This window comes from Pecten maximus, chromosome 12 (genome assembly GCF_902652985.1).
Source record: "Pecten maximus chromosome 12, xPecMax1.1, whole genome shotgun sequence".
NCBI classification, from domain to species: Eukaryota; Metazoa; Mollusca; class Bivalvia; order Pectinida; family Pectinidae; genus Pecten; species Pecten maximus.
In genome coordinates this window covers 9,158,645-9,302,823 of record NC_047026.1, presented here as the reverse complement: position 1 = coordinate 9,302,823, position 144,179 = coordinate 9,158,645, and the positions used below count along the sequence as shown (strand labels likewise).

General features: G+C 38.2%; 1 protein-coding gene across 1 annotated transcript; it reads left to right on the top strand.

Moving 5' to 3' along the window:
* The first annotated feature begins 27,411 nt into the window (after window positions 1–27,411).
* Window positions 27,412–128,370, top strand: LOC117339612 (nuclear hormone receptor HR96-like). Its single transcript, XM_033901299.1, has 6 exons — window positions 27,412–28,954; window positions 103,628–103,807; window positions 116,297–116,344; window positions 119,949–120,066; window positions 124,244–124,689; window positions 126,083–128,370. The coding sequence occupies exons 1-6, from the start codon at window positions 28,757–28,759 to the stop codon at window positions 126,563–126,565; spliced, it is 1,473 nt and encodes a 490-aa protein (XP_033757190.1). The 5' UTR covers window positions 27,412–28,756; the 3' UTR covers window positions 126,566–128,370.
* Window positions 128,371–144,179: the final 15,809 nt, after the last annotated feature.

Here is a 144,179-nt window from a genome sequence, read left to right as displayed (position 1 = left end):
GAAGCTCTTTTGTTTGGCTCATCTCCTATATCCCGGTTATTGCTGTTATTCTACTCTTCTGTCTTTCGTTTCTTCTGCTTCTACGTCATCCTCCTCCTTCCTAAGATAAACAAATAGAGTCAATCCCTCTCTAATCCACTCCCAATAAACAAATAGAGTCGATCCCTCTCTAATCCACTCCCAATAAACAAATAGAGTCAATCCCTCTCTAATCCACTCCCGATAAACAAATAGAGTCAATCCCTCTCTAATCCACTCCCAATAAACAAATAGAGTCAATCCCTCTCTAATCCACTCCCAATAAACAAATAGAGTCAATCCCTCTCTAATCCACTCCCAATAAACAAATAGAGTCAATCCCTCTCTAATCCACTCCCAATAAACAAATAGAGTCAATCCCTCTCTAATCCACTCCCAATAAACAAATAGAGTCAATCCCTCTCTAATCCACTCCCAATAAACAAATAGAGTCAAACCCTCTCTAATCCACTCCCAATAAACAAATAGAGTCAATCCCTCTCTAATCCACTCCCAATAAACAAATAGAGTCAATTCCTCTCTAATCCACTCCCAATAAACAAATAGAGTCAATCCCTCTCTAATCCACTCCCAATAAACAAATAGAGTCAACCCCTCTCTAATCCACTCCCAATAAACAAATAGAGTCAAACCCTCTCTAATCCACTCCCAATAAACAAATAGAGTCAAACCCTCTCTAATCCACTCCCAATAAACAAATAGAGTCAATCCCTCTCTAATCCACTCCCAATAAACAAATAGAGTCAATCCCTCTCTAATCCACTCCCAATAAACAAATAGAGTCAATTCCTCTCTAATCCACTCCCAATAAACAAATAGAGTCAATCCCTCTCTAATCCACTCCGAATAAACAAATAGAGTTGATCCCTCTCTAATCCACTCCGAATAAACAAATAGAGTTGATCCCTCTCTAATCCACTCCCAATAAACAAATAGAGTCAACCCCTCTCTAATCCACTCCCAATAAACAAATAGAGTCAATCCCTCTCTAATCCACTCCCAATAAACAAATAGAGTCAATCCCTCTCTAATCCACTCCCAATAAACAAATAGAGTCAATCCTTCTCTAATCCACTCCCAATAAACAAATAGAGTCAATCCCTCTGAGGGAGTATCCCATATAAAGTAGAGACCCCCCTATCAGAGGGAGTATCCCAGATATAGTAGAGACCCCCTATCTGAGGGAGTATCTCAGATATAGTAGAGACCCCCCCCCCCCCATCAGAGGGAGTATCCCAGATATAGTAGAGACCCCCTATCAGAGGGAGTATCCCAGATATAGTAGAGAACCCCCTATCAGAGGGAGTATCCCAGATATAGTAGAGACCCCCCTATCTGAGGGAGTATCCCAGATATAGTAGAGACCCCCTATCTGAGGGAGTATCCCAGATATAGTAGAGACCCCCTATATGAGGGAGTATCCCATATATAGTAGAGACCCCCCTATCTGAGGGAGTATCCCAGATATAGTAGAGACCCCCTATCAGAGGGAGTATCCCAGAAAAAGTAGAGACCCCCCTATCTGAGGGAGTATTCCAGATATAGTAGAGACCCCCCTATCTGATGGAGTATCCCAGATATAGTAGAGACCCCCCTATCTGAGGGAGTATCCCAGATACAGTAGAGACCCCCCTATCTGAGGGAGAATCCCAGATATAGTAGAGACCCCCTTTCTGAGGGAGTATCCCAGATAAAGTAGAGACCCCCTTTCTGAGGGAGTATCCCAGATATAGTAGAGACCCCCTATCAGAGAGAGTATCACAGATATAGTAGAGACCCCCCTATCTGAGGGAGTATCCCAGATAAAGTAGAGACCCCCCTATCTGAGGGAGTATCCCAGATATAGTAGAGACCCCCTATCTGAGGGAGTATCCCAGATAAAGTAGAGACCCCCTATCTGAGGGAGTATCCCAGATATAGTAGAGACCCCCCTATCAGAGGGAGTATCCCAGATATAGTAGAGACCCCCCTATCTGAGGGAGTATCCCAGATATAGTAGAGACCCCCCTATCAGAGGGAGTATCCCAGATAAAGTAGAGACCCCCTATCTGAGGGAGTATCCCAGATATAGTAGAGACCCCCTATCTGAGGGAGTATCCCAGATATAGTAGAGACCCCCCTATCTGAGGGAGTATCCCAGATATAGTAGAGACCCCCTATCTGAGGGAGTATCCCAGATAAAGTACAGACCCCCTATCTGAGGGAGTATCCCAGATATAGTAGAGACCCCCCTATCAGAGGGAGTATCCCAGATATAGTAGAGACCCCCCTATCTGAGGGAGTATCCCAGATATAGTAGAGACCCCTTATCAGAGGGAGTATCCCAGATATAGTAGAGACCCCCCCTATCAGAGGGAGTATCCCAGATATAGTAGAGACCCCCTATCAGAGGGAGTATCCCAGATATAGTAGAGACCCCCCTATCTGAGGGAGTATCCCAGATATAGTAGAGACCCCCTATCAGAGGGAGTATCCCAGATATAGTAGAGACCCCCCTATCAGAGGGAGTATCCCAGATATAGTAGAGACCCCCCTATCAGAGGGAGTATCCCAGATATAGTAGAGACCCCCTATCAGAGGAAGTATCCCAGATATAGTAGAGACCCCCTATCTGGGAGAGTATCCCAGATATAGTAGAGACCCCCTATCAGAGGGAGTATCCCAGATAAAGTAGAGACCCCCCTATCTGAGGGAGTATTCCAGATATAGTAGAGACCCCCCTATCAGAGGGAGTATCCCAGATAAAGTAGAGACCCCCCTATCTGAGGGAGTGTCCCAGATATAGTAGAGACCCCCTATCTGAGGGAGTATCCCAGATAAAGTGAGGTGTTAAGTATGTTATTGCCTTTGTGACATATGTAATATCTATCAGTGGTGCTGGGTAACATTTGACTGACAGGCGTACATTACCCCAGAGTGTATCAATCGTCACGGTAACCTCCCCACACAGCTGCACCTCTCATCATCTCAGCATCACCTCAGGTACAGCTTTCCCATTGTAATAAAAACCTCGGCTGCAGCCTGATTTTTGTTGTTTTGAGTGGTGCTATGTTGTATATCACTGACTGCTATGTTTTCACAGTGGGAAAATACCAAAACCAAGCATATGTTACTGTGCTTAAGTTTTGAATGTTTTGAGGTTATTTTTCGTTGTCCCAATTAGTGTTACTAATAATAACGAGCGGAGAGATAATTAAATGTCACTCACATTATATACACTGTTTATCCTTTGTCACCACCAGCCCCCTCTGTAATGCTCTGTAAACCAAATATACACCACAAACATTTCACGTCATCATAAGAATTTTCACTTTTCTGCAGAGAAATTAATGTCATTCTTGATTTTATAGAAATTTATTCATGAAGACAGCCCTTTGAAATTTTTTGAATTTTATTGTCAGAGCTGACAATTTTCTTGCTATTTTATAGTCTTAAAAGTTTTTAACTGCTTTTCGACTTATAATTCTATAAAGCATATGCACGTACTGGAAGTTACAAATATTAATGATTAGTCGATTAGAGGAAAATGAAAAACAGAATAGGAGGTAGTATAACAAATACAAGATTATCATTTACATCTCTCATGAAATAAATTTATTTTAAAGAAAGTCAATTAAGTTTGACAGTTAATGGTCATCAGTTAAAGAAGTTCTGTCACATAAAAGATTGACAAAGACCGCATTCACAGGATGATAAATGACAACACTGCTCCTGAGTGGTTTATCATTAAATGTGTTTATCATCACATTTCCCTAATAAGACATTAAGTTTGCCATTATCAAAGGTGCTATAACGTAGCTAGGATTCTGAGAGTGAAACAGTTGGCCAGGTAGATGGAGGCTAACCGTGTTAGGTAGGTGACCAGAGCGATATTGTTGATAGAAGGTAGAAGAATGAGAGAAGGTAGAAGAATGAGATCTGCTTGATGATCCCCACTTCTGATTGAGGGCGAATTGTATGGAAAGGCATGGTCCAGTGGTTTGTTTGTATACAAAGTGATCGGTGTTGATAGCCTGTAACGATCAATCTCTGATCCTATCAGCTGGAGATCAGCAGATGAAAGCTGGTCATTTCTTAAAACTCGTTTGTCACAGCTTATCACATCAGTAAGTTAAACAGAGTGAATTTAAGGTTTGGGAGTCGATAGTTGTATAAAATTCGACTTGCCGTCATAAGATGATGTTTAACTGTAAATCCTGTTTAACTTTTGTCAATTTTATTAATTAATGTCTGTTATTTTTTTTTCAGGTAAGTTGGATATTTCTGTGACATGTGATCGACTAGAGGTAAGTTCAGCTGGTCAATCTCCACCAATCAGCTACCATCAACAGTTAACATGTGACAGCCTACATAATCAACAACAGGATGAAAGACAAAAATTAACTTTCCAATCCCTCTCCATTCTCTGTGCCCATACCTTATACTTGTATCTCCAACACACCTAGAGACATCCTAATACCCACAATTCCCTCCCCAATCAGTGTGACCCCTTGACACACACCTTGTACCTCCCCCCTTTACCCCCCCTCACCCACAAACCTATAGACCCCTACACTCTGTCCCCCTGCCCTATATTTATACTGTATACCTCCCCCCTTTACCCCTTTACCCCCTCACCCAAACCCTATAGACCCCCACACTCTGTCCCCCTACCCTATATTTATACCTTATACCCCCCCTTTACCCCCCTCACCCACACACCTATAGACCCCCGCACTCTGTCCCCCTGCCCTATATTATACCTTGTACAGATGTACCTCCCCCTTTACCTCCTAACCCACACCCCTATAGACCCCCACACTCTGTCCCCCTGCCTTATATTATACCTTATACCCCCCTTTACCCCCCTCACCCACACCCCTATATACCCCCGCACTCTGTCCCCCTGCCCTATATTTATACCTTATACCTCCCCCTTTACCCCCTCACCCACACCCCTATAGACCCCCACACTCTGTCCCCCTGCCCTATATTTATACCTTATACCTCCCCCTTTACCCCCTCACCCACACCCCTATATACCCCCACATTCTGTCCCCCTGCCCTATATTTATACCTTATACCTCCCCCTTTACCCCCCTCACCCACACCCCTATAGAACCCCACACTCTGTCCCCCTGCCTTATATTATACCTTATACCCCCTTTACCCCCCTCACCCACACCCCTATATACCCCCACACTCTGTCCCCCTGCCCTATATTATACCTTATACCTCCCCCTTTACCCCCTCACCCACACCCCTATATACCCCCACACTCTGCCCCCCAATATATTTAAACCTTATACCTCCCCCCTTTACCCCCTCACCCACACCCCTATAAACCCCCACACTCTGCCCCCCAATATATTTAAACCTTATACCTCCCCCTTTACCCCCCTCACCCACACCCCTATATACCCCCACACTCTGCCCCCCAATATATTTAAACCTTATACCTCCCCCTTTACCTTCCTCACCCACACCCCTATAAACCCCCACACTCTGCCCCCCAATATATTTAAACCTTATACCTCCCCCTTTACCTTCCTCACCCACACCCCTATAAACCCCCACACTCTGCCCCCCAATATATTTATACCTTATACCTCCCCCTTTACCCCCTCACCCACACACCAAACCCTGGCCTTGTGTGTATCTGTATTATATTAAGCTGTGTTAATGTGTGAACTTGAGTACTGATGAGTTTGCATGTAAAGATTTGTTGCCATAGTTACATGGTCTATTTAAAAGCCTCGGTCTAAAAAACAACTTACAAATCAATTGTTTGGTATTGTCAGCTCATAATTTCATATGATCTTAACAAGTCCAAAAGAGCTTAATATTTCTCCTTTCTTTAATCTTTGTTGTGTGATCTTTAAGATTAGCGTACAAGGTACTCCAGCACTTTGATATATTGTTTCCAATAGAAATCTTTGCATTTTATTGCTTGAAACCTGAAAGGTATCTATTATGTAATAGAAATGTAATGCTATCGGTTAGCTCTATTATTGTAACTTATCAAAACGTGTTGGTAAGACCTGCTCACCTAAAATCCTACTTCATTAATCGAATATGAAAATGGTAGTGTGTATAGTGTTATTGTGGGAATTAGCCGTGCCCAAGTTAAAGCACCCTAATTGACCGATGGCAGCATTGATACCATAAGTGACAATTTTACTGATTGAAATGGGCTTGTCACAATTGGCAACAGCCAAGGGGCCTTTTTTATTGGCAAAAATGTCTGTGATTCCATCAGCTGGGATCGTTATTGTTACAGATACAGCTATTGTAAAACGGTGATGATGTTGGGTGTCGGAATTATCCACCGAGGTATACGATAGTAACGCTATGGAGAACGTCCAGTCAATCGTTATTCACTGACTATCTTTACGATTGCCTTACACATACCATTGACAACCAACTAAATAAAACATGTTGTCATTTTGACAGCACTAACCAATCCCTCGACATATATATGTTAGCATATGTTTGTCATTAACTAAATCGGTGGCTACATGGTTGTCGTGGCGACGACTCTGTGGCCTTAAGCATATAGTCCAATAGGACGATGGTGGCTTGACAGTGGTTGTGGCCAGCCCTTCCACCTTGTTAGGAGCTGATGTGATTTCGGCCCAATACTACACTGTCTGTACGAGATGAAATGACAACAAGAGGCTCTGCCTTTGAAGACGACAACTTAGTTAGTTTGGTCATAATAACCTTAAGATTAGGGCTGATTTAACATCACAACTGGGAATACATACTAACGAAGCCAATTTTGTCCGAGCCATTCAATACTTGGAACGTAATAGTGACAATGGAAATAATTTGGCCATGGTGCCAGATGCTTTGTCTTTACAAATTGGGACAAAACTCCAAAGCTTTTTCTGTGTTTTTACCTGACCTTTCAAGCATTTTTTTTTTAATTTCACGCTGGTAAGTGTACCGTGGTTGCGCTGGTCCTTATTCGATACAGTGCTCATATATAATATAGAAAATTTAGCTAACTATGTATTAGAGGAACTTTAACCAAGAGTAGGGGTCTCATATATATACCATATTGATTTTCCCCGTTTCGATCAGGCCCAGGAAACGACTTCCTTTAAATGAATGTTTACTCAGCATTGTGAGCGATATGGCTTGTAGGCCCAATTCAAATTTGAACATCCAATAAGCTGGTATTGAATTATCATTGTATCAATTTCTGTCTTTACATAGACGTTTTTGTGGACGGGGTTTACTGGTGTGCGAGGGCTCGCAATAGGAGATAGCGCTTCAAATGTTTGTATTGACTTCTTGCTCTTCAAGAGGTTTGAATTTTTTCATAAGAGGTCTACAGTAAACTTGACACAAGAATGAAACTTTAAGTATGTATTGTGGCAGTGGAGCATCCCATTATGTTGAACACATTGCATAATTTTTATACAGAGTACCCAGTACAATAAAACTTCACCAAAAGTGGTAAGGAGAAGGGGCGCATTATTATGTGTGAAAATTCTGTGTTGAAAAGAGAAATAAAAAGATTAACTTGGTATACAATGTTTGGCGTTGTTACGCAATGTAGCAGTGGTGTGAGCAAACAGTAAAACAAAGTTGTCAGTAATGGTCCAATATCCGTGAGATGTTCTGTCATCGTGGGTCATTCTCACAGCAGGTAACCTCGTATAAACAGGGAGTCTACGTCAGGAATTGTCTTACTCCAGTAGATATGGTGACCTTGACAGAAGGTCAGACCAAGTCAGACATGTATCAGGGTGCCGTGACAACCAGACCCACTCACAGAACCCTGTAAACTAGTGAGGCTGTTGTATAAAAACTCTACATGTCATGACATCTGATTGGCCTGTCATGTCAGGCAGGTGTTTGTTCAATTAAAGAGTTGAGTGTTGACTTTCACAACTCCAGTGTCGAAGTGTCATTCACACAAATTCTCCACCGATTCACCGCTGTGATATAAACATTAAACAACCTGTAAAGTCAGCACTGGGTAGGTACAGGTTAAAATACTGACAGAGGTTCATGTGTTAAACTAGATTGATTTAGGTCACTGGGAAACAATACCCTTTTAATTACAATGACTGTGACAGAGCCCTAGGACAGCTAATGTGTATGGGAGATATTGCTGTGGCCATGTTTAGAGTATTGCTGTGGCCATCACTCACACCAGGACGGGGTATATGTCTAATAAAACGCCTGTTTGGCTGGTCATATGGGCACCTGTCTCACAGTTATACATTGTAATTTATCAAGGTTTCTTGAACATGAATTGTCTACTCCATAGTGATGAATCTTGGTTTCCTCATCTTCTACTGTCCAGTACCTTCACCACTGCTAGTCTCTCAGCCCAATTGATGACCAGGGACCAATTTTCTTATACAGGAATTTTAACAAATTGTTTTGAAAACTTTGGCCCAGTTTTGCCTATAGTTTGCCTAGCTGTATAATTAGCCTGCTTGGCTGTATGAAGTGACACAATGTTCGTCAGACTAACAAAGAACTCAGCCAAAATCAATACAATGATCTTTAGTTTGTTCACGTTTCATTTTTTCCTTAAATTTGAATGTAATTAAATGATGAAAACGACTTGATAAAAGGGACCAAAAACCGAAAAACATTAGGAAAATCCTAACTTAATATTAAACCAAAAACAGGCATCGTTGTGGGGCGCCTGGTCTGTGATTTACATGTGTGATTGGCTTCTTGTCTCCAACATGTTAACCTTTTGGTAGGAAAATGTTCCAAGGTCATTTAAAATTAAAGAAAAAAGATAGAAAAACACTAATTGTGGTGAATGGAGGACACTTCATTGGAATAAAAATACTGTCGGCTTGTATGGCATTTGTAAGGATTCCAATTCTGATTGAATTAAAAAATTTTGATAAAAAAAACATGATAGCTGTAATGCATGACTATGAAGTATTGAATATAGGTTTAATGTCTTAATAGTCTTAAAAGAGGACAGTCGTATTAATTGAGTGTTTGCATGATTTCCAGTAATTAAACTTAATTTCGTTTGACAGATCGAGTTTCTAGCCCCGTATTAATGTACACTGGTCTAGTACATCAGAACATGTCAATGAAATATTATGTTAATCAGAGTGACCAAGATCAAACATTAATAAACCCCATTAAAGTAATTGTGTGAGGTACAAAGATATATGGCCAACAAGGTCAGGCAAGGTCATTTTGGTAGGTACATATGGTCATCAAGGACAGACAAGGTCATTTTCGTATGGTAAACAAGGTCAGGCAAGGTCATTTTGGTAGGTACATATGGTCAACAAGATCAGGCAAGGTCATTTTGGTATGGTAAACAAGGTCAGGCAAGGTCATTTTGGTAGGTACATATGGTCAACAAGGTCAGGCAAGGTCATTTTGGTAGGTACATATGATCAACAGGGTCAGGCAAGGTCATTTTGGTAGGTACATATGGTCAACAAGGTCAGGCAAGGCCATTTTGGTAGGTACATATGGTCAACAAGGTCAGGCAAGGTCGTTTTGGTAGGTACATATGGTCAACAAGGTCAGGCAAGGTCATTTTGGTATGGTAAACAAGGTCAGGCAAGGTCATTTTGGTAGGTACATATGGTCAACAAGGTCAGGCAAGGTCATTTTGGTAGGTACATATGGTCAACAAGGTCAGGCAAGGCCATTTTGGTAGGTACATATGGTCAACAAGGTCAGGCAAGGTCATTTTGGTAGGTACATATGATCAACAAGGTCAGGCAAGGCCATTTTGGTAGGTACATATGATCAACAAGGTCAGGCAAGGTCATTTTGGTAGGTACATATGATCAACAAGGTCAGGCAAGGCCATTTTGTTAGGTACATATGGTCAACAAGGTCAGGCAAGGTCATTTTGGTAGGTACATATGGTCAACAAGGTCAGGCAAGGCTATTTTGGTAGGTACATATGATCAACAAGGTCAGGCAAGGTCATTTTGGTAGGTACATATGATCAACAAGGTCAGGCAAGGCCATTTTGGTAGGTACATATGGTCAACAAGGTCAGGCAAGGCCATTTTGGTAGGTACATATGGTCAACAAGGTCAGGCAAGCTTTAATTATTTTGGTAAGTGAGATCAAGCAGGCTTAACAAGATCTTGAAAGATGCTCTCAATTTGATTATTGCTTTGATTGTTCCGCAGTAGAAAAAGACCTTCCTGTCTCATATTACAAAGGATGAATCTGCAATCGTTTGCCAGATAAATGGTCACAAATGTACAGCAGTATATTGAAATTGATCATGTCACAATTTCTGGCTGTTCAATTGTACAGGCACTAGAGCTTTTATAGGACATAATTATACATTATAAAGGACCAAGTGAGGCTGAGAACTGGGAGTCTGCAGACTCAACAAGACATACTGGACTTTCATGTCACTCCACCGACATGTTTGCATGTCAGAGTAGGCATTATTGTCCATGTTAAGAGCGGCGGGTCAGGTTGCATGTGTTTTTGAGATGTCCAACATTGGAAATGCGTGTTTGTAGTTACATTGACATGAGAATAGTCCTGAATTATAGAAAAAATATGAAATAAAATTTCTAGCTTGTTTGTATAAGTCCGAAACTCATGGAATAAAAAAGTCTGATAAGTATATCTGTAAAACTAAATGGCTGTGTTTCCAGATCAGTGTCACAACTAATATCGGTGTAGTTACGGAACACATGGGCTTTATCATGAATCAGTCTAGAGTGCAAATCTAAAAATAAAAAAAGTACAAAAATTATGATTCTATACAGAAAAATGTTACAGAAATGTTTTAAGTTTTGATTCCTTTCTTTTAAATGTTGAGTAAAACAGAACTTTAAACTTGATGGAATGTCATTTTAGTGAAGGCATTTCATAGCCATCAATTACATGATCTGGCCAAATAAAACAATAACTTTTCAAGTGGAAATCTCACAGCTGATGTATCAGGAATCGACAACCCAAGGGATGACTCATACAAACTTCTCTTTTACCAACATGGACTATACCTATAGAGGGTCAGTTTTACCGATGAATTTTTAGCTCACCTGGACCGAAGGTCCGGTGAGCTTGTCATGGCGCAGCGTCCGTCGTCTGTCCGTTTTCGTCAACATTTGCTTCAAATCGCTACTAGTCAAAAAGTTCTAATTGGATTTTGACCAAATTTGGCCAGAAACATCCTTGGCAGAAGGGGAACAGATTTTGCATAAATCGTGACTCTGACCCCCAAGGGGCCAAAGGGGCGGGGCCCAATAGGGATAATAGAGGTAATTCCTTTAAATCGCTACTAGTCATCAAGTTATGAATGGATTTGAACCCAATTTGGTCAGAAACATCCTTGGGGGAAGGGGAACAGATTTTGCATAAATGGTGGCTCTGACCCCCGAGGGGCCAAAGGGGCGGGGCCCAATAGGGGAAATAGGGGCAATTCCTTTAAATCGCTACTAGTCATAAAGTTATGAATGGATTTGAACCCAATTTAGTCAGAAACATCCTTGGGGGAAGGGGAACAGATTTTGCATAAATGGTGGCTCTGACCCCCGAGGGGCCAAAGGGGCGGGGCCCAATAGGGGAAATAGGGGTAATTCCTTTAAATCGCTACTTGTTATAAAGTTATGAATGGATTTGAACCCAATTTAGTCAGAAACATCCTTGGGGGAAGGGGAACAAATTTTGCATAAATGGTGGCTCTGACCCCAAAGGGGCCAAAGGGACGGGGCCCAATAGGGGAAATAGAGTTAATTCCTTTAAATCGCTACTATAAAGTTATGAATGGATTTGAACCCAATTTAGTCAGAAACATCCTTGGGGGAAGGGGAACAGATTTTGCATAAATGGTGACTCTGACCCCCGAGGGGCCAAAGGGGCGGGGCCCAATAGGGGAAATAGAGGCAATTCCTTTAAATCGCTACTAGTCATAAAGTTATGAATGGATTTGAACCCAATTTGGTCAGACACATCCTTGGGGGAAGGGGAACAGATTTTGCATAAATGGTGGCTCTGACCCCCGAGGGGCCAAAGGGGCGGGGCCCAATAGGGGAAATAGAGGTAATTCATTTAAATCGATACTAGTCATAAAGTTATGAATGGATTTGAACCCAATTTAGTCAGAAACATCCTTGGGGGAAGGGGAACAGATTTTGCATAAATGGTGGCTCTGACCCCAAAGGGGCCAAAGGGACGGGGGCCCAATAGGGGAAATAGAGTTAATTCCTTTAAATCGCTACTAGTCATCAAGTTATGAATGGATTTGAACCCAATTTAGTCAGAAACATCCTTGGGGGAAGGGGAACAGATTTTGCATAAATGGGGACTCTGACCCCCGAGGGGCCAAAGGGGCGGGGCCCAATAGGGGAAATAGAGGTAATTCCTATAAATCAATACTAGTCATCAAGTTATGAATGGATTTGAACCCAATTTGGTCAGAAACATCCTTGGGGGAAGGGGAACAGATTTTGCATAAATGGTGGCTCTGACCCCCAAGGGGCCAAAGGGGTGGGGCCTAATGAGGAAATAGAGGTAATTCCTTTAAATCACTACTAGTCATAAAGTTATGAATGGATTTGAACCCAATTTGGTCAGAAACATCCTTGGGGGAAGGGGAACAGATTTTGCATAAATGGTGACTCTGACCCCAGAGGGGCCAAAGGGGCGGGGCCCAATAGGGGAAATAGAGGTAATTCCTTTAAATCGCTACTAGTCATAAAGTGATGAATGCATGTTCTAAAAACAATTCTTGAGGTCTTTCAGACCTTAGGGAGTCTGGACTTCATTAATCTTTAAAGCAGTTTGGATTCCCACACTATAACCATATATAGCATTGTTTGAGATTTACAAATAAAACAAATTGAATATGAACAATATTTTGACATTTGGTGTAATCCAACCAGGTGAGCGATACAGGCCCCATGGGCCTCTTGTAATATTTAGGACACCTGTTTGTAATAGGTTCCTCAATGTCCAAATCTTTGCCAAGTTTGGTTGTTAAGTGATCTTTTAGAGAATTCAATCTCCAGATTACAAATGTATGTGATTATAGACTACATGGCCCTGGTCAGAAGTGTGGTATATGTGATTGTGACTACATGACCCTGGTCAGAAGTGTGGTATGTGTGATTGTGACTACATGGCCCTGGTCAGAAGTGTGGTATGTGATTGTGACTACATGGCCCTGGTCAGAAGTGTGGTATGTGTGATTGTGACTACATGGCCCTGGTCAGAAGTGTTGTATGTGATTGTGACTACATGGCCCTGGTCAGAAGTGTGGTATGTGTGATTGTGACTACATGGCCCTGGTCAGAAGTGTGGTATGTGTGATTGTGAATACATGACCCTGGTCAGAAGTGTGGTATGTGATTGTGACTACATGGCCCTGGTCAGAAGTGTGGTATGTGATTGTGACTACATGGTCCTGGTCAGAAGTGTGATATGTGTGATTGTGACTACATGGCCCTGGTCAGAAGTGTGGTATGTGTGATTGTGACTACATGGCCCTGGTCAGAAGTGTGGTATGTGTGATTGTGACTACATGACCCTGGTCAGAAGTGTGGTATGTGATTGTGACTACATGGCCCTGGTCAGAAGTGTGGTATGTGTGATTGTGACTACATGGCCCTGGTCAGAAGTGTGGTATGTGATTGTGACTACATGGCCCTGGTCAGAAGTGTAGTATGTGATTGTGACTACATGGCCCTGGTCAGAAGTGTGGTATGTGTGATTGTGACTACATGGCCCTGGTCAGAAGTGTGGTATGTGATTGTGACTATAACGGCCCTGGTCAGAAGTGTGGTATGTGTGATTGTGACTACATGGTCCTGGTCAGAAGTGTGGATATGTGTGATTGTGACTACATGGCCCTGGTCAGAAGTGTGGTATGTGTGATTGTGACTACATGGCCCTGGTCAGAAGTGTGGTATGTGTGAGTGTGACTACATGGCCCTGGTCAGAAGTGTGGTATGTGATTGTGACTACATGGCCCTGGTCAGAAGTGTGGTATGTGTGATTGTGACTACATGGCCCTGGTCAGAAGTGTGGTATGTGATTGTGACTACACGGCCCTGGTCAGAAGTGTGATATGTGTGATTGTGACTACATGGCCCTGGTCAGAAGTGTGGTATGTGATTGTGACTACATGGCCCTGGTCAGAAGTGTGGTATGTGTGATTGTGACTACATGGCCCTGGTCAGAAGTGTGGTATGTGTGATTGTGACTACACGGCCCTGGTCAGAAGTGTGGTATGTGTGATTGTGACTACATGGCCCTGGTCAGAAGTGTGGTATGTGTGATTGTGACTACATGGCCCTGGTCAGAAGTGTGGTATGTGATTGTGACTACATGGCCCTGGTCAGAAGTGTGGTATGTGATTGTGACTACATGGCCCTGGTCAGAAGTGTGGTATGTGTGATTGTGACTACATGACCCTGGTCAGAAGTGTGGTATGTGTGATTGTGACTACATGGCCCTGGTCAGAAGTGTGGTATGTGTGATTGTGACTACATGGCCCCGGTCAGAAGTGTGGTATGTGATTGTGACTACATGGCCCTGGTCAGAAGTGTGGTTTGTGTGATTGTGACTACATGGCCCTGGTCAGAAGTGTGGTATGTGTGATTGTGACTACATGACCCTGGTCAGAAGTGTGGTATGTGTGATTGTGACTACATGACCCTGGTCAGAAGTGTGGTATGTGATTGTGACTACATGACCCTGGTCAGAAGTGTGGTATGTGATTGTGACTACATGGCCCCGGTCAGAAGTGTGGTATGTGATTGTGACTACATGGCCCTGGTCAGAAGTGTGGTATGTGTGATTGTGACTACATGGCCCTGGTCAGAAGTGTGGTATGTGATTGTGACTACATGGCCCTGGTCAGAAGTGTGGTACATGTGATTGTGACTACATGGCCCTGGTCAGAAGTGTGGTATATGATTGTGACTACATGGCCCTGGTCAGAAGTGTGGTATGTGATTGTGACTACACGGCCCTGGTCAGAAGTGTGGTATGTGTGATTGTGACTACATGGCCCTGGTCAGAAGTGTGGTACATGTGATTGTGACTACATGGCCCTGGTCAGAAGTGTGGTATGTGATTGTGACTACACGGCCCTGGTCAGAAGTGTGGTATGTGATTGTGACTACATGGCCCTGGTCAGAAGTGTGTTACTTATGATTGTGACTATAATGGCCCTGGTCAGAAGTGTGATCACAATCTGATGTGATAAGTCTTCAGACATCGGACAGGATCTTGTAAATGTCAAATTTGTCCAGACCAAAACCATATATCATACCGATAAAATCATAAAATAATGAAATATATCATCAATATATTGTATCGATAATTCAAGGAAACAATTTTGTTCAATGATAAACTGATACATTGTAATCTATAAAAATCAAGTATATAAATCTTGCATGTGTTAGAGTGAGTAGTATATCATCTCTATAGTACAGATTAATACACATCGTACCCTATAGCTACCCCACAGGTCTCTATAGTACAGATTAAAACACATCGTACCCTATAGCTACCCCACAGGTCTCTATAGTACAGATTAATACACATCGTACCCTATAGCTACCCCACAGATCTCTATAGTACAGATTAATACACATCGTACCCTATAGCTACCCCACAGGTCTCTATAGTACAGATTAATACACATCGTACCCTATAGCTACCCCACAGGTCTCTATAGTACAGATTAATACACATTGTACCCTATAGCTACCCCACAGATCTCTATAGTACAGATTAATACACATCGTACCCTATAGCTACCCCACAGATCTCTATAGTACAGATTAATACACATCGTACCCTATAGCTACCCCACAGGTCTCTATAGTACAGATTAATACACATCGTACCCTATAGCTACCCCACAGGTCTCTATAGTACAGATTAATACACATCGTATCCTATAGCTACCCCACAGATCTCTATAGTACAGATTAATACACATCGTACCCTATAGCTACCCCACAGGTCTCTATAGTACAGATTAATACACATCGTATCCTATAGCTACCCCACAGATCTCTATAGTACAGATTAATACACATCGTACCCTATAGCTACCCCACAGGTCTCTATAGTACAGATTAATCCACATCGTACCCTATAGCTACCCCACAGGTCTCTATAGTACAGATTAATACACATCGTACCCTATAGCTACCCCACAGATCTCTATAGTACAGATTAATACACATCGTACCCTATAGCTACCCCACAGGTCTCTATAGTACAGATTAATCCACATCGTACCCTATAGCTACCCCACAGATCTCTATAGTACAGATTAATACACATCGTACCCTATAGCTACCCCACAGATCTCTAAAGTACAGATTAATACACATCGTACCCTATAGCTACCCCACAGATCTCTATAGTACAGATTAATACACATCGTACCCTATAGCTACCCCACAGGTCTCTATAGTACAGATTAATACACATCGTACCCTATAGCTACCCCACAGGTCTCTATAGTACAGATTAATCCACATCGTACCCTATAGCCTATACTGGTTATAAATGTAGATACTCACAGCTAAGCCCTTAACACTGTCTTGTTACAGGTTGAGATTTTATTTGATGTATGTTAATTGAGAAAAAAAAGAGATATGTTTTAAAGCTTAAAAAGAAAAACTATTCTGTGTGAAAAAAATGAAAGTAAATGCTATATCATCTTCATCATTGTCATCGTCGCTGCCATCTTTGTCATCGTCATTGAAGTCGTAATCAATGACAAATGTGAAAATCAAACAGAAATACTGTTAGCATTGTATGTGACTACTAGGGTGTGATATCTACCATCTCCCATGTATAATTAACAAACAAGTTCCCGACATCACTCAGCTGTAATAACACTGGAGCTTTTATCATTTTATTAATGTATACATAGCTATTTTTTTCCTTTGTGAATGAGTTGGGCATGATCACTTGACAGCAGAATTTAACATCACATAGCAATATAGACATTCCTCAGGCTTCAAATAGAACAATTTACTAACACATATTAATTATAAACATTTATTTTTCTGTATTTAAACTTATTCAAGAACTTGATTTATGGGTCAATAATTGTACAACCCAAGAGGTGTCCTAGAGAACTCATTAACATTTGACAGGAGAACCAGCATATGTTCCTCACACACCCCTTGTAACATATATTGATTAAACTTCACACTAGTGAAGTATCTAGCATTTCTTGTTACAAACACTATTCAGGGGAGACAACCACTGCTGAAGTGTAGCCTTATCATACTACTGGACTGTACTAGTCCTACATGTGTATGGTGGCTCTACCTGTACATACACAATGTAGTGATAACCTATATATAATGTACCTGTATATAGTGAACCAACCTGTATATGGTAAACCTACCTGTATATAGTGATAACCTATATATAGTGATAACCTGTATATAATGTACCTGTATTTAGTGAACCTACCTGTATAGAATGAACCTACCTGTATAGACTGAACCTACCTGTATATAGTGAACCTACCTGTATAGAATGAACCTACATGTATAGAATGAACCTACCTGTATAAAGTGAACCTACCTGTATTTAGTGAACCTTCCTGTATATAATAAACCTACCTGTATATAGTAACTACCTGTATATAGTGTACCTACCTGTATATAGTGTACCTACCTGTATATAGTGAACATACCTGTATATAATGAACCTACCTGTATATGATAAACCTACCTGTATATAATAAACCTTACCTGTATATGATAAACCTACCTGTATATAATAAACCTACCTGTATATAGTAACTACCTGTATATAGTGTACCTACCTGTATATAGTGAACCTACCTGTATATAGTGTACCTACCTGTATATAGTGAACCTACCTGTATTTAGTGACCCTACCTCTGCGAGGTTCATAGTCTGTGGAATTCTGTGATGGCAATGAGTGCAATGGCTATTATAGGTTTATAATTGTTAGAATGTTTCCCAGGGATTACTCAATATAGATTTTGATCAGAACAAATGAGATGATAGGAGAATTGTCCCCAATCATACAAAGGTCATCAGTCATCATTATGTAATCTCCTCACTACTTAGTAGTGTTTAATCCCTTTGAGGCCAGGTCCTTGTACTTTCTCACCTGGTTACCACTTCCATCAAGCTGTCTCACCTTCCTCTTCTCCATCCTTCCCCTTTCTCCCATTGTTCTAGTCTCTACAGACCAGCTTTACTGGTACCTAGTCTCTATAGGCCAGCCTTACTGTTCTCTAGTCCTTACAGACCAGCCTTACTGGTACCTAGTCTCTATAGACCAGCCTTCCTGTTCTCTAGTCCTGACACACCAGCCTTACTGGTCCATAGTCTCTATAGGCCAGCCTTACTGTTCTCTAGTCCTGACAGACCAGCCTTACTGGTCCCTAGTCTCTATAGACCAGCCTTACTGTTCTCTAGTCCTTACATACCAGCCTTACTGTTCTCTAGTCCTGACAGACCAGCTTTACTGGTACCTAGTCTCTATAGGCCAGCCTTACTGTTCTCTAGTCCTTACATACCAGCCTTACTGTTCTCTAGTCCTGACAGACCAGCCTTACTGGTCCCTAGTCTCTATAGACCAGCCTTACTGTTCTCTAGTCCTTACATACCAGCCTTACTGTTCTCTAGTCCTTACAGACCAGCCTTACTGTTCTCTAGTCCTTACAGACCAGCTTTACTGGAACCTAGTCCTGACAGACCAGCTTTACTGGTACGTAGTCTCTATATGCCAGCCTTACTGTTCTCTAGTCCTTACAGACCAGCTTTACTGGTCCCTAGTCTCTATAGGACAGCCTCACTGTTCTCTAGTCCTGACAGACCAGCCTTACTGTTCTCTAGTCCTGACAGACCAGCTTTACTGGTCCCTAGTCTCTATAGACCAGCCTTACTGTTCTCTAGTCCTTACATACCAGCCTTACTGTTCTCTAGTCCTGACAGACCAGCTTTACTGGTACCTAGTCTCTATAGGCCAGCCTTACTGTTCTCTAGTCCTTACATACCAGCCTTACTGTTCTCTAGTCCTGACAGACCAGCCTTACTGGTCCCTAGTCTCTATAGACCAGCCTTACTGTTCTCTAGTCCTTACATACCAGCCTTACTGTTCTCTAGTCCTTACAGACCAGCTTTACTGGTACGTAGTCTCTATATGCCAGCTTTACTGTTCTCTAGTCCTGACACACCAGCCTTACTGGTCCATAGTCTCTATAGGCCAGCCTTACTGTTCTCTAGTCCTTACATACCAGCCTTACTGTTCTCTAGTCCTTACAGACCAGCTTTACTGGTACGTAGTCTCTATATGCCAGCCTTACTGTTCTCTAGTCCTTACATACCAGCCTTACTGGTCCCTAGTCTCTATAGGCCAGCCTTACTGTTCTCTAGTCCTTACATACCAGCCTTACTGTTCTTTAGTCCTTACAGACCAGCTTTACTGGTCCCTAGTCTCTATAGGACAGCCTCACTGTTCTCTAGTCCTGACAGATCAGCCTTACTGTTCTCTAGTCCTGACAGACCAGCTTTACTGGTCCCTAGTCTCTATAGGACAGCCTCACTGTTCTCTAGTCCTGACAGACCAGCCTTACTGTTCTCTAGTCCTTACATACCAGCTTTACTGGTACGTAGTCTCTATAGGCCAGCCTTACTGTTCTCTAGTCCTGACAGATCAACTTTACTGGTACGTAGTCTCTATAGGCCAGCCTTACTGTTCTCTAGTCCTGACAGACCAGCTTTACTGGTACATAGTCTCTATATGCCAGCCTTACTGTTCTCTAGTCCTGACAGATCAACTTTACTGGTACCTAGTCTCTATAGGCCAGCCTTACTGTTCTCTAGTCCTTACATACCAGCCTTACTGTTCTCTAGTCCTGACAGACCAGCTTTACTGGTACCTAGTCTCTATAGGCCAGCCTTACAGTTCTCTAGTCCTGACAGACCAGCTTTACTGGTACCTAGTCTCTGTAGGCCAGCCTTACTGTTCTCTAGTCCTTACACACCAGCTTTACTGGAACCTAGTCTCTATAGGCCAGCCTTACTGTTCTCTAGTCCTTGCACACCAGCCTTACTGGTACCTAGTCTCTATAGGCCAGCCTTACTGTTCTCTAGTCCTTACAGACCAGCTTTACTGGTACCTAGTCTCTATAGACCAGCCTTCCTGTTCTCTAGTCCTGACACACCAGCCTTACTGGTCCATAGTCTCTATAGGCCAGCCTTACTGTTCTCTAGTCCTGACAGGCCAGCCTTACTGGTCCCTAGTCTCTATAGACCAGCCTTACTGTTCTCTAGTCCTGACAGACCAGCCTTACTGGTCCCTGGTCTCTATAGACCAGCCTTACTGTTCTCTAGTCCTTACATACCAGCCTTACTGTTCTCTAGTCCTTACACACCAGCTTTACTGGAACCTAGTCTCTATAGGCCAGCCTTACTGTTCTCTAGTCCTTGCACACCAGCCTTACTGGTACCTAGTCTCTATAGGCCAGCCTTACTGTTCTCTAGTCCTTACAGACCAGCTTTACTGGTACCTAGTCTCTATAGACCAGCCTTCCTGTTCTCTAGTCCTGACACACCAGCCTTACTGGTCCATAGTCTCTATAGGCCAGCCTTACTGTTCTCTAGTCCTGACAGGCCAGCCTTACTGGTCCCTAGTCTCTATAGACCAGCCTTACTGTTCTCTAGTCCTGACAGACCAGCCTTACTGGTCCCTGGTCTCTATAGACCAGCCTTACTGTTCTCTAGTCCTTACATACCAGCCTTACTGTTCTCTAGTCCTGACAGACCAGCTTTACTGGTACCTAGTCTCTATAGGCCAGCCTTACTGTTCTCTAGTCCTTACAGACCAGCTTTACTGGTACGTAGTCTCTATATGCCAGCCTTACTGTTCTCTAGTCCTGACAGACCTGCTTTACTGGTCCATAGTCTCTATAGGCCAGCCTTACTGTTCTCTAGTCCTGACAGACCAGCTTTACTGGTCCATAGTCTCAATAGGCCAGTCTTACTGTTCTCTAGTCCTTACAGACCAGCTTTACTGGTACGTAGTCTCTATAGGCCAGCCTTACTGTTCTCTAGTCCTTACATACCAGCCTTCCTGTTCTCTAGTCCTGACAGACCAGCTTTACTGGTACGTAGTCTCTATATGCCAGCCTTACTGTTCTCTAGTCCTTACAGACCAGCTTTACTGGAACCTAGTCTCTATAGGCCAGCCTTACTGTTCTCTAGTCCTGACACACCAGCCTTACTGGTCCATAGTCTCTATAGACCAGCCTTACTGTTCTCTAGTCCTTACATGCCAGCCTTACTGTTCTCTAGTCCTTACAGACCAGCTTTACTGGTACGTAGTCTCTATATGCCAGCCTTACTGTTCTCTAGTCCTGACAGACCAGCCTTACTGGTCCCTAGTCTCTATAGACCAGCCTTACTGTTCTCTAGTCCTTACATACCAGCCTTACTGTTCTCTAGTCCTTACAGACCAGCTTTACTGGTCCCTAGTCTCTATAGGACAGCCTCACTGTTCTCTAGTCCTTACAGACCAGCTTTACTGGAACCTAGTCTCTATAGGCCAGCCTTACTGTTCTCTAGTCCTGTCAGACCAGCCTTACTGTTCTCTAGTCCTTACAGACCAGCTTTACTGGTACCTAGTCTCTGTAGGCCAGCCTTACTGTTCTCTAGTCCTGACAGACCAGCTTTACTGGAACCTAGTCTCTATAGGCCAGCCTTTCTGTTCTCTAGTCCTTACACACCAGCCTTACTGGAACCTAGTCTCTATAGGCCAGCCTTACTGTTCTCTAGTCCTTACAGACCAGCTTTACTGGTCCCTAGTCTCTATAGACCAGCCTTACTGTTCTCTAGTCCTTACAGACCAGCTTTACTGGTACCTAGTCTCTATAGGCCAGCCTTTCTGTTCTCTAGTCCTTACACACCAGCCTTACTGGAACCTAGTCTCTATAGGCTAGCCTTACTGTTCTCTAGTCCTTACAGACCAGCTTTACTGGTACCTAGTCTCTATAGGCCAGCCTTACTGTTCTCTAGTCCTGACAGACCAGCTTTACTGGTCCCTAGTCTCTATAGACCAGCCTTACTGTTCTCTAGTCCTTACATACCAGCCTTCCTGTTCTCTAGTCCTTACAGACCAGCTTTACTGGTACCTGGTCTCTATAGGCTAGCCTTACTGTTCTCTAGTCCTTACAGACCAGCTTTACTGGTACCTAGTCTCTGTAGGCCAGCCTTACTGTTCTCTAGTCCTTACAGACCAGCTTTACTGGAACCTAGTCTCTATAGGCCAGCCTTACTGTTCTCTAGTCCTTACACACCAGCCTTACTGGTCCATAGTCTCTATAGGCCAGCCTTACTGTTCTCTAGTCCTTACAGACCAGCTTTACTGGTCCCTAGTCTCTATAGGCCAGCCTTACTGTTCTCTAGTCCTTACAGACCAGCTTTACTGGTCCCTAGTCTCTATAGGCCAGCCTTACTGTTCTCTAGTCCTTACAGACCAGTTTTACTGGTCCATAGTCTCTATAGGCCAGCCTTACTGTTCTCTAGTCCTTACAGACCAGCTTTACTGGAACCTAGTCTCTATAGGCCAGCCTTACTGTTCTCTAGTCCTTACACACCAGCCTTACTGGTCCATAGTCTCTATAGGCCAGCCTTACTGTTCTTTAGTCCTTACAGACCAGCTTTACTGGTACCTAGTCTCTATAGGCCAGCCTTCCTGTTCTCTAGTCCTTACACACCAGCCTTACTGGTCCATAGTCTCTATAGGCCAGCCTTACTGTTCTCTAGTCCTTACAGACCAGCTTTACTGGTCCCTAGTCTCTATAGGACAGCCTCACTGTTCTCTAGTCCTGACAGACCAGCCTTACTGTTCTCTAGTCCTGACAGACCAGCTTTACTGGTCCCTAGTCTCTATAGACCAGCCTTACTGTTCTCTAGTCCTTACAGACCAGCTTTACTGGTACGTAGTCTCTATAGGCCAGCCTTACTGTTCTCTAGTCCTTACAGACCAGCCTTACTGTTCTCTAGTCCTGACAGACCAGCTTTACTGGTACCTAGTCTCTATAGGCCAGCCTTACTGTTCTCTAGTCCTTACAGACCAGCTTTACTGGAACCTAGTCTCTGTAGACCAGCCTTACTGTTCTTAAGTCCTGACAGACTGGCTATATATTGGTCCCTTTTGTCAGAGAAGTGGTGGAAATTTAGTCGCTGTAAAGGCATACGTGACAGTTTAGATGATAATCACCCTCACCAACAAAGAAAACACTGTAATTGTTATTGATTTTGTACCTGGAAAACAACTTAGTATGATGTCAAGTTGCACAACTGCAGGTTTGCCCTCCTAATCAATCAATTTTAGGAATAAATGGCTGGTTTGTTTGTGAGTGTTACGTTGTGTCGATATTCAAGTGTAAAACTCTTGACCTTCAGTGAAGTCCTGCTTACAGACAGGAAGGAATCAGATCAGAATCTCAATGATACTATAAAGACCACATGTAGGTCTCACCCTCCGATTGTCTCTCACCTGTCACTAACGATCACACTAAGGTCTTACACTCCCAGGTAATATATCACAATATCATAGACTGATTATTACACGTGAAGTAATTCATATCACAATATTACACATCAATTATTACAGGTGAAGTAATTTATATCACAATATTACCGATCAATTATTACAGGTGGAGTTATTTATATCACAATGTTACAGATCAATTATTACAGGTGAAGAAATTTATATCACAATATTACCGATCAATTATTACAGGTGGAGTAATTTATATCACAATATTACAGATCAATTATTACAGGTGGAGTAATTTATATCACAATATTACAGATCAATTATTACAGGTGGAGTAATTTATATCACAATATTACAGATCAATTATTACAGGTGGAGTAATTTATATCACAATATTACAGATCAATTATTACAGGTGGAGTAATTTATATCACAATATTACAGATAAATTATTACACGTGGAGTAATTTATATCACAATATTACAGATCAATTATTACACGTGGAGTAATTTATATCACAACATTACAGATCAATTATTACAGGTGGAGTAATTTATATCACAATATTATTGACTGGTTATAACAGGTAAAATAAAAAAAATGAATGTAATTCCAAAATTTCAGGATTAAATACTTATTAACAGGTAGAGATTATCCTTTATCCTTGACCATCGGTCAAGAGGATTTATGACAAAAGGTGTTATTTGGTCTGCTACCTATAGATGATATGCATGACAGATCAACAGTAACTGATTGTGTAGAATGACCTTTGTATGGATAAACTTTATGTACTTAAGAGTGTGTTAGAGCTCACTTGTCACAGATCACCTACCCAGATATCACCTGTGTATAGAGATCACCTGTGTATAGAGATCACCTGTGTATCCTGAGCATCTGTCTATAGAGACCACCTGTCTATAGAGACCACCTGTCTATAGAGATTACATGGATATAGGGTCATCTATCTATAGAGATAACCTGTCTATAGAGATAACTTTCTATAGAGATCATATCTATGGAGGCTACCTGTCTATAGAGATCATCTGTATATATAAATCATATGTCTATAAAGGTTATTTCTCTAGAAAAGTTATCTGTCTTTCAAGATCACCTGTCTATAGAGAGTACCTGTCTATAGAGAGTACCTGTTCATTTGTATATATAAATCATATGTCTATAAAGGTTACTTATCTATAGAGGTTACCTGTCTATAGAGGTCACCTGTCTATAGAGGTCATATGTCCATAGAGGTCATATGTATATAGAGATCATCTGTCTATAGAGATCATCTGTCTATAGAGGTCATATGTCTATAGAGATCACCTATCTATAGAGGTCATATGTCCATAGAGGTTATATATCCATAGAGGTTACCTGTCTATAGAGATCACCTGTCTATAGAGGTCATATGTCTATAGAGATCACCTGTCTATAGAGGTCATATGTCCATAGAGGTTACCTGTATATAGAGATCACCTGTCTATAGAGGTCATATGTCCATAGAGGTCATATGTCCATAGAGGTTACCTGTTGATGGAGATGGCCTGTCTATTGCAATTATCTGTATATATAGATCACCTGTCTATAGATCACCTGCCTATAGAGATTACCTGTCTGTAGAGATTACCTGTTTATAGAGAGTACCTGTCTATAGAGATCACCTGTCTATATAGACCATCTGTCTATAGAGATTACCTGTCTATAGAGATCACCTGTCTATAGAGATCACCTGTCTATAGAGATTACCTGTCTATAGAGATGATCTGTCTATAGAGATTACCTGTCTATAGAGATTACCTGTCTATAGAGATCACCTGTCTATAGAGATCACCTTTCTATAGAGATCACCAGCAGTATATGGGTCACAATTGTATCCACCTGTCCAGTTGGGACTTTGAGTTGCCACTATCAGTTCCAATCAGCAACAAGCCTGGTCAGGTCAACTGAGTGGTCAGTCAGGCTGGTCAACTGAGTGGTCAGTCAGGCTGGTCAACTGAGTGGTCAGTCAGGCTGGTCAACTGAGTGGTCAGTCAGGCTGGTCAACTGAGTGGTCAGTCAGGCTGGTCAGTATGTATAAGTCCAAATGGTGCAGTCTTGTTATTAACCGTAATACCATGAGAATGCGATGTCAAGATGTCAAAGATTATGCTACTGATTCACACACTTTTTTGACATATATAAAGTATTTTTCAAATTTAATAATGAAAAAGATATTGAATAGATACTGAATGGTTTCCTGTCTAATACAATATATCATGAAACAAACAAACTAATTTATCCTAAATATGTAAACCGAACTGGTGTCTCATGAATATAATAATGTAAATCAAGCTAATGTCTCATGAATATGTAAATCAAACTAATGTCTCATGAATATATAAACCAAACTGGTGTCTCATGAATATGTAAACCAACTGTTGTCTCATAAATATATAAACCAACTGGTGTCTCATGAATATGTAAACCAACTGTTGTCTCATAAATATATAAACCAAACTGGTGTTTCATGAATATGTAAACCAACTGGTGTCTCATGAATATGTATATCAAACTAATGTCTCATGAATCTGAATAACAAACTAATGTCTCATGAATATATAAACCAAACTGGTGTCTCATGAATATGTAAACCAACTGTTGTCTCATGAATATGAATATCAAACTGGACCGTCTCATGAATATGTAAACCAAACTGGTGTCTCATGAATATGTAAACCAAACTGGTGTCTCATGAATATGTAAACCAAACTGGTGTCTCATGAATATGTATATCAAACTAATGTCTCATGAATATGAATATCAAACTGGTGTCTCATAAATATGTAAACCAAACTTATGTCTCATGAATATGTATATCAAACTTGTGTCTCATACATATGTATGTAACATTTCTAGGATTTCCTACTGAACACCAAACTGGAAAGTTTAAAAGAAGAATACTGTAGTTTAGACTAAAATGTGCTCTTAATTTCAAAACATATTGCAGAACAAGTTTTACTGTAATTCTACAAAGTACACAATTTTATAAGAAGATGTAGGGCCTGTGATATTCTGGTAGGTAATCATTCTACTTATATTAAAGTCTACACCATGAGAATGTGGACAGTTTCATAGTGAAGTCATACTCTCATAGCTATATATTCTATAACTTACAAGCAACTACTATAAGTTAGTGTGCATACTGCTTCCATGACAATGATTCCGACATATTTACACAAATCAAGTGATATGATAAATCTATTAAAACCCTGTTACACCTATAAGAAGCTCACTACTCGACCACTATATTCCTCCTAAAATACACACATCAAGTGAATTTCTGCTGACATAAAAAGATTATTGACCCATAACCGTAGTACATGCCAAATCCTGTCACTCAATTTAGGCCAAAGATGGCAGAGAAATGGTATCATTATATAATATAAACACTTTTTGATAAATATAATAATTCCCAAGTTTTTGTATACATAGGTAAGGGCATGAAGTGCAGAGCTGTCCTATATTAATCTGTAGAACTTTCTATTCGAGGAGCTGTGTTTGTTCTGCCTGTCTTACTGGCGAACCATACCAGAGCTGGCAAGCATTCTAAGGGTGCCTTGAAATGGGAGGTTTTTTTTTTCTACATTACACAACCTAAATGGAGCAGCACTAGGGCAGTGGAAGAGAGTGCCCTTTCTGGAGGTAGTCCTATACAGCTGTCTGTGGTACTAAAGGGCCGTGTCTGGTGAGACTGATTTAGAACTGTAGTGTACTACAATCTATTCAGCTAGTTGTGTGATACATGTATACATGTGAGTGGTGTATTACCTATATACCTGTGTGTAGGTATTTATATCTATGTTACACATATGTGTGTGTAGATTCCTCACTACATGTTGGGTTATTAGTAAGCTGTGGTATTGTCTAAGGAATAGTAACCTTGTATACCTGAGCATCTCACCTGTCTGACCTTAAATCGTCACTAGACAGCTCGATGACTTGAGAGACACATATCTAAACAAACAGTGACAACGACAGTTTGACAACAAAAACGGCGACGATTTAGTAGTTAGGTTGGCGTGCCTCTGTATGTGGATCTATACACTCCACTGAACAAAACAGGCCAATAAGGAGGGTGAGGTGCGGACTCTGGGGATCATAGCGATCACAGGTTCTGTACAGGTACTCCGGGATCAGACCTGTTATATACAGGTGTACAGGATTACAGTACTCCTATCGGTACTCGGATAGGTACTCCGCGATCACTGTGATATACCCTCTACTACCTGTAGGGTGTTTTATACAAGTGTAAGTGAACCACTACACACTTCTCCTGGGTGGAGCAAGGCTGGTGTAATTCGAAGAACGGATAAAAACAAAGTACATATGGACTATTTCCTAGTAACAGGACTCGAGGAGATTTACTCGGTGGTGTAGGAGGACAGTGGTGAAGGTGGTATTCTATGTGTAAATGGGCTGCATTAATAGAACAGTGTTATTGTCAGGACGACTAGCTTGTGTTGTAATTAGGAGTTACGTTGTAAAATTTCATTAAGTCGTGTAGTAAGAGGATTCTCGGGCTCCAGGCTCAGGAAGGAAAATTAAGCGAGGACACTAGACATCAGACGAGGTTTGTAAAAATATTAGAAAGTACCGCAAAAATATTGACCTGAAATGTTCTTATATAGTAAGTTAGTGTGTATTATAGTATAGCTATGGAGGTTCTTTAATTCTGTTCAGTATATATTCACTCTTTGGAGATTCTTGTTGATAAACAAGCAGATATAATTATCCTAGTCCAACGTTTCCGTGGATAAATCCATACAAGTATTTACAAACCGTACTTGGGTATCTGTGACTACCGATGCCTGATGCCTGCCTAGTGAATCCCTCGGCAGTGGAGTATTGGAGTGTACCCTACCACACAACAAACGATTCCACAACAGCCACGTGAGAGCTTGGAGTAGTCAGGATACATCTGTCCTCTCCTCTCTCTATCCCCAGTCTCCCAGCATCTTGGGTTGCGGAAAGGAAAACTCCACCAATACGGAGAGTTTGGACGAGATTCCAGTGGAGTAGTTCAATAGCATCATTGGACCGGGAAATTGTACAGAGTACGTCCCGCCCATGGTACAACAACACTCAGACTCTCATTCATGTAATGCAGGAACACAAAGTTTACTTATAATGTGGTAACACGGTTTTCTGTGAGGAGTTCCTAAACACTACATATATCTTGGAGTTGATCATATTATGTGTGCTAAGATGCAGGAGCCAAATTACTACTTCTGTCAGAGCTCAGCACTTCAAGCTACTACCCAAGGGAAGGAACGGCACCCCTTCATGGCCACCGCCATCCCCGGGCCCGGGCCAGCGGGGCAGGGTCTGGGTGGGGTACCATCTTACATGGACTATGAGTGTTATGATTACAAGCCGTCATCTGACTCAGAGGTAAGTACATTGTTACATACTTGGTTAAGTAACACCCAAACTCCTGGTACATTCCATCACATATCACCCTAATATAAGTTGTGACATTTTGAAAATAGGTTACCTTTAGTATTTTTTTTTATTTGATACTTGAAATTAGGGCTGACCATTACAGACTATAAACTACTATAATACCGTCTTCATTATCCAAACTCAATTTTTTCCCCAGATGGACCGATACCAATATTTTTAATAACATTATTTTTCTTGTGACATTTTTTAAACACATGTGATAAAACAGTAGTACATCTGGGTAGGAATATCACTCTAGGTAAAATACCAGTAATTGATTAAACCTGCTGAATACTTCTTACCTAACAAAATATATATAATATGGCTCCAAACTTGAGTCCGTTTATATAACAATGTGTAATTAGGTTACTCCTAATTAAAAAGTAAAATGATTATAATTCAAAGAAAAACAAAAACCAAAAACAAAATTAATTAAAAAGTGAGATGAAATTTAATTAAATGGTAAGGAAATATCTAGATAAAATCTTTTTCTTGTTGACACAGCTATTATTGACAATTTGTTTGGTGACATGAAGGAAAAAAGCATATTTTAACAAACAATTGGAAATCACAAAAAAATCTACGAATAAGATTTCTAGTGACTCAGAGCAGTTAATTTGAAAATTGAGTAAAACTGTAGATGATGAGGATGTAGAAGGAGGCTGGAGAGCCAGGCCCCACTTTTTACAAGTCTTTGTTTTTAGTGTGACAGTCAGATGTACAACATGTAAAGTACAAGATTGCAGAATTACTTTAATGTGTGAAACTCCAGGCTCCATCACTGCATGCTGAACCTGTTGTGTGTGCCAGCACATACCAACGCTTCATTTCTAAATCTTCACACACCATCTCTAATTAATTTTAAATCTTCAAACACCATTCCTAATTAATACAAAACAGTTGGTCGAACATTCATATCAACTGTCACTGATATTCAGAAAAATTAGCAGAGCTATAGCATGACTAGAATTCAGAATTCTTCGTCATTTAGAATAATCGAACTAGAAATTACTTATGCTAATAATTATTGTTTTAGACTTGGAAAAGGTTATGATATTTTCATTGCAGTTAATTTAACAAAATGTCTAAAATAATATCACAAAATTGAACTGATATAAATTTATTGAAACATAAAATCAAAATTATATAAACAAATATATACATGTATAAACAAGGTTGGATTACAATTGATTTTTATATGCATTGAGTTGTTCAATACTAAGCCCTTTTTTTTCGTACTGTTGTTTGATATACATTGTAAAGCAGTTCAACAATTTTCTTTTAATTTTATCATCATATCAATACATAGCTTAAAATAAAATGTTTTTAATTGATCTGTTATATTTTAAATGTTATTGAAGATTTTAAATTCAGTTAACTATAAAAACCATCTGTTAGATTTATAGCTGATATTTTTACGTCAACCCATATTACAATGGAGACATCCAGCCGTATAACAATGTAGACGTTTGATAATATTGATAACATACAAACCAATACTCGCTACCCAAACGTGTTTATGTAAATACCCGATCTGTTGTTCTGACCATCCTACTTGAAATGTGTCAATATTTATCTTGTTTCCTGATAATTCTACTCTGAATAGCTACAACATGTACGAGTCCTTCGGCTTCTGTCTCCACTAACAAAATTGCAAACTGCCTTTTTAAACAGGAGGGTATTTCTTGATTATAATTTTTAAATATTCCGTGCAAAACAGAACATCGCGATCAGTTCATAGAAGTCAACTTAATTAACAAAACAAGCTATAACACATGATTGGTTTGGAAAAAGTAATTTATCTGTAAAAAGATATTGAATTAAAATATCAATTTGACATTGAAGTGTAATTATTAGAAGTACATCACACGTAATTTTATGTCATTATTTCTTCTAAAATTTACTTGTGTGAAATGAAACTCATTTGAATTATAAGAAGCAAACAAATACCACTTGACTTGACGCCATTATGTAATTAGAAGGAAAACAACGTCTGTCACTGTTAAATGTGGAAAACTCGATGTACAGAATTATAGGTATATTTTATATTTACACGTTTTTCTTATTTCCATTAAGTAAACAAACAGGATATGGCATGTCGACTTAAACTAGGTCACATCCCGTAACTGGTTTAGATATATCTTACAGATGTTTTTTTTTACTGTACAAAGGTTCAATAAGAAGGTTTTATAGATAAGCTTTGTACAAAGTTTTTGGATACTGATGGTCCGACAGTATTTCGTGTGTGTATTTGATGGATGTTTAGGTGTGAAACAGTTTTAAAATTTAGATACGTAAGAATCACTCCAAATCTTATCTATGTAGAATTTTATCTTACGTAGAAATTTACTCCTAAAAAATATGAAATGATGACATCTTGTAGAAGTGTATAACTTTCTCTGGCCATGGTCTCTCCATCTTGTCGGCTATATAGATAATAAAGTATTCCGGGAACTCTCGAGAGACTGGTAACTATACCCATACACACCCTGTCAACATATATATATATATAGCCCTCGTGTAGTCACTCCATTGCCTGATTTTTGCACTTATCAGAAAGTGAAAAAAATTATTTCAGAAAGATAAATGTGATGTTTAAGAATATAAATATCCATTGATAACGTCACCTCATTGAAAGTTAAACTAGCACGATCGAGTAAGTCAGTTTATCCAGGCCTAACTAGAAAACAAAATTACCAGGTAACTTTGGAATATAAACCCTCCCATCAATCATTTTTTAATTTGACCATTTAAACACATACTTATAATCGCCCAGAAAAAATATAGCAAAAACAAATCTGTGCATTATTTTAAAATAAAAAATATGTATAATTTTTTTAATGAACTAATGTAGAAGATGATTTTAGTAATCTTATTTTTTTCTGTAGAATTAATCTGTATTTATAGACTGAAGTGTAAAAAGGAGATATTTCTGCTCTCCACTGAGGCAGTATTTGTGAATATTTAGAACCAAACTTTAGGAGTGCCGTTAAGGGGTATTAGATGTGTATGCGAGATGGGCACGGTTTTTATATCTTGCTCATTTGGAATTTTAATATCCTATAACCTAGTAGAAATTGAAACAGATTAATTTTATCCGTCGGATGCAGCCTTGATTTGGAAAGATTTGTAGCGTTGGAATTAAAACTAAAGAGGCAGCCAAGGTTTTTGATAAAACTCGATAAATCTCAGAAATTTTTGGAAAAGCACCCCTGCCTAGATAACCGATTCTACATAGGAGGAACGGCAGTGATAAAGTCTTTGTTTTCGATCCAATCTAGTGTCATCGTTAATCTTGATCTTCTCACACAAATATTTCGGTCAGTAAAACTGCTCATCCTCAACACTTGATATAATGTTGTCTTGCCACAATTGAAATTAAACTCCCTGAATGTGAAGGAGCGGAATTCATGGAATTGAAATGATAGAATGGGAGAAATTGATTACTTTGCATGTATGAAAGTATTATTTTACAAAGTTTATTTTCTCTTTCATGGTAGATTTTATCAATTTAAAAGCAGTTTCAAATGTCAGTTAAAATACAAATATATTCAAAAATAGTTTCTACAAAAGTTTAGATCATTTTAAGATATATAGTGTGTGAATTATAGCAGGAAGATTCTTTTGTATTTCTTTTGAAAATTTTTTAAAGATTCTTAAAAAATTGTAAATTAAATATTTTTACAGGATTAGAAATCAAATTTTTTGCGAAGTTCCCTTAAAAATTATTTAATGTAATATGCTACATACATGCATATACGGAGTAAAAGCGTAAGGTTTAATTGACTAAATTATCTACATAAAAATTGTTAATGTTATAATTATATAAGATGTTTATATTTCATTTAACTATTATATTTTGTGTAATATATCAGCTTGATAAGGTTTCTGGGTGTCATGTCAAATGACATCCGAGCTCGGCCTAATCTGTCATTCATCAAAAATCACATTGTAACTTGTCATTTCTCTGCATTTCTCCATTTGATCAAATTTAATGGGTCGGTATAAAAAGGTGCAGTCGGAAATATTTTAATCAAAAAGTTTAATACATGAGATTAGATAAAGATTTATTCGTATTTCTGTCGAAGCTAAGACTACAATATGTTAAACGCACTACAGCGTCTTCCTAAAGATACAAGACTTCGGTACCCGCTTCTGATGAAATTGGGACTGCGATGATGACAAATAGTATCGCCTGGATGGCAAGGAAACTGCAATATCACGTTAATAGTATGAATGGCAAGTGTCATGTCGCGTTGATAAATATACCAAAGCAAAGTTGGAGATGCTATTTGTCAAATTACAACACATTCTCCACCCATTACACCAAGTATTATGTAACCACCGTTAGGCATACACAATCTATCATTCTCTTTCACAATAATTCTAACTTTTAAAATCAATTTTCAAACAAAGGAATAAAATTTGTAGTTGTTAAGTCCTGGTATGAGAATTGAGAGTTTGGAATTTCTCATTTCTTACTGTCACATTAACAGGATCACGTGTGACTGTTTGTCCCAAATTGGCACATTCTGGATATTACTGTGAAGATTTGTTAATAAAAAACAGCGATGGGGTGATTTTTATAATACAATCTAATCCATTCAGTATCTAGAGAAATCAGATCAGCATGTTTGTTTCATTTTTGTTATCAATTTTGTGAATTTATGATGATCCTGTAGAGAATGGGGATGAGGATACCCTAGGTGAGGTACATAGCGCGACAGCGATCTCACTCGCTCCACATTCATTACACTTTTTAAAATAATTGAGCATTTCAGGCCTTTGCTTGTTCTATTTGTCCCCATGACAAAGTTTCTGTCTTGCGAGGATAGCATTGTAAATGTGAGATATTTCATCTGCCTGTTTACTCATTTTGACACTCTACAGTTTATAAATCAGTTAATGTAGAATCATTATACATCATATATGATTTTAATAAGGAAGTTTTCCTACTTCGTTGTCTATATCAAAACATAAAGAGACCTGGCCTGTTGGATATTTAACTGTTTAATAAACACGTGTGAACAAGTACGTATCAATATTAATACACATACATGCTTTGCAAACAAACTCATTTTCTGGCTAATATTAATTCTCTAATAAAATGCATTCAAGTCAATTTCCACCAAAAAATGTGGCCTCGCTAATTAATATTCATTTTTTTTAAAATATGTAATATGTTCAAAAGTCAAAAGCTATGTAAACATATCTTGCCTAATTATGCACAATTTTTGATGTGATATTGTTTCGAAAATGATTGTCTATTTTTAGCCTGGTCTATAAATAGCTGTTGGCTGCCTTATTCTCTCTGATACTGTTATCTACATCTCCATACACTTCACAAGGGGAGAAAAATATTAGAGCACTTTACATGGGAGAAACTTTCAAATCTGTAACTATTTCTGATGTTCTGTCTTATTTCAACGGAACATTTATTCGTCATTCTATACATTAAGATAGGGTAAACACTTGTCAGAATCCTTAATTTGGATGTTGATTATAAGCTAAAGAAATATATTTGTTGATCTGAGGGTTATGTAAATGTTGTTAGGTAATAGCGTCTACAATTTGTCTCTACCCGATGTTTGATGGGGGATTTAACCACTCCAGAAGATGTAACCCAGGAAACACGCACCATTTAATATTTTCAGTTTTAAGGATAAGGATCTTATGGTGAAGTTTGGTAGAGAAGCTTAACTTTGTAGTTTATACAAACTTCGTACATTTTACTACAACTAACTGCTTTGTGTATATAACATATATAAAAACTGACATTACTTGTCTAGATTTTTCGAATGTATATATAGGATTTTTGCGTAAGCACCTTTTATGCTTTCTCATTGTTCAATACACCCTACTTAAGTAAAAATAATCACGGCCCACCTGAGATCGCATACAATACTGCAGAGTTAATTTTTCTCTATAAACCTCACACGGGACCACCATTATTTTCTGTATATATATAAAAACAGGCCATTGTTGGTATTTTTATCGATGACGGATTGCTTTCTCAAGGTAAAACATGAGCTCATTGCATCCTTTTTCTACTCTACATAAATTGTCAATAAACTCTGCCTATTAATCAAAATAAAATTATGCTAAATGTCATCGATGAAAGTAAATCAATTTGAATATTGTACTGCGAGGAATCTGTACAGTTGCCAGTATGTCTTTTCTAATATTAGAACTTTGTACTTTACTCTCGGCTGTAACAGAAATAAACGTTCTTATAACCTTGAAGCCTGTCTAAATATAGAACTTCTCCGTGGTAATTGTCTGTGATTATGTTTGTAATTAAAAAGATACTGTTTAACTCCATGGATTTTTACCGGATTTTACACTTAGATATCAAATTACCAAGTAAATCAGCAAACACTGTATCAGTATTAGGAAAAATAAAAACATGATATACAGTATTTAATGTAAAATCTCATGTTGAGGTAAAATTGTCAGATAAGTCTTAAAGGTTTTTTTTGTTAAAATTGAAGTACACATTTTCAAAAAAAAAAGTATTAAAACTTCGTTCTTTACATTAGAAATTAGGCTTAAGATTCTGTAAGTTACATACATTTTATTAAAACTGTGAAATAACTAAGACTGGAGTTAACTGGCTTAGGCATTCTGTTAACCATGCAGTGTTTGAAAATACAAATGTATAGTTCTATATGTGACATTTAATAAGAACGGTATTAATATATTGGAACTTTTACTTCCTACCAATGATACTGCTATAGTGATCTACAACTGATTCACCTCAAGGACGAAATCCCTATAACAAAAACCTACCTCAAGTACTTAATTAAGTATAGCGAGCAGTTTCCATGAAATTGGGTAAAGTTTGATATCTCCTATGGAGAATAATGAGACGGTTACAATTCACACATAGATTATAGTTTATCTTGAAAATCTTAAATTGGAAAATGAACCTTTTTATCAAATTAATGAAACAAAAATGTGTATGAGTAGAATCTAAAGTGAACTTCAACAATTTAATTTGAATTTCGAAATTGAGACAATAAGATTTCGACTTTGGATTTATCTGTATAATGTCTATCATTGTAAACCATATCTGTGAGGCAAACATTACCGATTCGAAACATTATGTTGAAATGGTGAATGCTCGCATCTGTTTTTGTTATTATCTTATTCAAGAGCTAACATGTTATTTCAAAAATTTGAAAAAAGCTTTGGATGAATGAAAATGTTAAGGTAATAATCTGCATTAGATTATTTGTTTAAAAATATAATTATATCTGTACCAATAAAAATAGACATATAAGTCCTATGTGTAGGCCAAGATGATACTGGCTGTATCAGATGATACTGGGTGATGTTGGCTGTATCTGGGTGATGGTGGCTGTATCTGGGTGATGTTGGCTGTATCAGATGATACTGGGTGATGTTGGCTGTATCAGATGATACTGGGTGATGTTGGCTGTATTTGGGTGATGTTGGCTGTATCTTGGTGATGTTGGCTGTATCAGATGATACTGGGTGATGTTGACTGTATCTGGGTGATGTTGGCTGTATCAGATGATACTGGGTGATGTTGGCTGTATCTGAGTGATGTTGGCTGTATCTGGGTGATGTTGGCTGTATCAGATGATACTGGGTGATGTTGGCTGTATCAGATGATACTGATGCTGGGTGTATCAGATGATACTGGGTGATGTTGGCTGTATCTGGGTGATGTTGGCTGTATCTGGATGATGTTGGCTGTATCAGATGATACTGGGTGATGTTGGCTGTATCTGGGTGATGTTGGCTGTATCTGGGTGATGTTGGCTGTATCTGGGTGATGTTGGCTGTATCTGGGTGATGTTGACTGTATCAGATGATACTGGGTGATTTTGTCTGTATCTGAGTGATGTTGGCTGTATCAGATGATACTGGGTGATGTTGGCTGTATCTGGATGATGTTGGCTGTATCTGGGTGATGTTGGCTGTATCAGATGATACTGGGTGATGTTGGCTGTATCTGGGTGATGTTGGCTGTATCAGATGATACTGGGTGATGTTGGCTGTATCAGATGATACTGGGTGATGTTGGCTGTATCTGGGTGATGTTGGCTGTATCTGAGTGATGTTAGCTGTATCTGAGTGATGTTGGCTGTATCTGGGTGATGTTGGCTGTATCAGATAATACTGGGTGATATTGGCTGTATCTGGGTGATACTGGATGATGTTGGCTATATCAGATGATACTGGGTGATGTTGGCTGTATCTGGGTGATGTTGGCTGTATCTGGGTGATACTGGATGATGTTGGCTATATCAGACGATACTGGTGATGTTGGCTGTATCTGGGTAATGTTGGCTGTATCTGGGTGATACTGGGTGATGTTGGCTGTATCAGATGATACTGGGTGATGTTGTCTGTATCTGGGTGGTGTTGGCTGTATCTGGGTGATGTTGGCTGTATCTGGGTGATACTGGGTGATGTTGGCTGTATCTGGGTGATGTTGGCTGTATCTGGGTGATACTGGGTGATGTTGGCTGTATCTGGGTGATGTTGGCTGTATCAGATGATACTGGGTGATGGTGGCTGTATCTGGGCGATGTTGGCTGTATCAGATGATACTGGGTGATGCTGGCTGTATCTGGGTGATGTTGGCTGTATCTGAGTGATACTGGGTGATGTTGGCTGTATCAGGGTGATACTGGGTGATGTTGGCTGTATCTGGGTGATGCTGGCTGTATCTGGGTGATGTTGGCTGTATCTGAGTGATGTTGGCTGTATCTGGGTGATGTTGGCTGTATCAGATGATACTGGGTGATGTTGGCTGTATCTGGGTGATGTTGGCTGTATAAGATGATACTGGGTGATGTTGGTTGTATCTGGGTTATGTTGGTTGTATCTGGGTGATGTTGGTTGTATCTGGGTGATGTTGGCTGTATCTGGGTGATGTTGTCTGTATCAGATGATACTGGATGATGTTAGCTGTATCTGGGTGATGTTGGCTGTATCAGATGATACTGGGTGATGTTGGCTGTATCTCCGGGGTGATGTCTGTATCTGGGTGATGTTGGCTGTATCTGGGTGATGTTGACTGTATCTGGGTGATGTTGGCTGTATCTAGGTGATGTTGGCTGTATCAGATGATACTGGGTGATGTTGGCTGTATCAGATGATACTGGGTGATGTTGTCTGTATCTGGGTGATGTTGGCTGTATCAGATGATACTGGGTGATGTTGGCTGTATCAGATGATACTGATGCTGGGTGATGCCGGGTGTATTGGATGTTACTGGGAGCTTTAATCTCGTGATACTGTCATGAACGCCATTTAACAAGGACAATTACTCTGGAACTTAATTAGTACACATGAGCCGATACAACAGATGTGATTAGTTCTGGATACCAATCAATGTTTTCCTCAAGTCACATTTGAAGATTACATCATATGAAATTATGCAATAAAGTAATTTGAGATATACAGCGAGGTATGTGGGGTTACAGTAACAGACACTATACAGAGTACTGAGGTATATACAGCGAGGTATGTGGGGTTACAGTAACAGACACTATACAGAGTACTGAGGTATATACAGCGAGGTATGTGGGGTTACAGTAACACTATACAGAGTACTGAGGTATATACAGCGAGGTATGTGGGGTTACAGTAACAGACACTATACAGAGTACTGAGGTATATACAGCGAGGTATGTGGGGTTACAGTAACACTATACAGAGTACTGAGGTATATACAGCGAGGTATGTGGGGTTACAGTAACACTATACAGAGTACTGAGGTATATACAGCGAGGTATGTGGGGTTACAGTAACACTATACAGAGTACTGAGGTATATACAGCGAGGTATGTGGGGTTACAGTAACAGACACTATACAGAGTACAGCGAGGTATGTGGGGTTACAGTAACACTATACAGTACTGAGGTATATACAGCGAGGTATGTGGGGTTACAGTAACACTATACAGAGTACTGAGGTATATACAGCGAGGTATGTGGGGTTACATTAACACTATACAGTACTGAGGTATATACAGCGAGGTATGTGGGGTTACAGTAACACTATACAGAGTACTGAGGTATATACAGCGAGGTATGTGGGGTTACAGTAACAGACACTATACAGAGTACTGAGGTATATACAGCGAGGTATGTGGGGTTACAGTAACACTATACAGTACTGAGGTATATACAGCGAGGTATGTGGGGTTACAGTAACAGACACTATACAGAGTACTGAGGTATATACAGCGAGGTATGTGGGGTTACAGTAACACTATACAGAGTACTGAGGTATATACAGCGAGGTATGTGGGGTTACAGTAACAGACACTATACAGAGTACTGAGGTATATACAGCGAGGTATGTGGGGTTACAGTAACACTATACAGAGTACTGAGGTATATACAGCGAGGTATGTGGGGTTACAGTAACACTATACAGTACTGAGGTATATACAGCGAGGTATGTGGGGTTACAGTAACACTATACAGAGTACTGAGGTATATACAGCGAGGTATGTGGGGTTACAGTAACACACTATACAGAGTACTGAGGTATATACAGCGAGGTATGTGGGGTTACAGTAACACTATACAGAGTACTGAGGTATATACAGCGAGGTATGTGGGGTTACAGTAACACTATACAGAGTACTGAGGTATATACAGCGAGGTATGTGGGGTTACAGTAACAACACTATACAGAGTACTGAGGTATATACAGCGAGGTATGTGGGGTTACAGTAACACTATACAGTACTGAGGTATATACAGCGAGGTATGTGGGGTTACAGTAACACTATACAGAGTACTGAGGTATATACAGCGAGGTATGTGGGGTTACAGTAACACTATACAGAGTACTGAGGTATATACAGCGAGGTATGTGGGGTTACAGTAACACTATACAGTACTGAGGTATATACAGCGAGGTATGTGGGGTTACAGTAACACTATACAGAGTACTGAGGTATATACAGCGAGGTATGTGGGGTTACAGTAACAGACACTATACAGAGTACTGAGGTATATACAGCGAGGTATGTGGGGTTACAGTAACACTATACAGAGTACTGAGGTATATACAGCGAGGTATGTGGGGTTACAGTAACACTATACAGAGTACTGAGGTATATACAGCGAGGTATGTGGGGTTACAGTAACAGACACTATACAGAGTACTGAGGTATATACAGCGAGGTATGTGGGGTTACAGTAACAGACACTATACAGAGTACTGAGGTATATACAGCGAGGTATGTGGGGTTACAGTAACACTATACAGAGTACTGAGGTATATACAGCGAGGTATGTGGGGTTACAGTAACACTATACAGAGTACTGAGGTATATACAGCGAGGTATGTGGGGTTACAGTAACACTATACAGAGTACTGAGGTATATACAGCGAGGTATGTGGGGTTACAGTAACACACACTATACAGTGTACTGAGGTATATACAGCGAGGTATGTGGGGTTACAGTAACACACACTATATAGAGTACTGAGGTATATACAGCGAGGTATGTGGGGTTACAGTAACAGACACTATACAGAGTACTGAGGTATATACAGCGAGGTATGTGGGGTTACAGTAACACACACTATACAGAGTACTGAGGTATATACAGCGAGGTATGTGGGGTTACAGTAACACACACTATACAGTGTACTGAGGTATATACAGCGAGGTATGTGGGGTTACAGTAACACACACTATACAGAGTACTGAGGTATATACAGCGAGGTATGTGGGGTTACAGTAACAGACACTATACAGAGTACTGAGGTATATACAGCGAGGTATGTGGGGTTACAGTAACACACACTATACAGAGTACTGAGGTATATACAGCGAGGTATGTGGGGTTACAGTAACACTATACAGAGTACTGAGGTATATACAGCGAGGTATGTGGGGTTACGATAACACTATACAGAGTACTGAGGTATATACAGCGAGGTATGTGGGGTTACAGTAACACTATACAGAGTACTGAGGTATATACAGCGAGGTATGTGGGGTTACAGTAACACTATACAGAGTACTGAGGTATATACAGCGAGGTATGTGGGGTTACAGTAACAGACACTATACAGTACTGAGGTATATACAGCGAGGTATGTGGGGTTACAGTAACACTATACAGAGTACTGAGGTATATACAGCGAGGTATGTGGGGTTACAGTAACACTATACAGAGTACTGAGGTATATACAGCGAGGTATGTGGGGTTACAGTAACACTATACAGAGTACTGGGGTATAAACAGCGAGATATGTGGGGTTACAGTAACACTATACAGAGTACTGAGGTATATACAGCGAGGTATGTGGGGTTACAGTAACACTATACAGTGTACTGAGGTATATACAGCGAGGTATGTGGGGTTACAGTAACACACACTATACAGTGTACTGAGGTATATACAGCGAGGTATGTGGGGTTACAGTAACACACACTATATAGAGTACTGAGGTATATACAGCGAGGTATGTGGGGTTACAGTAACACTATACAGAGTACTGAGATATATACAGCGAGGTATGTGGGGTTACAGTAACACACACTATACAGTGTACTGAGGTATATACAGCGAGGTATGTGGGGTTACAGTAACACACTATATAGAGTACTGAGGTATATACAGCGAGGTATGTGGGGTTACAGTAACACTATACAGAGTACTGAGGTATATACAGCGAGGTATGTGGGGTTACAGTAACACTCTACAGAGTACTGAGGTATATACAGCGAGGTATGTGGGGTTACAGTAACACTATACAGAGTACTGAGGTATATACAGCGAGGTATGTGGGGTTACAGTAACACACACTATACAGTGTACTGAGGTATATACAGCGAGGTATGTGAGGTTACAGTAACACTATACAGAGTACTGAGGTATATACAGCGAGGTATGTGGGGTTACAGTAACACACACTATACAGAGTACTGAGGTATATACAGCGAGGTATGTGGGGTTACAGTAACACACTATACAGAGTACTGAGGTATATACAGCGAGGTATGTGGGGTTACAGTAACACTATACAGAGTACTGAGGTATATACAGCGAGGTATGTGGGGTTACAGTAACACTATACAGAGTACTGAGGTATATACAGCGAGGTATGTGGGGTTACAGTAACACACACTATACAGTGTACTGAGGTATATACAGCGAGGTATGTGGGGTTACAGTAACACACACTATACAGAGTACTGAGGTATATACAGCGAGGTATGTGGGGTTACAGTAACAGACACTATACAGAGTACTGAGGTATATACAGCGAGGTATGTGGGGTTACAGTAACACTATATAGAGTACTGAGGTATATACAGCGAGGTATGTGGGGTTACAGTAACACTATACAGAGTACTGAGGTATATACAGCGAGATATGTGGGGTTACAGTAACACTATACAGAGTACTGAGGTATATACAGCGAGGTATGTGGGGTTACAGTAACACTATTCAGAGTACTGAGGTATATACAGCGAGGTATGTGGGGTTACAGTAACACACACTATATAGAGTACTGGGGTAGATTGGCGTCCATAACATCAGCATGACTTGCATGTCCGTGCCTCATCTCCTCTACTAAAGACTAATCATACAGTTAGAATTAGTTAAAATTACAAGACAATCCATCTTTAAAATTTTACATTACTGCTACATTGCCATGTGTGGCCAGATAGCTGGCTGTCACATTGTCAGCAGGAAGGGGAAATAAATTAAGTAAATCTGGTAAGGGAAAGATAACTCTGTCACATCGCCTCTGGTAAGGGAAGATAACTCTGTTACATCACCTCTGGTAAGGGAAGATAAATCTGTCACAACGCCTCTGGTAAGGGAAGATAACTCTGTCACAACGCCTCTGGTAAGGGAAGATAACTCTGTTACATCACCTCTGGTAAGGGAAGATAACTCTGTCACAACGCCTCTGGTAAGGGAAAGATAACTCTGTTACATCACCTCTGGTAAGGGAAAGATAACTCTGTTACATCACCTCTGGTAAGGGAAGATAACTCTGTCATATCGCCTCTGGTAAGGGAAAGATAACTCTGTTACATCACCTCTGGTAAGGGTAGATAACTCTGTCACATCGCCTCTGGTAAGGGAAAGATAACTCTGTTACATCACCTCTGGTAAGGGAAGATAACTCTGTCATATCGCCTCTGGTAAGGGTAGATAACTCTGTTCACATCGCCTCTGGTAAGGGAAGATAACTCTGTCATAACGCCTCTGGTAAGGGAAGATAACTCTGTTACATCGCCTCAGGTAAGGGAAGGTAACTCTGTCATATCGCCTCTGGTAAGGGTAGATAACTCTGTCACATCGCCTCTGGTAAGGGAAGATAACTGTCTCATTCCTCTTGTATGGGGAAGATAGTCCACATGCCCTGCGGTAAGTATCATAATATCTCTGCCAAGGGAAGATAACTCTGTACCATTCATGCCATAATCTTTGTTTTTAGGGGGGTACTCCATCACTGTTGGGGAGTGCCAGAGATTACGTGATTTGCGTGTAATCCCTAGGAGCTATGGAAACCTCCAATATGATGAATTTAACTGGATTGATATAGGACTTGTGATTTCTGACTATAGAACATCAGTATGGCCCACCATGCACATCTATCTATTACAATAAAGTTACAACAATTCAATCTCCAACAATGAAGGAAACAAAACGATAACTAGTAAATCATACCCAGAAATATCATATTTAAGAATCCTCGCCATATGTGTGCCCACAATTATGTTGTATCAGTGGCAATGTCACGCAGCATCGGAAGACATTTTATTTGGAGTAATTGTGTTGCAGTTCGTGTCTGAAGGAGATAATTAGGAAATGTGTTCACTTAAATTAATCAAAATATTTAGTTCCTTTCAAAATCTAGGTATAATTATCTTTTCAAGAATTCAGAAAACGTTTTGTCTGCAGGCCAGATTTGAGTTTCACTTGTGACTTGGTTAGCAATATGGATTAATATTGTTTAAATGTTACATAGTAATATTAACTAAAGACAAAGGAATATACTGACAACTGGAAACAGTTCATGATCCGACATTAAACGTAATTCAGGGTGGGATGGCAAATTGTATAAACAAAGCCGTTCGTGTTGGCATGATTGTGTATGACAGTCAGCATGATGGGAAATAATGATTTGTAATGAACAGGAGGATGTAGCAGAGCGGCCCTCTCACACACAGAAATCTCCAAACATTGATCCCATGTCATTGTTAATTGTGGTGATACAAAACAATTGTTGAACCCCGGCAGTTCCGTTCAAAATCGTTCATCCTCTGTTCTCTTTTTTATTCTCTTTTTTTTTCTTGAAAAATATTTTTATTTTGAAAAGATCGACTTTCAAAGAGCTTGAGAGTCAATATGGTGTCCTGTCGTATCTAGGAAAAATGATATTTGTTACAATTGACATCAACCAAAGATACCTAAATTCAATTTAATTCTGGTATCATAATTTGCAAACTTTATTTTATTACAACAATCATGGAACAATCACGCTTGTTGGTTCGGATGGAAGCACACGAGGGGTCTTACTGTAGGAGGAAACTGGAGGTCCCCCCCCCCCCCCCCCCCCCCCCCCCCCCCCAGAAACCCACGTGGTCGGGCTAGTGACCGACCCCATACCTTTTCACATGGCAATTGAACCCTGGCCGCCTTGATTAAAGGCCAGTGTGTTTGTGGCACGTCACCATCCAGGGTATTGTCCCCTTGTTAATTGTTTCAATGTGACAGTGTACAGTTGACCTTGTTAATTGTTTCAATGTGACATTGTACAGTTGACCTTGTGTGACAGTGTACAGTTGACCTTGTGTGACAGTGTACAGTTGACCTTGTTAATTGTTTGATGTGACATTGTACTGTGAGATGAGGTCGGACTAAACATTTCCTATTTGTTTTTCCTTTTTCCTTTTTTGATAAACTTTAGTGACAAAATTAGAAATTATGTCAGTCTGTCAAACAAACGGAGAACATACTTTACGATATGACACGATATGACACGTACTGGATGACGAGGTCATTACTGTGAGATATTAGCCTAACTTAAAACAGTTTGGACACTAATACCCATTCTAATGCATTCCACACCGGCAGGAAAGTGTCACTGTATTAAATAATATATTTACTTTTTATTTTTATTTCTATGTATGACAGATAATTTTATAAAAAATGTTTTGAAATTAGACCAGTAATATTTACTTATACCTGCAACATTGTATATTTACTAAGTATATATATATATACCTGCAATATAGAATTTTATATGCCTGTAATATTTACTTATACATACCTGTAATAGGGATTAAACAGCTGTTAACAATATTTTGAACCAATAATATGCTGGAAATTTTATTTGAAAATAATTTAAAGTAGATAAAATGAAAAATAATAATTCAAATATGTATATATAATTTATAAAGTTTTCCCCTAAGAAAATATCGGATGTGATGTCCCGAATACTACCAGATTTTGTTGAAATGTACCTAAAGTATTTTATTTTTTATTTATGATTTTCTCATTAAAGAGCCTGAAACATTATTTTTTCAGTTTTTTCTGAGGTTCACAGATATAGCATTAAAAAGGTATATTGTTAGGTTTAAAAGTCATCATTACTTTCCACCTCCATCATTTTACCTTTGAAATATAGAAAATTGTATCCCTCAGTTGTGCATATTATGGTGGGAAGTTTATGCCAAACTTGTGCTGACTTTTATCTACAATAACATTTTAAATTGTATGAAATGCACACCTGGGTATAATGCCCTGTGGTATAATGTCTCACTCATCAAGTCTAACAGATTTATTTTGTGGTAAATATATTTATAGATACCCGAGGCCACGGTCGCAGTTCAGTGGAGAAGGAGGGTGGGGAACTTGAATGTAACATCACATAAGAATTTTCTAATTATTACTCAAGTCTTGCCGAGGAGGTCTACCTCGAAACAGCTTCTCAATCAACAGCTAGAACATTGATTGATTTTTTTTACTTGGTTGTTAAATATTTTACAAAGCACTAATATGTAATAGATGTGTGTCTACAAACCGCACACACTCGGGCGAGTTCTTTGTACAGAGACATAATTTATGTTGTGTGAAGGTTAGAGATAATTAGAATACAAACTTATCAGGATTCGAACCAAAGAATCTATACCTTCAAGATTTGAGGCTGAATGGGTCTGAGTGACCAAATCACAGACTAAATTTATCTGATTGAGTGACCCATCCCAGTCACAGACTAAATTGACTGATTAATTAAGTGACCCATTCACAGGTCAAAGTAACCTGATTAAGTGACCCTTTCACAGGTCAAATTAACCTGATTTAGCGACCCATTCACAGGTCAAAGTAACCTGATTGAGTGACCCATTCACAGGTCAAAGTAACCTGATTGAGTCCAGTTCTGCTCCAGGACTCGGTATATCTCAGATGTATGTAGGAGGATAGCATAATGATAGCAAGACAAATAAAAAAAAACCACAAGAAATGGACTTACAAGTTGACGAAGCTTAGGAGTTGGTGATGATGAAGGGTTCTGCAGAGTATAAAGAGAAAGGGATTTAATATCCCCAGGTATGATATATAATAAGGTACCCATCACAAAAAAAAAATGTTGTCAGGGAGTAACAATGACAAATAATACCCCATCACCATACATGTTGTCATGGAATTTCTGTAACAATGACTTCTCAAATTATAATCAAGTTCTCGTTAACCCCTGCCCAACATTGTTTCTCTTGGTTTTATTGTTCCACTATAAATCATTTGGTAATTTATATGCGTAGAAAAAAACAGCTAGAGTATATATATGTATGTCAACATTAATTTGTATAGTTTTCCCAGCTAGACTGGCGTGTACCAGTAGGTTTACCAGACCTGTATATATAACGTACAAGCTAGGCCGATAAAGACGTCCTGTATTGACTCAAATTATTATTATTTAACATGCGATATTTTCCTCTACTCCACCAACTACATATAAAAACTTTCATTTGATTTGCAGTCCTAATCCGTTTTGGCGGCCTTATTGAATCTAAAACATTATACTGTTGACCTGTTTAGGGTCTGCCATTTGGTCATCTGATGAATAAGCAGGTTGTTAGATTAATCAGGTCATTGGAAGGTCCACAATGGTAGTTGTTTGTTAGCCAGGAGAACGGATACACCCTGTCGAAATCAGAGATCTGGGTATGTTATGGTCCAGTGCTGGTGTTAGATCAATACGATTGTACTGTAGTATTACGTGTACACACTTAGGGTCGCTTCAACATTTTTTGGTCATGTTTCTGTTATCAAAGGTTTGTATTGTTCTGACGTGGCCCGAACCAGAGTGCCCAGGGGTGTCTGTTTCATATGGTACAGAGTGACGCTATTTTAACCAAAGAACAAATACAACTGGAATTCAGAACCATTTAACAATCGGTTGCCACAAAAATTCAATGGTTTTATTTTAGATTTCCGTATAATATAGTTGTTTGTTCTCTCAAACTTAAATTACTGTGTTTTATTGTCATGACTATTTAGCCGACAATTTTTGTGGCAAACATACTACTTTTCAACATGGCTATTTAAAGTGATATAAAATGGCAGAATCATGAAGAAATTAAGTCTTCTTTAGAAATTTTCAAGATCGAAGTTGAAGGAATTGAATTTTTATTGAACATTTTGTAAATTTCCATCATATACTATATAGCTGGTTACTTTTGCAGTGAAAATTTTTGAATTTTACTGAATTAAAATTTTGCAATCTGGCTATAAGAGGATATCTTATATATACGAATACTGCATGCTCCCAATATTGAATAACAAACTGTTTATATAACACAAGATTGTTGATATCCAGTGTCTATCACAGTCGGGAGGAAATTTAAACCTACATCTGAATCTGTTTGTGTGTCTTTTCGACGTGATTGGTGATCCGACGTCAAAATAACCTTGGACGATTGGAGTTGGCTAGGTCAGCTCACGATGGTACAATATGACTGCAGTCTTATTTCGCTGATACTATTTACCAGGGTCCTATTATTTCAGATAAAATTTGCATAACCATGCCAATTTCAATGGCAGTGAAATAGCAAAAAAACATCATTCCTGCGAAAATAATCCACTATATGTAATTGATTGAAAAATTACCGAAACTTTGAAATGTTCAAATAACTTTTTATAAAAATGTCACAAAATTTAAAATGTAAGGAATTATAAATTTAGCACTGGTACTAATGTCTTATATAACCAGACTTAAATCCCCGGTGAGGGCATTATGTAGCCGTCTGGATTGCTTTTTAACTTCGGGCAGATTCACCATAAGAATTGCTCTCATTGTGCTTCTAATCACCCTTCATGTCCATCCAGTCAATTTTACAAATTTCAATGTCAAAACACATTCTTTCAAAACCTTTTGAAAACAGCTTTATATTTGTTTGCCAAATATTGTGTGCATGTGTATGTAATAGGAGACTAGAGAATGCTGGTGTCTGGTGTCGTGCGTTACTTGGGCGCTTTGTCACCCATAAAGGGATTCTCGCAATCTTCATGGCTAGTCACCCTCGTGAGGAGGGCTGTTCGGAGACTTTTTGCACCATGTTGTTTTTTCGTTGGTAATATCTGACATAGGAATGTCATGGATCGGTGATGTTGATCGCATGTTGAAACCTACACTCCCCTACATGTGTATATCTTTTATGTGTAAACTCCTTCCAAATTAGCGCTTCCTGTTCCAGATCTGTTTAAATGTCAAGTTACACAAGGTACAAACTCACTCGCCTGTTTTTTTTTCTCAACATTGTAAGAGATTCATGGCCATGCACTTAAACGACCTTCACAGCGGAGATAATAAAAAAATTGTAAAAGATAAAAAAAGACACTGAAAAACAAAGCCATTTCTGAGCCGGATTATTGGCATAAATACTGATATTTGTCCTGGGTTTACTGCACAAATCCTATAAATCACATGACACGCCATGCACTCGAATCCTGGTACACCCTGTGCTAATTGTAATTAATCCATGCTTCAATTAACTGTTCATGTCATTGATTGTGCCGCCAGTCATTGTCCGCCCTCCTTGGCCTGATATAGGACTAAGAAATTTCACATTGGTTTGACTCACAGACATAATAAATGATTTTCATGGCAGAGTTTGTGCAAGCTTTGTGGGTACATTGTTGGTATAATTCTGTCAGTAATTCTAGCCAGTCAGAGATCATTTTAGGGGACAACAAGGTCAGGCCTTCTTCATTTTACCAGCAGTTGGTTCAGTTATTTTCAAATTACATCTTTTTATAGTAACAATGTGAAGAATGTATTTACTATTGTTATGTATTTGGCCGGAGTGTTTCCTCCCTAATCTGTGTATATGATAGAGTGGAGTATTATAGTTAAGCTGGTTAAAGCTATATACTACAGACAGTGAAACCTAAGTGTTACATAATGCCAAGATAAAATTGATTGTTGAAATATGTCTAGTTTTTGATTAACTGACTTTAGAAGCTAATGTAAGACAGATAAAGTGTCTGTGGTTGGGATTTTACCACCTGAAGGGTAAGACTAGATTCTAGTCAGACTTACAGGAAAAGGATTCCAATGGAGCACACATGTACAGGGAAAGTATTGAGATAAAACAATACTAAAAGTGAAATTGAAAAAAAGACAATACTGGGTTTGGTTTATAAATTTCTATTAAATTCATAAATAAGGTTTAATCTGCTTTCCACAAGCTTTTCCTAGATAGAGATACCTGGTGTTATCTACTTAATTCTTATCTCTCATGATGTCATTATAAGGATTTTCAAGGATGCTTTAGCTTTTTTTTTTTTTTTAGAAATAAAACAGGTATGATTTTCCTGGGAAGTAAATAAAAGACAATATCAGCTTCCTCAACTTTCTCCGCATTCTCTATAGACAGTATAAATATGATGTCAGCTTTCTCTAGACAGTAGATATGATCAACTTTCTGTAGACATAAATATGATGTTAACTTTCTTTAGACACTAAATACTGATGTCATCATGGTCTAGACAGTAAATATGATGTCAGCTTCAGACAGTAGATATGATGTCAGCTTCAGACAGTAGATATGATGTCAGCTTCAGACAGTAGATATGATGTCAGCTTCAGACAGTAGATATGATGTCAGCTTCAGACAGTAGATATGATGTCAGCTTCAGACAGTAGATATGATGTCAGCTTCAGACAGTAAACACTGATGTCAGCTTCAGACAGTAGATATGATGTCAGCTTCAGACAGTAGATATGATGTCAGCTTCAGACAGTAGATATGATGTCAGCTTCAGACAGTAAACACTGATGTCAGCTTCAGACAGTAGATATGATGTCAGCTTCAGACAGTAGATATGATGTCAGCTTCAGACAGTAGATATGATGTCAGCTTCAGACAGTAAACACTGATGTCAGCTTCAGACAGTAGATATGATGTCAGCTTCAGACAGTAGATATGATGTCAGCTTCAGACAGTAAACACTGATGTCAGCTTCAGACAGTAGATATGATGTCAGCTTCAGACAGTAGATATGATGTCAGCTTCAGACAGTAAACACTGATGTCAGCTTCAGACAGTATATATATAGATATGATGTCAGCTTCAGACAGTAGATATGATGTCAGCTTCAGACAGTAGATATGATGTCAGCTTCAGACAGTAGATATGATGTCAGCTTCAGACAGTAAACACTGATGTCAGCTTCAGACAGTAGATATGATGTCAGCTTCAGACAGTAGATATGATGTCAGCTTCAGACAGTAAACACTGATGTCAGCTTCAGACAGTAGATATGATGTCAGCTTCAGACAGTAGATATGATGTCAGCTTCAGACAGTAAACACTGATGTCAGCTTCAGACAGAAGATATGATGTCAGCTTCAGACAGTAAACACTGATGTCAGCTTCAGACAGTAAATATGATGTCAGCTTCAGACAGTAGATATGATGTCAGCTTCAGACAGTAGATATGATGTCAGCTTCAGACAGTAAATATGATGTCAGCTTCAGACACTAAACACTGATGAGTGGTAAACAACCAGGAAATATTTGTTCTCTATAGTAATTGTCTCAAGGTCATAACATTGTTAATGGAGCTAATTTTTTTGAGCATGACATCCTTGTCAACTTAAGGTGACAGCTACAATGTGTATGACATTTTGCCAGTTGATACCTATCGATAACTAAAGGATCTAGTCCAGCACCAAAATGCTAATTGTATAAGGCTGCTATCTCTGCTGACTCACTCATCAAAGGAGTGTGATGGGATATATGTGCACATTAAAATTGATTTGTTACAAGTCCATTTTCATAACAGCTTTGTATTTGATCTGAATGTTTTGGTCTATGAGACAGAGTGTATACAGTGACTGGTATCGAGGAGTACTCGGATCAGTCCCAACATCTACTCCAGGACAATGAATAATAATCTCTGGTCTAGTTATATATATATACTGCTATTAATGTTATTGAGCATTTGAGCATTTCCCTCGGTACTACTCTGGACGTTAGTAGGCTGGTAATCAATAGGAACATATGATGTAATAGGGGAGGTGTATAAATACAATGTAATGTAAGGGGGGGGAGGGTATAAATACAATGTAACAGGGGGTGGGGTTGTATAAATACAATGTAACAGGGGGTGGGGTTGTATAAATACAATGTAACAGGGGGTGGGGGTGAATAAATACAATATAACAGGGGGGTATATCAATACAATGTAACGGGGTGGTGGGGGTGTATAAATACAATGTAACAGGGAGTGGTGGGGGTGTATAAATACAATATAACGGGGGGGGGGGGGGGGGGTATAAAATACAATGTAACGGGGGGTGGTGTATAAATACAATGTAACAGGGGGTGGGGGTGTATAAATACAATGTAACATGGGGTGGTGGTGTATAAATACAATGTAATAGGAGTGGGGTGGGGGTGTATAAATACAATGTAACATGGGGTGGGGGTGTATAAATACAATGTAATAGGGGTTGGTGGGGGTGTATAAATACAATGTAACAGGGGGTGGGGTTGTATAAATACAATGTAACAGGGGGTGGGGTTGTATAAATACAATGTAACAGGAGTGGGGTGGGGGTGTATAAATACAATGTAACATGGGGTGGGGGTGTATAAATACAATGTAATAGGGGTTGGTGGGGGTGTATAAATACAATGTAACAGGGGGTGGGGTTGTATAAATACAATGTAACGGGGTGGTGGGGGTGTATAAATACAATGTAACAGGGGGTGGTGGGGGTGTATAAATACAATGTAACAGGGGGTGGGGGTGTATAAATACAATGTAACAGGGGGTGGGGGTGTATAAATACAATGTAACATGGGGTGGGGGTGTATAAATACAATGTAACATGGGGTGGGGGTGTATAAATATAATGTAACAGGGGGTGGGGGTGTATAAATACAATGTAACAGGGGGTGGAGGTGTATAAATACAATGTAACAGGGAGGTGGGGGTGTATAAATACAATGTAACAGGGGGTGGGGGTGTATAAATACAATGTAACATGGGGGGGGGGGGTGTATAAATACAATATAACGGGGGGGGGGGGGGGGGGTATAAAATACAATGTAACGGGGTGGTGTATAAATATAATGTAACAGGGGTGGGGGTGTATAAATATAATGTAACAGGGGGTGGGGGTGTATAAATACAATGTAACAGGGGGTGGAGGTGTATAAATACAATGTAACAGGGAGGTGGGGGTGTATAAATACAATGTAACAGGGGGTGGTGGGGGTGTATAAATACAATGTAACGGGGTGGTGTATAAATACAATGTAACAGGGGGTGGGGGTGAATAAATACAATGTAACAGGGGGTGGTGGTGTATAAATACAATGTAACAGGGGGTGGAGGGGGTGTATAAATACAATGTAACAGGGGGTGGAGGGGGTGTATAAATACAATGTAACAGGGAGGTGTGGGTGTATAAATACAATGTAACAGGGGGTGGAGGGGGTGTATAAATACAATGTAACAGGGGGTGGAGGGGGTGCATAAATACAATGTAACATGGGGTGGGGGTGTATAAATACAATGTAACAGGGGGTGGTGGGGGTGTATAAATACAATGTAACAGGGGGTGGTGGGGGTGTATAAATACAATGTAACAGGGGGGTGGGGGTGTATAAATACAATGTAACAGGGGGTGGTGGGGGTGTATAAATACAATGTAACAGGGGGTGGTGGGGGTGTATCAATACAATGTAACAGGGGGTGGTGGGGGGTATAAATACAATGTAACAGGGAGTGGTGGGGGGTATAAATACAATGTAACAGGGGGTGGTGGGGGTGTATAAATACAATGTAACGGGGTGGTGTATAAATACAATGTAACAGGGGGTGGGGGTGAATAAATACAATGTAACAGGGGGTGGAGGGGGTGTATAAATACAATGTAACAGGGGGTGGTGGGGGTGTATAAATACAATGTAACATGGGGTGGGGGTGTATAAATACAATGTAACAGGGGACGTTGAGGGTGTATAAATACAATGTAACAGGGGGTGGTGGGGGTGTATAAATACAATGTAACAGGGAGTGGTGGGGGTGTATAAATACAATGTAACAGAGTGAAGTATATGAAGATATAAGACATTATGAAATGATGTAATGAGGGAATATACTAAGTCACATTGACAGAATGGACTGGTGATTTGGTTGGTTCTATCTTAATGCTGTTTTTGGTCTGCTAGTTTAGTGAGAATGCGACGGAACTCTGCCACACTAGTATGTTAAGGAATGAAATTCTAGGGTAATTTTTCTCAAAGACATCACTTTTTTGGTGACCGTAGCAACCAAGGCTAGCTGTCTGAATGAATCTCACCATCACAATCAAGGGGGCGTGTCAGCCTTGTTTTCATTGTTTTACAAGATTAAAAGTAACTACCAATAATTACATGTGTCTGCCCTAGTGTGTGTCCCTTCTATCCCTCCTGTCCCTCCAACCTCCCACCTTCACCTGCGTGAGCACGACAGCCCATAATTGGGCAATATTTTGAATCATTGATAGGCGGCCTTTTTGTCTTGTAGTATTACACCTCTACATCCATCTTGAGTGAGGAAAAATGGCTCCTGTCACCAGGGCTGATTGATAAAACTGCTCCAGAGTTGTAATGCTAGATTGCTTCAAAGTAAAATTCTGCTGCTATTATTTGGGTCTTGGATAACTTTAGATGGCTCCATCCGACCATGGTCATGCTAACGTGTGGTCTTCACTCTGACAGAACTCTCTCTGATAAGTCCCAGTTATTAACAGGGCAGAATTCATCCCATACTTCTGTAGGAAGATTATACTTTGAAATGTAATTTATTTTTATAGAATAAAAGGCATGATAACAAATGAACTTTGTGAAGATATTTTAGAAATTCTAAGAGCAGGAAATTTGATATATATTTTTTAAATCTTTGGAGCAGATATTTAAATCTTTTAGACATGTAATCATGTTCTTCAAATAAAATTACACATGTGGTGGTCTCCTAGCTAGGGTGGGGCTAAGGAGGCAGATTACATAATACATATAGTAACAGATGTTTATAGTGAGATATATAGTAACAGATGTTTACAGGGATATATATATAGTAACAGATGTTTACAGTGAGATATATAGTAACATATGTTATAGTGAGATATATAGTAACGGATGTTTATAGAGAGATATATAGTAACAGATGTTTATAGTGAGATATATAGTAACAGGTGTTTACAGTGAGATATATAATAACAAATGTTATAGTGAGATATATAGTAACAGATGTTTACAGTGAGATATATAGTAACATATGTTTATAGTGAGATATATAGTAACAAATGTTATAGTGAGATATATAGTAACAGATGTTTACAGTGAGATATATAGTAACAGATGTTTACAGTGAGATATATAGTAACAGATGTTATAGTGAGATATATAGTAACAGATGTTTACAGGGAGATATATAGTAACAGATGTTTACAGTGAGATATATAGTAACAAATGTTATAGTGAGATATATAGTAACGGATGTTTATAGAGAGATATATAGTAACATGTTTACAGGGAGATATATAGTAACAGATGTTTACAGTGAGATATATAGTAACAGATGTTTACAGGGAGATATATAGTAACAGATGTTTACAGGGAGATATATAGTAACAGATGTTTACAGGGATATATATATAGTAACAGATGTTTACAGGGATATATATAGTAACAGATGTTTATAGTGAGATATATAGCAACAGATGTTTACAGTGAGATATATAGTAACAGATGTTTACAGTGAGATATATAGTAACAGATGTTTATAGTGAGATATATAGCAACAGATGTTTATAGTGAGATATATAGTAACAGATGTTTATATTGAGATATATAGTAACAGATGTTTACAGGGAGATATATAGTAACAGATGTTTACAGTGAGATATATAGTAACAGATGTTTATAGTGAGATATATAGTAACAGATGTTTACAGGGAGATATATAGTAACAGATGTTTACAGGGAGATATATAGTAACAGATGTTTAGAGTGAGATATATAGTAACAGATGTTTATAGTGAGATATATAGTAACAGATGTTTACAGGGAGATATATAGTAACAGATGTTTACAGGGATATATATAGTAACAGATGTTTACAGTGAGATATATAGTAACAGATGTTTATAGTGAGATATATAGTAACAGATGTTTAGAGTGAGATATATAGTAACAGATGTTTATAGTGAGATATATAGTAACAGATGTTTATAGTGAGATATATAGTAACAGATGTTTATAGTGAGATATATAGTAACAGATGTTTACAGGGAGATATATAGTAACAGATGTTTACAGGGAGATATATAGTAACAGATGTTTACAGTGAGATATATAGTAACAGATGTTTACAGTGAGATATATAGTAACAGATGTTTATAGTGAGATATATAGTAACAGATGTTTATAGTGAGATATATAGTAACAGATGTTTACAGTGAGATATAGAGTAACAGATGTTTACAGGGAGATATAGAGTAACAGATGTTTACAGGGAGATATATAGTAACAGATGTTTACAGGGAGATATATAGTAACAGATGTTTATAGTGAGATATATAGTAACATGTTTACAGGGAGATATATAGTAACAGATGTTTATAGTGAGATATATAGAAACAGATGTTTACAGTGAGATATATAGTAACAGATGTTTACAGGGATATATATAGTAACAGATGTTTACATGGATATATATAGTAACAGATGTTTACAGTGAGATATATAGTAACAGATGTTTACAGTGAGATATATAGAAACAGATGTTTACAGGGAGATATATAGTAACATATGTTTACAGTGAGATATATATATATAGTAACAGATGTTTACAGTGAGATATATAGTAACAGATGTTTATAGTGAGATATATAGTAACAGATGTTTATAGTGAGATATAGAGTAACAGATGTTTACAGGGATATATATAGTAACAGATGTTTACAGTGAGATGTATAGTAACAGATGTTTACAGTGAGATATATAGTAACTGATGTTTATAGTGAGATATATAGTAACAGATGTTTATATTGAGATATATATAGTAACAGATGTTTACAGTGAGATATATAGTAACAGATGTTTACAGGGAGATATATAGTAACAGATGTTTACATGGATATATATAGTAACAGATGTTTACAGGGATATATATAGTAACAGATGTTTACAGTGAGATGTATAGTAACAGATGTTTACAGTGAGATATATAGTAACTGATGTTTATAGTGAGATATATAGTAACAGATGTTTACAGGGAGATATATAGTAACAGATGTTTACAGTGAGATATATAGTAACAGATGTTTATAGTGAGATATATAGTAACAGATGTTTACAGGGAGATATATAGTAACATATGTTTACAGGGAGATATATAGTAACAGATGTTTATAGTGAGATATATAGTAACAGATGTTTATAGTGAGATATATAGTAACTGATGTTTATAGTGAGATATATAGTAACAGATGTTTACAGTGAGATATATAGTAACAGATGTTTATAGTGAGATATATAGTAACAGATGTTTATAGTGAGATATATAGTAACAGATGTTTATAGTGAGATATATAGTAACAGATGTTTACAGGGAGATATATAGTAACAGATGTTTACAGTGAGATATATAGTAACAGATGTTTACAGTGAGATATATAGTAACAGATGTTTACAGGGAGATATATAGTAACAGATGTTTATAGTGAGATATATAGTAACAGATGTTTATAGTGAGATATATAGAAACAGATGTTTACAGTGAGATATATAGTAACAGATGTTTACAGGGATATATATAGTAACAGATGTTTACATGGATATATATAGTAACAGATGTTTACAGTGAGATATATAGTAACAGATGTTTACAGTGAGATATATAGAAACAGATGTTTACAGGGAGATATATAGTAACATATGTTTACAGTGAGATATATATATATAGTAACAGATGTTTACAGTGAGATATATAGTAACAGATGTTTATAGTGAGATATATAGTAACAGATGTTTACAGGGAGATATAGAGTAACAGATGTTTACAGGGAGATATATAGTAACAGATGTTTATAGTGAGATATATAGTAACAGATGTTTATAGTGAGATATATAGTAACTGATGTTTATAGTGAGATATATAGTAACAGATGTTTACAGTGAGATATATAGTAACAGATGTTTATAGTGAGATATATAGTAACAGATGTTTATAGTGAGATATATAGTAACAGATGTTTATAGTGAGATATATAGTAACAGATGTTTACAGGGAGATATATAGTAACAGATGTTTACAGTGAGATATATAGTAACAGATGTTTACAGTGAGATATATAGTAACAGATGTTTACAGGGAGATATATAGTAACAGATGTTTATAGTGAGATATATAGTAACAGATGTTTATAGTGAGATATATAGTAACAGATGTTTACAGGGAGATATATAGTAACAGATGTTTATAGTGAGATATATAGTAACAGATGTTTACAGGGAGATATATAGTAACAGATGTTTACAGGGAGATATATAGTAACAGATGTTTATAGTGAGATATATAGTAACAGATGTTTACAGGGAGATATATAGTAACAGATGTTACAGTGAGATATATAGTAACAGATGTTTACAGTGAGATATATAGTAACAGATGTTTACAGTGAGATATATAGTAACAGATGTTTACAGGGATATATATAGTAACAGATGTTTACAGGGATATATATATATAGTAACAGATGTTTACAGTGAGATATATAGTAACAGATGTTTATAGTGAGATATATAGTAACAGATGTTTACAGGGAGATATATAGTAACAGATGTTTACAGTGAGATATATAGTAACAGATGTTTACAGTGAGATATATAGTAACAGATGTTTACAGTGAGATATATAGTAACAGATGTTTACAGGGATATATATAGTAACAGATGTTTACAGGGATATATATATATAGTAACAGATGTTTACAGTGAGATATATAGTAACAGATGTTTACAGTGAGATATATAGTAACAGATATTTACAGTGAGATATATAGTAACAGATGTTTACAGGGAGATATATAGTAACAGATGTTTACAGGGAGATATATAGTAACAGATGTTTATAGTGAGATATATAGTAACAGATGTTTACAGGGAGATATATAGTAACAGATGTTTACAGTGAGATATATAGTAACAGATGTTTACAGGGATATATATAGTAACAGATGTTTACAGGGAGATATATAGTAACAGATGTTTACAGTGAGATATATAGTAACAGATGTTTATAGTGAGATATATATAGTAACAGATGTTTACAGTGAGATATATAGTAACAGATGTTTACAGGGAGATATATAGTAACAGATGTTTACAGGGATATATATAGTAACAGATGTTTACAGGGAGATATATAGTAACAGATGTTTACAGGGATATATATAGTAACAGATGTTTACAGGGAGATATATAGTAACAGATGTTTACAGGGAGATATATAGTAACAGATGTTTATAGTGAGATATATAGTAACAGATGTTTATAGTGAGATATATAGTAACAGATGTTTATAGTGAGATATATAGTAACAGATGTTTATAGTGAGATATATAGTAACAGATGTTTACAGGGAGATATATAGTAACAGATGTTTACAGGGATATATATATATAGTAACAGATGTTTACAGGGATATATATATATATAGTAACACATGTTTATAGTGAGATATATAGTAACAGATGTTTACAGGGATATATATAGTAACAGATGTTTACAGTGAGATATATAGTAACAGATGTTTATAGTGAGATATATAGTAACAGATGTTTATAGTGAGATATATAGTAACAGATGTTTATAGTGAGATATATAGTAACAGATGTTTATAGTGAGATATATAGTAACAGATGTTTACAGGGAGATATATAGTAACAGATGTTTACAGGGATATATATATATAGTAACAGATGTTTACAAATGCTCACATTCACATGTTGACTAGGCCTCATTATTGTCTATGTCAGTGACATTGAACAAGTTAGAAAAAGAAATGAACTATATGGAGGATAATTGAATTCCTGTGTCAGATTGTTCTGAGCTTTGGGGTGTCAAATGTGTTCTGTTTTGCCAATATCTGGCTTACCAATTGGATTGGGGATTCCCTAGCATGTTATTGTTAAAACAATACACACCTATTTATCAGTGATTCTATCTGGCTTAGTGATCTTGGGTATGGGGATACATTTACACAGAAAGGATGATCACAGTCGATGGAGTGGAGGAGGGAAGGAGGGATATACAAGGACTGTGGGGTGGGGATACGTTGATGGAGTGGAGGAAGGGAGGAGGGATATACAAGGACTGTGGGGTGGGTGTACGTTTACACAATGATCATAGTTGATGGAGTGTGGGTGGGTACCTGCAGTACACACCTACAGTACACACCTACAGTACACACCTACGGTACACACCTACGGTACACACCTACAGTACACACCTACAGAGGATATATACTGTACTTTGAGAACATTGATATTATGTACCAGAGTATCATCTCAGTACGATACCCTGATCTGTACTTTGAGAACATTAATATTATGTACCAGAGTATCATCTCAGTACGATACCTTGATCTGTACTTTGAGAACATTAATATTATGTACCAGAGTATCATCTCAGTAGGATACCCTGATCTGTACTTTGAGAACATTAATATTATGTACCAGAGTATCATCTCAGTACGATACCCTGATCTATACTTTGAGAACATTAATATTATGTACCAGAGTATCATCTCAGTACAATAACCCGGTCTGTACTTTGAGAACATTAATATTATGTACCAGAGTATCATCTCAGTACGATACCCTGATCTATACTTTGAGAACATTAATATTATGTACCAGAGTATCATCTCAGTACGATACCCTGATCTATACTTTGAGAACTGTGATATAATGTACCAGAGTATCATCTCAGTAAGATACCCTGATCTGTACTTTGAGAACATTAATATTATGTACCAGAGTATCATCTCAGTACAATACCCTGATCTGTACTTTGAGAACTGTGATATAATGTACCAGAGTATCATCTCAGTAGGATACCCTGATCTGTACTTTGAGAACATTAATATTATGTACCAGAGTATCATCTCAGTACAATACCCTGATCTGTACTTTGAGAACTGTGATATAATGTACCAGAGTATCATCTCAGTAGGATACCCTGATCTGTACTTTGAGAACATTAATATTATGTACCAGAGTATCATCTCGGTACAATACCTTGATCTGTACTTTGAGAACTGTGATATAATGTACCAGAGTATCATCTCAGTAGGATACCCTGATCTGTACTACATTATTGTAGCACCTGGCCCTACATATAGTCCTGGTTATCAGAGATATAATTAGTCTAATGTAGCTACTCTGGCCTACATATACCCAGAATAACACCTAGTAAACAAAGGCAGGTGCTGCATGTTTCACTGTTAAAGCTAGCTGTATTAGGGGGTGTTTACCACTGCTGACAGTGAGGCCAAATTACATGTAATGCTTGTAACACTGCTGGTTTGATACTGAAGTACTAGGTTGTATTTCCTGTAGGCAAATCAAGCCTAATAGAAAATTGGATTGAGGTACAAAAGAAACAATTATCTACCTGTGATGTACCTCTGGTCTATCTACCTGGTTACTTATACAAGGGAGTAATGTTTTGTGGTGAATTACCTTAACTAAATATATAGATTATAAAGTTTTATTGATCCCTTCCCCTCTCAACTCTTTACCCATCCTCGTCTGCCTTACTGACTCCCTGTCCCCAACATCTCCTCTCATCCCTGTCTCCCACCCCCACTCTCAACCCTTTGCCCCCTCCCAACATACCTGTCTCCCACCCCGACCTCAACCCTTTGCCCCCTCCCAACATCCCTGTCTCCCACCCCCACTCTCAACCCTTTACCCCCTCCCCACAAACCTGTCTCCCACCCCCACTCTCAACCCTTAGCCCCCTCCCCACATCCCTGTCTCCCACCCCCACTCTCAACCCTTAGCCCCCTCTCAACATACCTGTCTCCCACCCCGACCTCATCCCTTAGCCCCTCCCAACATCCCTGCCTCCCACCCCCACTCTCAACCCTTAGCCCCCTCCCCACAAACCTATCTCCCACCCCACTCTCAACCCTTAGCCCCCTCCCAACATACCTGTCTCCCACCCCCACTCTCATCCCTTAGCCCCCTCCCAACATCCCTGTCTCCCACCCCCACTCTGATCCCTTAGCCCCCTCCCCACAAACCTGTCTCCCACCCCCACTCTCATCCCTTAGCCCCCTCCCCACAAACCTGTCTCCCACCCCCACTCTCAACCCTTAGCCCCCTCCCAACAAACCCTATCTCCCACCCCCACTCTCAACCCTTAGCCCCCTCCCCACAAACCTATCTCCCACCCCCACTCTCAACCCTTAGCCCCCTCCCAACATACCTGTCTCCCACCCCGACCTCATCCCTTAGCCCCCTCCCAACATACCTGTCTCCCACCCCCACTCTCAACCCTTAGCCCCCTCCCAACATCCCTGTCTCCCACCCCCACTCTCAACCCTTAGCCCCCTCCCCACAAACCTGTCTCCCACCCCCACTCTCAACCCTTTACCTCTCCAACATACATATATACACCTATCTAACATACTTATGTACCTATCTAACATACCCTGTTTTGACCCCACCCTTTAGTATAAAATACACAGGTAGAAATGTGTTGTAAACCGTTGGTGTAACCCAGTATATATCACAACCCGATATATTACACAAAACTCCATGACAATCTCTCCTTACTTAATTCTCCTTTCATCAGTGATGTCATAATAGCAAAAGGTTATGGCACCTTCATAATGGAAATCTAAGAACTGTTAAAACGAATTTGATATTTCTCCTTGCACTGAAATTAAAACGTCTAAAATATCATATTTAGATTTTAAAATTTATCGCCCTTTGCTTGTGTTGTTGGTGTGTAATGCTGTTAGGATTTGCCCCCAGGGCTAAATGTTAGGAAGAAAAACCATCAGGACACAATGTATTAGATTTATAGATTTTGGGGTATAATGTTGCTGTTTAATGAACTCTAAGTACATTTCTTTCAAGGCATTGTTAGCAAGGGTCAATTTGGATGATCACATGAAGTTTGTACCGAGAACTAAGACTGTAGTTGAAAGCTAACACTACCATAGAGACATCATTGATCTGGTCTGTAAATAGGCTAACATTTACACCACAAACAACGACTGGTTAGCTTCACAATAGTTTACACTCGAAATCAAATAACAGATCAAATTGCTGAGTTTTCATTTCCATTTCCATGTTGAAAATGTGTGTAACTTCATTTGATGATTTACATGTCTTTGCTTAGAGCTGAAGGCAGGGTTTGTCTAGCTCATTGCTCCAGCTGACTTATGGAGTTGTGGTTTATGGATATAAGCTTTCTAGATCTGCCTGTAGGTGTCTCTGGCTGTATGGTTTGTAGATCTGCCTGTAGGTGTCTCTGGCTGTATGGTCTGTAGATCTGCCTGTAGGTGTCTCTGGCTGTATGGTTTGTAGATCTGCCTGTAGGTGTCTCTGGCTGTATGGTCTGTATATCTGCCTGTAGGTGTCTCTGGCTGTATGGTTTGTAGATCTGCCTGTAGGTGTCTCTGGCTGTATACGGTCTGTAGATCTACCTGTAGGTGTCTCTGGCTGTATGGTCTGTAGATCTGCCTGTAGGTGTCTCTGGCTGTATGGTTTGTAGATCTGCCTGTAGGTGTCTCTGGCTGTATACGGACTGTAGATCTGCCTGCAGGTGTCTCTGGCTGTATGGTCTGTAGATCTGCCTGTAGGTGTTTCTGGCTGTATGGTCTGTATATCTGCCTGTAGGTGTCTCTGGCTGTATGGTTTGTAGATCTGCCTGTAGGTGTCTCTGGCTGTATACGGTCTGTAGATCTACCTGTAGGTGTCTCTGGCTGTATGGTCTGTAGATCTGCCTGTAGGTGTCTCTGGCTGTATGGTCTGTAGATCTGCCTGTAGGTGTCTCTGGCTGTATGGTTTGTAGATCTGCCTGTAGGTGTCTCTGGCTGTATACGGTCTGTAGATCTACCTGTAGGTGTCTCTGGCTGTATGGTCTGTAGATCTACCTGTAGGTGTCTCTGGCTGTATGGTTTGTAGATCTGCCTGTAGGTGTCTCTGGCTGTATACGGTCTGTAGATCTACCTGTAGGTGTCTCTGGCTGTATGGTCTGTAGATCTGCCTGTAGGTGTCTCTGGCTGTATGGTTTGTAGATCTGCCTGTAGGTGTCTCTGGCTGTATACGGACTGTAGATCTGCCTGCAGGTGTCTCTGGCTGTATGGTCTGTAGATCTGCCTGTAGGTGTTTCTGGCTGTATGGTCTGTATATCTGCCTGTAGGTGTCTCTGGCTGTATGGTTTGTAGATCTGCCTGTAGGTGTCTCTGGCTGTATACGGTCTGTAGATCTACCTGTAGGTGTCTCTGGCTGTATGGTCTGTAGATCTGCCTGTAGGTGTCTCTGGCTGTATGGTTTGTAGATCTGCCTGTAGGTGTCTCTGGCTGTATGGTTTGTAGATCTGCCTGTAGGTGTCTCTGGCTGTATGGTCTGTAGATCTGCCTGTAGGTGTCTCTGGCTGTATGGTTTGTAGATCTGCCTGTAGGTGTCTCTGGCTGTATACGGTCTGTAGATCTACCTGTAGGTGTCTCTGGCTGTATGGTCTGTAGATCTACCTGTAGGTGTCTCTGGCTGTATGGTCTGTAGATCTGCCTGTAGGTGTCTCTGGCTGTATGGTCTGTAGATCTGCCTGTAGGTGTCTCTGGCTGTATGGTTTGTAGATCTGCCTGTAGGTGTCTCTGGCTGTATACGGTCTGTAGATCTGCCTGTAGGTGTCTCTGGCTGTATACGGTCTGTAGATCTGCCTGTAGGTGTCTCTGGCTGTATGGTTTGTAGATCTGCCTGTAGGTGTCTCTGGCTGTATGGTCTGTAGATCTTCCTGTAGGTGTCTCTGGCTGTATGGTCTGTATATCTGCCTGTAGGTGTCTCTGGCTGTATGGTTTGTAGATCTGCCTGTAGGTGTCTCTGGCTGTATACGGTCTGTAGATCTGCCTGTAGGTGTCTCTGGCTGTATGGTTTGTAGATCTGCCTGTAGGTGTCTCTGGCTGTATGGTCTGTAGATCTTCCTGTAGGTGTCTCTGGCTGTATGGTCTGTAGATCTGCCTGTAGGTGTCTCTGGCTGTATACAGTCTGTAGATCTGCCTGTAGGTGTCTCTGGCTGTATGGTTTGTAGATCTGCCTGTAGGTGTCTCTGGCTGTATGGTCTGTAGATCTTCCTGTAGGTGTCTCTGGCTGTATGGTTTGTAGATCTGCCTGTAGGTGTCTCTGGCTGTAAGCTTTGTAGATTTAGTCTTCCTATAGCTGTGGGGGTGGGGGTGTTGAAAGGAAAGATTATACCATTGACAACTACACGATTATCTTACAATATAAACATATGTTAATTTACTGTTGACTTCTGTACATGTACCTGTTAACTAGATATCCCCTTCCTACGACAGTCTTGTATTGACTCCCTTACCTGTAACGAGATATGTTACCTGTGACTCCCTTACCTGTAACGAGATATGTTACCTGTGATTTATGTTACATACTGAATTGCTTATAAAAAGGTAAAGTGGGCAGACAAGAAAGGAACTATGGCGTAGAGTTTGAATCAGAGTGGTATACTCATTGACTATCAATCATGTACCAATAGGAACCAACTTGTTCTACCTGTTGGTCAAGAAAAGTCATTATTTTGTTCAACATTAACCACACTCAGTAATCTAAGACATTTCTATTTTATCCCAGGAACAGCTTCCCAACATTTTGATCTCATGCATTTTATTTCTGAATTAGTCATTGGATTATAGACATTTTATTGAGGAGTTTCTACTCCGTAGAGCCATAGAAATGTGGACAATATTAGGATCTTCATATATATATATATGTATAAGGAACATTTCCTTGACTGTCAAGTTACAGCATTCATGTCTTACATATTTAGGTTGAGATCTTGTTTTTACTCCAGCATTTAAGAATTTCTCTGACCTGCTCTATAGATATGTATAATGATTGACACATACTTCTGGAGATATGAAAATAAGTTGACTGACACGGGGTTACAATACATTTTCCGATGTGAATTAGAAAGTTGTGTTTATGTGATGTAACACAAATATGTATTCCTATATAGCTACAGGTAGATTAATCAAACACAGGTAGACTATCCTCAGGTAAAAAATAAAGGTAAATCACAGGTGAACTGTAGGCCAATCATGGTAAACAACAGGTAAATCATAGTAAGGAACTACCAGTAAATCACAAATTAATCACAGGTTAACTACAGGTAAATCATAGGTAAATCACAGGTACTAGATATACGACATGTAAACAATAGGTAAATCACAGGTAAACAATAGGTATATCACAGGTAAACAATAGGTAAATCACAGGTAAACAATAGGTAAATCACAGGTAAACATTAGGTAAATAACCTGTAAACTACAGGTAAACAATAGGTAAATTAAAGGTAAACTGCGGGTAAATCAAGGGTAAATTAGAGGTAAATCACTGACATAAAATACCAACATTAATGTCATATTTTTATGTATAAATGGAGATTATGTCAGTTTTTGTGACATCATTAAATGGTGTTCAGATGACCATGACCCACAACCCACAAGATGACATGAATTTTTCATTGTAGAACACCAGATCTTTCTATGTTGGGTGGTTGCCTTGTTTCTATGTTGGGTGGTTGCCTTGTTTCTATGTTGGGTGGTTGCCTTGTTTCTATGTTGGGTGGTTGCCTTGTTTCTATGTTGGGTGGTTGCCTTGTTTCTATGTTGGGTGGTTGCCTTGTTTCTATGTTGAGTGGTTGCCTTGTTTATATTTGGTGTAGCAGTGTGTCTGTGATCTACTTTCTCTAATCTGACCCCCTGGTAGGAGATGAATGTCCAGTCCATACAGTCCCTACAGTCCCATTTATTGACTCACAGCAGGTTATCTGTCTGCCTTTTGGTCAGTTCATTGATAAACTGACCCTTGGATTGACCACAGAGAAGATTAACTAGCCTTCAAGTGTGTAATCAGAGGCCGAACTCAAAGTACCCCACAAGGTCAGTGGGCCAATCTACCTGGCTACTTATACACATGTCTGTGGCAAGGCTAACAGCTGTTAACCTAAAGTGACTTAACCACAAATGTCAATACACCTAAAACTGTCTGACCTTGTATGACCTTGGGAGAGGGGTGTAAGGGCAGGACATAAGCTTACTATAGTTTGTATGGTACAGATGACCTTGTATGACCTTGGGAGAGGGGTGTAAGTAAGCTTACTATAGATATACATGGTACGTTTGACCTTGTATGACCTTGGGAGAGAGGGTGTAAGTAAGCTTACTATAGATATACATGGTACGTTTGACCTTGTATGACCTTGGGAGAGGGGTGTAAGTAAGCTTACTATAGATATACATGGTACATATGACCTGATCCGCTTATAATGAACAGGTTACACAAAGTGATATGACATCATTGTACTAATTATTTGACCATGTGTGACCTGATTTGACCTTGTGCGATCTGAATTGACCTTGTGTGACCTGATTTGGGAATATCATGGAAGGGTGTGCTTGTTTTACTTAATTATACATGACCAGAAAAAATATTATGGAAGGGTCTCTGATGATTCTTTTTGATGGCTTTGGTGTTAAAGCTGGTGTTCTCATCATCTTTCAACAGTTATAAAGGGCCTGTATTTTCTTAAGTGAAAACATGGAACTGCATCTTTTAGGGACAATATTTGTCATGTCACAAAATAATAGAGTATAATGTTTGCTGCTGAGTAATAACAAGTAGCTTCAAACACCATTACAATACTTATTTTCTTACTTTATTTTGATCTTTTGAAATTGTTTGTGTATTTCAAAATTGGCTTTAAACATCTTGAGACAAATACATGTTTTTTTTAAATTGTTTTTGTAAAGCCAATGTGTGGTTTACTTTGGTATTGAATCAGCTTGCAGTCCAGGCATTGTTAATTAAATGTTGGTATTAAATTTACAGCTAGTTCTGTTATCATTGTATTTTTAAAGCTAGGTTTCACTTATTAAAATATTCTATTTCTTAAAAATTACCCCATGAAGCTTTAAATGATACTGGGAATGATGTTAATGTCTCCCCATTAAAAAGATTGCCAAGTAAAACTGTCCTGTATGATGACCCCATACAACTAGGAGATTTACAGTACTGTATGATGACCCCCATACAACTAGGAGATTTACAGTACTGTATGATGACCCCCATACAACTAGGAGATTTACAGTACTGTATGATGACCCCCATACAACTAGGAGATTTACAGTACTGTATGATGACACCATACAACTAGGAGTTTTACAGTACTGTATGATGACCCCCATACAACTAGGAGATTTACAGTACTGTATGATGACCCCATACAACTAGGAGTTATACAGTACTGTATGATGACCCCATACAACTAGGAGATTTACAGTACTGTATGATGACCCCCCATACAACTAGGAGATTTACAGTACTGTATGATGACCCCCATACAACTAGGAGATTTACAGTACTGTATGATGACCCCCATACAACTAGGAGATTTACAGTACTGTATGATAACCCCCATACAACTAGGAGATTTACAGTACTGTATGATGACCCCATACAACTAGGAGTTTTACAGTACTGTATGATGACCCCCATACAACTAGGAGTTTTACAGTACTGTATGATGACCCCCATACAACTAGGAGATTTACAGTACTGTATGATGACCCCCATACAACTAGGAGATTTACAGTTCTGTATGATGACCCCATACAACTAGGAGTTTTACTGTACTGTATGATGACACCATACAACTAGGAGTTTTACAGTACTGTATGATGACACCATACAACTAGGAGATTTACAGTACTGTATGATGACCCCCATACAACTAGGAGATTTACAGTACTGTATGATGACCCCATACAACTAGGAGTTTTACTGTACTGTATGATGACCCCATACAACTAGGAGTTTTACAGTACTGTATGATGACCCCCATACAACTAGGAGATTTACAGTACTGTATGATGACCCCATACAACTAGGAGTTTTACAGTACTGTATGATGACACCATACAACTAGGAGTTTTACGTACTGTACTGTATGATGACCCCCATACAACTAGGAGATTTACAGTACTGTATGATGACCCCCATACAACTAGGAGTTTTACAGTACTGTATGATGACCCCATACAACTAGGAGTTTTACTGTACTGTATGATGACACCATACAACTAGGAGTTTTACGTACTGTACTGTATGATGACCCCCATACAACTAGGAGATTCACAGTACTGTATGATGACCCCCATACAAATAGGAGATTTACAGTACTGTATGATGACCCCATACAACTAGGAGTTTTACAGTACTGTATGATGACACCATACAACTAGGAGTTTTACAGTACTGTATGATGACACCATACAACTAGGAGATTTACAGTACTGTATGACCCCCATACAACTAGGAGTTTTACAGTACTGTATGATGACACCATACAACTAGGAGATTTACAGTACTGTATGATGACCCCCATACAACTAGGAGTTTTACAGTACTGTATGATGACCCCCATACAACTAGGAGTTTTACAGTACTGTATGATGACACCATACAACTAGGAGATTTACAAACATTCAGGAGATCAATTTTCCGTTCCTAGGTAGGTCTTTCTGATTACTGATACAGACTTTAAAATTCCCTTGAGTATAATATTTTTGAGCAGTGATGAGTAAACACCCGTGAAGTGTTAGAATTTGTTTGTAATCACCACCAAAGCTTCACAGGATTGTGTTGTAACAACGATAACTTTCTTTGATGTCAGCCGAAGAACATTTGGCCCAGATGTCGTTTTTTAAACCTGAAATTAAGAAGAAAATTAACCATTAGATAAAGTGGCCCATACAAAACTTCTCTCTTTATGTCCTTTGTATTGTTTAGGTGGTGCAACAAAGCAACAATTGTCTGAGATCAAAGAATTCTGAGGGGGTATTTGAACTTAGATAATATAAACTATTAAAGATATAATGAATTTATGTAACAGTATAGTGTTTCCTGTAATGTCCATAAGCTAGGTCCACCACTCAATAAATCTCTCACCTTTCTAAACTAGGTCCACCACTCAGTAGATCTCTCACCTTTCTAAGCTAGGTCCACCATTCAGTAGATCTCTCACCTTTCTAAACTAGGTCCACCACTCGGAGAATCTCTCACCTTTCTAAGCTAGGTCCCCCACGTACCTCAGCAGATCTCTCACCTTTCTAAGCTAGGTCCATCACTCGGAGAATCTCTCACCTTTCTAAGCTAGGTCCCCCACATACTTCAGTAGATCTCTCACCTTTCTAAGCTAGGTCCCCCACGTACCTCAGTAGATCTCTCACCTTTCTAAGCTAGGTCCCCAACTCAGCAGATCTCTCACCTTTCTAAACTAGGTCCAAAACTCAATGAATCTCTCACCTTTCTAAGCTAGGTCCCCCACTCAGCAGATCTCTCACCTTTCTAAGCTAGGTCCCCACTCAGCAGATCTCTCACCTTTCTAAGCTAGGTCCCCACTCAGCAGATCTCTCACCTTTCTAAGCTGGGTCGACCATGTAACTCAGCGGATCTCTCACCTTTCTAAGCTAGGTCCCCCACTCAGCGGATCTCTCACCTTTCTAAGCTAGGTCCACCACGTAACTCAGCAGATCTCTCACCTTTCTAAGCTAGGTCCACCTCTCAGTAAATCTCTCCCCTTCCTTGTTGTAAGCATCTTATAAAGCACATCCCACCCAGGGAGTTATCACACTACAATCATAATAACCAGTCAGGGAAAAAAAACAATCCCAGTCTAAAAATAGTCTGAAAAAGATGTGCACACTTGCTTGGCATGGAAATATCTGTACCCTTGAAAGCCACTCAAGTATCAGTAATTTCCCCTCTGTTTCAACCATGCATGCAATTTATATTAAAACCGTTGATCCATCAAGGACTATTGAGTACTGACTACAAACCAACTCTCCAGCTGTAGTTACCCTAGATTCTGAATCATTACAATTAGGATCTGTCATATCTTGTTATTGTGATGATTTATTTACACAACAAACCATTAAATACATAAAACTTATGTTTGTGTAGGTCTAAACTTAGGACTTCCATTTTATGTCTCCTTCCTCAGATAATGTAACACATATTACAGATAGAAGTGTTTTCTCCCAGGACCTCTCCGTAACCCTAGTAACCCATATACAGCAGTACTTTCTTCTCTCTCTCTCAGTACCAAGCTCCAGAAAGCTTTGGAATTTCCTCTCCTTCAATGATAACCATATCTACTTGGCCCAGTAAATAAACTAAGTAACCTTATATCAGCTGAACACACAGCATTGCAGCATCCTCTCCCTCTCCCTCTTCTCCATCTCCCTCCCCCTTCCTTCTCCAACTCCCTACTCCAGCTCCCTCCCCCTTCCTTCTCCAACTCCTTACTCCATCTCCCTCCCCTCCATCTCCCTCCCCACCCTCCCTCTTCCTTCTCCAACTCCCTACTCCATCTCCCTCCTCCTTCCTTCTCCAACTCCCTACCCATCTCCCCTCCCCCTTCCTTCTCCATCTCCCTCCCCCTCCATCTCCCTCCCCACCCTCCCTCTTCCTTCTCCAACTCCCTACTCCATCTCCCTCCCCCTTCCTTCTCCAACTCCCTACTCCATCTCCCTCCCCCTTTCTTCTCCATCTCCCTCCCCCTCCATCTCCCTCCCCACCCTCCCACTTCCTTCTCCAACTCCCTACTCCAGCTCCCTCCCCCATCTCCCTACTCCATCTCTCTCCCCCTCCATCTCCCTCCCCACCCTCCCCCTTCCTTCTCCAACTCCCTACTCCAGCTCCCTCCCCTTCCTTCTCCAACTCCCTACTCCAGCTCCCTCCCCTCCCCCTCCATCTCCCTCCCCACCCTCCCACATCCTTCTCCATCACCCCTCTCTACACCTCTAGTCATCCCTACCCCACACTCCCCCTCCCTACCCATCCCTACCCCTTGTTCCCCCTCCCTACACCACACTCCCCCTCCCTACCCCTCCTTACCCTCCCTACCCCACACTCCCCCTCCCTACCCCTCCCTACCCCACACTCCCCCTCCCTACCCCTCCTTACCCCTCCCTACCCCACACTCCCCCTCCCTACCCCTCCTTACCCCCTCCCTACCCCTCCTTACACCTCCCTACCTCTCCTTACACCTCCCTTGTCATCATTCCCTCATCTGTTCCCCTGTTGTCCCCTCCCCCTGTTGTCCCCCTCCTCCCCCCTGTTGTCCCCTCCTCCCCTGTTGTCCCCTCCCCCTGTTGGCCCCTCCTCCCCCCTGTTGGCCCCCTCCCCCCTGTTGGCCCCTCCTCCCCTGTTGTCCCCTCCCCCTGTTGTCCCCTCCTCTCCCCTGTTGGCCCCTCCTCCCTGTTGTCCCCTCCTCCTCTATTGTCCCCTCCCCCCTGTTGTCCCCTCCTCCTCTGTTGTCCCCTCCCCCCTGTTGTCCCCTCCTCTCCCCTGTTGGCCCCTCCTCCCTGTTGTCCCCTCCTCCTCTATTGTCCCCTCCCCCCTGTTGTCCCCTCCTCCTCTGTTGTCCCCTCCCCCCTGTTGTCCCCTCCCCCCTGTTGTCCCCTCCTCTCCCCTGTTGGCCCCTCCTCCCTGTTGTCCCCTCCTCCTCTGTTGTCCCATCCTCCTCTGTTGTCCCCTCCTCCCTGTTTTCTCCTCCCCCTGTTGTCCCCTCCCCCCTGTTGTCCCCTCCCCCCTGTTGTCCCCTCCTCCCCCCCCCCCCCCCCCCCCCCCCCCCTGTTGGCCCCTCCTCCCTGCTCCACACCAATGTATGTTTCCTGTCTTATTACCAAAACCTGCAAAAAATTAAGGTGAATCAAGATGAAAACATGAAGTAGGAAGATTCAACATTATCTACAAATAAAATGAAGTTTTGGGGAAAATGCCTGTTCAAAGGATTAATCTGCTGACATCAATATAAAAAAAGATTTTTTAAAGGTTTAAATCTTTAACGCTGTAGGAAGTTTTGGTTTGATAAGACTAATTACTGTCAACAAGATAGAAAGCTGAGAGGCAGGAGAAAAAATTTCGGGGTTGTTTTCATTATCAACTACATCCTAGAAATTCATGGAGGTTGCAGCTGTATCAGGCATTAAACTGCAATAAATACAAATTACGGAACACCCAGAATTCCTCAGAAGTCGTGGCATCAAATTTGGTATATACAGTACAATGAAAGGAGAACTTAGACATACTACTAAATGGTAGTATCTATATCGGCTACACCACCAGTCTCTGTGGACAACTGTTTCTTTTATTAAACCAATCCTCAACATACAATATATATCTCACCTACATACAGTTATACCACACCTACATACAGTATGCCGCACCTACATACAGTATATCACATCTACATACAGTATATCACACCTACATACAGTATATCACATCTACATACAGTATATCACACCTACATACAGTATATCACACCTACATACAGTATACAACACCTACATACAGTATATCACACCTACATACAGTATATCACACCTACATACAGTATACCACACCTACATACAGTATATCACACCTACATACAGTATACCACAACTACATACAGTATACCACACCTACATACAGTATATCACACCTACATACAGTATATCACACCTACATACAGAATATTTTACAAGGTCACCTCGAACACCAAATCATCAATTTTATTGCTTTGCAATATAACTTTGTAGTCCTACTAAATCATTTCCTTTTGAATAATTAAAATATACATGTACAGTTATAGATCATAAAAATCATTCACAATGATGAAGGGGATTTCTTTCAATAATGGAATATCAAAATAGGAGCTTGATTAGACATGACTTCTCGTCATCCTCTTTGTGATTTGGTATCTATACTTACCATTGTGTTATCACGTATCTGTGGCTATAGTACAAGTAAACCGAAATGTAATAGTTTGTTCAGTAAGAAGTACAGCAGTTCAGATGTAAAATTTTGTTAAGAAGTACATCAGTTCAGATGTAATAGTTTGTTCAGTAAGAAGTACATCAGTTAAGATGTAATAGTTTGTTAAGAAGTACATGATTTGGCCCGCCCCAGTGGCGGTTTCCCTGTCAACAGTAACAGATCGTCTGGTAGATTTGGTTTTTACACCGTAATGGACCTGATGTAACAGAGCCTTGTCGTCCAATCTTGTACATGCTACTAACACCATTCTTTAATGTCCTTTTGTAATGAAGTAAATATCAGCCAACGAACTCGTCTGGCCTAGTTAAAGATTCTCAGGACTGAAACTCATTTGATGAAATAGAAACTGTCTGTTTTTAGAAAGTTCAGCGACAACCGTTGTGATGTCATTAGTAAAAACTCTGTCTGTTTTTAGAATTGTTTGTAGAATGTTGTGTATATATGGAGAAATGTACTACAGGAATGTTTAACAAAATGGATGATCACCGCCATGTTATTATCTAACTACTGCCAATGATTATATACAGTGTTTTACATTGAGGCCTTGATTACGGAGGCCCTCATCCTAATGGAGAGTGGGTGATTGAGAAATAGGCCAGAAGAAGATCATCCATTTCCTCACAACCTACAGATCCGGCTGCTGTGTTTATTTTATGAAGGAGATCAGAGATCGTTGCACCACAAATTACACATACAAAGCATGTTGAGGAGTGATATCGCTTTAACACAATCATTATGGAAACCATGCAGAGCATGAAAACATGGTCTGCTATATAAATACATAGTGGGTATCATACAGGATACATAATGTGATATTAACAGGATATATAATGTGATATTAACAGGATATATAATGTGATATTAACAGGATATATAAGTTGATATTAACAGGATATATAATGTGATATTAACAGGATATATAATGTGATATCAACAGGATATATAAGTTGATATTAACATGATATATAATGTGATATTAACAGGATATGTAATGTGATATTAACAGGATATGTAATGTGATATTAACAGGATATGTAATGTGATATTAACAGGATATATAATGTGATATCAACAGGATATATATTGTGATATCAACAGGATATGTAATGTGATATTAACAGGATATATAATGTGATATTAACAGATAGAAGAAAAACCGCTGTTAAAGTCACACTACATACCACACAGCTCCATCTTTTTAATGGAATGGGAAAGTTGATTGACTTGAAGAATTTTTATGATAGCAGTTTGATGTAAGTATAGATATGATAAATTACAGATAGGATTCAACCTTGTGAAGTATATCTACATTCCTGGAGTGCTGCAAGTAACTTTATATATATACAAAAGGCAATACATTATGACATGGATACATTAGGATATCACTTTTGTTATGCCATAAGTGGTGTGTTGTTATAATTGTTAAATCTCTGGCTGATATGCTGAAGTTTTTATTGAATTTCAAGTGGCTATAAGGTTTAAGCACAAGCTTTATCCATCACTTGCAGACATATAAAAATCAAAATCAGTGACCTTTTTAGTCAAGTTTTTGTCTTACTCAGCATGAAATATGTTTTACTATAAAAGGTACCCTGCACAGGAGTCACTTAAATAGTGAGCGATAATAATCTTGACCATTCTCTATGGAGTAAATACACTGACAGGATTTCCTTGTAGGGCCCCTGAGGGGTATTACCCCTACTGTACTGATCCCCTGTTATACAGTGGAGTTAATATACAGGATTTCCTTGTAGGGCCCCTCAGGGGTATTACCTCTACTGTACTGACCCCCTGTAACACAGTGGAGTTAATATACAGGATTTCCTTGTAGGGCCCCTCAGGGGTATTACCCCTACTGTACTGACCCCCTGTAACACAGTGGAGTTAATATACAGGATTTCCTTGTAGGGCCCCTCAGGGGTATTACCTCTACTGTACTGACCCCCTGTTATACAGTGGAGTTAATATACAGGATTTCCTTGTAGGGCCCCTCAGGGGTATTACCTCTACTGTACTGACCCCCTGTTATACAGTGGAGTTAATATACAGGATTTCCTTGTAGGGCCCCTCAGGGGTATTACCCCTACTGTACTGACCCCCTGTTTCACAGTGGAGTTAATATATAGAGACTTTTATGTAAGGCTTACATTTATGTATAAAGTTTTTTTACCTCTGTCCCATCAGTCTACAACAGGAATAGAAATCTTTTCAACTGTAAAACATTTTCATTCATAAATCACATTTATCACGATAATGTTGGGGAGGTGTCGGTTGAAATGTGCTATGAAGTGAACGGCTATTGTACAGTACACGCTAGTTCCTATGTGTTTTGTTATACACAAAAATATTGACTCATATTCACAATAAACAGCTACATTTTCATCATAATGTGTATAGATTTTAGTTACGCACAATAAACTCAAATAATTAGGGTAAATAAAGATTTTCCAAACCTTAAAATGCTTAGTATTATTTTATATATAAAGTAGCTGACTTTGTCTGCTGAAAAAAACTAAGTAGCTTTTCATTTCCCTTTTGAAAGGAGGAGAGGATTCTATTGAAATTCTGTCTCAGCTTCTAAATTAAACCGAAAAAAATATATCAATAGTTTGATTTTAGAATTATTCATTTTATCAAATATGTCACTACATCATTCATTATTTCAATGGTGACAACACGTTATTTTAGTAGATATTGATAAATGTTTTTTAACAGTTAAGGAGTAATGTATACATGACCTTATCACACCTCCTTCCTTGAAGAGCTTCTTTTGAAATTGTGAACTGCGACCTAATTTCTCATAGCAATGTAACCATAGAAACAAATGTTTATGGCTAGATTAGATACCTTGCTAATGATAACAGTTTCGATGGATTTACTTGAAAGATGAAGTTGGAATGAGCTACCTAGTGGATATAAATTATTCATGTTGTTGGTGTTGTACCTGTTCTAACTATTACAGAAACTACCTTTACACATTTACCTAGCTAGGTCACTGAACTCAGTGGTAAATCCTCCCCTCCCATCCCTGCTCATTATCAACAGCCGACCTTTGAATAAATTTTTTGGCACCATTTCCAAAAATGTTTGACAAAATAAATGAATATGTATGTGGGCGGTATATGATGTTTGTAAACTGTTTGATGTTACCTGTCATTGTGCTTTTCTCCTCGGAAACACTATATCATGATATACAAGTCTGTCTTGACTGTTACACATGTTCCTCCAGGTCTGTCCTCACTGTTACACATGTTCCTCCAGGTCTGTCCTCACTGTTACACATGTTCCTCCAGGTCTGTCCTGACTGTTACACGTGTTCCTCCAGGTCTGTCCTGACTGTTACACGTGTTCCTCCAGGTCTGTCCTGACTGTTACACGTGTTCCTCCAGGTCTGTCCTGACTGTTACACGTGTTCCTCCAGGTCTGTCCTCACTGTTACACATGTTCCTCCAGGTCTGTCCTCACTGTTACACATGTTACTCCAGGTCTGTCCTCACTGTTACACGTGTTCCTCCAGGTCTGTCCTCACTGTTATACATGTCACATGTTCCTCCAGGTCTGTCCTCACTGTTACACATGTTCCTCCAGGTCTGTCCTCACTGTTACACATGTTCCTCCAGGTCTGTCCTCACTGTTACACATGTTCCTCCAGGTCTGTCCTCACTGTTACACATGTTCCTCCAGGTCTGTCCTCACTGTTACACGTGTTCCTCCAAGTCTGTCCTCACTGTCACATGTTCCTCCAGGTCTGTCCTCACTGTTACACATGTTCCTCCAGGTCTGTCCTCACTGTTACACATGTTCCTCCAGGTCTGTCCTCACTGTTACACGTGTTCCTCCAGGTCTGTCCTCACTGTTACACATGTCACATGTTCCTCCAGGTCTGTCCTCACTGTTACACGTGTTCCTCCAAGTCTGTCCTCACTGTCACATGTTCCTCCAGGTCTGTCCTCACTGTTACACATGTCACATGTTCCTCCAGGTCTGTCCTCACTGTTACACATGTTCCTCCAGGTCTGTCCTGACTGTTACACATGTTCCTCCAGGTCTGTCCTCACTGTTACACATGTTCCTCCAAGTCTGTCCTCACTGTTACACATGTTCCTCCAGGTCTGTCCTCACTGTTACACGTGTTCCTCCAGGTCTGTCCTCACTGTTACACGTGTTCCTCCAGGTCTGTCCTCATTGTTACACGTGTTCCTCCAGGTCTGTCCTCACTGTTACACATGTTCCTCCAGGTCTGTCCTCACTGTTACACATGTTCCTCCAGGTCTGCTAGAACACAGTAGACAATAGATATTCCTTTCTATGAATAACAGTTTTATTGTTATGCAAATAAGTTCATCTTCACATTTTCAATTATTTTTTTGCATGAATTAGTCTTCACATTTTCATTTAGTTTAAAATATTTTGGATTTTTGTTGCTTGTGCAAAAACAGAAAATTTTAACTTTTAATTCCTTTAGAAAAATTACCTTGGATTTTGCAAGAGATAGTACCTATGAATATGTTAGGAAAGGGTTTTAATTCTGTTCTGATAGTCCATGAACAATATGTTCTATGGTACATTTAGCTCCAATAGCCTTGGTGACTTTCTACAGAAATTACTTACTGATGTAGATTTAATGCTTTCCGTTTGAAAGTTAAAAGCTATTTGTGCTTAAAATCAAGGATAAGATTTTTTTTTTTTGCGTTTCATTTTATTTTGCTCTGATTAGATAAAGAAAAACAAGCTGTATGTTAGCACTCTAAATTGACAGTTGTATTCTCTAAATTGTATTTTGTTTTTTTATCTGTAGGAAATGTATGACTTAATGGCTTTGTAATAGAAAGCAGAGAGGAATTTCTATGTGAGCGGCATACACAAGCGTCCCTTCTACTTGAGATATCCTCATACTAGTGTTAATATCCTCCAGACTATATTTATATTTAAGCTGTATGAAGAACCTTCATCTTTCCCTAAAATTAAAACAATTTTGACATGAGAGTATACTAATAAAAGGAACAAATGTTTAATATGATGCCTAATTGTGTCGCCTGAGAGAAGACACCCCCTACCTGTGTACACCCCCCCCCCCCCCCCCCCCAACATTTTAAACTCGCCTGGAAGAAGACACCCCCTCCCTGTGTACGACCCACCAACTGTTTAAGGTCGCCTGAGAGAAGACACCCCCTCCCTGTATACGACCCACCAACTGTTTATGGTCGCCTGAGAGAAGACACCCCCTCCCTGTGTACGACCCACCAACAGTTTATTGTCGCCTGAGAAAAGACACCCCCCTCCCTGTGTACGACCCACCAACAGTTTATGGTCGCCTGAGAGAAGACACCCCCTCCCTGTGTACGACCTACCAACAGTTTATTGTCGCCTGAGAGAAGACACCCCCTCCCTATGTACAACCCACCAACATTTTATATTCGCCTGAGAGAAGACACCCCCTCCCTGTGTAAGACCCGCCAACATTTTATATTCGCCTGAGAGAAGACACCCCCTCCCTGTGTAAGACCCACCAACATTTAGTAATGTAGTACCTAGTTCCTCCTCCACCTGTCAGTATTGGGTGGTTTGTGGCAGTGTGACTCTCTATTGTAACAGACACTGAAGGCTTCTCCCCTCTAGAAACTTGGGCTCCATTTTTGAGTGGCAAACAATTGAGATCATAAATCCTTGTTTGATGTTTTAAAAATTAATCAATGCAGACTTTTCAAATCAATTTGATATTGAGTCAAGTGCAATTTTCTCATGAGAATTTAAACAGAGATGATTCGTAGGTCTTGTAATTTGTAGAATTTCTGTTGAGCACCATAAATCTCAACAAAGGCAGTTTTAATCATAGGATCCACTGTATTGGACTTTTGTAGGACAAAGATAAAATTCTGAATGCGTAAATATTGTACATATAGGTTAATGATATGGCCTAGTTCTACATTGTAGAACTATATTAATGTTGCTATGTACATTCCAATAATGTTACGTTATTTTACAGATTCACCATTTGGCATGCATTTTCTTTCAGTATTTTTTAGTAAGTAACAATTTTTGTATGTTTTAATTTTTGAGAAAATTCAAACAAGCATCAAACAATACCAGACATAATTGTATAGTATCATGAAAAATAGGAAGTTTCACATAAAATTTCAACTTTCACTTTGTCAGTGCAATCATCAGCTGTCATGGCAACAACAAGGATCATGGTTTTGTGTTGCAGTATTGATATCTACCAGCTTGCACAAATAACTTAAAACACGATACAGTATGTCTATGGATACATTTTTATTGTCAGATAATTTAAAATCAATTACAATCACATGCATCTGCATGCTAATATTTTTTTGTTTCTATGCTGCCTTTCGATACTGCAGCACTAAAGAGTTCTAATATCGACACATGCCCTATAAATTGTCCCATTACTCAGAAATTAATACTGATCAAACACACGAATAGGAAGATTTTTGGATGTAAACAATGACTGCTATACTTGTAGAAAAACTCAAAGTCATGAAACAGGAAAAAAACCTGTCAATTCAATGCCAGTTTGGCAATTAGGGTCGCTTTTGTACAGATACTGCTGAATAAGTTTATTTACACCCTAAAATGGGATAATAGTGGGAACCTACAGTTTTTGTCTACAGGTGTGCTAAAACTGTCATGCTGGTCACATGACTGTAAAGTTAGAATAAGCAGGCCGAATTGTGACCTTGGATACTGAACAACCGAATGCATCTATAAAAACAAGGGGATATATAATCCAAGCAAATCTAAACATGTAACAATTTTAGTAAAACAACATTATACCCATGTAACACACATGCATGCTTTATATCAGGACAGTTATCTGCTTCACAGAAAACAAACCACAAATATCTCAGTTATAGCTTGTGTGTAGTAGTGAATCCATGTGGCTATAGAGTTCAGGGTAGGGATCCTCTTTGAAGGCTCAGTTGATATATATAGTTATAGCAGATATTGGGTTCGATTCCTGTTGGGTACTTGGCAGGAATGTGAATGTGGAGGGGAGGGGGAGGGGGGGAGTATAGGTTTCCTCTTCAGCTGTCTATATACATACATATATATATAGAATCATCTTAAGTAATGCCAAGGTTTGTCAGTGCTCTAGCCCCTTTAGGGATTCTGATCAAACTTCAAACAATTATAAAGGGCCATATAATCTGAGACAACATGAGTTTCAGGTTTTTTGGGTTTTGGAGGGCAAGGTCAAGGTCACTATTGCTATTTTTAGAGGGGCCAGTAGGGGACAAACACAATGCTTTAGCAATACCCAGTATGTTTGTTATAGATTGAGTAGTTCAATAAAAATGTAGGAGAAAAACGTGATTTTTCATGCTTTAATGAGAAACAAGTGAGCTGTTCAATGATTGAAACATGACACTCTCTATCGGAGATTTTAATAAATATTTTTAAAGTGTTTCATTTCATAGGTATGCAAATTACCAAGGTACATAGAAATGGTAATTGATTAGCAACAAGATTTTTTCAGGTAATTACAGTTATTACAGGTAAAGTCAATATTGAGCCTGATCTATAATTAACAGCTATATATATATTGTATTAATGTATATGTACATGTAGATGGCCACATTAATGCATGATAGCTCAGAACAGTTTTTAACATTATAATGCTGAGCATGAATATGATGTGGTTTTTGGGACAGATTTTAGTGTCCATGCAAACATTCCTGTACACTTGATATTGGGACCGATTTTAGTGTCCAAACATTCCTGTACACTTGATATTGGGACCGATTTTAGTGTCCAAACATTCCTGTACACATGATATTGGGACAGATTTCAGTGTCCAAACATTCCTGTACACATGATATTGGGACAGATTTCAGTGTCCAAACATTCCTGTACACATGATATTGGGACAGATTTCAGTGTCCAAATATTCCTGTACACATGATATTGGGACAGATTTCAGTGTCCAAACATTCCTGTACACATGATATTGGGACAGATTTCAGTGTCCAAACATTCCTGTACACATGATATTGGGACCGATTTTAGTGTCCAAACATTCCTGTACACTTGATATTGGGACAGATTTCAGTGTCCAAACATTCCTGTACACATGATATTGGGACAGATTTCAGTGTCCAAACATTCCTGTGTTAACTGTCAATCTTGATATTTAAATTAATTTTCCTATCAATGAAAATTGTACTTGCCAAGTCAACATGTGTATGGGAAACCAATGTAAGGTTCTAGAGTCGGGGATTGTTTTGACCAGTAATTTATCGGAGATTAGCTCTGACTACAATTATCACAGTCTAATCTGAGTGAGGATGACAGAGAGATTGATTAACCTGTGTGAAAATACAAATATTCTATTTATAGCTGACTGAACAGTAAGAGGAGAATATGACATGCTACAGTGACTGTGTCTCGGTTGAGATACTGTATCATGCAAATGTTTCCCCTGGCTAACTTGTTCCTTTGATCATTTAAAACAAATTCACCACGCAACTGTGATGAATTGTACTTCACAATACCTTGTAATGATTTGTAATACATTTCTTTTTTATTTGATCTATATGCCTGACTTCAAGGATAATGGGTTAAAAACCCTTTTCCTGGTTAAAAGTGATGTGAAGCTGTGAGAAAGTGCTGTTATACGTCGTATGTACATATATAAGCATGCATGCACACGATATATATTTGCATATGTGGCAGCACATGTCAATCAACAAACACATGTGTACTCCGAGTGATACCGATTATATATAATTTCTCTATGAATGACACATCAATATATACAAACAAAATTCTACTCATGGAGCAGTTTATAGATTTAAGGATACCTATATAGATATTGATTTTATATTTCAATGGGTCGAATCACTGGCAGGGATGAACTGGTCAGTATTGTCAGGGGTTAAGTCTCCGTGGAAGGGATATCAATATGTCACCTGTAATGGTCAAGTCCAGATCTCTGTGGTGGGGATATCAATATGTCACCTGTATTGGTCAAGTCCAGATCTCTGTGGTGGGGATATCAATACGTCACCTGTAATGGTCAAGTCTAGATCTCTGTGGGAGGGATCTTTGATATGTCACCTGTAATGGTCAAGTCCAGATCTCTGTGGTGGGGATATCAATATGTCACCTGTAATGGTCAAGTCCGATCTCTGTGGTGTGTTTACTGTTCAGGCCCATATTTTTTGGGTATGAAAACTTAATCTTTGTGAAATAAGAATAAAAATGATGAAATATCCTGCAAAGGTTTTGTTTCATTCAGTTGTTTTTTTATGAAGAATGAACCCTTTTTAGACTTGAATATGTTGATTCTAGATTTGATGTCTCTTTCCTCTTTTAAAACCTACATGGCCAACTTCATCTTTGCTGGTTGACATAGAGTTTATGCTACTGATCCTGAGAATGGCTGCCAAATCTTATAAGGACACCACTTTGACGGTATGGCGCCAGTTTCCACTGAGCCTTCTTCAGCCCAGATCAAAGACACTGTGGCATAATAATGACGTAATCAGGCCGTTTTATATGAAGTTATTTTATTGTGAGTCTTTTAAGATGATAATGTAAAGTATAAATTTTCTGTCGGACGTGTTTCAACGAGCAGCCATATAATAGATGTTGGGGGGGAAGAGGGTGTGAAATCAAGTAAAAAGTGTGTATGTTTAATACCACAGCCAACCTAAACCCCACCAGTGACATAACATGTCAGACTGTGTTCTGTAACCAGGACAAAAACTTGTCAGGTCCAAATTAATATCCCCTCTGCTGGAAAAGAAAGAAACATATAAGTATGCACAACAAGAACAATTAACCCACGTGATAGACATTCTTATCACTTTCAAATTGATGCTGTTTTTATTTTTGCATTCCATATTTTTTTTGGACGTGCAATCTAACCTTGGATTATATCACCAGAAAACATTAGTCGAGCACAGTAATGATTTTTTTTCTCCGCTATCAGTTTAGTGAGGAAATTGTCCAAGTGTCCCAACTAATGGTGGCTGTAAGTGAAAACACCCCTCGCTTTTATTGTCCCCTTACTTCGATAAAGATTATTGTCGGTATGTGAGATGACAGTAGACTTCCCGAGATAATGATGACATTAACATCCAGTGTCATTTAGGTGTGTCGCTTCATTTAATTCTATTTCTTGTCAAAACACCTGTTATTGATCTGGTACAATGGTGACAACCCCTGTAATCGCCGGGTTACGGGAGATTTGTATGTACTATATGTAGGCTTATATTATAGTGTCCTAACCGACTGTGGGGACTATAGGTTTTCTCTACATCCATCTGTGCATATATATAAATGTACATATTTCTCTCGGTACAACTATACAGTACTGTACGACAGGAAATTCAAATCTATATCTTCGGATCACCAACACATAGTGTATATTAACATAGAAACACAAATGACGAAGGAATACAACTATTTGACTCGTGCCCTGACTGCGGGCCTGGAACTCACAATTTACGGCACCCAATCACCTAGCCAGAAATACCTGCAGCCTATATTGCTGCGCCACATCGGCGTTCTTATATAAATGTACATATATAAAAATGTACATATATATAAATGTACATGTATATAAATGTACATATAAATAAATATTTATATTTCCACTTAATTCAGGCTCAATGAACCTACCACAGTCAACTCAAGTCATTTTCAATTAACTATATCAATTCCGGCATAGGAATACATTTGTCGAGCTTGGACTATATTTTTTTAATTCCTTTTCAAAAGAGATCATATTTATGTGAAATAAATTTCATTCAAAATAAATTTTGTTTTAATTCGTTATTAAGTTTGTTCACGAAAGAAATCCTGAAAGTAATAACCATATGTAGACGAAGAGTGATGACGTACGTACATTTCGGTAAGTTCTGTGGTAGACTTGCACAAGTCCCTATTTGTCAAGGACAAAATATATGAGTTTTGTAGGGGACATGTTTGAGTTTTGTAGTGGACATGTTTGAGTTTTGTAGCGGACATGTTTGAGTTTTGTAGGGGACATATTTGAGTTTTGTAGGGGACATGTTTGAGTTTTGTAGGGGACATGTTTGAGTTTTGTAGTGGACATGTTTGAGTTTTGTAGTGGACATGTTTGAGTTTTGTAGTGGACATGTATTGCTTTAGCAATACCAAGTATACTTGTTTAGTACAGTTTATACAGATTTATATTGTCAGTACATTTATTTCAAAACAATTGACATAACATATTGATATCTTTAGAATATATTTGTACGTCTAACAATATATAAAATACACATTTTTCAACTTATGCAGAACATTCTTTTCTGTTTACAACAGAACTGATTTTAGACTTATCATAAATATTTCATTTTGTTGTATTCAGATGTGTATATTTATATACATGTATATCTTGCCAATTTCTATCAAAATTGATTCCTAAAACTGCTCTTTTATAGATGCGAGCAATTTGTTTGTTATATATAACTCAAATAATGGTCTTGTTCAATAGACCATATGATATATATACGTCCACTCAGGAAACCTCAAAGAAAAACCTCTAGCATGTTCAATAATGTCTAACATTGATATGGAAGACAAAATGGCTGTAAATTTAGTTATTGTTACCACAGTGATTTGGTTGACTTTCACCAATATCGCCTGCATCGTTTTGTCTGTTACTTAAATTGCCTGCGCCTTGCTTAAATCAATATTCATCAGAAAATTTAATGCTTATATTTGCAATAAACAAATAACTCAAAAACATATTGTAATGTTCATGTAATAATGTGACATCTTATACCAGTCTGATATCCATGTCCACAGGAAATATGTTTCAAATATCACGATAGAAATTTGTTCCAATTTGTAGTTTCCAATTTGCATTTGAAATCTGTTCAAAATTTAGAGTTGAGTATAATGTCCTCAAAGTTTTGTCGTGTCAGAAATAATAAAAGATTGTTTGGCTCTTAGAGGTGATGCTTGAGAGAGTATAGGTCTGAAATAGATGTCAGGATTTGGGTGTACTTTGGTCAGGGGAGAGGGGTGCATGTTTCCTATGTGTGATACTGAGACAGAGTTACCATGGTTACCAAAAACTTGGGTGTACTTGGTTGGATGTTTGACTGATTATGTAGGATTGATGGGTTTTGAGGCAGGTGCCAATTTATCAGGATTTATGACCTGGCATACATTGTAACAAGGACACAAATTACTCCAGTATGGCATGAGAACTTCACACAAATAAATATATTTGATTCCTTTCACTCTAAAGTGAAATGTCAATGTTTTTATGATAGAATCAAAAACTGGTCTACTTGGACACAGTTTATCAATTAATGCTAAAAATTTGAAAATAGTTTTCTCTGTTCAGGAAGGAAGGTAGTTTGACTTGGATGCTAATGTGTTTTTAATTATGTTTTAGCATGGTATGCTGAGAAGGACCAGCAGATATTGAAATCATTGTTGTAGTTCATAGAAGTAAACAAGATCTCTTCTCAGAGATGAGGAATTTTGGTGGAATAATTTTTGAAAATGTTTCAGTGGCCTTGATTAAAGACCAGAGCCCTTGGGAGATGGTTTGGTAGCTCTAATATCATTCTATTTCCTATCTTCCACCAGTAAATGTGAATTTGATGAGGGGATTAGACACAGGATAATTGTGAACACAGTTTCTGGAGAGAAACTTACATATGTGTATTAAGAGGCCACATGTCTTACAAACATCACAAGGCCATCTCTATACAATGTATATAATGAGATAACCTTACTGTATTACAATCTGTTCCAGTCAAACACAAAGTTAGCACTAAAGCATGCTGATGGCCAATGTATACATTTACATGCACTTGATGTTAATACATTTCTGGTGTGAGCATGCCATTGTCCTATGGTGTTGGTAAAAATTAGGATAGCTTTGTGTTTATTTGTTTGAGTAAAAGTGCTGATATATAAGAACTGTTGTACAGAATATGCCTCAGATTTGATCAAATTACATACAGCTTTGCAGAAGACACCCTTAGCCCTACACAAGTTAGCCCCTTGGTAGCCATTCTGAACTCGGTAAATTTTCTTGGTAGCCGATCTTAACCCTGCAATTTCTCAGCCAAAATGGAAAAAACAAATCCTTTAACACTTTGCTAATTTGATGACATAAACGTGTAGCAGAAACACCGTTTGCGACAGACACATGGCGTCCAGTCCAATTTCACAAGTCCCTCTGTCGACCAACAAGACTAGACCAGAATCTAGCAATTTCCTTGAGCCATTGTTTGGTGGACACCTACAATGACCTCGGGAAACATTAGTGTGCTACAGGGTATACCTAACTTAATGGGCATTTAATAGGATAGAGTTGTTCTGGTAGTTAGGACACAGGCAGAGAAATATCCATGTAAAAATCATCTCAGACATGTCCTCACCAGGGACATCATGAAATTTCAGGACCAGCGCCTAAATCAGAGAGAGATGTGAATGTGCTATTAAAACTCACCACCAATCTGTTGGGGTAAGCCACAAAACAGTCAATTACATTAACAATTGTTTCCCCACCATCAATAGGGGCCAAGGGAGACAAACAAAATGATGGACTAGGATTCGGATGCTACGTTACTGGACATCCAGTGAAGTGAGGCCAGTAACCTTTATATCCGCCCTGGGGGGACAGAGGCATCCAATTTTTTTGGGGTGTGGCTTTAGGTCATTCAGTGGGATTCAGGGTCTGAGAGACTAGACGTAAGTGACAAGTCCTGGTAGCAGGGGGCGAAAAAAAAAGGTCGCTGATTTATTTTGCATTCTTCTCGTTTCCGTCGTTTTCCTTGGCCTAATTGCCAATCCCACAATGAACGTTCATGCATCCTCGAGTCCAGAAAGACAGGCAATCATCGGATACAAAGAAAAGCAATGACCTTATATATACAGTACGAGGAGGGTGATTTGGTACTCAAACGCTCACAGAGCGTTGACCCGCGCAGCCCTCCGCTCAGAATTTGCGCGGGTTTGCAGCGGGATTGCCGCGGGATTTGAGCGGGCTTCGAGCGGGCTTGAGCGGGTTCGCAGCGGGCTTGAGCGGTTTAGTAGCGGGCTTGAGCGGACTTGTATCGGACCCGCTCGCCGGGCGGGCTTGTAGCGGGCCCGCTCGAGCGGACTTGTATCGGACCCGCTCGCCGGGCGGGTTTGTAGCGGGCCCGCTCGAGCGGACTTGTAGCGGACCCGCTCGAGCGGAATTGTAGCGGACCCGCTCGAGCGGAATTGAATAGGACCCGCTCAATCAGTAATGACGGTAGACTTTCAACAGCCTTGTGTCGATTAATTATACTTTAATGACCATGTATATGTTTTCAGTTGTATCGTCCATCGTAAGTATTTATTGGATGATGTACCTCAACTATGAGATACAAATTCATACGTGTAATGTTTTGCTCATGAAATCTATGTTATAAGTTGAATAATATCTGCAATGTTGTACAATATGACAGTGTACTTGATGTCGACCATTTTGATAAAAACTATTTGTAGGGAAATATTGTAGTTATTAAAGTTCAAATAGACTATTTTCATGCATGTGCAAGATCACTCACGAGTCATAAATCCAGTAATATTGGATATAGTCGTCATTTAGTGTTAGGAGCTGAGTCAATACATTGTAAATGTATCCTGTGACTGCTAACTGGTGACCGTCTTCTTTGGGAAAACAAAAGGTAATTATTCCGGTTAATGGTGGACAATGAACCAAGTGTCCGCAGTAGCATTATTTCATTCTTACGGAATGGGGACGGGTCAAAAGGCGGTTTTGTCATCATTTCTAGAGTACTTAGGACGGTCGGATCTTGGTCAGAATTTTTGTGCACCTCGAGTGGGATATGGGGAACACGGAAATGTGCTCAATCCGGTAACCATTTTAATAGTGGACAATGAGCCACGTGTCCACGGCAGCATTATTACAATTCTGATTTAGCTGACCTTTGTATAGATGTCGTTTTGTGCATGACCTCGGAGAGGCCACATAAGGGGCTCGTTATTTTGATCTCGACTTATTTTTACGTAGACATTTGAAGTATTTAGCTAGCAACATGTCCGTTTGAGAAAATTATCTTTGAATTTCTGTAGTAAGTTTCATAAACTTCACAAGTATTTGAACATTTCGTAGTTTTAAATCCACGGCCTAAAGATATTGTGTTTTTATTACTATTATTATTTATGTGGTCGGGGTCATCTCTTGCATGGCTAATATCACGGACATACACTTACATGTATATTACCGGTAGATATCGAAATCAGTGCTAATAGTTTCCCAACTATAGTAGCTAATCATTTAATTACTTTCTTATCAGAAAAAAAAATCGTCACAAGTGCATTGCTCTACCCTAGCTGACTTGAATTATATTTTTTGTAATCGTATGATGTTGATGAGATGTATACTCGCAAGACTAATAAAGAATTGAAAAAATTGTTACCATTTTAGCAGCCTGGTACAAAATTATTTTGTGAGATATCGAACACTTTTGTAAAGGATAATCGATTGCCTTCCCGATCTCTTTTTGCCAGCAAACAAATACATGTAGTACGGTCTTTGATTACAAGACCGAGCATAATAGTATGTACGTATGTATGTATATCTTATGTTGTATATATGCTATTAAATGGAAATTGTCAAATAAAATACAGTTTAAACTATATAGAACACAGAATGATTGTGTGTGTAGTCCAATATTCGTGATAAAAACGTCAACAAAAACACATTTTAAACAAATTTTAATAAATTATAACGACATCATGGAAATATTTCCTGTCCTTTTTATTTCGGAAGTATAAAAAAAAAAAAAATACGTACTGACTATGCGAAAGTCACCATTATTATCAAGACCTAACACCCAAACAATGTGAAGTAGTCCTCCTTCACCGAGCTATTGACCAGTCCATTTTATGTCCGATGAAGCCTGAGATTAGATTAACTCTAATTGTATTAGATACACAGTGTACGTACATGTAATTGAAATTTTCCATTGAAACTGGTAGGTAACAAAGAGTTTCAGGAGAAGATATGAACCTTGTCTTCAGAGAATGTAGGAGATGAGTACTATTATCTGTTTTCCTGTAAAAACGCAATCATTGAAAATTGGCAAGAAATTACATATTCTAAATTATTACCGCTCAAATCCAAATAAAACTAAACCAAAGGTCTGTTTAAGGTCATAATTATAAACGGAAGTTCTAAATGGTTTGTCTTTTTTTTTCTAAAAAAATCTCTTCTTTGATTACGTGTATGTAATATAATCCTATGAATATTATGTTTTTGTAACTGGATTGTTTATTCATATATATGTACGTGTGATACAATGTTAATGTTCCTCGTGTAACACATTTCCATGTGTTATAGTATCCAAATAAAACTGTGTATGGAGACCACGTGGTTAAAATCGCGTCATTTACAAATCATGATTGGAGTTAATCAATGTGATATAGATAAATCCTCTATACACAGGACAAATACCGGTCGTGTACAGTGTAGTTACCGTTATAGAAATGTTTTCACCTGCTGTTAACATCTGCCAATCACAGATTTTGATTACAATAGCGAGTATACCTGTATCGCAGTGACCCCATCGGACCCCTACAGTTTTTTTTTACCTGCGGGCGGAATGTTGTTACATAAGGATTTAGCCTATGCTCCATGTTTACTAGTCTACCTGTATCTCACCTCTTAAATTTTACGTCTTTTAGAATAAGGCACCTGCCGTTTTCCTTTTGAGGCCGTAATAGCGGAAGTAAAACCCGTTAAATCCGTATGCGATGATAATTGTATTAATCATTCTTAAATCATTTATATATTTTAGATTTAAATTAGGTACGTAATTTGTATTGTTGAAAGTTATACATTTATGATATGTACATTGTACGTATTGGTTTAATGGTTGCAACATATCAAGATATACACGTGCATTGAAATAAGAGCAATTACTTTCACTATATCTTTATATATAACCCCCCCCCCCCCCCCCCCTCCTCTCTCTCTCCCGCTAAACCAATTTGTAAACATGTTAAAAAATAATATTATATTAAATTATTATATTATGCCATCTTGCTGTATTTTTTTCATGTATACTTGTGTCGGGAAAGGTGGTTTTTGCCCAATCTCTTATATACATATAAGTTACAATAAAAATATGTTTAAATAAAAAAATCAGGGTAACTATTTATGTCAGGTTTTCGTAAGAAAATAGAACACTCAGTATCCATATTTTTAATTTCAACACATCTTATTGACGAGATGTTAAGTCAATAGGATTGGACATCAGGCACTCTGTCCGAGGTACGGACAAAAGCCCCCCCGGACATTAGCCCCTAGGACAAAAGCCCCTTCACACTAATCAAAAAGTGGACAAAAGCCCCTTCATAAAAAAAAAATATATATATTTTTTATTATATTGATCTAAAAAAAAAATTTCAATATATATTTTTAGCAATATAACATTAAGTTCAATCAAGTGCTACATATATGTATAAGTGGCTTCAGTCACCAGTGGCTTCTGCAATGTAAACAAACGGTTCCAACAACAACTACTTGAGCTAGCTGTTACATAAACAATAAGCTGTTTCACAGGTGTTTGGTAGGTTTTTCATTGATATTGTATTTTCCTGGAAAGAAATATATCATTAATGGCTTCATTGTTTCTTTGATTTTAATTATTCCTAAAATTAAACTTATTACAACACAGAGCAACATGTTTGTTAGGTACTTATTATATTATAATTTGAGACACTGCAAATAGGGATTAAAATTTAATGTTTATTGCTTTTGTAGACATTTCTTTGATTATCAATATTTGCAGTATATTAGGAAGTCAGAAATTATGTGTAATCAGTAACAATATGTTCATCATGGAGAACTTTCATGAAATATTTAGCTTACTTAATAATATAAAGTTTGAAAAAATCAATTATGATGTTTAACGACAGACATATAATGCTACACTGACATTCAACCAATGACCTTCATTTTCCACACAGTTATTCTCCAAATTTCAGAGATAAAAACAACAATATATATATATATATATTTTCTGTTTTTCAAAAGTACAGATTTATATAAAATATACCAGCTAAATTTATAACGAAGGGGCTTTTGTCCAGGGGGGGCTAATGTCCGGGGGGGGGGCTTTCGTCCGGAGGGGCTTTCGTCCGGAGGGGCTTTTGTCCTAGGGGCTAATGTCCGGGGGGGGGGGGGGGGGGGGGGGGGGGGGCTAATGTCCGGGGGGCTTTTGTCCTACATCAGACATAGCCTATATAGATCGATATCGTGATACACTTATTTATTGATCTTCATATTACTTTAATAAGGACGAACTTGGATATTTTACCCAAACATGCATATACAATTTACATATATATACACATAATACTAATCATAATAACAACATTATCCGTAATAAATCATGTACATGTATTTGTTTCAACAAGCACATACAAATGTACATGTACATGTATAATGTATATATGAGACATACGTTATGGGTCCGGTTGTTCAAAACAAATGTGTTTTCATTTTATGAAAAATGTCAAGACTGGTTACCTATCAAACGGGTGATATACAGATTAATAAGTTTACAATACAGTAAATTTTACCGTCTCAGCTTATGTAAATGATAAGGATGACCACAGTTCATTTCAAATATTTCATTCAGAGAATTACATAAATATTATATATATATGAATGGATTGAACAACAAACTAAGCCTAAATGTATCAGTGTATACTGCCCATCGCCAGCCGTCGAAAAACTGTCTCGGTACCCTGTACATTGCGCGTGCATTGTGCATACTACGACGTTTACCGAGCATTGAATACATTTGTAGGTAACTCAGACGGGCATGGCTACATAACGGCTGGCGATCGTACAATTCTACCACATTTCAAATCCTGCCTATATCAAAGAAAATGTTTCACTGACAGAACGAATTGCCTTCTTTATTTTGATATATCATACATAACTACGATACTTTAAGTGGATATACCACGCAAAAATGTATATAAGATAAATGATTGTTCGCGCACAGCGCTAGCGAGAGCTTAACTAGAGTACATGTGAAATATCACGTGACTTATTGCGAATCTACATCACCGTATACCAAAATAGATATAAACATATATATTGCACTCATATTTTGCTCAGTTGTCATCGCTGTGAGCTTCGCAACTTGTAGATATGTACATATGTATGCAAAATAGATAAATGTTGGTGGTTTGATCTCTTAATCTTCCGTATGCTGCATAAACTGATGGTTTTGTTTTCTATTATTCATGTAGTTAGTATAATTGACATCCAAACTTAAATATTTCATCAACTACGTCTTCCCCCATGTTATTGACACCAGCGAATATAAAATCTGAGAACTACTTTTTATTTGAAAATGGTCACCTTTAGGTCGAAACAGGCCAAATTGCGTCATGTTCCTCTTTCATACGATCCAGCTAACATGTCCATGTACTGTATGTACACCAAAAAGACAAAACAACTTAGAAATATATCAGAAGACTTAATCTAATTAAAATCATATGTACATTTGCATTTTGCACTACGCTACTCTCCGTATGAACATTTTTAAATACAAGATGTTGTATAAAAAATAATTTTGTGTTTAACTTTTTTCTATGATTATACTTTTAAGATCCATAAAACGTATTTTTGTTAAACTAAACTTCATTACTTACGCTACCAAATTACTCTTGATTTGATACTTACACAAGCAGAGAACAACTCAAGCAAGTGAATACGAAACATATTTTGTAACCGTTACATTACATTCTGCGAACGTTTCTGATGAAATAAATATGAGTTCCTTCTTATTCATCGTTATATTTAAAAAAAAGATTGCAAGATTTCTTGTGTCCATGTTACGGGAGCGGGATCGCTGGCTGAGCGGGTTTGCTGGCCCGCCGGAGCGGGATCGCTGGCTGAGCGGGTTTGCTGGCCCGCCGGAGCGGGATCGCTGGCTGAGCGGGTTTGCTGGCCAGCCGGAGCGGGATCGCTGGCTGAGCGGGTTTGTAGGCCTTCCGAAGCTGAATCGCTGGCTGAGCGGGGTTGCTGCCTTGTCAGAGCGGAATCGCTGCGTGAGCGGGATCGCAGCGACATCGCTTGCGCGGGATTACGGCGGGATTGCAGCGGGGTTTAATCCCCATCGCTCGACGGGCGCAAACGCGCTGTGAGCGTTTGAGTACCAAATCACCCTCCTCGTACTGTATAGATATGAATTATATACCGATTTTTTCCAGGGGCTAATTGATGAACAAGATGTTGTTAGCTGTATTGCTTTTATTTTGCTGAAGAATGGATATATAGATTTGTAGCCTGCAAACTCAGCAGACTCGATTAATACTTGTCAAATTAGGACCTATGTGTTACGTTGTCAGGTTGCCTCATCTTCTAAATACAAACTGTTTATCAGGAGGAACTCGGTAAATCAGAATCTCCACAAACGAACCCATCATTCAACCATTCCACACCAGTTTCTCTTAATGGGCTCTTTTTTTTCAATGTAGGTGTATTTTTTTTATCCCGTAAATTTGAAACAGGCCTGATCCTATAGCCAGTGAAATTGAGCTAAGAAGAACTAGTTGACCTGACACTGATGGGTGGTCTGTTCCAGATTCTATCCATTATATACCCCAGCAATTTTAAAACTATAAGGTTTTCAAAAACCGCCAATGCCCCTTTAGAATGTTTTTATCATTTATAAGGCATTTCCCCCCTTGGATTTTCTATAAATTCTCCTATTTTATGATGTGGTTTAGTTCATTACGTGAAATAGGGTTGTCAGGTTAAAGTTTGGTATTAAGTGTTTCTGTGGGCTCAGATATTAAGAGGGCAGTGTTGTAAAACTATATATAAAGTCGTAATAAAACTATGAAATGAAATTTCAAGAATAAAAATCTAATATCAAGAAAAAAAATACAAAAGCACTTTGTTTGTAGAAATCAGCCAATATTGCGTTTTCCTTTCTGGTACATTTACTGAACTTACTCAAATTGCTGACCTTCAGAACGGAGAGATTGATAAGCTTACCTTACAATGGGACCAGTATATATATATATATATATACTTACCTAATTCTCTTAGTATATCTAGTGTTTATGAATCCTGTTCTGAGGTTCTAAAGAGAATCTTCAGCGGATCCATGATCACACATCTAAATCACCGTTATACAAAGTTAAGCCTGCATCTTAACTCTGACGCATAGAAATCAGTGGAGTTTTTAAAGTTTCAATTCTCCTGGTTTTCTTTGCCGGATCATATTGACACTAGCTTCAATGTTTATTCAATTTTACCAAGACATTTTATTGATTTCAGTCATGTGAGTTCATAGAAAGGACGAAACACCTTGGAAATTCTTTAATTTCCTTTCATTTTCTGTGGGTTTGACCCAGCAGAGCATTGCTGTCCTTGCCAGGGTCATGATCCAATGTACTCTCGGAAAATTCCAGTACTGCAGGTGAAATCATACCATTCGTTCTGAAATCATGTAGAGGGTATGTTTCTAATGTCTCCAGAACCTCATAATCGTGTATTTTCTATCTCGTCTTCATTAAATGAAAAAAGAACCTCAGAATCGTGTATTTTCTATCTCGCTTTGATTTTGATTTCATGCATGGCTGCCCATTTTTATAATGTGCTGTAGTTTTAGATTTAACAAGGAGAGTCATTGTTATAATCCCACAGTGTAAGGCCAAGGTGTTCTCAGCAAATATACGGCCTTTATAATATACAACTGTTTGCTCAAAACACTGATCAATTTAATCAAATACAAATATTTCCGAATGTCACATAATCAAAATTAGATTCAATAATGCAACACAATTTAAATTATAATTATTAATAGATGGAATCAATATCAAAAGCTGAAAGAAACCAATTTGTTATAATGTGTATACCAACTTTGGTATTTATATGTATATATATAAAGAATGGCTAGTTGGTTTAGAGATATTTACAATCCTAATTACCACATACATACTGTAAGATAGAGCCCAAGGTACAAATAGGGGACCAACAGGGGACCATCAGGGGACCAAAAGGGGACAGGGGACCAAAAGGGGCCCAACAGGGGACCAACAGGGGACCAACAGGGGACCAATAGGGGACCATCAGGAGACCATCAGGGGACCAATAGGGGACCAATAGGGGACCAACAGGGGACCAACAGGGGATGTATCCCTATCAATGAATAAATTAAGTTTTCTGATCTACAATATAATAGTATACATATATATATATATATACAAGCTATTAAAGGGACACTGCATGTATGTATAACTATGATAAGTCATTTGACTGGTGTTTGTATTATAAAGTATTTTATGTGTCTGAAGAATGGTCCTCACAAGTATAACCTATATATTCTGTAATTATGTAAAACTCCCCTAGAACTAAATGTCATTAGAAATGTTATTTCAGGAAAACCGCAATTAAAAACTAATTTTCAAGTGATATGCCTTGAAAGAATTTATGTGGTTTTAATTTGAATTTTGAGAGCGTATCCCTTAAACAGGACTTCAAGTGTAATGTTATAAAGAAGTCTGCCACAAAATCAGATCTCATCGTTACTATATTAGAGCATACCATATTGGACGAAGCCGACACTATATCGCTATAGTCTAGATCATCAAACAAATTGTTTTGAAGATGTAGGAATTGATAGATTTTAAAATAAATTGAGGATGTAAAAGAGAATGAAAAAATGATGAGAAGCATACATGAGTATATGGTAGAAACAGTTTGGTTAACTCGGTGAAATCGATGTTAGAACTGTGTACGTTATATAAGATAGGCGATCTTTAATCTCCCTCTATAGCCAGTACCTCTAAATGAAGTTTGATATAGGTGTGGAGACTAATATATGGATCACACTCCGGAGAACAGTGAAAGTTTTGGACGTATAGGGACTGTGTTAGTGATATAGTTCCCAGTTGTCTGTACCACACAGTACCATGTACCATGATGTAGTCACTCCCCCACAGTACCATGTACCATGACGTAGTCACTCCCCCACAGTACCATGACGTAGTCACTCCCCCACAGTACCATGACGTAGTCACTCCCCCACAGTACCATGTACCATGACGTAGTCACTCCCCCACAGTACCATGTACCATGACGTAGTCACTCCCCCACAGTACCATGTACCATGACGTAGTCACTCCCCCACAGTACCATGTACCATGACACAGTCACTCCCCCACAGTACCATGTACCATGACACAGTCACTCCCCCACAGTACCATGTACCATGACACAGTCACTCCCCCACAGTACCATGTACCATGACACAGTCACTCCCCCACAGTACCATGTACCATGACGTAGTCACTCCCCCACAGTACCATGTACCATGACACAGTCACTCCCCCACAGTACCATGTACCATGACACAGTCACTCCCCCACAGTACCATGTACCATGACGTAGTCACTCCCCCACAGTACCATGTACCATGACACAGTCACTCCCCCACAGTACCATGTACCATGACACAGTCACTCCCCCACAGTACCATGTACCATGACGTAGTCACTCCCCCACAGTACCATATACCATGACGTAGTCACTCCCCCACAGTACCATGACACAGTCACTCCCCCACAGTACCATGTACCATGACACAATCACTTCCCCACAATACCATGTACCATGACACAGTCACTTCCCCACAGTACCATGTACCATGACGTAGTCACTCCCCCACAGTACCATGTACCATGACGTAGTCACTCCCCCACAGTACCATGTACCATGACGTAGTCACTCCCCCACAGTACCATGTACCATGACACAGTCACTCCCCCACAGTACCATGTACCATGACGTAGTCACTCCCCCACAGTACCATGTACCATGACGTAGTCACTCCCCCACAGTACCATGTACCATGACGTAGTCACTCCCCCACAGTACCATGTACCATGACGTAGTCACTCCCCCACAGTACCATGACGTAGTCACTCCCCCACAGTACCATGTACCATGACGTAGTCACTCCCCCACAATACCATGTACCATGACACAGTCACTCCCCCACAGTACCATGTACCATGACACAGTCACTCCCCCACAGTACCATGTACCATGACACAGTCACTCCCCCACAGTACCATGTACCATGACGTAGTCACTCCCTCACAGTACCATGTACCATGATGTAGTCACTCCCCCACAGTACCATGTACCATGACGTAGTCACTCCCCCACAGTACCATGTACCATGACACAGTCACTCCCCCACAGTACCATGTACCATGACACAGTCACTCCCCCACAGTACCATGTACCATGACATCTCTGTTATACTTCCATGTGTTATAAATGGAAGCACCATGAACTGGTCTCTGGATGACAGTTTGATCACATCTCTATACAAGGATTAAGTCTCTTAGACTCAATCGACACAGTTGTATAATGTACCTATCAGAAATGGATTCTGGCCATCCCAAGTGTTTTATCTGATCGGTGTCGAATTAAATTTCCATGATTTCAGACTCTGCCTGAAGCCGATCCGACAATTGCTCAGAGAAATAAGGTTGTAAGTGTTTAGAGAAGATGTTTGTAAACCATAAAATTGTCCTGTTTTCTCATTTCTGTTGCTTGATATAAGGAAGGCAATGGTTTGTCTCGACAGACGACAGACGCTGATTACAAATCATCACCAATATCAATTGCAATAAAAAAAAAAAATGCTGGATATTTCTTCGTAATAAAAGATATGTGACTATAGCCAATGGTTTTACCATTTCTCTCCATGCACAACATATCTCCAAAGCCCGTGACTGTGGTACATGTATGTACCATATTCCTGCTGGGGATAGACAGATATGAATTTTCCGTGTTTTCAAATATGTTCCGACATTTCCAGTACTTAAAAAATTAGCTGCAGGACGAACTCTTGTGGCATGTTATCATCATGTTATGGAGAAGATATGCACTCAAGAATCACGTTTTTAAACATTTTGAAAATGTCAATTTCTTGTAATGTGCTTTTAAATTGTTTTTAACAAAGAACATATTTAGATAGTTTGATGAGGCTACAAGGTCAAGGCTGTACCAGAACATACTCAAATTACCACTCACACAAAATTGACTTGCTATATTGACAACAGATCTCCAATATTGGATGATATGCTGTAGTTTTAGTAGCAATTAAATGAAGTTTGAGAAATTCCACTGAAATATTATAAAATTGAGTTCGATAATTAATATTCTGAACAAATCAGATAGAATAGTTGTCCAAACACAAAGATCACCACTCATATTTTTACAGAGTTTTTAATATTTTCAGCATGTAGCTAGACTTTCATTCAAATATATTTCCTCTGTCAAAATTGATAGAATTGGTTTGGTAAAAAGGAATATGAAATACATTGGGTTCTTTTCTTATGATAGACTGACTCCTAGTCTCTAGAATATCAAAATAAAAATTAGCTTTATTTTTTTAGCTCTAGGATAAGTCTGATTCTAGGTTCCAAACAAGGGGGAGATAATCTGGTATCAGAATTTAGCCGATGGCCAGTTCTTAACAAAAATCTTTGGGGTTCACGGTGGCCAGTTTAGGAAACTAAAAGTGTGTAAAATTTTTACTGGTGAGGGGAGGTATGTGTTACAGATATTATAACTGGGATGAGATTAAATAAAGGAAATATTTGACTGACGGTAGGACACACCAATTCCACTATTGTACTAAACCTGTGTAGCCAATAAACATCTATTTTCTGAAACATGTATGTATTGTGAAATTGTTGCAATATTTCGAAGTATAATTCGATTGAGGCTGTCATATACTGCCTCAGATTGGGAATTCAGGGTTGATCAGATGTAACAAATTTCTGTAGGAAATCTACAAGATCCAATAAAAGCTGTGTGGATTTTACACGATGAGTTCTACTTTGTCTCCAAGTAAGGTGTAGCCACAGAAGACTTTGTCATTTATAATGTTCAGATGTTAAGAACTACTTAGAAATAAAACTTTAATAATACGACAAACTGGAAATTTTATACACTTTGAAATGATGAGAGTGGATGATTATGATGGAGCCCGGCAGAGTTATACTCATCTGTGGGGAGAGATTGTGGAGTTCAATCCGTCTTTAATGAATTAGAAGTACAAAATGCTTGGAGAGAGAAAAGGGCAACTTTACCCCGGGGATGGATAGCTAGGCCAGGCCCTGTACCTTAACATTTCCAGTTACAAAATATTTGAGACATTTGTAATCTATCTCGGTTCAGCACCGTATGTGCATGTATTTCTAACCAATAATCAAAAAGTGGCTTATTTTTTTAATTTTATTTACCATATAATTATTTGCTAAGAAACACTACATGCATTTTCATGAAATATTTATTGTTTTTGGACAAACAGTCATGTACGAGAGTATAATCAATCAACTGCTGTTTTCAATTTTCTGTGTTATTTGGTAAAAAGAACCATACGCTGCCATCGAAACTATTTTTATTACACAAATTCTTTGACAAATTCTGATACCAGCATGTAGAATTTGTTAAAAAAAATTCTACAGAAATGGTATGTGTCAGTTGGGAGTTGGGGGGGGAGGGGGGGGGGGGCTGTTTTATCTTAAATTTCTATCCAGATGTTGTTTCTGATGACTATGATAGGATTCCCACACAAAGCTTTATAATATCTGTAGTTTTTGTATGTGATAGGATTCCCACACCAAGCTATATAATATCTGTAGTTTTTGTATGAGATAGGATTCCCACACCAAGCTATATAATATCTGTAGTTTTTGTAAGGATTCCCACACAAAGCTATATAATATCTGTAGTTTTTGTATGAGATAGGATTCCCACACCAAGCTATATAATATCTGTAGTTTTTGTAAGGATTCCCACACAAAGCTTTATAATATCTGTAGTTTTTGTATAAGATAGATTCCCACACAAAGTTATATAATATCTGTAGTTTTTGTAAGGATTCCCACACAAAGCTTTATAATATCTGTAGTTTTTGTATGAGATAGGATTCCCGCACAAAGTTATATAATATCTGTAGTTTTTGTAAGGATTCCCACACAAAGTTATATAATATCTGTAGTTTTTGTAAGGATTCCCACACAAAGCTTTATAATATCTGTAGTTTTTGTATGTGATAGGATTCCCACACAAAGCTATATAATATCTGTAGTTTTTTCCCTGTAGAACTTGATCGTGAAGTTTCTGTGTATGGTGTTGCATTTCTTCTGTTTCCAGTTGAATGTTATACCTGTACTTAAAATCCCCTAATAGAAAGCGGCCATCGCCATAGTAACGATTAAAACATGTTCTACTCACTGTGGGGATCTTAAACAAGAAAACTTGAGTTTCGGTGTGAAAACGTTGTAGTATAATGGAGTTAGGCCACATTGGCTTTGAAGAAGTGGTTTTGGGCCTTAAGATCTGTCATTTCATAATTATCCTCTGATTTTAGTGACTTAAGCTTTTGTAGGTTTATGAGGTACGTAAAGTTACTGTGGTGTCATAAGAAATTACACGGTTGTACGGCACACAGTGACAGATTGTGATGGAACACTTTCTCACACATGAAAAGAGAAAACAAGTTATTCATACATTTCACATTTCCTGATCTTTTTATGGACGCCTTCGGTAGGAGTGGCCCTTCAAATCCGAATTGCTCCTTTCTAACGTATGCAATAATGAATAACCACTTTGAATTAAACAACTCTAGCATCTATATATATATATATTTCTCTCGGTACAAATACAACAGGTTTAACTGTTCATGGTACCTTATCTTTCTGAGTGATTTTTGTTTGTTATGATATAAATGAAAAAAAAAAAAAAACAATTCACATAATGTTGGAACTGTCTCATTTTTTATTAGAAATGTTCGTAATAATATCATTTTAATTACGAAATATTTGACCAAATGTTAGAAATGTCACATCTTGTAATATGATTGAACTTAATTTTGAAATAATTGAGAAGTAATAATTTGATAGTGACATATTTATGTTGAGTGTCATATAGCTATATATGTGTATTCTATGTTGACGATATACATGTATGGTGAGTTAACTATATACATGTATGGTGAGTTAACTATATACATGTATGGTGAGTTAACTATATACATGTATGGTGAGTTAACTATATACATGTATGGTGAGTTAACTATATACATGTATGGTGAGTTAACTATATATACATGTACATGGTGAGTTAACTATATATACATGTACATGGTGAGTTAACTATATACATGTATGGTGAGTTAACTATATACATGTATGGTGAGTTAACTATATACATGTATGGTGAGTTAACTATATATATTGTATGGTGAGTTAACTATATACATGTATTCTGAGTTAACTATATACATGTATGGTGAGTTAACTATATACATGTATGGTGAGTTAACTATATACATGTATGGTGAGTTAACTATATACATGTATGGTGAGTTAACTATATATACATGTACATGGTGAGTTAACTATATACATGTATGGTGAGTTAACTATATACATGTACGGTGAGTTAACTATATACATGTATGGTGAGTTAACTATATACATGTATGGTGAGTTAACTATATACATGTATGGTGAGTTAACTATATACATGTATGGTGAGTTAACTATATACATGTATGGTGAGTTAACTATATACATGTATGGTGAGTTAACTATATATACATGTACATGGTGAGTTAACTATATATACATGGTGAGTTAACTATATACATGTATGGTGAGTTAACTATATACATGTATGGTGAGTTAACTATATACATGTATGGTGAGTTAACTATATATATTGTATGGTGAGTTAACTATATACATGTATTCTGAGTTAACTATATACATGTATGGTGAGTTAACTATATACATGTATGGTGAGTTAACTATATACATGTATGGTGAGTTAACTATATACATGTATGGTGAGTTAACTATATATACATGTACATGGTGAGTTAACTATATATACATGTATGGTGAGTTAACTATATACATGTACGGTGAGTTAACTATATACATGTATGGTGAGTTAACTATATACATGTATGGTGAGTTAACTATATACATGTATGGTGAGTTAACTATATACATGTATGGTGAGTTAACTATATACATGTATGGTGAGTTAACTATATACATGTATGGTGAGTTAACTATATACATGTATGGTGAGTTAACTATATATATTGTATGGTGAGTTAACTATATATATGTATGGTGAGTTAACTATATACATGTATGGTGAGTTAACTATATACATGTATGGTGAGTTAACTATATACATGTATGGTGAGTTAACTATATACATGTATGATGAGTTAACTATATACATGTATGGTGAGTTAACTATATACATGTATGGTGAGTTAACTATATATATTGTATGGTGAGTTAACTATATATATGTATGGTGAGTTAACTATATACATGTATGGTGAGTTAACTATATACATGTATGGTGAGTTAACTATATGTTTTTTACAAAAGATATATAATTTCTTTACTTACTTGTGAGGCAGAGTGGTCTAGTATTAGCTAGTAGGATTAACGGTTACGTGACCATGCAAAGGGTTCTGCTAGTTCAAATCCCAGCACAAGTGCTATGTTAATTGCATCCTTAAACAAGATACTTTACTCTGTTAATTGTTCTAGTCAGCCCAGCTGTAAATGAGTATGTCATAGGGCAGTACAAGAAAGTCGTGTGTATAAGCTGGTGGCACCAAAATGGCAGCTCCAGCTGCTGCCCAGAGAGTTGAAATATTGGCTGTGTACTAAAGGACCAATAACCACGGATACTAATTTGTGAACGGCTTTAAGACGGCTATTTTGCTGTGATATAGAAGTATAGAAAACTCCAAATTATTATTTTGTTACTGCTTCTCATTATCATCAGAATATGTTGTATATAGAAATATATATATGTGTACATGATTTGTATATTCCAGTATTACGGAGCTGTTGGCGGGGACCAAAACAAACGTGAACAGAAGCGGCGACCGAAACCCAAGGATGGTTCCCAACTTGTCTGTGGTGTGTGCGGCGACAAGGCGCTGGGATACAATTTTGACGCCATTACTTGTGAATCATGTAAGGCTTTCTTTAGGAGGAACGCACTCAAATCAAAGGTAGGTACAACATCGTGTCTCACAAATATTAATCTACATTGATGTAGCTATATATTGCCGCTATACCAACAGTCATCACTATAGCAACCAATTATGACTCTTTGAATAAATAGTCTGTCTATAAAAAAAGATATTATGAGAATACTGTCTTTATAAAAAATAATGCAAATCATCATCAACAGCCATAACAACATTCCTGACTTGATTGGTGTGGCTGGGAAGGTGTGAGAAACCATTTCTAGGTATACTAAAAAATGTGCCTTACACACCGCTATGATAGTGAGCGTCCTGGATCATTTCTGGGTAAATATACTAGAATTGTGCCTTCAGCTCTGATATTGAGCGTCCTGGATCATTTCTGGGTAAATATACTAGAACTGTGTCTACAGCTCTGATAGTGAGCGCCCTGGATCATTTCTGGGTAAATATACTAGAACTGTGTGTACAGCTCTGATAGTGAGCGTCCTGGATCATTTCTGGGTAAATATACTAGAACTGTGTCTACAGCTCTGATAGTGAGCATCCTGGATCATTTCTGGGTAAATATACTAGAACTGCGTCTACAGCTCTGATAGTGAGCACCCTGTATCATTTCTGGGTAAATATACTAGAATTGTGTCCACAGCTCTGATAGTGAGCATCCTGGATCATTTCTGGGTAAATATACTAGAACTGTGTCTACAGCTCTGATAGTAAGCGTCCTGGATCATTTCTGGGTACATATACTAGAACTGTGTCTACAGTTCTGAACGTAAGCGTCCTGGATCATTTCTGGGTACATATACTAGAACTGTGTCTACAGTTCTGAACATAAGCGTCCTGGATCATTTCTGGGTACATATACTAGAACTGTGTCTACAGTTCTGAACGTAAGCGTCCTGGATCATTTCTGGGTAAATATACTAGAACTGTGTCTATACAGCTCTGATAGTAAGCGTCCTGGATCATTTCTGAGTAAATATACTAGAATTGTGTCTACAGCTCTGATAGTGAGCGTCCTGGATCATTTCTGGGTAAATATACTAGAACTGTGTCTACAGCTCTGATAGTGAGCATCCTGGATTATTTCTGGGTAAATATACTAGAACTGTGTCTACAGCTCTGATAGTGAGTGTCCTGGATCATTTCTGGGTAAATATACTGGAATTGTGTCTACAGCTCTGATAGTAAGCGTCCTGGATAATTTCTGGGTACATATACTAGAACTGTGTCTAAAGTTCTGAACGTAAGCGTCCTGGATCATTTCTGGGTAAATATACTAGAACTGTGTCTACAGTTCTGAACGTAAGCGTCCTGGATCATTTCTGGGTAAATATACTAGAACTGTGTCTACAGTTCTGAACGTAAGCGTCCTGGATCATTTCTGGGTAAATATACTAGAACTGTGTCTACAGTTCTGATAGTGAGCATCCTGGATCATTTCTGGGTAAATATACTAGAACTGTGTCTACAGCTCTGATAGTGAGCGTCCTGGATCATTTCTGGGTAAATATACTAGAACGGTGTCTACAGCTCTGATAGTGAGCGTCCTGGATCATTTCTGGGAAAATATACTAGAATTGTGTCTACAGCTTTGATAGTGAGCGTCCTGGATCATTTCTAGGTAATTATACTAGAACTGTGTCTACAGCTCTGATAGTCAGCGTCCTGGATCATTTCTGGGTAAATATACTAGAACTGTGTCTACAGCTCTGATAGTGAGCGTCCTGGATCATTTCTGGGTATACACTAGAACTGTGTCTACAGCTTTGATAGTGAGCGTCCTGGATCATTTCTAGGTAAATATACTAGAACTGTGTCTACAGTTCTGATAGTAAGCGTCCTGGATCATTTCTGGGTACATATACTAGAACTGTGTCTACAGTTCTGATAGTGAGCATCCTGGATCATTTCTGGGTAAATATACTAGAACTGCGTCTACAGCTCTGATAGTGAGCACCCTGTATCATTTCTGGGTAAATATACTAGAATTGTGTCCACAGCTCTGATAGTGAGCATCCTGGATCATTTCTGGGTAAATATACTAGAACTGTGTCTACAGCTCTGATAGTAAGCGTCCTGGATCATTTCTGGGTACATATACTAGAACTGTGTCTACAGTTCTGAACGTAAGCGTCCAGGATCATTTCTGGGTACATATACTAGAACTGTGTCTACAGTTCTGAACATAAGCGTCCTGGATCATTTCTGGGTACATATACTAGAACTGTGTCTACAGTTCTGAACGTAAGCGTCCTGGATCATTTCGGGGTAAATATACTAGAACTGTGTCTATACAGCTCTGATAGTAAGCGTCCTGGATCATTTCTGAGTAAATATACTAGAACCGTGTCTACAGCTCTGATAGTCAGCGTCCTGGATCATTTCTGAGTAAATATACTAGAATTGTGTCTACAGCTCTGATAGTGAGCGTCCTGGATCATTTCTGGGTAAATATACTAGAACTGTGTCTACAGCTCTGATAGTGAGCATCCTGGATTATTTCTGGGTAAATATACTAGAACTGTGTCTACAGCTCTGATAGTGAGTGTCCTGGATCATTTCTGGGTAAATATACTAGAATTGTGTCTACAGCTCTGATAGTAAGCGTCCTGGATAATTTCTGGGTACATATACTAGAACTGTGTCTAAAGTTCTGAACGTAAGCGTCCTGGATCATTTCTGGGTAAATATACTAGAACTGTGTCTACAGTTCTGAACGTAAGCGTCCTGGATCATTTCTGGGTAAATATACTAGAACTGTGTCTACAGTTCTGAACGTAAGCGTCCTGGATCATTTCTGGGTAAATATACTAGAACTGTGTCTACAGTTCTGATAGTGAGCATCCTGGATCATTTCTGGGTAAATATACTAGAACTGTGTCTACAGCTCTGATAGTGAGCGTCCTGGATCATTTCTGGGTAAATATACTAGAACGGTGTCTACAGCTCTGATAGTGAGCGTCCTGGATCATTTCTGGGAAAATATACTAGAATTGTGTCTACAGCTTTGATAGTGAGCGTCCTGGATCATTTCTAGGTAATTATACTAGAACTGTGTCTACAGCTCTGATAGTGAGCGTCCTGGATCATTTCTGGGTAAATATACTAGAACTGTGTCTACAGCTCTGATAGTGAGCGTCCTGGATCATTTCTGGGTATACACTAGAACTGTGTCTACAGCTTTGATAGTGAGCGTCCTGGATCATTTCTAGGTAAATATACTAGAACTGTGTCTACAGTTCTGATAGTAAGCGTCCTGGATCATTTCTGGGTACATATACTAGAACTGTGTCTACAGTTCTGATAGTAAGCGTCCTGGATCATTTCTGGGTATACACTAGAACTGTGTCTACAGCTTTGATAGTGAGCGTCCTGGATCATTTCTGGGTAAATATACTAGAACTGTGTCTACAGCTCTGATAGTGAGCGTCCTTGATCATACTAGAACTGTGCCTTCAGCTCTGATAGCAAGTCTAGATCTCATGGGCCAGGCTGGTACCACTTGAAATACTTGGTATAACTAATTGAGTAGCAAGCTAGCTGTTATCCAGGAAAACAACAAAGAATACTGAGCTCAGTTGATACACCTGTCTTGTCCTATTTAACTGATACCCTTCTAAACACATTGTGTTTGTTTATAGCAGATGTAATCTTCCAAATTGGTTCTAGAGAGAAAATATGTTTGTCATGAAAATTTAGAAAATCACATTTGAAGTTGGAAAAAGTTTGCATGTCATCATGTGCAAAATATCACTGTCATATTTTTTTGCTCATTCAGGCTTGCAATTTACAATTAGGAACATGAATGATTCTGAGGAGATTCTCCACTGTTCTTTGTTGTATTTATTTTGGTAAAATGACAAAGTGATGAAAAATAGCATGTCCACGCTAGGTTGTCTAGATAAATGTCAGGATTGTGTATAGGATCTATCACAATGACGAGGCGTAACATAGCAACTCAATTTAGAAACAACAGCATTCTGACATGTTGTCATTTTATTGCCTGTAATGATAAGAGAAGTAATTCTCAAACTTCCTGAAGGTCATCTTAATTCTAATTCTCAAGGTCATCAGACTTCAGACTTAAAGTCTTCAGACTTAAACTCATCAGAATTCAGTCTCAAGGTCATCAGACTGCAGTCTCAAGGTCATCAGATTTAAGTCTTAAGTCATCAGACTTAATTAACTAATTCAGTCTTAAAGTCATCAGAATTCATTCTCAAGGTCATCAAACTTCAGTGTCAAGGTCATCAGACTTCAGTGATATACAGCAAATATAAAGTCTTGACTTTGACCTTAATAGAATGTTTAATGAAAATTTTATGGTATATGTTTCAACATCTTCAAAAGCCTAAACCAGATCAATCATAACTAAATTGTGTTCTGAGGCAGAAAAACACAGCAATGTCAAACAGATATTAAAATATTTTCACACAAAAACAGTATGATTGATATGGATAATAACAGAGAGTATGTACAAGGTGACAAATATTGAGTGTCATTATGTCAGATTTAAATATGGTGTAGGGGTAGAGTAGGCAGGGTGAAGAGGACAACATATTGCTCCTATCCATCATTCTAACACTCATTAACACTGCTTTAGGCTGTTTTATCTGGAAACACACGACAATGTGCAACATAAACTGATTACTCGGGTAAAAAAATGGCTCATTTTAAAAAAGAAAAATTATCAAATTTGTCATACTTAATTCTGTATAAATCTCATCACTGAGATGTAGGACTCCCTGTATTTATAGGCTGGGTTTTTTCTTTTTGGTTTCTTTCTGCAAAATTTGTCATTCTTAAATCTGTGTAATTCCTCATGTACGACTCTTAAAATTATAAAGAGAGATTTTCATGACAAGAAAAAGAAAAAATTCAAGATTTGTCATTGTAGCAATCTTGTCATTCCGTGCTCGTGCAGATTATTTTCCGACGTCACTTCCCGAGTCTTATAAATGAATATTTACACTATACATATGTGTTGTGTATTTCACATCTTACTATTTTGTCGTCGTCAGTTTTTATTTTACCTCAATATACTTACTGGTTTTTTTTATCATATTTTTAAAGATAAAAATAAAGCGAGATAATTTGAGCATGCTGTATAATAGCGCGTGAATGAGATATAAGGATATGTTTTGTCCCCATCTATCCATCAATGCTGATCACCACCTGTTATATATTTTATACTGCTCGGCCATGATTCATGTCGCTAATTAATCAGTTTTCTGATTTTTTCTCTCCACACAATATCTCGAGGACAGCTAACCTTATTGATGTGAATTTGTCTTTTCAACAAACATTATTGACAAAACAATAGGAGCAAACAAATGTTATCAATCTTGTATAAAACAATGGACAGAACATTGTCACAGAAATACATCATTATGTGATTATCAGATTAAACTTACTGTTGATAATTAGGATACAAGTTAAATTATCGTATTACTATAGTGAAACCTGTCTAATCCGACACCATGGGAGAATGACCATTTTGGTCGGATTAGACAGGGTGTCAGAAAAGCCAGGTATTGTTGTTGACTATATACACTGATGTTATAACAAACCAATTCAGTATTTAATCATGATGATCAAAAATTATATATTTAGTGCACTACATATTTTGACAATACAATGTAATGGAAAAAAAATATATATATATTGAGTAAACTACATATTTTGTGTGTAGAGATCTGGTGATTCAGCCATCGCATGAGAATTATACAGGATGAAAATAGTTATTATTGTTTATAACGTCCTGTCAACAGTTTATGGTAACGACAACAAACAGAGGCCTTGTTGTTATATAAAACCTTAATATAAAAATTTACTGATGTTGGCCAGTAATTATAAATTTACTGCATGATGTTGGCCAGTAATTATAAATTTACTGATGTTGGCCAGTAATTATAAATTTACTGATGTTATGGATAGCATATTCCAATCAACTGAGGAATTGATAAATAAATGGTAATTCACAGTAGAAAACAAAGCCTTCATTACTTTGATTTCAAACTACAAAGGATAGGATGGCATAACTGTTTATAGATTACAGTAGTGGATCAACATGTTTATAGATTACAGTAGTGGATCAACATGTTTATAGATTACAGTAGTGGATCAACATGTTTATAGATTATAGTAGTGGATCAACATGTTTATAGATTACAGTAGTGGATCAACATGTTTATAGATTACAGTAGTGGATCAACATGTTTATAGATTACGGTAGTGGATCAACATGTTTATAGATTATAGTAGTGGATCAACATGTTTATAGATTACGGTAGTGGATCAACATGTTTATAGATTACAGTAGTGGATCAACATGTTTATAGATTACAGTAGTGGATCAACATGTTTATAGATTACAGTAGTGGATCAACATGTTTATAGATTACAGTGGTGGATCAACATGTTTATAGATTACAGTAGTGGATCAATATGTTTATAGATTACAGTAGTGGATCAACGTGTTTATAGATCACTGTAGTGGATCAACATGTTTATAGATTACAGTAGTGGATCAACATGTTTATAGATTACAGTAGTGGATCAACATGTTTATAGATTACAGTGGTGGATCAACATGTTTATAGATTACAGTAGTGGATCAATATGTTTATAGATTACAGTAGTGGATCAACATGTTTATAGATTACAGTAGTGGATCAACATGTTTATAGATTACAGTGTTGGATCAACATGTTTATAGATCACGGTAGTGGATCGACATGTTTATAGATTACAGTAGTGGATCAACATGTTTATGGGTCAAACAAAGTTTGTTTCGAGTGTATGTAAATGTTTACATTATTAAAATCTACATCTTTAATTCCTGAAAAGACTTTCTGTCACATTTGATGATTGTCTTATAATGTTCAAAGGAAATCAAAAGTGATCCTTAACTTAAAATAATTGTTTCCTAGAAGTGATCCCAGATTGTTTGTAACATAAACAGTAGGTGTTGGAGTCACCTTTACAATCAGTCCTCACACTTACGAAAACATGGGATGATCTTATCGACAATTCTCCTGAAGGCATCTACATTTATACAGTCATAAAAAAAACATCCTAAAATCACCAGTGTTTGACACATTTCCTCCCACAAAATTATTGAATTTATCTTCCTTAATCTTATCCTACATAATTCAGTCTACCTTATATAACAGTTTATAAAATACCTATAATAATGATAGTAATTAATGGTCACTAGAAACATCCTTCCTTCAAATGGGTCAGTGGAGTGAGGTCAGAGGTCAGAATGATCAGGTTATACAAGGTCAGTATATTGCCAGGAATGCCATTTTGTAATGTTACATTTCTTGTTCATTAATATGATTTTGTAATGGTAAGGTCATTGAGGTTAGTGGGGTGAGGTCGGAGGTCAGAATAATAAGTTTAAAGGTTCTCCTGTTTTTGCCTAAGGTGTCAAGGTTTTTTCGTTCAGTAACATAATTTTGCATTATTGTACTAGTCTTGCTGTAGGTAATAATTTATATTATACATTACTCCTGCCAGACTCTCGGCTAGAATCTCACAAATCAACACCAACACAATACTTATTTTCAGTGATTTTATTGAAGAAATAACAATATTTGTGAATTCAATGGACTGGTCGATCATAGACAACATTCAACGGCCCGTAGTCAAATTTATAATGTCATTCGTTACCGAAAAGGCATTGTTATTATAGAGAGGAATGTTATCTGGACCCAAGCATTATGTAATGCGTACTGTAGACACTTTTTTGATTAATTTTAAGGAAAATGATTCCGGGATAAGAACAGATATGGGGGCCAACAATTGTCACTTATTGGCAAAGAAAGAAATTCCATTGATATCTTCAACATCTTTCAGCATGTCTTGGTAATTTGGTCACAAATTCTGAGGTAAAATTAGATTTATTCTAAACTAATTTTGCAAGCTAGGAAAGTTTCTATAACAGTTCTACTTTAATCCTTCCAGCCTTCAAATTTTTCTCAAGTATGAATAATTGAAATGCCTTCCTCAGACAAATGACTCTAATCTGGCAAACAAAGTTATGATCCAATTGAAGCTGCAGTGCTGACTGTTTGTATGGAGCCCATGTCGCATTTCAATGAACAGTTTACAGTTTGTACAATATGCTACACCGACCACCATTCCCGAATACAAATTCCCACAGCTCCGTATCCAGTGCTTTTGTGTTCTTAATATTTCAGTACCTGCAACTCACCTTGTCAAACGTTCAATTATTTCCGAAAACCTGCATACCATGTCAAAATTGTCATCAGTTAGCCCCGCCTCTGATCCGTGCATCCCACATAAAACTCTTGTTTTCCTAGATAATAAAATATATCAGTTTCTTGTAAGCAGTTAGAGGGTAATTTTCAAGTTTCTAATATTGAGAAAATTTCTCAATCTTTCCAGGATGAGGGGATGCATGTCTTTCAAGGGTCCTTAATTAAATACCAAGAAAGAAATACAATTTGATTTCTATAAATCCACATAAATTCCACATAAAAACACCATAAACTCACGGGGTTTGTGAAAATTGAAATATATGTTAAGATGATTTTATTATTAGCTCACTAGCTGTGCATATTTGAATTGAAGAAAATCATTAAAATATATCACAAAAACATCATATATCAAAAACATTCAAATGCACTATTTGTTAAAAGCATTTTGACTATTGTCATAAATATTTTGTTGCTTAAAACATTTTAACTATTTTAGTAACAGAAATGAATTATGTATCAGCACTCCACCACAATGAAGCTAAGCTTGGTACTTAGAGTATATCTAGACTATCTGGACTATAAAGATATGTTATAGAGATTTATAGGTAAATTTCTCGTTATGTAAAACTTATTAAATTGATATTAATGAATTAAAGTGTAATAACCCAGAAAAAAATATAAATGTGCTTTGCCTGATCATTAATCATCTCATGGTATTTATTCAAAAAGATTATGAAATCCTTAATGTCTTAATTATTTCACTATTAGGGATCCAACAAGCTTATCAGCTTGGCTGTACTGAGACTTTAAATATTTTGAAAGATTTTCAAAGTATTGAATTTCATTTTTAAATATCTGTGTACTTTTTACATTTAAAACACATTAAAGTAAATTTGACTTAATTTATCAAAATAAATGTGATTTCTCAATGTTATGAGATTTAAAATGCATTTCTATCCGTAACAATATGAAGCACCATCGAGTACTTTGATGTCACGCTCTAGTGATATTCTGGAGATACACAAATGTATAGAGGTGAAATATGTCATGCATAATTTACTAACTTCATAATTGCTTAACAAGTTGAAATTTTTTTCTTATTAAATCAACAGAAGAACAGTGGCACTTTATAAATATGTGGAGGATTAGACTATGGAGAAACTGCTTCATCACGATACATTACTGTACCGATACAGTACCTGTTGTTCATGCTCTAGTTACCCTACAATTACCTAACACAAACACGCCACAACAAAGGGAGGTAACTTAGAATTAACTCCCAACACTTTTTAAATTAAATCACATTGCATTGATTTTCAGGTAATGAATTCTGCTTTCTGATACATCAGTCAGTCTTAAAATATAAGTATGTTAGATTCGACCAGCTTTTATGAGGAGTTCAATCTGTCGTGGGTACAATAGGTCCGGATTTATTAAACCTTTAATCAGCCTAGTTTTGGTTGGTGTATGACCGGTGCAGTAGGTGTCAGTTTGACTTGTATTTATGTGAAGGAGAAATCCTTTGATGTCTTTCATGTTCATCTCCACAGAGTGGGGAATAAGTCCTGCGCAATCGCCTGGTCATCCATTATTGACGAGGTGGGGCTGATAATAATATCCGTGAGATTCTATTGATCAGGGTTGCCTTGTGCACTAAACCAATAACTTGTAAAACAAGAGCACCGCTCTTTTGGAATTTACACACCTGCAAGCTCTTTTTTCCTCCCACTTTTGTACCGTATTTCAAATTTTTTTCCCCACATCATATGTATCTTTCATGATCCATTTTGCATGCGGTCTATTTTTGGCCAGTACCGAAATCCAATCTTTTTCCTTGTGAGAAGGCTTTTCTTTAATTAGCATTGATTATTTTGTCGTCATCAATGCACCAGTTTGACCTGTGAACATGCATTGTGCTGGAGCGACTGGAACTAGTTCATTATTCATTACACCCAAATACAGAACACATGATCCGAAGGCTGCTTTAAAATGTGAAATGAACATAACTTACCTTTGTAGATGGTTGATATCAATTGAGGGTAACTATCCGCCAACAGTAGGTTAATTTACACCAATTTTATTAGTACTCGGTCATATCAGTCTTGTGTATGGATGTTTTAGATTATGTTAATTATTCCAGAAAGGTCATTTGGTTTACAGCAAAAATTTATAGTGATGGAAAAGAAAACTAATGTAATTACTCGGATAGCTAGGGTGTATTTTCTCAATATTGTCTGAGATTATTTAGAGCCTTTGTTACTAAGGTCATTATGTAGTCGACAGAGGTGTTTTGTAATATTGACTTTGTAGCTATATATGTACAGAACCAAACTGTTGTTTATTTTACAAAATAACCTCAGAACTCAGCAGGCTGGGCTGGAAGCTGATCAGCCAGAAAAACGCATTAAACGGTTCAGATATCAAACTCTTCTTCTTAATCTCAATGTTAATCCTTATATTTCATGGACATTGTACATTTTTCACACCTGAAGGCCCCGTAAAAAGATGGTGATGTTTTGTTTTCGGTGACCTCCACGGGTGTCCAGAACGCGACAACAGCCTGTGACATGTTTTATACAATCATCACAACTTTGTTTGTATTGATGGTTAAAAAAAAGACAGTAAACATCGGCAGTGTGTTGGATCCTGGTCACATATGTCAAGGTTAAACGTCCCATAGTCATTGATAAGATTATCATTTATATGTTATATCGAAATATTAACATTTTCTAGGATTTTTCCATGAAGGTGTGGTACTTGATTTATTGACATGATACGCATGTTTGTTCTCTAGTTTGTACAGACATCGAGTTACCTGTCTCTAACGAGTTACCTGTCTCTAACACTGTACTATGTAACCTAGGTCGAGAGTCTGTCATATCTGTGTGGTAAAAAAAACCTTCTGATTAGTTGTTAGTTAGAGACCGTAGGACAGGTTGTAACTGGACTGTGACCATTACTGTCACATGACGCGACACCCATGTCTCCTCTTCATTATGTCCGGTTGTCTGTAAAATTGGCGTAATGATTCTCCCAGACAAGGAAGCTCCTTACTTGTCTGTTTATGTCCCATAAAATGTTTCAAGAAATGATGTGATATAAGACTAAAATTGGTGAGTTCATTCAACCATAAAATGAAAGTTTACATACACCCTGCCTTTATATGTAAGAGGTACAATACCTATAGTGTATTATAAAGCTTCTGTGATCATGCTACACAGCAAATGTTACCCACAATCCACCCTTTCATTGCTAATTTTTGTCAATCATTTTAATACAAGTGATCACATTTCAAAACCTTTTAAAATCACATGTGTACGCTAAAAATACACACAAAAACTAAGACATTATAGAAGATTTTTGTTAAATAGTTATGCATGTACTGGTCTCTCTTAAAAAATGTCAGGAAAATTGTTATAATAACAGTCCAGTCCTTTATAACCAATTATAAATTTGACTTAAATGTTGATTATTCAACCCATCACTAAAGCTGATATGCAGTGATGAGTTTTTTAGATAGAGAGGGATGTTTTATCAACGGGAATATCTTATGCGTCACTTGAGATTCAGTTTACGTTATTCAATAATTTTATATTCTGTTGTCTTCAGATGTGATATAAAAACCAGGCTGTGATTGGTCAGTGTGTCCATGCTGATGATTGGTTGGGTATAGGTTAATTGTCATGGGAACAGATCTGTTCTATAGATATGGTATAAAGCTAGAGATGGCGATATTACAGTAGGTTACACTGTAGTAGCAATTCCTAACATTATAAGATACCGGGTAATTTTTCCCACGAAAGGTGCCCATCTTGAAAGGAAGGAACCATATTGATTTTTCTTCCCTTATTAACCGTTTTCTTATGTAATGTATTTTTTCTTTGCACACAAAGAGATTAAAAATACAAAGAAAAAAGCCTATTACCAGGATCATTAATGAAATGTAGAGATAAATACTGTACTAATGTAACACAGTAGATCTAATGCTGGTGAAACAATCACTTAATAACAGACTATATATAATCATGAAAACTGTATATATTAATCACATTATATTAATTATAATTTCAAAAAAATGAAAATATTTCTCAATGAATCATAATATTTATAGCATAAGTACAAAATTTTGATGTAAATTAATTTATAGCTATAAAAGACAAATTATATATTTATTTTCATAAAGTATAAATTATATAAAATATTTTATATCTGAAGCTTACAGCATGCCTCCTTTATTTATATATATGTATATAGCTGATTGTGCCCCCTCCTTTCACAGATGTTGCCTGGGATGGGAACAGGTAGCAGTGCGGGCCTTGGGACTAATGTAAGCATATCATTTCTTACCTGTATCACTAACCACCTTTCCTCTATAAAATATAACGTTTCTCACAAAAACTGTCCTTCGCTTCTAAATATTCCTATCCTTAGTGCTTCTGATTATATATCCAATGTATTATCTATCATTTCTAAAATGATATTGTTATTAAATTGATATTTCTAATCAATGAAAATGTTTCTTTTTACATGTTTACAAAATATAATTGTTCAATAAATTACATGTAATTAACATTTAAATTATACACTAAATTTTTACCAGGGTTTGACACTAACCTCTCAGCCCATTACGAATCGAGCTGATTTCACCAAGGACTAGCGATTCACCTAAATAGTCCTTAATTTCATAAATTCACTTTAGTACACAAGAATAGTCTTTAACACAATATATGAAATAAAATAAAGGATGTTTATGAGAATTACCAAGCATTTTACCATATTTGCAGGAAAATTATGTATATCTCCTTTTGTTAAACTGTTTCCTTTCATATATTAACTAGCAAATATTTTCAACTGCCATTAAGTAAATTAAAATAGTTAGTGTCTTCTCCTGTTGATGTTTTTTTTCAGTTTTCTTATTATATATATTAAATACATGTCTAATAAACAAAGTATAATATTTTATTTTCAGTTTTGTATGTTTCGTTTTTAAATCTTGCTTTTTGTGTATATATGCTCAATATTCTGAATACAGCGATTATTGAAAACAAAAAACGAAAAAACTTCCTAATACATGAATAATAACTCCTCATTATTTAATACCCAATAGTAGTATATATATAGTTAACCTGATTTTGAATGTAATCATTGAAGAGTAAATAATTACTCATTTTTGTAAACATATTTATTGTATTAATAAACTTTCAAACTTTTAAGGACTTACAAATTAAGTGGCACTTAAATTTGCAGGCTTTTGGGTGTTTTTTTTTTAAACTATAGAAATACATCATATATATATATATATACAATGTATATATACCTTGCATAATATAGTCAGCAAGTATCTGCACAGCTCATAAGTACATCTAATAAATATATCACGGTATCCTTGTTGTACACCTGACAATAATATATCTAATTTATATACAGTAAAACTACATCTAATAATACACGATATAAATAGCCTACTGGTATATATATATATAATTATCTACAATTGAGAGGAAACAAAACCAGTGTTTCTATTAAACTTTTTAATACAGATTTAGGTATAAATGTCAATGTTTGAATGTTTTCATTCCTATCTTGTTTGGTCCAAAATATTCAAATAATGTGATTATATTTAAGAAGTGTGTATATAGGACAGAGGGGATGTCTGGTTAGGTGTAGAAACTGTATATTAATCACATGTACCTGTCATCAGCTGTCCTCGTATAGAAAGTGTCTCTCGGGCATCTTAGCTGTCCTGGAGTGACAGTATAGCTATAGGACTCAGTTTTCTCATCGTCAAATATATAGCTTAAACCCTGTGACCAATAGGTCGGTCTTAAGAGTGATCAAAACTGAATAAAGAATAAACAAAGACAATTATATCGGATCATTCTAAAATCATATCTTCATAAAAATAGCTCATATGCTGCTTGTTCATCTGAAATCTACTGGTGAATGTACTTTTGTCATAAAGAAATCTTTCAAATATATATAGCAGATGAATTTTGAAAGCTCAGCTGATGTAAAAAAAAATATATATATTTCTGATTAAAGAAGATGTATGATGTTTTTAAGTGGGTCACACCTATTTGACTGATTCAGTGTTTTTTGAAGGACAATAAATGTCGAGAAAACAAAAGAGAGAGTGATAAGTTTCGGACATATCAGCGCTATAGATATATATATACACTGGAATTGTGTGTTCTCCTACACTCAGGTGCACTTAGTCGATAATCAGGCCGGCATGTTTTCTCAAAACAGCTTTTTGAGTGGCACAATTCAGTCTTACAGAAAAGATATGATTTCCCAAAGATAAAACAACTGTAAAGTATGGTATGCACAGGGGTAATAACCTTCTGTAGACTTGTGGATGATTACTCAAAGTTTCTAGGGAATTCTTAAGAACTTGCTTACACTGTAGTTTAGATCACAAGAGTTAAGCTCATAAATCAATTTTGTATCATCCTAGATCTTTATGTAAAATGCCTAAACTTGTCCTGTCCTGTATCACGGTTTGTGATATTGCAGCGCATCCCTCTCTTATTCATGCTGAGTATTTTATTATGTTCATCAGGATTTTAATGTTTCGTAGAATTAAAACCTAATCACTCTGTGGATTCTCCACTGCATCCCCATGTTTCTTTGCTATCTTGTAAATTACACTGTAATATGCTGAGGGCTGCAATATGATATTAAATCGTAAAATCTTGGTCAACGGTTGATATAAGTAAACACTTCTTTATTAAAATCTGCCTGTAACTCAGGAAGATGGCTTTCCTCTGCTGTATTGCTCCAAACCTCTAAAAAGTATTTCTGTGTTATTATCAAACAAAATATTATTCTGTCATTTCACTTCAAGAAAATCCTCTGTAATATTTCTCTATTAAATGTTTATTTGTCATTTCACTACAAAAAAATATTCCTCTGGTGTTTCACTACAAAGTGCTTCTCTGTTGTTTCACTGCAAAATACTCATCTGTTGTTTTTGACTACAAAATATTCCTCAGTTGTTTCACTACAAAGTGCTTTTGTTTCTCTACAAAATGTTCCTGTCGTTTGTCTACAAAATGTTCCTGTTGTTTCTCTACAAAATATTCCTGTTGTTTCTCTACAAAAATATTCCTGTTGTTTCTCTACAAAATATTCCTCTGTTGCTTTCTCTACAAAATTTCCTGTTGTTTCTCTACAAAATATTCCTCTGTTGCTTCTCTACAAAATTTTCTATTGTTTCTCTGCAAAATATTCCTCTGTTGTTTCTGTACAAAATGTTCCTGTTGTTTCTCTACAAAATGTTCCTGTTGTTTCTGTACAAAATTTTCTGTTGTTTCTCTGCAAAATATTCCTGTTGTTTCTCTGCAAAATATTCCTCTGTTGTTTCTCTACAAAATATTCCTGTTGTTTCTCTACAAAATATTCCTCTGTTGCTTCTCTACAAACAATTTTCTGTTGTTTCTCTGCAAAATATTCCTGTTGTTTCTCTGCAAAATATTCCTCTGTTGTTTCTCTACAAAATGTTCCTGTTGTTTCTCTACAAAATATCCCTCTGTTGTTTCTCTACAAAATAATCCTGTTGTTTCTCTACAAAATATTCCTGTTGTTTCTCTACAAAATGCTCCCTTCCACCTGCAGATATCTGTAAGGCCCATAGACCAACAACAGATATCCCCAAATTCCAAATACCCACAGCAGATATGTTTTTCAAGTGTTAACCTGTAGTTTTGATTATTGATGTTTCACTTTGCTTTTCAGATGTTTACCTGCAGTTTTGATTATTGATATTTTACTTCGTTTTGTACATGTAGATGTTTACCCGAAGTTTTGATTATTGATGTTTCACTTTGCTTTTTAGGTGTTTACCCGAAGTTTTGATTATCAATGTTTCACTTTGTTTTGTAGATGTTTACCTGAAGTTTTGATTATCGATGTTTCACTCTGTTTTCTAGGTATTTACATGTAGTTTTGATGGCAACTGTAAGTTAGATACACACACAAGAAAATTCTGCTCAGGATGCCGACTGAAGAAATGTTTTGATATAGGCATGAAGAAGGACTGGATATTAAGTAAGTGTGTCCGAAACTTTTGCCTGCTTCTCAACCATCCCCTAACAACACAAACCACATCCTGCTTCCTAACCCAACCCCTGACAACAATATGAAGGTTTCCCCTTTGTCTCTAGTTGTATGTAGGTTTCCCTTTGTCCCTAGTTGTATATAGGTTCCCCTTTGTCCCTAGTTGTATGTAGGTTTCACTTTGTCCCTAGTTGTATGTAGGTTCCCCTTTGTCCCTAGTTGTATGTAGGTTCCCCTTTGTCCCTAGTTGTATGTAGGTTTCCCTTTGTCCCTAGTTGTATGCAGGTTTCCCTTTGTCCCTAGTTGTATGTAGGTTTCCCTTTGTCCCTAGTTGTATGTAGGTTTCCCTTTGTCCCTAGTTGTATGTAGGTTCCCTTTGTCCCTAGTTATATGTAGGTTCCCCTTTGTCCCTAGTTGTATGTAGGTTTCACTTTGTCGCTAGTTGTATGTAGGTTTCCCCTATGTCCCTAGTTGTATGTAGGTTTCCCTTTGTCCCTAGTTGTATGTAGGGTCCCCTTTGTCCCTAGTTGTATGTAGGCTCCCCTTTGTCCCTAGTTGTATGTAGGTTTCCCTTTGTCCCTAGTTGTATATAGGTTCCCCTTTGTCTGTAGTTGTTATAGGTTTCTCTTTGTCCCTAGTTGTATGTAGGTTCCCCTTTGTCCCTAGTTGTATGTAGGTTTCCCCTTTGTCCCTAGTTGTATGTAGGGTCCCCTTTGTCCCTAGTTGTATATAGGTTCCCCTTTGTCTGTAGTTGTTATAGGTTTCTCTTTGTCCCTAGTTGTATGTAGGTTCCCCTTTGTCCCTAGTTGTATGTAGGTTTCCCCTTTGTCCCTAGTTGTATGTAGGGTCCCCTTTGTCCCTAGTTGTATGTAGGCATCCCTTTGTCCCTAGTTGTATGTAGATTTCCCCTTTGTCCCTAGTTGTATGCAGGTTTCCCCTTTGTCCCTAGTTGTATGTAGGCATCCCTTTGTCCCTAGTTGTATGTAGATTTTTCTTTGTCCCTAGTTGTATGTAGATTTTCCTTTGTCCCTAGTTGTATGTAGATTTTCCTTTGTCCCTAGTTGTATGTAGGTTTCCCATTTGTCCCTAGTTGTATGTAGGTTCCCCTTTGTCCCTAGTTGTATGTAGGTTTCCCTTTGTCCCTAGTTGTATGTAGGTTTCCCTTTGTCCCTAGTTGTATGTAGGTTCCCCTTTGTCCCTAGTTGTATGTAGGTTTCCCTTTGTCCCTAGTTGTATGTAGGTTCCTCTTTGTCCCTAGTTGTTATAGGTTTCTCTTTGTCCCTAGTTGCATGTAGGGTCCCCTTTGTCCCTATTGTATGTAGGTTTCCCCTTTGTCCCTAGTTGTATGTAGGTTTCCCTTTGTCCCTAGTTGTATGTAGGATCCCTTTGTCCCTAGTTGTATGTAGGGTCCCCTTTGTCCCTAGTTGTATGTAGGTTTCCCTTTGTCCCTAGTTGTATGTAGGATCCCTTTGTCCCTAGTTGTATGTAGGTTTCCCCTTTGTCCCTAGTTGTATGTAGGCATCCCTTTGTCCCTAGTTGTATGTAGGTTTCCCTTTGTCCCTAGTTGTATGTAGGTTTCCCCTCTGTCTCTAGTTGTATGTAGGATCCCTTTGTCCCTAGTTGTATGTAGGTTCCCCCTTTGTCCCTAGTTGTATGTAGGTTTCCCCTTTGTCCCTAGTTGTATTTATGTTTTCCATTGTCCCTAGTTGTATATTGGTTCCCCTTTGTCCCTAGTTGTATGTAGGTTCCCCTTTGTCCCTAGTTGTATGTAGGTTCCCTTTGTCCCTAGTTGTATGTAGGTTCCCCTTTGTCCTTAGTTGTATGTAGGTTCCCCTTTGTCCCTAGTTGTATGTAGGTTCCCCTTTGTCCCTAGTTGTATGTAGGTTCCCCTTTGTCCCTAGTTGTATGTAGGTTCCCCTTTGTCCCTAGTTGTATGTAGGTTCCCCTTTGTCCCTAGTTGTATGTAGGTTTCCCCTTTGTTCTAGTTGTATGTAGGTTTCCCCTTTGTCCCTAGTTGTATGTAGGGTTCCCTTTGTCCCTAGTTGTATGTAGGTTCCCCTTTGTCCCTAGTTGTATGTAGGTTTCCCCTTTGTCCCTAGTTGTATGTAGGTTCCCCTTTGTCCCTAGTTGTATGTAGGTTCCCTTTGTCCCTAGTTGTATGTAGGTTCCCCCTTTGTCCCTAGTGTAGTGTAACCCTGTCCCTAGTGTTGTAGGTTCTTTGTAACCTAGTTTTGTAGGTTTCTCTGTCCCTAGTTGTATGTAAAGGGTCCTTGTCCTATATGTAGGGTTCCTTTGTACCTAGTTGTAGTAGGTTTCCTCTTGGTCCGACATGTAAGTGAGATCCCTTTGTCCCTATTAGTAAGGTCCCATGTTCCAGTGTATGTGTTCCTATTGTCCCTAGTTGATATGTAGATCCTGTCCTATTAATGTGTGTTTCCCTTTGTCCAAGCTTGTATGTTAGCTCTTGTCTATTGTATTAGTCAATTTGTCCCAAGTTGTATGTAGGTTTCCCTTTGGTCTTAAATTGTATGTAGATCCCTTGTCCACTAATTATTAGTCCCTTTCCCTATAATGTAGGTTTCACCTTGTCCTGTTGCATTATGTTATCCATGTCCCAGTGTATATTGGTTCCTGTCCCTAGTTGAGTGTAGGTTCCCTTTGTCAGTTTATGAGGTCCCTTTGTCCCTAGTTGTATGTAGGTTCCCCCTTTGTCCTTAGTTGTATGTAGGTTCCCCTTTTTCCCTAGTTGTATGTAGGTTCCCCCTTTGTTCCTAGTTGTATGTAGGGTCCCCTTTGTCCCTAGTTGTATGTAGGTTTCCCCTTTGTCCCTAGTTGTATGTAGGTTCCCTTTGTCCCTAGTTGTATGTAGGTTCCCCCTTTGTCCTTAGTTGTATGTAGGTTCCCTTTGTCCCTAGTTGTATGTAGGGTCCCATTTGTCCCTAGTTGTATGTAGGTTTCCCCTTTGTCCCTAGTTGTATATAGGTTCCCCTTTGTCCCTAGTTGTATGTAGGTTCCCCTTTGTCCCTAGTTATATGTAGGTTCCCCTTTGTCCCTAGTTATATGTAGGTTCCCCTTTGTCCCTACTTGTATGAAAATGTTAAACTTTGAATGAACAAAATGACCAACAAAATAGACATGTTTGACATTGGGAACTGATATCTTGTATTGCCCCCTGTAGAGAAGTTCTGTGTCCTAACTATGAAGGGTTTTACTATAACTAGGGGTTATACTTACTTGGCCGACAGAACGTGCAGTATCAATCTGATCTAATATAAATCTCACAAGATTTCAGTGGATATGTGTAAAACTAATTAAGAGTGATTCAGTTGCTAATATTGAGTCAGCAAAAATGTTTGAGTATGACCTACCAAGCTTGTGATGTTAGTCTTCTAATGATTCTGAAGCTAATTTATAAAGATATGTATGTCGGCTTACAGGATCTTAAAATTCTGACATGTCCAAATTAAATTATCCTATCAAAATGAGGTCTTAAACTTGTCCTGAATCTCAGCCAACTGATAAAACTCAGTCCAAGTGTTGATTATTCTGTGTATAGAGAGCGATTGGTATATGTACATATGAGGTCAAAGGTCAGAGTAAAGGTCAAGGTCATGTGTACTTTATAAATCATGCATCACACATAAAAAAGTAAACATGTTTTCCTCTTAATAGACTATTGAAATACTGCCTATCAAAAGCAATATGTTTGGAGAGATCCCTTAACCATCTGTTACTGTTAAAAATGCTTCATCCATTGCCATGGCGCCTCGTGATTAATTTTAGAGGTGAAAGGCACTGACTGATTAGTACCATGTTGTCTGCGACTTAGTATTCTTAATGTACCAAACATCAGCTGATCTCATATGTGACGTATCAAACATAAATTGATCTGAAATGTGACATATCAAACATCGATTGATCTAATATGTGACATATCAAAACATCAATTGATCTGATATGTGACATATCAAACATCGATTGATCTGACATGTGACATATCAAAATCAGTTTATCTAATGCTTTCCTATGAACATTTTTTAAAGTTTTGGAATTTCCTTAAATTTAGGAACTTCTGAATCTTTCAACATGTTTTCACACTTCCCGCTTATTTCTGTGTTATATTTTGATTGTTTTCTTTCAATCTAATTCCGATTTCATCACATTTTAGGTGAAGACCAACTCGCTAAACGACGGCAAAAACCCAAAGGTCCTGGAGAAGTGAGGACGAAACAACGAAAAACCTCCTTGGACGAATATCAAAATCAAACTTCAAATATGGAAGTGACATCAAACTATATGATGGAAGATCAATCGTCAAACAAGAGCAGCGAGGGTTCTTCATCGCCCTTTAAGTGTGAGATGGAGGAGGATAACAATCCCATTCCCTTGGATGAGCAGATTCAAAAGGAGATTGAAAACCTGGAGTATCAGTACAAACTAGTATTCGACACGCCCTACTCGGACGACCAGATCGACAAACTCACGACCAGTCCTAAATCCCCCAATGACCTCTTCAATATGACAGACTTATTTGTGCGCAGGTTAATTCGTTTTGCTAAACATATTCCAGAGTTCAAAACCCTAGCACAGGAAGACCAAATTCATTTACTCAAGGTAAGTGTTCGTAGTCTCAAAGTTTAAATATGATGGCGTGATTTCACAATGAATGTTAAACTAATGACACTGTAAGGTTCTCGATGATAGATGTCATTTTTTATATGAAATGATGAATCATGCCATAAGACCACATTTTTAAGATGCCTCAGAGATAAATTCCATGTTATGCATTTGGTCCTACATTGTTGTGCTTCTAAAGATTTTAAAAAAAAATAAAGACAAAATGGAAGCAATGTTGTGCCCTGTGGAACAGGTTCTGCGATGTAGTCTTGTAGAGCTGCCATGGGTATGCAGGTTTTGTCTTGCTGAAGGTGGCTGTAATATAAGCTGCCATCAAAGTGACTGATGATGAAACTACTGCTCCCCCACACAAAGCCTGCCATCATCTGCTTGTTAACAGGACGATGCAGGTCGGAGAATTTTAAGGATATAAAAATAGAGATTATTCACTACTGGGAACTGTGGGAAATGTCAATGGCTATGATGTAAAAGACAAAGCCGCTTATGTGGCTCCAGTTTTGTACGATAGATCCGCCATTTTACATAACCAAAGCATCAGTATAATTCAAGAAAATTGAACAAATTCTTGACAAGGTAGTGGTTAAAAAATGTTTATGACTTGTGACAAGATTTGGTGAGACTTTTGGAAATTGTTAATGAAGCATTGTCTCCCCCTTGTAGACCCTCCCTGAGGTGTCAGATCAGTTTGCAGGTACAGAAAATGACAGGTGTGGCCAGGGGACATATAACGCTGGCTTTATCTCCCAGCGTTATGTTCTGTCTGGGTGAAGTACTTTCTGTGTAAAGGTACTTTTTAAATTCCCTACATTATAAAGCATTAGTTCCTTAGGGGTGAAGCTTTGTCAGTGAGCCATTGGTTCACTGCCATGCCAGCCCACAAGGGTTTCACTGCACATCTGGAACAAGGAATTATGGGTATTGACTTCCCACCAATGCCCTTAGATATGTTAAAATTGTATATTGTGTTAGTCTTCAGAAGCTTACCCCCACAGAGTATATATATAGTGAATCAGGAAAATGTCAGTAAGTCAGAGGTCTTGGGTTCGATCCCAAGGGGAGATATTTAAATCAGAAATGATTTCTGTTACTTGTATATTGTCTGATTTTAATGAGATTTCAGTATTAATCATTGTATATCCCTTTGTTTGTCCAAATGATCTGTCCATCCAAACTCTCAATTTCTTTAGATTATCTCAAAAATCTGGGAAAGTCTGGATTCCAGACATTTCATATATATACAGGATAGAACATGTTTCTAAGGTCAAGGTCTAATTGTTGTCCAATTAGCAAAAGAAGTTGAATGAGTAACCATGTATTTTAAAATATAATAGTTCCATTGTATTCAATTCTATTGTTTTTGCTTTTGCAGGGTGGAATCATGGAAATTATGGTTTTGCGTTCAGCAATGGGATTCGATAGCTCACAAATGGGCTGGAAGGTCAAAGGTCAATCGATGGGAGAAAAAACAATAGGACCCCAGATGATCCAGAACACGTTGGGTAACGGCATGTACATCGAACATATTAAGTTTGTCATGTCTCTTAACCAACTCACTCAAGCCAACAAAACCATCATGACCTTGCTCTTTGTTATTGAACTATTTTCGTCTGATCGGCCAAATGTAAAGAACAAGGAGTTAGTGTCTCAAGGCCAGGAAAAGTTTTCCACCTGGCTAAAGGCTTACCTAGAATCTTTACATCCACTCACAGAAGCTCGATCTCTTTATCCAAAGTTGCTGATGAAACTCCTGGATGTACGAAGTTTGGGTGAATCAAGTGCACAAATGGCGGCCCATTTGGATATCACACGACTAGAGCCGTTGTTAGTGGAAGTTTTCAGTTTACAGAAATGACCATGTTGACTCACAATTATACACTAACATTGCAGGGACTTAAACCATACCAATCATTAATGTACATGTCTCACATGGTGACGGGCCCACTGGACCATACTCGATGCCATGGACAAAAAATGTCCTTAAAACTACAGTGGACTAGTCAGTAAGTTCCCATAGCTGACGCCACAGCTAGTAACCTTGTGCTATTCAATGGACAATATAGTGCTACATTTGTGCTATTAAACAACAATAGTGCTACACTTGAGCTATTCGGTTTAGTGCTAGTAGTCGACAGTGGATGTCCGCTATAGTCATCATTTCTGTGCATCGGCCAGGAATCCTTGCTATATACCCACTACACATCCCGTGCCCACCAAACCTTCACCCGATATGTACCAACTGAAATCAGACGGCAGCTTATTTTGTGATTTTAAGGTACGACCTTTCATAGGAGCTGGATTTTATGTCACAATGACCTAGTTATCTCCCCTTACAGCAGGTGTCGGAGGTCAGTCTATCAACACCAAGGTCAAGATGATTCCAAGGTCATGTATACTGCCATCAGCCAAGACAACAGTACTGCCACTCAGTATATCAATCTGTTTAGTTACATACTTCCATGATGTGATCATGTGACCTTGAACACTCATCTTGGAGAATTATTTGACTTTTGCTGCCAAACTTATGAGGTTTTTTTATGGGTGACTTTAAAACGGACCAAACGGACAGGAGTGTAAAACTGGACAAACTTATGTGATATCAGAACCGGGATATATCAGACTGACCTGTGATCGTTAGGACTGCGGAGGATTTATAATGGAAGGTTTTCTACCTCTACACAAATATAGATATTTATTGTGAGAGATAAAATCTTTGCTTTCTTTAAGTGACAAAGGATTATGAAATGTGATGCCACTAAAGATATATGTATTATGGAGTAAACGAAGAATGAATGGAAAAACAGTGTTGACAAATGGCCGCCTTTGCCTGGTCGTTCCCCTGGCCAAAGGTGGCAGGATTATTAATTGATGGTAACTTCTCTTGGGTCCAGTGTGATGTGAATGATCTCCCTTGGTTTGACAACGAAACTGTGGTTATGAAGACAACTGGATTACCACTCTAATAAAAAGTGGACTGCCCATTACTTCTTTTCTCTAATGAAACTATGTGGACTTCAGGATGACCAGAGCTGATCGCTCCATTTGACCTCTAACATATACATGTAGTAATCACCATACGTTGGGCTGGTGTGTTTGTGTCCAATGTTGCTGGTATCTTTATTCTGCCCTGTTGCTAAGTGATCATGTGATCATCACCTCATGGTGACTGTTTTGACAACGTTTACAGGGTAAATCTGAAGAGACTTCCGCTTATTGTCACTGATATCTATGAGTAGTCACATGATAGTCACATGACGGTCACATGATAGTCACATGATGGATGTGTCACCTCAGCTGTGCATACAAAATTGTAAATCACTGTCATAGCTTATATACTGAACTCATGTACTTTAATTTTGTTAAATGTCCCCCTCCGCACTGAAGTAATGAATGCAGGTTGTACACTTGTCTGTCCGTCCGTCCGTCTGTCTGTGTCAAAATCTTGTTTAGGCGACCTCTCCTACAGTTTTCATCCAAATTTTTCAAACTTTGTGGATGTTGTCATCCAACTCTGAAGTAGTGCAATTTTGCTGACCGTTTTGTTTTGATCTGCTATTTGTCTCCTTTTTGTATCTATAAAAAGTTTTTGGGCCATTGGGGCAGAGTGGGAGTCAGGGTTGATTGGTTAGCTGGGGGGTATATAGACAACAATCCTGGTGTCAGCTCTAGTTTTACTGGGAGTTGAAAAGATACAGATATCACTGTTTTTAAAACCACTAGCTGATTTGTTTTAACCCTTATACTTCTTTGTAACATATTTTCAGTAAAGTTAATAAGATTTATTCGTTAGTGAATTCTGTTTCTCAATGACCATGATTTTCAGCATACAAATTTTCTATGTAAATCATTTGTCAAGTAGAAAAAAATTTTGAAAATATTTCAAAAAACAAAAAAGCATCTAGTACATGTATACACAGAGACTTGACACATATTTCCAACTTACTGTCTATTTTTTGTAGACTGTAGGTTGGGATTCGTACCATGTTCCTGCAGTGTCTTTAAATGTACTCAATTGCAAATTGATCTATGCAGAACATGATTTAAAAAAAAAAAAATAGGATCCGCAACCAGAATTGAAAATTGTTGGATATTGGGTAAAATGACCTTTAAATGGTGTTAGATAATGTTGGATGGTGCTAACACATCTAATTAATGTAGGGGGATGATCAGGGCAGAATTTTTTTTATGGGAAAACGTTCAAGATAGATTACAGCAATGTAACGGGAGGAAAGCCATTAAAACCAACAACTCTCTGGATCACGACAACTCTCTGATGGCCATTTCTAAATACATAAAATCTTAAAAGTGCGTCAAAGCACAGAGATTGATTATCAATCCAAAGCATTTACTAAAATAGTTCCACTGAGGACTCTTACATAATGTATGTTAAATGCAGGTCTCTGTGACATCTTCCACCGTAACTCTCATAGTATATGGTTAGTTCTATAGAAAATCCTGGTGTTAGAATGACTCGTATTTCTGATTCGTTCTTCCATTGTGTGATTGTGCAATGTTACCGAACATTATCCTATATACTATTTGAAGGGTATAGATTGATATGAGACCAAGTCTTCCATGTCACTTTGTGACGTACTACTCTAGGAATAGTCTATTCGGGATGTCGTGGTGAGTCTGTAAAGGACACCAAGATCCTAGTCTGGGAACCCTTAGGCTTATAAGATGAACACTATGATATAGTTAACCTTTGACCTTACCCTGAATGTCAGTACAACCCTATATCCTGTACACCTGCGATAATTACATTCACAAAAAACACATGTTCATTTCTTGATATGATGTACATTGATTGGGAGAGCCATATCTAGTAAAGCTGATATCTCTGAACAGGTTATAAACTTGTGTAAGACCGTGTTTACAACAAGCTTGTGTAAGACCATGTTTACAACAAGCTTGTGTAAGACCATGTTTACAACAAGCTTGTGTAAGACCATGTTTACAACAAGCTTGTGTAAGACCATGTTTAGAACAAGCATGTGTAAGGCAGTGTTTGAGGACAAGCTTGTGTAAGACCATGATGTTGAGGACAAGCTTGTTTAAGACCATGTTGAGGACAAGTTTGTGTAAGACCATGTTGAGGACAAGCTTGTGTAAGACCATGTTGAGGACAAGTATGTGTAAGACCATGTTGAAGACAAGCTTGTGTAAGACCATGTTGAGGACAAGCTTGTAAAAGACCATGTCGCAGACAAGCATTTATAAGAATAAACTTTTGTAAGAACATGCTTGTGTAAAACCATATCATTAATAAGCTTTTTGTAAGACCGATATTTAGGATAAGCTTTCATAACAAGATATTTCTGGTTTGGTGTGTGAACGGGTTTGATGTCCATCAGTTTTTAAGTATTGTAAGCTGGTTTGCATCATAATTACGGCTACAGGGTGCTGGAATCAAAAATCAAATATTTACTTTATATTGTTCTTGATTAATTCATCAAATTTGGTATTTAATACTGAATGTTTTGTTTTTAATTCAGAGATCATGTAGGAATGTTTTAAACATTAATTGTAGATCAAATATTTTTATTAAATATTTTAAATCTTAAAATTTTACATTTCTAGTGACATTTATCATATTCATATATGTTTTGTACACCATACCAGCATATGTGAAGCTATGAACATCATCAAATCTTTTACTGACCAACTGACCATTTAGTGACCCATACAACGTGTACTCGCTATATTTATGCATAGGTACATACGTATACATCAAGAGGAAACATTATTGAGTAGCTTAAAGATAATTTTAACAGTGACAAAAAGGGGTATTTTTTTTAATTTTGATGTTATTCATTTAAGTATCATTGTGATAACTGGCATCATTATAGCTACCAAATCTTCTATAGACTATCACAGCTACCAAATCTACTATAGACTATCACAGCTACCAAATCGTCTATAGACTATCACAGCTACCAAATCTTCTATAGACTATCACAGCTACCAAATCTAACTATAGACTATCACAGCTACCAAATCTTCTATAGAATATCACAGCTACCAAACTAACTATAGACTATCACAGCTACCAAATCTACTATAGACTATCACAGCTACCAAATCGTCTATAGACTATCACAGTACCAAATCTACTATAAGAACTATCACAGGCTACCAAATCTTCTATAGACTATACAGCTACAAATCTTCTATCGGCTATCACCAGATAACCAAATCTTCTATAGACATCAAAGTACCAAATCTACTATAGACTATTCACGGCTACCAAACTCTACTATAGACTATCACGGCTACCAAATCTACTATAGGACTATCACGGCTACCAATCTACTATAGACTATCACGGCTACCAAATCTACTATAGACTATCACAGCTACCAAATCTTCTATAGACTATCACAGCTACCAAATCTACTATAGACTATCACAGCTACCAAATCTACTATAGACTATCACAGCTACCAAATCTACTATAGACTATCACAGCTACCAAATCTTCTATAGACTATCACAGCTACCAAATCTACTATAGACTATCACAGCTACCAAATCTACTATAGACTATCACGGCTACAAAATCTACTAGACTATCACAGCTACCAAATCTACTATAGACTATCACGGCTACAAAATCTACTATAGACTATCACAGCTACCAAATCTACTATAGACTATCACAGCTACCAAATCTTCTATAGACTATCACAGCTACCAAATCTACTATAGACTATCACAGCTACCAAATCGTCTATAGACTATCACAGCTACCAAATCTACTATAGACTATCACGGCTACCAAATCTACTATAGACTATCACGGCTACCAAATCTTCTATAGACTATCACAGCTACCAAATCTACTATAGACTATCACAGCTACCAAATCTTCTATAGACTATCACAGTTACCAAATCTACTATAGACTATCACAGCTACCAAATCTACTATAGACTATCACAGCTACCAAATCTACTATAGACTATCACAGCTACCAAATCTACTATAGACTATCACAGCTACCAAATCTTCTATAGACTATCACAGCTACCAAATCTACTATAGACTATCACAGCTACCAAATCTACTATAGACTATCACAGCTACCAAATCTATAGACTATCACAGCTACCAAATCTACTATAGACTATCACAGCTACCAAATCTACTATAGACTATCACAGCTACCAAATCTTCTATAGACTATCACAGCTACCAAATCTACTATAGACTATCACAGCTACCAAATCTTCTATAGACCATCACAGCTACCAAATCTACTATAGACTATCACAGCTACCAAATCTATAGACTATCACAGCTACCAAATCTACTATAGACTATCACAGCTACCAAATCTACTATAGACTATCACAGCTACCAAATCTACTATAGACTATCACAGCTACCAAATCTACTATAGACTATCACAGCTACCAAATCTACTATAGACTATCACAGCTACCAAATCTACTATAGACTATCACGGCTACCAAATCTTCTATAGACTATCACAGCTACCAAATCTACTATAGACTATCACAGCTACCAAATCTTCTATAGACTATCACAGCTACCAAATCTACTATAGACTATCACAGCTACCAAATCTACTATAGACTATCACGGCTACCAAATCTACTATAGACTATCACAGCTACCAAATCTTCTATAGACTATCACAGCTACCAAATCGTCTATAGACTATCACAGCTACCAAATCGTCTATAGACTATCACGGCTACCAAATCTACTATAGACTATCACAGCTACCAAATCTACTATAGACTATCACAGCTACCAAATCGTCTATAGACTATCACAGCTACCAAATCTTCTATAGACTATCACAGCTACCAAATCGTCTATAGACTATCACAGCTACCAAATCTACTATAGGCTATCACAGCTACCAAATCGTCTATAGACTATCACGGCTACCAAATCTACTATAGACTATCACAGCTACCAAATCTACTATAGACTATCACGGCTACCAAATCTACTATAGACTATCACAGCTACCAAATCTACTATAGACTATCACGGCTACCAAATCTACTATAGACTATCACAGCTACCAAATCTACTATAGACTATCACAGCTACCAAATCTACTATAGGCTATCACAGCTACCAAATCTACTATAGACTATCACAGCTACCAAATCGTCTATAGACTATCACAGCTACCAAATCTACTATAGACTATCACAGCTACCAAATCTACTATAGACTATCACAGCTACCAAATCTACTATAGACTATCACAGCTACCAAATCTACTATAGACTATCACGACTACCAAATCTACTATAGACTATCACAGCTACCAAATCTACTATAGACTATCACAGCTACCAAATCTACTATAGACTATCACAGCTACCAAATCTACTATAGACTATCACAGCTACCAAATCTACTATAGACTATCACAGCTACCAAATCGTCTATAGACTATCACAGCTACCAAATCGTCTATAGCATCTTCGTCTTAATCCCTGACATTTCAAATAGCTAGCTGGATCTCTGTTTCTCTTGAGCGATCGAAAAATTAAGGGACATGATTTATTATATGATCTTAGACCAATTGGGAATAATGTACATATTAACAGTGCTAAATAATAATTACAGTCGATGTGAACATTAAATCTTTTGTTGTGCCTAGAAAACATTTCTTTAATGTCCAGACTGCATGAATGTAATAAATCAATCGTGCAGTTTTTAGAAGATAAAAAGTGCTAGTTGACATTGTGAGAAGTAATCAAGCCATCAGGTGGTGAGTTTAATATTGGACAAGATTATTACATGATGATGTATTAGGATGGCAGTTTTATCTCCTAAACTCTCCCAAAACAGATTCTATAATAATTAAGAAAATGTAATATTCATATGATATTGAAAATTTTGTTCTTTGAAGGCCTCAAATGAGATGTTAGATTGCCATTTTAATGGAAAATATTTTGTATCAAAATTATGGAGAAACTGTAGGAAATTAAATATCAATTTGATGTGATTGAGAAAGGCTAGCTGTTTTAGTCAACAGTAATATAATCTGTTCAGGGTGTCTACAGCTGTGCTATCTGTACAGGGTGTCTACAGCTGTGTTATCTGTACAGAGTGTCTACAGCTGTGGTATCTGTGTCTACAGCTGTGGTATCTGTACAGGGTGTCTACAGCTGTGGTATCTGTACAGGGTGTCTACAGATGTGGTATCTGTACATGGTGTCTACAGCTGTGGTATCTGTATAGGGTGTCTACAGCTGTGTTATCTGTACAGGGTGTCTACAGCTGTGTTATCTGTACAGGGTGTCTACAGCTGTGGTATCTGTACAGGGTGTCTACAGCTGTGGTATCTGTATAGGGTGTCTACAGCTGTGTTATCTGTACAGGGTGTCTACAGCTGTGTTATCTGTACAGGGTGTCTACAGCTGTGGTATCTGTGTCTACAGCTGTGGTATCTGTACAGGGTGTCTACAGCTGTGGTATCTGTACATGGTGTCTACAGCTGTGTTATCTGTACAAGGTGTCTACAGCTGTGGTATCTGTACAGGGTGTCTACAGCTGTGTTATCTGTACAGGGTGTCTACAGCTGTGGTATCTGTACAGGGTGTCTACAGCTGTGGTATCTGTGTCTACAGCTGTGGTATCTGTACAGGGTGTCTACAGCTGTGTTATCTGTTCAGGGTGTCTACAGCTGTGGTATCTGTACAGGGTGTCTACAGCTGTGTTATCTGTACAGGGTGTCTACAGCTGTGTTATCTGTTCAGGGTGTCTACAGCTGTGGTATCTGTACAGGGTGTCTACAGCTGTGTTATCTGTTCAGGGTGTCTACAGCTGTGGTATCTGTACAGGGTGTCTACAGATGTGGTATCTGTACAGGGTGTCTACAGCTGTGTTATCTGTACAGGGTGTCTACAGCTGTGTTATCTGTACAGGGTGTCTACAGCTGTGTTATCTGTACAGGGTGTCTACAGCTGTGTTATCTGTACAGGGTGTCTACAGCTGTGGTATCTGTGTCTACAGCTGTGTTATCTGTACAGGGTGTCTACAGCTGTGTTATCTGTACAGGGTGTCTACAGCTGTGTTATCTGTACAGGGTGTCTACAGCTGTGGTATCTGTGTCTACAGCTGTGTTATCTGTACAGGGTGTCTACAACTGTGGTATCTGTACAGGGTGTCTACAGCTGTGTTATCTGTACAGGGTGTCTACAGCTGTGTTATCTGTACAGGGTGTCTACAGCTGTGGTATCTGTGTCTACAGCTGTGTTATCTGTACAGGGTGTCTACAGCTGTGTTATCTGTACAGGGTGTCTACAGCTGTGGTATCTGTACAGGGTGTCTACAGCTGTGGTATCTGTACAGGGTGTCTACAGCTGTAATATCTTTACAGGGTGTCTACAGCTGTGGTATCTGTACAGGGTGTCTACAGCTGTGGTATCTGTACAGGGTGTCTACAGCTGTGGTATCTGTGTCTACAGCTGTGGTATCTGTGTCTACAGCTGTGGTATCTGTACAGGGTGTCTACAGCTGTGGTATCTGTACAGGGTGTCTACAGCTGTGTTATCTGTACAGGGTGTCTACAGCTGTGGTATCTGTACAGGGTGTCTACAGCTGTGGTATCTGTACAGGGTGTCTACAGCTGTGGTATCTGTGTCTACAGCTGTGTTATCTGTGTCTACAGCTGTGGTATCTGTACAGGGTGTCTACAGCTGTGGTATCTGTACAGGGTGTCTACAGCTGTGGTATCTGTGTCTACAGCTGTGTTATCTGTACAGGGTGTCTACAGCTGTGTTATCTGTACAGGGTGTCTACAGCTGTGGTATCTGTACAGGGTGTCTACAGCTGTGGTATCTGTGTCTACAGCTGTGTTATCTGTTCAGGGTGTCTACAGCTGTGGTATCTGTACAGGGTGTCTACAGCTGTGGTATCTGTACAGGGTGTCTACAGCTGTGGTATCTGTACAGGGTGTCTACAGCTGTGGTATCTGTGTCTACAGCTGTGGTATCTGTACAGGGTGTCTACAGCTGTGGTATCTGTACAGGGTGTCTACAGCTGTGGTATCTGTACAGAGTGTCTACAGCTGTGGTATCCGTGTCTACAGCTGTGGTATCTGTACAGGGTGTCTACAGCTGTGGTATCTGTACAGGGTGTCTACAGCTGTGGTATCTGTACAGGGTGTCTACAGCTGTGGTATCTGTTCAGGGTATTTGATTTTTCCCTGGGTCATCAAGTCAGTGATACAATGTACCTATACAGTGATCCTAACATGGAGACACAATCTGCCATATGTTATATTGTCATTGTTTACTGTCAAAGTCTCATTATTTTGTTCATAGAACCTGTCTGCCTTAGGCCTCAACACAGTTTTTGTCTTGAGAAGTTATGAAAACTTCTGTTCATCATTTTTTTTCTCATTTCTTTGTCATCTCCACATCCCAGCATCATTAGTCATATTCTTTAGGTTTTTACCTCAATGAGATTATTCGTGGTACCTGTATCCCAGTTGCTAAAGTTAATTATTCCAAACACGCAGATTTTTTAGGGTAATTGTATCTGAATCGAATACAAGTGATATTATTTCAAACAATTCTATAAGAATGTTTTGAATATTTTCATGTAAGTATATACATGCAAACAAAATCAAAACCATTCAATAAATTATTTTGTAAAATGAAAAAATATGGCATATAAAATATGCATCTTTGTCCAAATGTGACCTAAATTATGCTGTAATCGTCTGACACCATGTGTCTCCAAATCGTACTGTACCCCTCCCATCCCCATGTGTCCCCTCCTGTCCCCGTGTGTTCCCAAATTGTCCTGTACCCCTCCCGTACCCGTGTGTCCCCTCCCGTCCCCATGTGTCCCCTCCAGTCCCCATGTTGATACCTCAGTATTTGTCCTGTACCCCTTCCGTCCCCATGTGTCCCCTCCCGTCCCCATGTGTCCCCTCCCGTCCCAGTGTTGATACCTCAGTATTTGTCCTGTACCCCTCCTGTCCCCGTGTTGATACCTCAGTATTTGTCCTGTACCCCTCCCGTCCCCATGTGTCCCCTCCCGTCCCCGTGTTGATACCTCAGTATTTGTCCTGTACCCCTCCCGTACCCGTGTGTCCCCTCCCGTCCCCATGTGTCCCCTCCCGTCCCCGTGTTGATACCTCAGTATTTGTCCTGTACCCCTCCCGTACCCGTGTGTCCCCTCCCGTCCCCGTGTGTCCCCTCCCGTCCCCGTGTGTCCCCTCCCGTCCCCGTGTTGATACCTCAGTATTTCGTTCTGCTACGGATCCTGTCTCCTCAAATCATCCTACAGACACGGGTAGCCAGGCTTCAGACAAAATGATTTGATGTTCTGTAAATTATAGACCGAGTTTTGTAAACGTGATGAGAATGGTCTAGCTACACTACCTGTGACTTATGTAATTCACTAATCACCCAGACAATCAACATCTAATTTTGAGCCATCATATTTGGAAATATTTTTAGAATTCAGATGAAAGTCAAACAAGAACTATAAAATGTTTGGCGGAGGATATTAGAGATATTTTATGGAGTGTAGCAGTAAGGTTTGACTAAGTCAAACTGCCTTATCAATGAGGCAGTGCGAGGTGGATCTTCATTACAACTATAATTAAAATGTCACTTTGTTTTTATCAAGATTTAAAATTTACGACAATCTTGACAAGAGACAGTACAAGTCTTTTGATCTTTTGAGTGTAAAAACTTGGAAAACATGCATGCTGCATATATGTAAATGAGTGCTTGATTAATCCTTTAGCATGCAAGAGATCTAAGGTGAATGTAACAGATATTGGCAAGGTCGGGACTGTGTGGATGGGGGTCGCTCTATACACCCATCTCGTCCACACCTACCACATCCCCCATCAGGTAGAGGAGATAAAAAATACAGGTAGAGGAGATAAAAAAAACCTCATCAGGTTGTATACAGGTAACGAGAGACTGAATTTAATTAAACTTTAACCCGCTCTTTCTGTGTCCTTTATGTCTAAGTGTAAAGCGAAGGCCCAAGTCAGACTCACCTAAATGCGGTGTTGACATTTTAAACTGATTTTCCACCCCATTGATCCCCTTAGCTGCAGCACATTTTAAACACCTTGTAATCCTTTCAAACCTAAGCATTTCAAAATAGAGGGGTACTATGCATTACATAATTCAACATATCTTTTTTATGACAAACTTTGAAAAGGAATAAATTTAAAACATCTCTACCAGTTCATTATTTAAATATATCTTTATCCTAAATCAAGGCTTATTTACAGATATCCATAGCTTGAATCAATCAGGCTTATTTACATTTATAGCTGGTAGTTTTTTCTAGGTCATACTTATAAGTCCTGTGACATATAAAATTAAGTAAAAAGACAGGGTCCTGATAAATAATCAAACCATTATCTTTATAAAGATGGTCGGAAACTGACAAAAATAATCTAGGTTTCTTTTTAGTTTCATCTCATAAATCTTTGCATCAAAGGACATATTTATTTGTTTTCTTAAAACAAAAGTTTGCTTACAAGACTTAATTAAAATTAAATGATATTGACCCAAATTTCAATCTATTCATAGGAATGAAGTTAAATGATATTGGCCCGAATTTCAATCTGTTCACATGACTACGTATATATATATATATATATATATATTACATTTTTACCAGTGAAATATCAAAAATTATTCATTTTATAAAAGTGATATTTTTCACTAGTGAAAAATATCACTTTTGCTGATTTGACCAATCAAATTAATGATTAGAAAATACCAAAATAATTGACCAATCAGAAAGCCCGACATATATGTCAGCACCTGGACAGGGGAAACTACTTTTTTTGTTTACAAATTATCGCTGTAGGCCTAGTTAGGATACGGGGTAGGGTTTTCGTTGATTAAATATTAGCCCCACTCGTGAAATATATTTGGTATTACTGAAGACACTGTTAGATATCCTCTATATATATCAGCCCAAGAATTAAAGTCTGTGGTAGTTTTCATGGCCTTGATGTTAAAACAGGAAGATCTGGAGCAGCTGTTTACATAATGGTGAGGTAATCAGTGACAGGTCACCATTAAAGTGTTCTGTATCTGTTCGTCTCAATTTACTCCACATATCTTGACATTGTCATGTTATTCCAACAAGTACTCTGCAGATGTTACGAGGGCTGCCCTTTCACACCCTGGGGTACCAGATGTGTCGCTGTGACAGATGTCCATACAAAGTTAAAAGCTATATTTCAATTAATTAGAATGTAAATGTTAGATGTAGAAAATCAATCTTTAACACCTTAAAGACATAAATGATAACTCCTGCCAATTCAGCGCCAACACAGTAATGGAGTTAAGTAGGTGTTTCAGGGATACAGAGGAGGAGCTCCTTGTAATCAACAACAATAGGTCAAGTTAGAATAGATGGGGTCACTGGTATCACTTTATAATCTACATCAGTTTAAAGCAACGCATTCTAATACTCTACATTAGTTTAAAGGAACACCATCTTAGTTGATCATGATGGCTTACAATTCAACAAACCTTTGATACACGCTATTACATCTGCTCTCAAAAAGTCTTTCCTAGATTTTCTATATCATAGATTTTCTATATCACAGATTTTCTATATTATATTTCTGTCGCAGCAAACACCTACAACATGTCAGCTAATGTCTGACATCCAATGCAATCTCTAGTATGTTAAACAAGTTTCAGGTATGAGAAAAAAATAAATAATTTGAAATTGGTAAAAGAAAAGATGCTATAAATAAGTGATAGATAATATTGGACGTGTTCCTTCGAGGTTTTATCTCTGTATATTAACTATTTTTGTTTCTAAGTAGTTTCTGTTGACTGGAGCTGACAGCCTTTAACTGTAGTAATCTGATCATCACCGGGTCAAGTTTTTTTTATTTTCTAAACTCTTATCTAAGGCTTTTTACTAAAGAAATGAGAATACATTTCAATTGAAATGTTTTCAGAAAAGTTTAATGTTAAGCTGTAAAAGCCAGCTACCTACATCATATTGTACAGCAGTCGTATCTTAAAAAGGAGCCAGCCGTTTTGAGTTAGATCAGGCATTTTATTCTGACAGTTATTTTCGTAAAAAGCATTAATACAGTTTCAATTTTCTCTGCAGTCCTTTAAATAGCACTTGATATCTTAACTTTTATGGTTAAAGTGACGACTTTACACACTACAAAACACACTTAATGCAGATTTACAATTAAGTGTGAAATCTTTAAAATGTATTTTGACGTTGGGTGTATGACTGGGTTCCTCCTAAATATGTGGAGGTCGGAACGGGGATCAGTCTAGATATCGGTACTGGGTCAAGTTTCACTGACAGACATATGAGACATTTTTGTGATAAGTTAGCTTTTTGTTATTCAAAAATTTGGTATATGATTTTTAGCTTACTGATAACCGGTAGTGTCAGACCTCAAAGGCTAGCATTTACCACTACAAAGTGAGAATGACACGGCCGCTGACTGGTCTGATTAATTTAATGGCGTACTGCCACTCTGCTCCCTTGGCTGGCCATGTGAGGCCGGCCACACTAATGGATTGCCACCATTTCATTGGACACTCTTAGCCAAGTGTCACGGTCATGGACCTGGAACATTCAGAAAATATCAAAACACAGCTATAGATTGATATCATAACTGGCCATCGATGTCCATCTCATCTCTCCCCTCACTTAGCACAGAAACCAATTGAATGGGTATTTTTGATTAACTCAATTGTAAGAAAGCAGGACATCATATATTGGTCACTATCTGATTAAGTTGTCAGTATTTGTTATGTGACAAAATGTTTCATTAGTTTACCATGGCTTTGAAAGTCTTTTATTTATCATAGATTACAGTGAGCTTTTTATAGCTTCAATTTTATAACAGAGATTTTAATGGTTTGACTTTTCAACAGGATTTTCTATTAATTTTTTATTTTTTGTAGAGGGTAAAAATCAAGCTTTTATATCTCTGTAAACTTTTCTGCAGATTTACTTCCCCTGAGGGAATATAGGGGTCATTCAGAGCTCAGCAGCTGTGGTTTCTATGACAACCGCTGTGTAGAATATGTTGTATGACACACACCAGGAGCCTTGCATGACATTAGAAATATTATCTATTATGTTTACAGATTTTATTATTTTATTTGTTGGTTTTTAAAATCAATTTTTATGCCAAACACAACAATGTTAAGACGTTCTGGCGGTCATCACAGAGGTTCAACCTTTTGTAGTTCAACTCAAATTTCAAATAAATTTATTCAAATTTTTAAAACCATTTTACCAAACTAGCTTAAAATCAATAGATAATTCAATTTACATGTATTTGTCCTCAATTTCTTTTTCTTTTTCAACCCGATAACAATATTTTTGAAACTATTTTTGAAACTAATGTATTGAATTGATATGAATCTTTACATAGTGTTGAAACCTCTAAAGTTAGACACCTAGCCGTGATGTGTCTCATTATTACATTAGAGTAAGACACCTATAAAGATGTGTCTCATCATTACACCTGAGAATGTGTCTCACTAATACACCTGAGCGTGGAGGCTCAATAATCCCGGTTATACACACTGTATTTCTAGTGTGATATCTAAGTAGGTTGCTCAAAATAGTTTTATCAATCTTATATTTCTTTTAATAATTTAAGATAGAATTTCGATGTGTTTCAGCGTCTGTGCTATCTCTTCAACTATACCTAAAGAATTCATGAAATTCTCGGTTAATGAATTCATAAATCAAAGAATTATTTATTTGATTGAATGAATGAATTAATGAACTTCATACATTTTTCTCAAAAATCTATTGATGATTATTATTAGCTGTTTTTACCAGTAAAAGAAAATGTTCCTATTTTATGCTTACCTCTGTATGATAATGAGGCGACGTTTTAATTGCTAGATATGAGACTTGAGTGATTAACAGCCCAAACATTATCATATCGTATTGTCTGTTTGTACTGGGTGGCGGGAACCGGGACCAAGCATTGTATCTTGTCTCACACAAGGTCTCCTCTATGTGACCTTGAAGAGTGTGACCTTGCAGCGTGTGACCTTCACCTTACGTATGGTCACTTTTGTATTGTTTGAATTGAATTCATTAATATTTTGCAGGCATGCCATTTTCTTGATTTATTTAAACATTCGGGTCGGAGATCCAGTATTTTGTATTGTTACCGATCTGTATGTAAGACGAATTTTGGCAATGTTGCTTTAACATTGATGCAGTGATAATCAAAAGCCTAATGCTGAGAACAAGGAATTGTAACTGATTTTTCTTGTATGCAAAGTAAAGGTTACAAATCACATCATTACTTGTACCATATCATACTTAGTTAAGCTGATTTAATTTTAAATATGATTGTATGTTTGTATTTTTTTCTGTATTAAAAGTAGTGTCATGATGTTAACTATCATCAGAGGTGATTTGTTGGTAAACAAATCAGTGTGTTTGAATTCTGACCTGTAATATTACTCCACCCCTTTATAAATTCAACAATATAAGATGTCATTGATTTCTACTGCACAAGTGATGCAATATAAACAAGTACTTCAGTTTGTTTTAGAAAAAAAACAACAAAAAAATGCTATATGATTACTTTGTGGTGTCTGAACTATGTGAAAACCCTCGTAATAGCCGTGTAGATCCAGGGCGGGAGGGAAACACTGTCAGATAGGGAGGGCCCATTCATTTCACATGGTGATAGAACTTTGTCATGCTCAAATAGTGAGAAAAATGGATTATTGTTGAATAAAAACATGGGTGAAAATAAAAATCATCTCCTTTTGTTTGTTATTATATTAAGACCCAGTATTGACCTGAGATAATCCGGAGATTTAATTCTACTGATGAAAATCTCAGACAGACATTGTTAATAGAAATTAGATATTGGAGAGAAAGACACCTGACATTGGACACTCACCTCTGACATTGGCATTGGAAACCAACATCTGACATTGGACGCTGACATCTGACATTAAACACTGACATTTGACATTGGACTCTGACATCTGACATTTGACACTGGCATCTTACATTGGACACCAACATCTGACATTAAACACTGACATTTGACATTGGACACCAATATCTGACATTGGACACCGACATTTGACATTGCAAGCAATTTGACATTGGACACTGACATCTGACATTAAATACTTACATTTGGCATTGGACACCAATATCTGACATTTGACATTGGACACTGACATTTGACATTGCAAGCACTCTGACATCTGACACTGGACTATGAAATCTGACATTGGACACTGACATTTGACATTTAACACTGACATTGGACACCGACATTTGACATTAAACACTGACATTTGACATTGGACACCGACATTTGACATTTGACACTGACATTGGACTATGAAATCTGGCATTGGACACTGACATCTGACATTTGACACCAATATCTGACATTTGACATTTAACACTGACATTGGACACTGACATTTGACATTATACACTGATATCTGACATTGGACACTGAAATCTGACATTGGACACTGACATTAAACACTGACATCTGACATTGGAAACCAACATCTGACATTGGACACTAATATTTGACATAGGACTCTGACATCTGACATTGGACACTGACCACAGACATCTGACATTGAACACTGACATTGGACACTGACATTAAACACTGACATCTGACATTGGAAACCAACATCTGACATTGGACACTAATATTTGACATAGGACTCTGTCATATGACATTGGACACAGACATTTGACATTGGACTCTGACATTTGACATTGGACACTGACATCTGACATTTGACACTGACCACAGACATTGGACACTGACCAGACATTGGACACTGACATCTGACATTCGACACTGACATCTGACATCTGACATTGGACACTGACATCTGACATTTGACACCAATATCTGACATTTGACACCAATATCTGACATTGGACACTGACATTTGATACTGGCATCTGACATTGGACACTGACATCTGACATTGGACACTGACATCTGACATTGGACACTGACATCTGACATTGGACACTGACATCTGACATTGGACACTGACATTTGATACTGGCATTTGACATTGGACACTGACATCTGACATTGGACACTGACATTTGACATTTGACACCAATATCTGACATTGGACACTGACATCTGACATAAGTAGCTGACATCAGACCCACATTGTAAAGACTGACCTCCCACATCATAAAGACACACACATCTGAGAGATCAACAGCCTACATTGGAAACAGATATCTGGCATTGGTGACATACATCTGGTTTTGGAGACAGATATATGACATTGAAGACTAAAATTGATGGACACAAATATCTGACATTAGAGATACAGATATCAGACAGAAAAGAGACAGAAATGTAATATTGGAGATTGACATCTGGTATTGGAGATTGACATCTGGTATTGGAGATTGACATCTGGTACTGGAGATTGACATCTGGTATT

Excerpts from the sequence above, each read along its gene's own strand:
- LOC117339612 (XM_033901299.1), top strand. The coding sequence starts at position 28,757 with ATGTGTGCTAAGATGCAGGAGCCAAATTACTACTTCTGTCAGAGCTCA. Across the intron at positions 28,955-103,627 it reads AGCCGTCATCTGACTCAGAG|TATTACGGAGCTGTTGGCGG; the intron begins GTAAGTACATTG and ends TGTATATTCCAG. Across the intron at positions 124,690-126,082 it reads ACCAAATTCATTTACTCAAG|GGTGGAATCATGGAAATTAT; the intron begins GTAAGTGTTCGT and ends TTGCTTTTGCAG.